This window comes from Puma concolor, chromosome B2, assembly GCF_028749965.1.
Source record: "Puma concolor isolate L17-30 chromosome B2, mPumCon1.1.hap2, whole genome shotgun sequence".
Lineage (NCBI taxonomy): Eukaryota > Metazoa > Chordata > Mammalia > Carnivora > Felidae > Puma > Puma concolor.
This window is the reverse complement of record NC_141671.1, coordinates 25,827,138-25,932,647: the sequence shown is the minus strand read 5'-3', so window position 1 is coordinate 25,932,647 and position 105,510 is coordinate 25,827,138. Positions and strand designations below refer to the sequence as shown.

The 105,510-nt window shown below is 42.3% G+C and overlaps 3 protein-coding genes, 3 long non-coding RNA genes, 1 other non-coding gene and 1 pseudogene across 15 annotated transcripts; 7 read left to right on the top strand and 1 right to left on the bottom strand.

The window, feature by feature from the left end:
• Window positions 1-3,953: 3,953 nt before the first annotated feature.
• Window positions 3,954-46,043, top strand: RIPK1 (receptor interacting serine/threonine kinase 1). Of its 5 annotated transcripts, none has more exons than XM_025917060.2 (11): window positions 3,954-4,058; window positions 17,757-17,977; window positions 19,024-19,180; window positions 22,521-22,658; window positions 23,996-24,227; window positions 26,748-26,897; window positions 37,876-37,952; window positions 39,332-39,422; window positions 40,278-40,844; window positions 42,251-42,403; window positions 44,001-46,043. In XM_025917060.2, the coding sequence occupies exons 2-11, from the start codon at window positions 17,826-17,828 to the stop codon at window positions 44,285-44,287; spliced, it is 2,004 nt and encodes a 667-aa protein (XP_025772845.1). In that variant the 5' UTR covers window positions 3,954-4,058; window positions 17,757-17,825; the 3' UTR covers window positions 44,288-46,043. The 5 variants fall into 5 exon arrangements, with proteins under 5 accessions (XP_025772845.1, XP_086562542.1, XP_086562540.1 ...); XM_086706416.1 differs by having other exon boundaries at window positions 4,053-4,339; XM_086706414.1 differs by having other exon boundaries at window positions 4,053-4,354.
• LOC147580809 (small ribosomal subunit protein eS6 pseudogene) lies at window positions 3,962-8,890 on the top strand (annotated as a pseudogene). Its single transcript, XR_015251120.1, has 2 exons — window positions 3,962-4,058; window positions 6,784-8,890. The product of XR_015251120.1 is annotated as a small ribosomal subunit protein eS6 pseudogene (transcript).
• On the top strand, window positions 29,454-30,252 carry LOC147580808 (uncharacterized). The gene is made up of 2 exons (XR_015251117.1): window positions 29,454-29,878; window positions 29,955-30,252. It is a non-coding gene; the product is annotated as an uncharacterized LOC147580808 (long non-coding RNA).
• A 3,529-nt stretch (window positions 46,044-49,572) lies between the features above and the next one.
• On the top strand, window positions 49,573-88,346 carry BPHL (biphenyl hydrolase like). 4 transcript variants are annotated; one of them, XM_086706412.1, is made up of 7 exons: window positions 49,573-49,731; window positions 57,443-57,546; window positions 60,571-60,737; window positions 62,042-62,195; window positions 73,331-73,391; window positions 76,728-76,851; window positions 87,804-88,346. In XM_086706412.1, the coding sequence occupies exons 1-7, from the start codon at window positions 49,625-49,627 to the stop codon at window positions 87,855-87,857; spliced, it is 771 nt and encodes a 256-aa protein (XP_086562538.1). In that variant the 5' UTR covers window positions 49,573-49,624; the 3' UTR covers window positions 87,858-88,346. The 4 variants fall into 4 exon arrangements, with proteins under 4 accessions (XP_086562538.1, XP_086562536.1, XP_086562537.1 ...); XM_086706410.1 differs by having other exon boundaries at window positions 49,574-49,731; window positions 73,331-73,462; XM_086706411.1 differs by lacking the exon at window positions 49,573-49,731 and adding an exon at window positions 49,826-50,061 and having other exon boundaries at window positions 73,331-73,462.
• Window positions 53,622-53,728, top strand: LOC112853809 (U6 spliceosomal RNA). Its single transcript, XR_003222936.1, has one exon. It is a non-coding gene; the product is annotated as a U6 spliceosomal RNA (small nuclear RNA).
• LOC147580807 (uncharacterized) lies at window positions 62,212-70,417 on the top strand. The gene is made up of 2 exons (XR_015251119.1): window positions 62,212-67,427; window positions 70,287-70,417. It is a non-coding gene; the product is annotated as an uncharacterized LOC147580807 (long non-coding RNA).
• Window positions 88,347-89,017: 671 nt separating the features above from the next.
• TUBB2A (tubulin beta 2A class IIa) lies at window positions 89,018-92,978 on the bottom strand. Its single transcript, XM_086706409.1, has 4 exons — window positions 92,820-92,978; window positions 91,426-91,534; window positions 90,960-91,070; window positions 89,018-90,273 (listed from the first exon to the last, which is right to left on the bottom strand). Exons 1-4 carry the CDS (start codon window positions 92,874-92,876, stop codon window positions 89,213-89,215), a joined length of 1,338 nt encoding a protein of 445 aa, XP_086562535.1. The 5' UTR covers window positions 92,877-92,978; the 3' UTR covers window positions 89,018-89,212.
• Window positions 92,979-92,985: 7 nt separating this feature from the next.
• Window positions 92,986-96,566, top strand: LOC147580806 (uncharacterized). Its single transcript, XR_015251118.1, has 2 exons — window positions 92,986-94,905; window positions 95,280-96,566. It is a non-coding gene; the product is annotated as an uncharacterized LOC147580806 (long non-coding RNA).
• The last annotated feature ends 8,944 nt before the right edge of the window (window positions 96,567-105,510 follow it).

Here is a 105,510-nt window from a genome sequence, read left to right as displayed (position 1 = left end):
TTTCCTGGATTCTGTTCCTACATATGCATGGTTTAGTCATCAGCCAATCACTGGAGTGTAATATCTTTGGATAATTTTGGGGTCACTTTTTTTATAGTTCCCTCCTTTCTGAGACTTTGCTCTTCAAGTTCCAAACTCTGATGTCCTCAGTGAGACTGCTACTTTCTGCTTAGGTTCTATTATCCTTTGCACAAAATTAGAAATACCCTCAGTGAAAAAGGAAGGAAATTAACTCTCTAATACCTTAAGTCATTTTATATATTTTGCCCATTTTCCATTATTGTTTTCAATGGAAGGGTTCATTCTGGATGTTCTGTAAAAACCAGAATACAAAGTTCTGTACTCATATTTTGTGATTCAACCTAAATGTGACTTCCTTTGTGAAGTTTTTCCTGATTCTTTTGCTCTACAGTAGAATTATCACTCAAGTGGAACTTTCTCTGGTTGCCATAGAACCTGGCACATACCTCTATCATTACCCTTACTAGATAACGTTCCCATTTTTATGTAACAGTTGTCTCTCTAAGGGACTACCCTATTAAGTTCATTACCTTTTCTGAAAAATTCTTTAAAGACCTAACTATACTCAGTCTCTCATTTTTCTCTTCATCTCCTCCAACTTTTCCTTGAATCTACTCCAAACTTGCTTTTGCTCTCAACCATACCACTAAAACTTACATTATGGTGCCCATTGACAATTTCCATGTTCTCAAATCCAATGGAGAATTCTCAGGCCACATCTTACTTGACTTATTAGCAGCAATTGGAACAACTGATCACTCTCTTAAGGATCCCCCCTGACCTGGTTTCCCTCTACTTTCCTAGTGGCTCCTCTTCATCTCATCAACATCTAAAAATTGTAGGACCTCAGGGCTCATTCCTCAGATCTCTTCTCTTTTCTATCAACATTCCCTCCCTTGAAGATCTTGCCTTAGTTCTAGATACCATCCATGTGTTGATAACATTCTAATTTATATTTCCCATCTGTACTTCTTCCCTGAACTCCATACTCATATATCCACCTGCCTACTTGACATCTCACCTGGATGTTTAATAGACCATCTCAAATTTTAACATGTTTAGAGCTCCTCATATTTCCACAAATGTGCTTTGACACTACTCTTTCCCTTCTCCATCAGCAACTCTGTCCTTCCAATTACACTGAGAACAGAAAACTTCTGGTTTCTTCATTTCTTACATCCAGTTTCTGATCTACAAGCTAATCATCACTTCCACCTTCATATTTTACCCAGAATCTGACAATTCCTTGATATCCCCATTGCTATCACTCTCATTGAAGCCATCCTTACTTGTCAACATTACTGTAATAACCTTCAAACTTGTCTTCCCACTTTGTTCTTGTTCCTTTTAGTGTATTTTCAACTCAGCATCCAAAATGATCCCATTATAAGATAATTTAGAACATGCTTCTCTTCTGCACAAAATCTTTCAATGACTCCCTAATTCGGAGTAAGAGGCAAACTTCTCTAAATTACCTACAAAGCCTCACATGATCTCCCTGCTCCCGCCTAACTTTTCTGACCTCATCCTCTATTACTACTTTCTTGCTCCTTCCACAGGCACCTCCTTGCCGTGCCCCCATCTCTGAGCCTTTGTCCTTGCTTTTCCACAAAATACCTCATTGCTTCCTCTCCCTAAAATATCCTCATGGCTTCATCCCTCACTTCCTTTAGTTATTCACTCAAATATTACCTTTACAACCAGCCATCCATCTAATACTGTGATACACTCCCCCTACATACATGCACATCTCCTATCCAACATCGGTGCTTTTTTCTCTTAGCACTTACCACCCACTAACATACTACATAGTTTCCTCATTTTTTCATTCATCTTCCTCACTAGCATGTAAGCTCCACACGGGTAGGTATTTTTGATTTATTCACAACTGAGTCTTTAGTGTCTGGAACAGGTGCTGTGCAAGTATTTATTGAATGAATGAGTGCCTTTTTGTATCACTTGTATCTACCATCAGATATTTTTGTAGCTGGTACCTGCTTAGCATACATTAGTCAGGAATGTTTGTGAATGAACAGGTACCCTGTATATATACATATTTTTAAAATAAAGAAAATTTTTTAACAGTTTTAGTTTCAAAGCAAAATTGGGTGGAAAGAGAATACTCTCACATATCCCACCTGCCTCCCAACCCCAAACACACAGCCTTTCCCACTATGAACATCCTGCACCAGTGCGGTACATTTGTTACAATCAATCAACCAACACTGACACATTATCAAGCAAAGTCCCATTCACATCTGGTCTCACTCTTTGTGTTGCATATTTGTGGGTTTTGACAATGTATAATGTATTCATCATTACAACATTATACAGAATAGCTTCCCTGCCCTAAAAATCCTCTGTGCTCCACCTCCCTACAAATCTGACAACCACTGATTTTTTTTCCCACTGACTCCATACTTTTGCCGTCTCCAGAATGTCATATAGTTGGAATCAGATGTAGCTTTTTCAGATTGGCTTTCACTTAGAAATAAATAAGCATTTAAGGTTCTTCCATTCCTTTTCATGGCTTGACGGCTTTTTCTTTTCTTTTCTTTTTTTTTTTTTTTTAGTGCTAAGTAACATTTCATTGTATAGATGGACCAGTGTTTTTGTACATTCACATACCAAGAAGAACATCTTGGTTGCCTTCAAGTTTTGGCAATTAGGAATAAATGTGCTATAAACATTCATGTCAGATTTTTGTGTAAATATAAGCATTCAACGTTTTTGGGTAAATATTAAGGTATGGGGCTTCTGGATCATATAATAGGATTATTTGCAGTTTTCTAATGCCCAACTTTCTTCCTAAGTGGCTCTACCAATTTGTGCTCACGGCAACAATGAATGAGGATTCCTGTTGCACCACATCCTCATCCACATGTATTCTCAGTGTTTTAGATTTTAGCCATTCCAATAGGTATGCAGTGGTATTTCATTGTTGTTTTAAATTTGCAATTCCCTAATGACCTACAATGTTGAGGACCTTTTCATGTGCTTATTTGCCATCTGTATGGTGAGGTGTCTGTTCAGATCTTTTGCCCATTTTCTAATGGGGTTACTCCTTTTATTGTTGAGTTTTTAGGATATTTTGGATAACAATACTTTATCAGATGTTCTTTGCAAATACTTTCTCCCAATCTGTGACTTCCCGTTCTCTTGAAGAATGCATTTGACCCTTGAATGCAGAGGTTAGGGGCACCCCTAACCCCACAGTTGAAAATCCACATATAACTTTTGACTCCCCCCAAAACTTTACTAACAACCTACTGCTGACTAGACGCCTTACTAACAGTCTATTTAACATATATTTTACGTGTTATATATTGTATTCTTACAATAATCTAGGTAAATGTAAATGTTCAAAATATGAGGAAAATATTTACAGTACTCTATTGTATTTATTGGGGGAAAAAACCCACCTATAAGCGGTACCCCCATAGTTCAAACTCCTGTTCTTCAACGGTCAACTGTGTATCTTTTTACAACATGTAATCATGCTATGAATAATTGCTTTCTAATATAGCACTATAGCACTTCCCATTTTGCGTGATCACCATTCTAAAAGGCTGCAAGATAAGTATCACATTTCTTCCACCACAGAGGATTTTATTATCCTCACTTCACGTGTGAAGGGAGATAAGAGAATGGTGATTTGCCTAAGGCTGTAGCGCCGATAACCCGCAGAGCTCAGAGTGCGAGTTGGAAGGAGCGGTGTAGTGCTTACCCCTAGGCCAAGCTGCCCCTCCCGACCGCGGAGGTTTCTATGACTAGGTAACATTTCCTCTTTTGGCCTCCCACCGACTTTAAAAGCCAAGATTCTCAGGGTGACAACTCCGGGATTTAAAATCTGGGGGCAAGGCCAGTTGGCCGCGGGGCGGGCGCTCTCCTCCTACACGGCTTTGGAGCCCGCGGAGGCGGAGCGAGCAGTCCACGCCCTCTCGCCGGTCCCAGCGCACTTAAGTGACACGCAGAGGGCGCGGACACCGGACCTAGCCTGCAGGAGCACGGCGGTCCTGCCGGGCCTACATCTCCAGGTGCGCGAGCCCGCTGTCCCGCTGGGGCGAGGGAGCCGGGGCCGCGCGGCCAGACGCGCGCTGACCAGCGGGGCCCACGGCGCCGGGCGCGGCGAGCCACTCCGCGGCCCGGCCTCCCCGAGTCTGACGGGCTCTGTCCCCGGTGACCACCTCTGTCAGGCTCGGGCGTCGGCCCCCTGCTCGCTCCGGCTAGACTGTCGCGACGTCGGAGTAATTCCGGAGTCTCCCACCGCCGCTTCTTCCCTTACCCAGGCCTCGGGAAATTTGCCGCGGAAACGAAAGTAAATTAAGTCTGGGTGCGTCTGCGCGGAAGGAGCGGCTGCCACATCCAGGTTCTTTGCAGAGAGGCTTGCAGGCGGGGCGGGGCTTCCTGATTAGGCCGATGGGCGGCGGGCGGGGACGGCGTGCACAGGAAGTCGAACTGTGAGTGGGCCTGTCGGGTGGTGGGCGGAGCTCGCGGCTGTCGAGGAAGTAGAGCTGTTTGCAAGTCTTCCGTATTCCTTGAAATTGGGTAGTGGGCAGGGCCCGCGGAATTTTCTGGGGTCCTGTGCAGAATTGTCAAACGCTCTGGGCCTTTTTCATCAGATGTACTCGGTACAAGGGCGGAAACCTGCCCTCGGGCCAGGATGACGGTGTGGCGTTGCGTTGTTGCTATCATTTTATAGCGTTGATGGGTTTTTATTGCAGTATCCTTAAGGTACAGTGGTGCGTGCTCTGGTCACTATAGGATTACGTAGCTGTCCCAGGGTGGGACTGCTTACCAACCCTTTGAAAGGGCCTTTTACTCTTACCCTTGGGGCTGCGCTGGTTGCGGAGATAATCAAAAGCATTTCCGGATAATCTTAGACTTGAGCTGGTAAATGGAAAAGAAGGGCCAACTGCCATAGCGACAAAAGGGACGAATATCATAACCCTAGGAGACCTCTTAGGTAGTCATGGCAAGTTTTCTTTTACGAAGTACTGCAGAATCTCTTCAGGATTTTGAAGAGGTTAAGCTACAACCTCCTTTCCTAAGCATTTGACAAAACCTCAGGGATTGGAGGAGGAGCAGTTATTTCTTTATTTCTTGCTGATCTTTGGCTCTTCCTTGTCCAGAGCTCCTGTTTATCTTGGGCAAAGCCTGAGGCTGTTACATTCAACCACTCTTCTGAAGTCCTTTGGTAAATAGATAGGTGACAGAGTAAGGAGGAAATTGTGATCAAGTAAAAATGTAGAGGGGCGCCTGGGTGGCTCAGTGGGTTAAACATCCGACTTCTGCTCAGATCATGATCTCACAGTATGTGGGTGTGAGTCCCGCATTGGGTTCTGTGTTGACAGCTCAGAGCCTTGGAGCCTTCTTCAGATTCTGTGTCTCCCTCTCTCTCTACTCCTCCCCCGCTTGTGCTTTCTCTGTCTCTCTCTCTCTCTCAAAAATAAGTAATAAACATTAAAAAAAGTTTTTTAAAAAAAAGTGAAAAATGGGGGAGCCTGGGTGGCGCAGTGGGTTAAGCATCCAACTTTTCATTTCGGCTCAAGTCATGATCTAAGAGTTCGTGAAATCCAGATCAAGCTCCTCTTGCCTTCCGCTATCCGAGTCTGCAGTGACAGTGTGGAGCCTGCTTGGGATTTTCTCTGTCCCTCTCTTTCTGCCCCTCTTTCTGCTCCTGCTCTCCCTCTCTGAAAATAAATTAAAAAAAAATTTTTTTTAATGTTGAAAACCGCAGGTCTTCTAAACACAAAAAGTGAAGACCAGGTTTACTTAAAATTTAGGATGTGTCATTATTATTGCTAATAAAACAGCAATAGTGATTAACTTTAATTTTCATTTTCCTCTGTCTGTACTATATTGAGCACCAGAGATATGTTACACTTTTGAGAATGTGAATATTAATGAGGTTAAGAAAAATGCCTTAAATATCAACTTCCAAAATGGCAAACTCTTATGTGGTTCTTATTAATCCATAATATATCAATACCACAAATATGATCTGGAATTTGAAAAAATATATGTGGATTCCTGTGCTTTGGTTGGATGTTGTACTCTGGCAAAAATGATTCCATCAGCCTGTAGAGTATTGATTTTGAATCACATATTTTATGTTCTAAAAATTTAATCTGTGTTTTCCCTATTTCTGACTGTAACATACTCATTTAATATAGGTGAACAAGGCTACAATATTAGGTTTTTGCATGGAATTTTAAGAAAGAGTATAGTTTACTATCTAGAGAAGTAGCATGTGTTAGTGAATTGATGGTGGAGGTTTGAATGAAGAAACAAAAGTTCAGTTCCAGGATCTGCCACTTTAGGTGAATCATTTAACTCCAGATTTTAGTTTGTTTATTTCTAAATTGGAATGATAAGAATAAAACGTACTCATGGGGTCATAATGTGCTAATGTACGTGATAATACTTGGTTAAACACTTTCAGTCTTGTCCTTTGCTTTTCATTGGGTTCTTCCTTACTCAGGGCTCTTGTTTATCTGGGGCAAGACATTAAGCTGTTATAATTATAAGAACGTTAGAGAAGTCCATGTTGGATACTTGAGTAAAATCTGAGTTCTATTAGCAGGGAAGAGGGGGGCAATGATAGGTAGGCAGCTGACATTTTCTGACTCTTTATGTATGGTCATCATTGAAAAATTTTTAAAAAATAGTCTTCTACCACTGAAAGGTAAATATGAATATCTTTAAGTCTTTTTAAAACTTAAAAAACATTTTTTAACGTTTTTTATTTATTTCTGAGAGACAGAGAATGAGCGGGGGAAGAAGCAGAAAGAAAGGGAGACACAGAATCTGAAGCAGGTTCCAGGCTCTGAGCTCTGAGCTGTCAGCATACAGCCCAATGCAGGGCTTAAACTCATGAATCGCCAGATCATGACCTGAGCCAAAGTCTGATGCTCAACCAACTGATCCATCAGGCGCCTCTTTTTAAAACTTTTTTATTAAAGTGTAACATTAAATGTGAAGTGAACATTTCATAACTGAACAGCTCTATGAAGTATCACAAAGTGAACATTACACAGGTTAAGAAAAAGAACATTGCCAAGGCACCCTCAAGATGAAGCTAAACATCACTTTCCCAGCTATTGGCTGCCAGAAACTCATTGAGGTGGACGATGAACGCAGACTTCGTACCTTTTATGAGAAGCGAATGGCCACAGAAGTTGCTGCTGAGGCTTTAGGGGAAGAATGGAAGGGTTACATGGTCCAGATCAGTGGTGGCAATGACAAACAAGGCTTCCCCATGAAGCAGGGTGTTTTGACCCATGGCCGTGTCTGCCTGCTGCTGAGTAAGGGGCATTCCTGCTACCGACCACGGAGGACTGGAGAAAGAAAGCACAAATCTGTTCGGGGTTGCATTGTGGATGCCAATCTCAGTGTTCTCAACTTGAACATTGTGAAAAAAGGGGAGAAGGATATTCCTGGACTTACTGATACTACTGTGCCTCATCCCCTGGGGCCCAAGAGAGCTAGCAGAATCTGCAAGCTTTTCAGTCTCTCGAAGGAAGATGATGTCTGCCAGTATGTTGTGAGAAAGCCCCTAAACAAAGAAGGTAAGAAACTTCGAACCAAACACCCAAGGTTCAGTGTCTTGTTACTCCACGTGTCCTCCAACACAAACGTCGGCGCATTGCTTTAAGAAAGAGTGCATGAAGAAAAACAAGGAAGAGGCTGCAGAATATGCTAAACTTTTGGCCAAGAGAATGAAGGAGGCCAAAGAAAAACACCAGAAACAGATTGCCAAGAGACGGAGGGTGACTTCTCTGAGAGCTTCTACCTCAAAGCCTGAGTCTAGTCAAAAATGAGATTGTTATAAGAGGAACAAATAAATAAGATCAGACATCAAACCAAAAAAAAAAAAAAAAAAAAAAGAAAAGAAAAAAAAAAAAGAACATTGCCATGATTCTGAAGTAAGAGGTTCACTGTCTCCTGTCTTCTGTCATAGTGATCACTGTCCTGCCTGTTAATATCATGAATTAATTCTGCCTTTGTTTTTGGCATTATTATTTATTATTTATTTGTATTTCCCCCAGTTTTAGTGAGGTTTAACTGACAAAATTGAGTACAGAATATGAGTATTTTCATATAAATATATATAGATTTATTTTGCTTTAGGAGAAATTTTAGAAATTTGTAAAATTCCTTGAAATTTTCAGTTAATCTCAGTGGACAAAATTTGCTTTCCTGAGTCCATGAATTAACATCTGTTTATGAAAAAAACAGTAAGAAATTCCATTAAAATGGACATAATTACATTATTAGTTGAAATTAGTTATCATCAGGTGATGTAAGAGGGCAGTGTGCTTTCATTAGTTACTCTGTAACATGGCCTTATAATGTGGTTTTCTACCTGCCTCCATTGAGTGTTTTTGTGACTCTTGGGTATCTAAACTACTCACAAGACCTTTCTAAGATATTCAGTGCTTATAAAATTGAATTGGTCCATGGAAAAAAGGGAGGAAAAAAAACCAACAACAGTGAAAACAAAAGAAATCACTGGAAACCATGCAAGAGGTGCACAGGATTAAGTAAGACCAGACCAAACCAACAAACTGCAAGACTGGAAGGAGAACTGACTTGGGTCCGGAGCCGGCCTCACAAAGGGCGGTGGAATCACCTGGAGGCCTCCTTCCCCTAAGATTCATCATGCTTGCAGGAGGCACTGCAAATCCTAGTTGGTTCTGGCAAATTTGAGGAGACAAGATCTTGGCTGAAGGAGAGAGAGCTAGTAGAACTCTAAAGAAGTTGAAATCTTACACCCGAATGGCATATTTCAGGGTTAATAATTCCTTCCTGTTTCTTTACTCTGTGAGCCTTTTTTAAAAAAAATTTTTTATTAAAAAAATTTTTTTTAACATTTATTTTTCAGAGACAGAGCACAAAGTAGGGGAGGGGTGTGGGGTGGGGGGTGGGGCAGGCAGGGGCACACAGAATCCAAAGCAGGCTCCAGGCTTTGAGCTGTCAGTACAGAGCCCGATGTGGGGCTTGAACTCACCATGAGATCATGACCTGAGCCGAAGTCAGATGCTCAAATGACTGAGCCACCCAGGCACCCTGAGCCTTTATTTTTTTAAAGGTTATTAAATATTCATATACAACATTATTTTTGAAAACTGCTAGATATATTTCAGAGTATGGATGTGCCATAATTTCTTCTGTCTTCTGTGTGTGTAAATTGTTTTGTATGCTTTTGACGTTCTATGTAATGTTGCCAGGAACATCCTTGTAAATAATCTATCTCAGCAGCTCTGATTTAATTAAAGAAATACTGAGTGAAGGAATTATTCTCTTTAAGAAATACATTTTATTGGGGGCGCCTGGGTGGCTCAGTTGGTTGAGTGTCTGACTTCTGCTCAGGTCATGATTTTACAGCCCATGAGTTCGAGCCCCACGTCGGGTTCTGTGCTGACAGCTCAGAGTCTGGAGCTTGCTTTGGATATGTGTGTGTGTCTCTCTTTCTGCCCCTCCCCTGCTCACGCCCTCTCTCTCAAAAATAAATAAACACTAAAAAATTAAAAGAAATACATGTTGTTATAAATGTATTTCATGTTTATTGAAGGAAATTTGGAAAATGTAAAAGTGTACAGAAGAAAGTAAAAATCACCCTTCTATCCAGATATAATCCTTGCTAACATGTTGATGTCTTTTGTTGTCTTTTTTTTCTGTATGTGTATCTATATATCTAGACATCTACCTGTATGTATAGATTTTTTTTATTTTTACCTCTAATTTTGAATGATTATATAATAGTCCATCTTATGAATGTCCTGTAATTCATTTAACTGTATCTTTTATTTTTGGACAAATAGTTCTTTTTAAAAAATAATCATCCATTTAATGATCAACTGCCATATGCTAGGTTTTGTCCTAGACATTGCAGACAGTGTGCAAGGTAGTTTCCTGCCTTCTGTGAAATTAATTAGAAATAATTCTCAAATTAGAGCTGTCTTAACTGTTTCAAGGGAGAAGTAAAAGGTGCCGTGAAAATGTCTAATGGGAAGACCTAGGATGGTTTCCTTGAGGAAATGACATTTCACTGAGACCTGAAGGATGAATAGGATGAGCCAGGAGAAGAATACCCCCTAAGAGGTTTATAGGGGAGAGTGGAACAAATTACTCTGTCTCCTCCCACTCTACCATTCTTACAGGGATGGATCAGTAGAGCACTGCTGAGCAGAGGATCTCAGCTGCACCCTGGCATTCTCAAAACCCACTGAAACGGGTTAAATATGGATAAATGTGGGCGGCTGGGCCAATCATAGCCAAAATCATAAAGTAGGAAATGTGTTTTCCTCTCAGAAATGAGGAAATTGAGGCTTATGTAAGTTACTCAAGTCACGGGACTAACAAATTTTAGAGCTAGAGTTCATACTCACAAGAGAAAGGTCTGTGCTCTTTCCAGCATTTATGGCTCTGCTACCTCTCCTTCTATGCCTGCCCCAGCTCCATCACCACCCTCTACCCCTCGTCTTCATTCCCGTTATTTAGGTAGCCTCCCCCACTCCCTGTCTACCTGATAGATGTGCATCTTTCCAGAGGGTGCTTCCTCTTGTTTGGGGATGTCTTATGTTATAGAAATAGTGTTGTCTACTGTGCTGCTATGTGAGCTTTCTGGGGGGTGGCATGGTCTATCCACAGCCTTTGTACAAGGTGTAGATGGTAACCTGAGGCAGATGACCACAGGCCATACACAAGACCACTATCAGCCTAGGCATTTTCAGAAACACCTGAGGTAATTTTTAAAAAAATTCTCTGCCTCAGAATATTCTATTATGAAAAATTTCAAAGTGTAAAGTTAAAAAGATTTTACACCCACAGCTAACATAATATTCAATGGTGAAAAGCTGAAAGCTTTTTGTCTAAGATCAGGAATAGGACAAGGATGCCCAAACTTGCCACTTTTATTCAACATGATATTGGAAGCACTAGCCACAGCAATTAGGCAAGAAAAAGAAATAAAAGCATCCAAATTGGAAAGGAAAAAGCAAAGCTGTCACTATTTACAGAAGACATGATATTATCTATGGGAAACCATGAGGATTCCATAAAAAAACTGTTAGAAGGAATAAATGAATTCGGTAATGTTGTAGGATACAAAATCAATATAAAAAAATCTGTTGCATTTCTAGACACTAATAATGAGCTATCAAAGAGTAATTAAGAAAACAGTTCTGTTTTTCAGTTGCATCAAAAAGAAAAAAAAGTGCCTGGGGGGTCACCTGGGTGGCTCAGTTAAGTGTTCCACTTCCACTCATGTTATGATCTCACGGTTTGTGAGTTCGAGATCCACATCAAGTTCTGTGTTGACAGCTTAAAGCCTGGAGCCTGCTTCAGATTCTGTGTCTCCCTCTCTCTCTGCCCCACCCCTACTTGCGCTCTGTTTCTCAAAAATGAATAGATGTTAAAAAAAAATTAAAGAAAAAATGCCTAGGAATAAATTTAACTGAGGAACTGAAAAATCTGTGTACTGAAAACTATAAGATATTTTGGAAAGAAAATGAAGAAGATATAAGTGGAGAGACGTTCCATGCTCATTGGAAGAACTAATAACGTTAAAATGTCTGTACTACCCAAAGTAATATACAGATTTAATTTAATCTCTATTAAAATTCCAATGTTAGTTTTCACAGAAATAGAACAGGCAACCCTAAAATATATTGAACCACAAAAGACCCTGAATCAGCAAAGCAATCTCCAGAAAAAATGAAGCTGGAGGCATCGTGCTTCTGATTTCAGACTCTATTACAAAGCTATAGTAATTAAAATAGTGTGGCATTGGCATAAAAAGAGACTGATCAATGGAGCAGAATAGAAAACCCAGAAATAAACTCACACCTGTGTGGCCAATTAATCTGCAACAAATGAGCCAAGAATATACAATGGGAAAAGGACAATCTCCTCAATAAATCATGCTGGGAAAATTGTATAGCCAAATACAAAAGCATGAAACTGACCACTATCTTATACCATACAAAAAAATTAACTTGAAATGGATTAAAGACTTGAACATAACATCTGAAACCATACAACTTATAGAAGAAACCATAGGCAATAAGCTCCTTGACATAGGTCCTGGCAGTGACTTTTTGAATCTGACACAAGTAAAAGCAACAAAAGCAAAAATAAACAACTTGTACTACATCAAACTAGAAGCCTTCTTCACAGCAAAGGAAAACTGTCAACAAAATGAAAAGGCAACCTACAGAATGGAAATCAATATTTGCAAATCATGTATCTTAAGAGCTTGATATCCCAAATATATAAAGAATGCATAGCAACTTCATAGCAAATAAAAAAAAAAATTCCACTAAAACATGGGCAGAAGATCTGAATAGACATTTTTCCAAAGAAGACATACAGACAACCAGTAAATGAAAGATCAGCATCACTCATCATCAGGGAAATGCAGGTTAAAACCACAAAGGAATATCACCTCATACCTGTTAGAACTGCTGTTACCATACAGACAAGATAACAAGTGTTGACAAGGATGTGGAGAAAAGGGAACCCTTGTGGACTGTTGGTGCGAATGTGATGTGTAGTCATTATGGAAAACAGTATGGAGCTTTCTCAAAAAATTAAAAACAGAACTACCATTTGATCCAGTAATTCCACTTCTGGGTATTTACTCAAAACAAAAACAAGGACACCAGGGTGGCTCAGTTGGTTAAATGTCTGACTTTGGCTCAGGTCATGATCTCATGGTTTGTGGGTTTGAGCCCCACGTTGGGCTCTGTGCTGACAGCTGAGACCCTGGAGCCTGCTTCAGATCCTGTGTCTCCCTTTCTCTCTACTCCTCCCCCACTCACACTCTGTTTCTCTCTCTGTTTCTCAAAAATAAACATTAAAAAAATTAAAAAATAAAAGAAAACAAAAACACTAACTCAAAAAGACATATGCAGTCCCATGTTCATAGCAGCATCAATTGCAATAGCCAAGGTATGGAAATAGCCTAAAAGTCCATCAATAGATGAATGGATAAATAAGATGTGACATATATATATATATATATATATATATATATATGTATGTATATATATCTTTTTCTTCTTATTATTCTCATCATTATTCAGTCATAAAAAAGAAGGAAATCCTGCCCTTTGTAACAACATGGATGGACCTTGAGGGCATTATGCTAAGTGAAGTGTCAGCAACACAAATACCATATGATCTCACTTATATGTGGAATCTTAAAAAAAAAAAAAAAAAGAAGAAGAAGAAGAAGGAAAAGAAGATCATAGATACAGAGAACAGATTGGGGTTGCCAAAGGCAGGGTCTGGGAGAAATGGGTGAAGGGGGTCAAAAGATTTTTAAAAAATTAAAAAATCAAGAGCTACAAAAGGCAATGTGGTATTCTGGATTGGATCCTGGAACAGAAAAATGTCATTAGTTAAAAAAAAAAAAAATGAGTTAATCAAGTAGGGTGTTTAGTTACTAGTAATGTACAAAGTTGGTTTCTTAGTTTTGTTATCTGTACTATTAGAAACTGGGTGAGGAATATATGGGAAAAATTAGTAAAAATAGAAATGTAGAAACAAATTTAAAAAAATTTTACACTGAACTTTCGTGTGTCTACCATGAATATCATTTTATTCTGCCTGCGCTATCACAGACCAGCTATTTACCACTCTTTCTACCCACCAGTTTGTCTGCAAAGTAAATTGCAGATACCAGTACACTTTTTTCAGCATGCACTTCATTAACAAGATAGACTTCAGTATGTTTACAGATTTTTCTTTTGTTGTAAGATTTACCTAGAGTATATTTACTGAGTATTGACAAATGCTTATGCGTGTGTAACCCTAACCCCCAATGAGATGACAGAACATTACCATCACCCAGAAAGTTTCCTCATGCCCCAAACCATTCAGTCCTCACCCTGTCCGTGGGCAACCAGTGTTCCTTTTCCAGTGTAGATTACCTTGTTCCAGAACTTAATAGAGATGGAATTATACAGTATGTATTCTTTTGTACAAGGCTCCTTTTACTTACCATGTTTTGTGACTCATTCACATTGCTGTGTGTATTAGTAGTTCATTGCTTTTTATTACTGAGTAGTAATCCATAGTATGAATATACAATCCTTAAAAAAATTTTTTTAATCTTTATTTATTTTTGAGAGAGAGAGAGAGACAGAGTGTGAGCTGGGGAGGAGCAGAGAGAGAGGGAGACACGGAATCTGAAGCAGGCTCCAGGCTCTGAGCTGTCAGCACAGAGCTGACGCAGGGCTTGAACTCACAGACCACAAGATCATGACCTGAGCCAAAGTTGGACGCTCAGCTGACTGAGCCACCCAGGCACCCCTACAATCCTTTTTTAAAAATCCATTTCCTATTGATGCATAACCGTTTCCAGTTTGGGGATAACATGAATAAAGCTGCTGTGAACATCATACTAGTCTTTGGGGACATAGGACGCATCTTCATGTAGTGGAGAGAGAGAGTGAGAACTCTCATATCTTTTATAAGGACCCTGATCTCATTCATGAGGCCTCCACTTTAATGATCCAATTACCTCCCAAAGACCCCACCTCCTAATATTATCACAATGGAGTTAGAGCTTCAACAAATGAAGTTTGGGGCAGACACAAACATTCAGTCTGTAGCAGCCACCATGTGGGTCATTGCCCTGCGGCCAGTGCCCTGTTCTTTTTTTAGTCCCTGGAGTTATTTTCCTTTCCATTGGCCTACCTATGCATTTGAGTGGATATTTGTGTTATGCTATCCAATACACATAGGTCTTTTGCAGCAGGAGGGTTTTAAAATTTTTCTAGTCCTCCATGTTGCCAGAAATGGAAGTCTAAAGGAATACAAATTGTGGTTTTCACAGGAAAAGATGCTCAACATCACTCATCCTCAGGGAAATGCAAATAAAAACCACAATGAGATACCACCTCACACCTGTCAGAATGGCTAAAATTAACAACTCAGGAAACAACATGTTGGCAGGGATGCAGAGAAAGGGGAACCCTTTTGTACTGCTGATGGGAATGCAAACTGGTACAGCCATGCTGGAAAACAGTACAGAGGTTCCTCAAAAAGTTAAAAATAGAACTACCCTATGAGCCAGCAATTGCACTACTAGGTATTTGTCCAGAGGATAAAATACAAATTCGAAGGGGAACACGCATGCATCCCAGTGTTTATAGCAGCACTATCAACAATAGCCTAATTATGGAAAAAGCCCAAATGTCCATCGACTGATGAATGGATAAAGAAGATGTGGTGTATACACACACACACACACACACACACACACACACACACACACACACACACACACAATGGTATATTACTTGGCCATCAAAAAGAATGAAATCTTGCCATTTACAACAATATGGATGGAACTAGAGTGTATTATGCTAAGTGAAGTAAGTCCATCAGAAAAAAATATATGATTTCACTCATATGTGGAATTTAAGAAACAAAACAGATGAATATAGGGGAAGGGAAAGAAAAGAAAATAAGATACAGAGAGGGAGGCAAACCATAAGAGACTCTTTTTTCCCCCATATTTTTAATGTTTATTCAGTTTTTGAGAGATAGAGCATGAGTGAGGGGGTGGGTGCAGAAAGAGAGGGAGGCAGAACCAAAGCAGGCTCCAGGCTCTGAGCTGTCAGCACAGAACCTGACTCAGGGCTCGAACCCACGAACCTTGAAATCATGACCTGAGCTGAAGTCAGACGCTTAGCCAACTGAGCCACCCAGGTGCCCCAGGAGACTCTTAAATATAGAGAACAAACTGAGGAGCAGGAGGGTAGGTGGTTGGGGGGGCTGGGCTAAATGGATGATAGGCATTAAAGAGGGCACTTGTTGGGATGAGCACTGGGTGTGTACATATGTTATGTGTAAATTCTGAAACCAATACTACACTATATGTTAACTAACTAGAACTAAAAAAAAAAATAAAATAAAATAAAGCTGGAAAATGAGATCGGTAGAATACCAGTAAGAGCTTTAAATGTGAGGGTGAGAATTCTATGCTTAATTTGGTAGACAGGGTTCAGTTATACAGGGCCACACAAACCTTGTAGGTCTAGAGTTTTTGAATTATATGACTAAATATGAACTCTCATAAGATTAATCTGGCATCCTGTACGTTGGTTGGCTAGGAGAGAAGGACACTTGTTACACGTTTTCTGTAAAAGTCTGGACAAGAGGCAATGAAAGTCTTTATTAGGAGAATGTCTGTGGGCATGGAAAGGAGTGGGTGAATCCAAAAATACTAACTGTCTGACTTGGTAAGTGATTAGTTTTAGGTTGGAAAAATCAAAGAGGTAGCCAAAGGTAGAGTGGAGGAACAGATCACATTTGTACATTAGCTAAAGATTTAACCTTTGTAGATAAAGTTTATTTTAATTTCTGGGTGCTTTTTGGAGTGTTTATCATTTCAGAAAGGGCTCAGCAATGTTTAAAATAAGTTGGGGGTCCATTTAATCCATGTATCTATGCGTATGACCTTGTTCAGTTCAAACATGTTTATCGAGCATCTGTTATATCCTAAGCAGCCTTCAAGGCACTGGGGCTAAAATTCTGAAGGAAAATAGGCATGGTTCCTGCTCCTAAAAGCAATAGTGTTTTGAAATATAATAATAAATTAGTTATTGATTCAATATTAATATAAATATAAAGATGCATATTGTGTAATGAGTGTGTACTTGTTCCAGCTCTGTTCTAAGTGGTGAAAATACAACAATGAGCAAAACAGACAAAAATTTCTACCTTCATGGAAGTTATATTACAGTAGAGGAGACTGACCCCTTGAAAGTAAACATATAAATGAGGTTATTTCAGATAATGATAATTGCTACAAAAGTGGAACTAGGTTAAAAAGTAAATATATATTGACAGAAGGGGCTTACTTTAGGCCAGGAGGCCAGTGATGGACTTTTTGAGGAGAGAGCAAATCATGCAAAATATTCAGGGAAGAGCACTCCAACCAGAGGAAAGAGTAAATGCCAAGGTCCTCAGAAGAGAAAGAACATGGCAAGTTCAAGACACAGAAACAAAGCCAGTGTGGCCAGAGTCGAATAAGCAAGAGGAAGAGAGGTAGGCAGGGGCAGCCTCTTGGAGGATTCTGTAGGTCATGGTAAGGAGTTTGGTCTTACCCTGAGTGTGTGGAGGGTTTTAGAAGTAACACAATTTAGTTTACATTTGTAAAAGGATCCTTCTGGCTGCTGTGCTGAGAGTAGTCTCTAGAGGAATAGGGATAGAATCAGGGAGACCCATTTGGAGGCTACGGATACACGTCTGTCCGTATGTACGTCTCTTGTCTTTTAATGGCAAAACACAATGTTTCTCCCTTTACAAAAAGATAACCTATAATATAAAGACTTTGTCATCACTCATCATTTTTTGTTCCAATATTGGTCAATAAAACAATCTTTTAACGTTTATTTATTTTTGGGACAGAGAGAGACAGAGCATGAACGGGGGAGGGGCAGAGAGAGAGGGAGACACAGAATCGGAAACAGGCTCCAGGCTCTGAGCCATCAGCCCAGAGCCTGACGCGGGGCTCGAACTCACGGACCGCGAGATCGTGACCTGGCTGAAGTCAGACGCTTAACCGACTGCGCCACCCAGGCGCCCCTAAAACAATCTTTTAAAGTAAAAATAAAATGTGGTTTTCTGTGATTCCACCGAACATATGGTAGAATTTCATATGTTTTTTGAATAATGATTTTGTGCACTAAGATGTCCTTTTGTCTTTCTTACAGGGCACATCTCCGAAGAGGGAAAAAGTGGTGCATTTTTGGACATTCTGAGGATTCATAAGGAAACCAGACATGTCCTTGGATGACATTAAGATGAAATCTAGTGACTTTTTGGAGAAGGAGCATCTTGACAGCGGGGGCTTTGGAAAGGTGTCTTTGTGTTTACACAGATCCCATGGACTCGTAATCCTGAAAAAGGTGTACACAGGCCCCAAGTGTACTGAGTGAGTTGGGAACAGAGGTGGGTGGGCCAAATTACAGGCTGGCCATGGGAAGAGTTACCGTGGAGGAGCAGGGCAAGGCAGTGGATATGCCACGGCCCAGGCTTTAGAGTGAGACAGACTGTGGCATATCAGCGTGTGGGCTTTATGTCAGATAACCCTGAAAGCTGGTTATTATTATTCTCCCTGTGCCGCTGATGAGGATTCTGAGGCTGGTTAGCAAAAAGCTTGCAGTAATAAATGATGAAAGACAAAGAGAAGGAAATAAAGAAGGGGAAGGAGATTAAGGGTAATGAGGGAGGCAATGAGAAGAAAATGGGGAGGGGTCCTTGAGATAGACTTAAATACTTCCTTCACCATTTTGGTAAGGACCAGCCCTAAGTCTGGGGGTGGGGGAAGTAGCCTATTAATTAGAAGTTCCAGAAGCCCTCTCTTTAAAGCAGCTGGTGGACTTGTTTTACCTCCCTTTGTTCCTGCCAGAGTGGTTACCAAGAGAGGCTGCCTTTTTTTTTTTTTAATGTTTATTTTTGAGAGAGAGAGAGAGACAGAACGTGAGTGGGGGGGAGACAGAAAGAGAGATGGAGACACAGAATCCGAAGCAGGTTCCAGGCTCTGAGCTATCAGCACGGAGCCTGACGCGGGGCTCTCATGAACCATGAGATCATGACCTGAGCCCAAGTCGGACGCTTAACTGAGCCACCCAGGAGCCCCAAGAGAGGCTGCATTTTTAATTATCCTGTCCAACGCAGCCCTTTTCTCAGGCTGCTTCTCCTGGCTGCTCTTCATTTCCTCTGCATTCATTTGTTATTGACCTACTGTTTCTTGAGCACTCACTGCCTGTAACTGGGAAGGAGGAATATGAAGATGAGCAGGAAACGCCTCTGCCTCTGGAAGCTTGTAGCCTGGACCCAGAAGGGATCAGTACATGCACAAGTACCAACACAAGCCCATGTGATGTGATGCATTGGAGCCATATGCTGTGTTTCTTGGGGGAACAAGGACAAGGGCACTAACTGTGCCCATCTTAACAGCACCTTTCTCTCCCGCAGGTACAACGAGTCCCTCCTTGAGGAGGGCAGGATGATGCACAGGCTGAGACATAATCGGGTGGTGAAGCTCCTGGGTGTCATCTTAGAAGAAGGAAACTACTCTCTGGTGATGGAGTACATGGAAAAGGGCAACCTGATGCACGTTCTGAAAGCGGAGGTAAAGAGGGCTTTGCTGTGCACCGTACGGGCACAGCGGCTCGGGGGCTGCCTGTCTGTGATGGTTATTGCCACTGTGTTCTTTTGTAGCTTGTTGGTGTCAAATAACCCTTGTGTGAGTGGCTAGATACTTTGGATTTTCTGAAGTCAGTCCCCTTGTTAAAGCATCCTGGACTTTCCCTGCCCCAGAAGGTGGTCTTGCCTTCCCGTCAATCCTTGCAGACAGCTGTCTGTACCCCTCACCTGGGGAGGTCCCCCCCACCCATGTCTTAGTCTTATAGTAGGCTTTTGTCAGCCACCCCAGCATCCACTGTTCAGGGACAAGCACTGTCTTCATGATGTGAAGTATATGCCTAATAGGTAACAGTAAACACTGACTGATTGGTTAAAGGATGTACACTCTCAATAACTGTGTGTGGAGATAGAATATTGATGATTGCCCTTTGATACCATTTAAGAAACTTACAGGCTAAATATAGAACACTAGAGGCAACAACACTGGATAAGTAAGACTTAAAATAGGAAAATAAAAATTGATTTATGAAAACCAAATCACGTTGATAAAACATTTTGTAGAGTTTATCTGTTAAAACATTTTTTTTAATGTTTATTTATTTTTGAGAGAGAGAGACACAGAGCACTAGCAGGGGAGGGGCAGAGAGACAGGCAGACACAGAATCTGAAGCAGGCTTCATCCACACTGTCAGCACAGCCTGACATGGGACTCAAACCCACAAGCCATGAGATCATGACCTGAGTCCAAATCCTGTGCTTAACAAACTGAGCCATCCAGGCAACCCATAGAGTTTATTTTTCTAAAGGTATTTCATTTTGTTTTGTTTTTGTTTGTTTTGAGAGAGAGCTCAGGGGAGAAGGGCAGTGGAAGAGGGAGGGAGGGAGGGGGGGGAGAGAGAGAGAGAGAGAGAGAGAGAGAGAGAGAGAGAGAGAGAGAGAGAATCCCAAGCAGTCTTCACCCTGAACTTGATCTCACGACCATCAGATCATGACCTGAGGCGAAAACAAGAGTCAGACACTTAACCGACTGAGCCACCCAGGTGCCCTGAGTTTATCTACCTAGTAAGAGCTAGGCCTTGTGCTAGTTAATCAAGAAGCAATAGCAAATATGACACACATAAAAGGGACAGATAAGGAAGTGAACAGTATGGTGCAATTGTGTTTTGATAGACATCCTCCTAGTGTGCTGTGGGAACACAAAGGAGCAGCAGTCACTTTAGCGTGTGATAAATAGGAAGGGATTCCAGAAGGAGGATGCTTGGGCCAAAGCCCAAATGACAAGCAGATAATTAGGGAATAAGTGTTCCAGGCAGAGACAATGGCATGTGCAAAGGAATGAGAGTATGCCATATCTGGGAAACTTACAAGTAACTGGATTTGGCCAAAGCGTAGATTGCATGAGACAGTGGTGGGATGTGGCTTTCTTTAGGGCAGATATTCCCCCTTTTCCTGTCTTCTCCCCCCGACCCTACATCTGCCCAAAATTATGTCTGTTCTTCAATTCTTTTAAGTCCCAGACATCTCTCACAGATACCTGTGGGAAGGGGTAAGAGAGGTTCACCTATACACATTGTGTTGTAATTTGATCAGATTGCTCTTCTCCCCAAAACTAGGTAAGATCAGCTGCTGCATGAAGTAAATAGTCATTTTGATTGGGAGGTAAATCTTTTGGGACAAGGGGGCATTCTCCCGGATCAGGCAAAGATAAGGTAGACTAGTTTGGGCTCCAGAGGGAACTCAAGAGGACATGAGGGAGAAAATCAGGAAGGGGAATGAGAAGGTCTTTCCTTTGCTTGCTCAGAACTTCTTCCTAAGTCCAAAGGTATATCAAGGAAGAAAGGAAAATCTCTGGCTATTTTTTGTATGCTGGTGATCAGGTGACTAATTCATCTCCATTGTGGGTTTTAAATATGATTTGGGGGGTTGACTTGGGAATCTAACTTCCATCATTTAAATTTTTTTCCTGTTTACCAACAACCAACATATATCTAAATTTTTAGGAATCAGCCTAAACAGCCTTGTTTGTAAACTAGAGACTGTGCACATATACACGTACACACACATACAAACAGTTTGCGTTTTTCATTGTTAAGAAAAACTAGTGTTTAGCTGCTATAATAGAAATTGGAGTTGTCTGTATTAATGTTGGTATTTATACAACTAGAATACAGTCGTAAGTAAGAGTGACTTGAGAATTTACAAAGATCTAAAATAGATGATACCAAATCACCAAATAGATATTAAACCCACTTCAGCATTGTTTTAACATCATGTTATCCCATAGATTAGTCTTTACATATTTGTAATAAGTGTGAGCATGTTCTCTTGTATTCTTTTTTTCTCAATGTTCATCTACACATTTCTGTGACACTATTCACCTATTTAATATATAGTAGCACATATTAATGTACTATAGAAAAATACTTGTTTTTTGTTTATTTATTTATCCATCATTCAACAAACATTCCAGGCACCATGCCAGATAGTCAGGATGCATTCTAGAATGATGATGATGATGGTGGTGGTGGTGGTGATGTTTTGCTCTCAAGGAGCTTAATTTTACAGCATTTTAGTATATTGCCATATTGGCATGAAAGTTTTATTTTTACATGACAGAGCACAACATTAGTACCCTTAGCACCTGGGATGAAATCTTTCTTTAAAAGGGGACTTCTTTTAAAATGACAGCAGTGCTGAACAGCATAATAGAAGGAATCCTGGTAACTGCAGATGGTCCCCAACTTATGATAGTTGGACTTACCAATTTTTTGACTTTATGACAGTCAAGAGCAATAGGCATTCATTGGAAATGATACTTTGAGTTTTGAATTTGGAACTTTTCCTGGGCTAGTGACGCACAGTACCAGCCTGTCTTATGATGGTGGGCAGTGGCCATGAGCCGCACCTCCCAGTCAGCTATGTGATCACAGGTAAACAGCCGATATGCTCACAACCATTTGGTTAGTCACACAGCGATTCTGTTTCTCACTTGCCATTTAGTATTCAGTCAGTTACATGAGATGTTCAATGTTTTATTATAAGATGGGCTTTGTGTTCAAGATTTTGCCCAACGAGGGCTAATATAAGTGTTCTTGAGCATTTTTAAGATAGGCTAGGCTAAGCTATGATGTTCACTAGGTTAGTTTAAACACATATTCAATTTAACGATATTTTTAACTTATGATGGGTTTGGGATGTAGCCCCATTATATATCAAGGAAGATCTGTCTGTTCTAAGGTTCAGACCCCAGTACTCTTGAATAAAACAGTCGGTTTGGCCTGTTTGATTACCTTTCCATTTCATAGACTTAACTATCACTGTTTTAGATCAGTATCCCCCTTTCTGTAAAAGGAAGGATAATTATGGAAACCATTGAAGGAATGTGCTACTTACATGGAGAAGGAGTAATACACAAGGACCTAAAGCCTGAAAATATCCTCGTTGATGATGACTTTCACATTAAGGTAAATCATAATCTAAAGGTTTCTAGAAGATTGGGGTGATTTTAGTTTTAATTCTCCACTATAGATCCATTTTTTCACATGGTAGACCTTAAAGGAAGACCTCACTCAGCTTATAACTGGTGGTGGTGGTGCTGGAAGGTTCTGCCAAGGATTGAAAAGAAAGATACGGACTTGATGGAGTCCATATTATTTATTTATTTACTGACTTTAATCTATATTTTGTATCAGTTTGTTTTTTTTTTAATTCTAACTTTTTCCATTGTAGTAAAGGGAACAAAGGGAAAGGATTTTCCTTTTGTTCACTCAAGAGCAAGATTTAACTAGATGGAACATCACGTCTAATTGGCTTTGGCAACAGGAATCCAAGCGCGAGAATCTGAAAGGGGAAGCAGCTTTTGGGGGAGAACTCAGGAACTGCTTATGCAGGCATCCTTCTACTACAAGATTGTGCTTCTAACACTTCCTTCTAATCTTGGACAGATTTTTAATCCTACGACTTTAAAGGAAGGTTCTTTCTTACAATAATAACTTACCTCTAATGTATCTCTTATGTTAGAATCTCTGGATTTTAGATAATCACGTGCTGGAATTCATGCCTATATGCTTGGGTTCCTAGAGGCAAAAGTAAAACTGTCACCTTTGATTTCTTCTTAACCGTGTGGTTCTGTAATTTTATCCGGCCATCTCCCTCTTCATTCTGTGTCTGACCTTTGTATTTTTCTCTTTGCTTTCTTGTCTGTTTTTCTCCTCCTTCCCATCCTGTCATCTCTTAGGTTCAGGCTACCAACTCAAAACAAGTAACACTACCATCCTTTTCCTCAGTGTCTTTGGAATCCTTAGACTCTCGCATCCATGGGCTTTGGAACACCGTTGGGGAAAATTGAAGGTGCAGTACCTACTCACCATCTGCTCTACAAATCTGCTGAGAAGAAAATACCTTGTATTCCTAGCCCCAGAAGTAGTTGAAAAAAATATGCAGAGTAAATGAGGAATTAGAATAAACATGTTTTACTGTAGTTCATGTCAGAAATACTTCTGCTTTTCCTCTTTCCTCCCCCTCCCCCAACCCTACTAGCAAATTCCCTGGGTTTATTGCATAAGAATTGAGATACCAGAATTTCACATGAACATTTCTTAGGGGAGATTTTCTTAGATGGCTGAAGAGACACAAAATTTCTGTGAGTCTGTTCAGAAGTAGCTGTTTTAAACCTATCTAGTGTAACCACTTCAGGAAATTCACTATACCTTGCATCTATTAGATAAACCCCAGAGTTAAAGACAAGTCTGATTTGCTTATAGCTTTCACAGAACACTCCCATTGGCTTGATCTCTTGCAGATAGCTGATCTTGGCGTGGCTTCCTTTAAGACGTGGAGTAAACTGACTAAAGAAGAAAATAATGAGCAGAGAAAAATGAATAATAGCGCCCCTAAGAAAAATGGTGGAACCCTCTGCTACATGGCCCCTGAGCATCTGAATGACATCAACGCAAAACCCTCAGAGAAGTCAGATGTATACAGCTTTGGCATAGTACTTTGGGCAATATTTGCGAATAAGGAGCCATATGAAAGTAAGATGTTTATAGAGGAGTAGAATCTATGTGTTAATCAAAACTGTTGAGTGAAATAGTGGCCTTCAATGACATCAGTTAAGATTTATAACGTCTTTTTACCTACTAGACCATAAGCTACACCAGGGCTGGGACGGTATCTGACTGAGTCAGTGCTATTTCCCCAGTCTCTACACACAGTGCCTGGAACACAGTTGGTGTTCAGTACATTTGTGGTGAATGAATGATTAATCTCAGTTTAGGAATCAGGGATCACAGGACAAATAGGAGCCTTGATGATGTATCTGAGCTTGGGAGGTATTGTAGAATTCCAGGATTTTTCCTGGACAGGAAAGCTTGCTTGCTTCTGCTTAGGAGACATAGGCCTCATACTTTCATTCATTCGCTTGCTCCTTCACTCAAGAATTACTTCTTTTCGGGGCACCTGGGTGGCCCAGTTGGTTAAGCTTCTTACTCTGGAGGTTCTACATCTCAGGTCATGATCTCATGATTCGTGAGATCCAGCCCTGTGTTGGGGCTCTGTGCTGTTAGGGATCCCTGATTGGGATTCTCTCTATCCCTTCTCTCTCTGCCCCTCCCCTGTGTGCACTCACACTCTAAATAAATAAATAGACAAATAAACAAATAGATAAGAATTATATCTTTTCAGTAATTACTATGGGCACTTTAATTGGAATTAAGAATAAAAAGATGAGAAAGACATGATTCATGCAGGAGAAGATACAGTACTCATTCCTCAGTTTGTTAAGTGCCTAAATTACTGGACATTTCCTGGTCCCTTTTTCTTGGGTGATTATTGGCTCCTCTGGTTTAATGATCACTACTTTGCCAAGGCCTCTCAAATCTCTTATCTAGAGCCCTGGCCTGGATATCCACTTATCTGTTGTATCTATTACGCATACCAGAGGAACCCCAAAGCAACATGCCCTCAAACAGATTCATCTACATGTTCTCCGTGTAGTCCACTTGGCTCTGCTCTTCTCATGTTCAGAAAATGGCATCACCCTCTCTCCTCCCACCCCCTGTACCCTACCTAGTTGTTGGGCCAGAAGCATTTCACGTCTTAGCTTTGCCTCTTGTCTCCCACATGCGATCACACATTTAAACCTATGAACTCAAGATTATATGTGATTCAGGCTACATCTTGAATCCATCCACTTCTCTCTATCCCCACCAGACTCTATGCAGTTCAGACCCTCCGTATTTCTGCTGATGGCTACTCATGCCATCCCCCATTCACACTTCAGCCACGCTGGTTGTCCTAAAAGGCAAGTATGACCATCTCACTCATATTTTTGAAATCTTTCCAAGGCTCACTGGGCCTTCAGGATAAAGTTCAAATTCTTCAGTATGGAATACAAAGCCCTCTCTGATTTAGCTTTTCCATCTTTCTCTAGCCTCATTCCTTACCTGTCTTTCTTTAGTCATTTTGCCCAGTTATGGTGAGCTACTCATAATTCCTGGGCTACATTATGATTTGGGGGACTTCCAGTCTATTCATATCCTGCTTCCCTAGCCCAGAATCCTCCTCTCTGAGTCCTTCCTGATTCTTTACATGGATAAATCCCACTTAGGTTTCTAGACCCAGCAAATCCTTCTCTGACCCTCTAGTCATGGTTGTGTTAGCAGAAACCTTTGTGCTTACTTTTTATTTTTTTTTTATTTTTATTTTTTTTTTTTAGAACATACATTTTTTTTTTTTTTTTTTTTATCTTTGGGACAGAGGGAGAGACAGAGCATGAACGGGGGAGGGGCAGAGAGAGAGGGAGACACAGAATCGGAAACAGGCTCCAGGCTCTGAGCCATCAGCCCAGAGCCCGACGCGGGGCTCGAACTCACGGACCGCGAGATCGTGACCTGGCTGAAGTCGGACGCCCAACCGACTGCGCCACCCAGGCGCCCCTGTGCTTACTTTTTAAATTTTTTTTTTTTCAACGTTTGTTTATTTGTGGGACAGAGAGAGACAGAGCATGAACGGGGGAGGGGCAGAGAGAGAGGGAGACACAGAATCGGAAACAGGCTCCAGGCTCTGAGCCATCAGCCCAGAGCCCGACGCGGGGCTCGAACTCGCGGACGGCAAGATCGTGACCTGGTTGAAGTCGGACGCTTAACCGACTGCGCCACCCAGGCGCCCCTGTGCTTACTTTTTAAATAGCAATTATCACTCTATATTTTCTGTTACTCTCAATAAACTGAGCTCCTTACAGGTAAGAGCCGTACCTTATTTGTCTTTATAGTAAAATCTGAAGTATGCCATTGGTTTTAGTCACATATTCTATTTGTTCTACCAGGAGACCTCTTTGGTGTGAATTCTTTCATCTTAGAGGTTAAGATGTTGTTTGATCATCTGGGCGGTGGACCATGTCAGAGGGTCATTCTGCCCCTAAGGAATGAGACAGCCATACTGAAAACACACCCCAGGCAGAGAGACATCCAGCCTTGTCCAAACCCTGCGATCTTCCTGCCTGAGACATTTAGGACCTGAGAAAAAGTCAACTTAAATCCCTCTTTGCTTTATAGATGCTATCTGTGAGCAGCAGTTGATAATCTGCATTAAATCTGGGAACAGACCAAATGTGGAAGACATCATTGAGTACTGCCCAGAGGAGATTATCAGCATCATGAAGCAATGCTGGGAGGCGGATCCAGAAGTTCGGCCAACATTTGCTGGTAAGAGCAGCTATTATGGCTATATACATCGCCTGTGAGGCCATTTTCTTAGTAAGACGTTATCAAAAAGTTGCTCTAAGTTTTTAAAACACTGAGCTCTACTTGTGATTTCAGATTGCTTTTCTAGATTTCAAACATTTTGTTCAATTAAAAAGATACTATCCCTCTCAAAAGCATGAAGGCATATAAGGCCCTCATTTCTTTTTTTTTCATAGAACTTTTTAAAAAATTATGTTAAAATATACATAACACATAATTTACCATTTCAGCCTTCTCTAAGTGTACAGTTCAGTGGCATTAAGTACACTCACAGTGTTGTGCAGCCATCACCACCGTCCATCTCCAAAACTTTTTTGTCTTCCCAAACCAAAGCTCTGTACCCATTACATACCAACTCCCCATTCCCCTTCCCCCAGCCCTTGGCAACCAACCATTCTCACTTTCCATCTCTAGGAATTTGACCTCTCTGGGTACCTCATATAAGTGGAATCATACAGTATCTTTTTGTACCTGGCTTCTTTCAGCATAATGTCTTTAAGGTTCCTCCATGTTGTAGCACATGTCAGAATCTCCTTCCTCTTTCTTGCTGAATGGTATGTATATACCACATTTATTTATTCATTCATCTGTTGGTGGATACCTGGGTTGCTTCCACTGGCCTTCTTATTTCGTAGCTTCTTTTCTTTCTTCTCCCTCCCCTTGTGTAGCTGACATATTTGAAGATGTATGTTGTCATTTTGATTGGGCCTGTAGTGGAGGGAGAGGGCAAGGGATATGGATGTTTGCCACATCTTGTACCTCCTCTCATACCCCTAGGTTACCTAGGATCTTGCTAAGATCCTAGAGGCAGAGGAAAAATGGAAATCAGAGGAAAGAAAATCAGGTGAGGACAAAATAAATAGTAGGAAGTCACTTAGGAGCCTACAAAGCATTTTACTTTCATATTTCTGCTATGAAGAAACAGAATTAAAGCCTCATCTACCACTACTACCAACGATTAGAGTGGTACTTTAATTTACTTGCTTGTTTTCTTATTCTCTTAGTCAGCCTGAATTTTCTTCTGGCTTGGTCTCTTCTCTTCTTCCATGCCTTTTTCGTTTTTTTTTAAATTAAATTTCTTGAGGCAGCTCATTCTTTTAAGCATCCGACTCTTGACTTCAGCTCAGGTCGTGATCTCATGGTTTATGGGTTTGAGCCCTGATTGGTCTCTGCATTGACAGTGTGGTGCCTGCTTGGGATTCTCCCCCTCCCCCCCTCTCTCTCTCTCTGCGCCCCCCCTTAAAATAATTGAATAAACTTTAAAAAATGAAAATTAAATTAAATTTCTTGTGTTGAGATAATTATAGATTTATGTGTAGTTGTAAGAAAAAGACAGAGGGGAGTCTGGCTTTCTCAGTTGGTAGAGTGTGCGACTCTTGATCTCGGGGTTGTAAGTTCAAGCCCCAGGTTGGGTGTAGAGATTACTTAAAAATCTCTTCTTTTTTTAATGTTTATTTTTTAGAGAGAGAAAGAAAAAAAAAAACACACAAGCGGGGGAGGGGCAGAGAGAGGGGAACAGAGGATCTGAAATGGGCTCTGGTTTTGACAGGAATGAACCTGATGTGCGGCTTGAACTCATGAACTGAACCATGAGATCATGATATGAGCTGAAGTCAGATGCTCAACCTACTGAGCCACCCAGGTACCCCTACTTAACAATCTTAAAAAAAAAAAAAAAAAAAAAAAAAAGGAAGAACACAGAAACATCCCTTATACCTTTTACCTAGTTTAACCCAATGATAGCATCTGGCCAAACTATATATAGTATAGTATCACAACTAGGATACTGACATTGATATGGTCAGATATGGAACATCTCCATCACCATAAGGGTCCCTTATGTTGCCCTCTTATAGCCAACCCTACTCACCTCCCCAGCCCCACCCCTCTCCTTCACATTCTGGTGATCACGAATCTGTTCGCTATCATTTTGGTCATTTCACAAATATTACATGAATAGAATCATAAACTACTTTTTGGGATCCCTTTGGATTGGCTTTTTGCCACTCACCATAATTCCCTAGAGATTCATCCAAGTGGTTGTTTGAATCAATGATTTGTTCCTTTTTGTTGCTGAGTAGCATTCCATGGTGTGGATGTACAACAGTTTATTTATTCACTCCTCAAAGGAAATCTGGTTTGCTCCTAGTTTTTGGCTGTTATAACTAACAGTGCTGTAAATATTCATTGTTACATGTTTTTGTGTGGATATATGTCTTTATTTCTCTGGAATAATACCCAGGAATGAGATAGCTAGGTTGTATGGTAGTTTCATGATTGCTTTTTTGTGGATTCTCTGATGGCTAAGGACATTGAATATTTTTTTATGTGCTTTGGTGAAATGCTGCTTTATGTCTTTTGCCCATTTTCTCATTTGATTGTTTTTTACTGTTGAATTTTGAGTGCTCTTTATATATTATATATATATATTTGTATATATATATTTATATTATATTATTTATATATATATATTTATATATATATTTATTATATATATATATTTATATGTATTTTTTCATTGGATACGTGGTTTGCAGATATTTTCTACCAACATATAAGGGTTTCTTTATCCTCTTAGCAGCATCTTTCATAGAGTAAAAGTTTTTGAAGTCTAGTTTATTGATTTTTCCTTTTTATGGATTGTACTTTGATGTCAAGCCTAAGAACACTGTCAGTGTTAGATCTCAAAGATTTTCTCATGTGTTTTGTTCTAAAATTCTTACAGTTTTACATTTAATTCTGTGTTAAGTATATTTTTTTCTATATTTTTTTTTCTAATTGTCCAGGAAAATTTTTAATTGCTAACCAAAGAACAGTAGCACAGAACTAAATATTTGGTTGTCCTTCTTGCCAGTTTTCAGTTTATATTTTATTAGAAAAATACCACATCCGTTTTGAATTAATTTTTGTATAAGGTATTATTTTGTATAATTTTGTATAAGGTATTATATAAGGTATTATTTTTGTATAAGGTATAAGGTTTTGTATAAGGTATTATTTTGTATAATTTTGTATAAGGTATTGAATTAATTTTTGTATAAGGTACATGGCTTAGTTTGAAATTCATTTTTTGCTTATGAATATCCACTTGTTCAGGCACCATTTGTTTGAAAGTCTATCTTTCCTCCATTGAATGCTTTTTCTTTTTTGGCAGAAATCAGTTGGGATGTTTGTATGGGTATATTTCTGGGTTCTGTATTCTGGTGTATCTCTATTCCATGCATCTCCCCTCTGTCAGTACCCACAGTCTTAATTAATATAGTGATATAAGTCTTAAAATTGAGTAGAATTAAATAAATTCTTTATTTAAAAAATTCTTTCAGCTCCTCTAGTTCCTTTGTCTTTCCATATAAAATTTAGAAAAATCTTGTCTGTACCTACCAAAAAAAAAAATCTTACTAGAATTTTGATAGAAATTGTGTCAAATTAGTATATCCATTTGGGGAGAACTGAGGTCTTTACTATATCAAGGCTTCAAATCCACAAACACAATATGTCTCTTCATTTATTTATATCTTCTTTGATTTATTTTATCAGGGTTGTATAGTTTTCAGCATGCGAGTTCTATATATTTCTCTTTTTTGACAAATTATAAATAGTTTGTATTTTATTTTTTTTAATTTTTTTTAACGTTTATTTATTTTTGAGACAGAGACAGAGCATGAACGGGGGAGGGGCAGAGAGAGAGGGAGACACAGAATCGGAAGCAGGCTCCAGGCTCTGAGCCATCAGCCTAGAGCCGGACGCGGGGCTTGAACTCACGGACCGCGAGATCATGACCTGACTTGAAGTTGGACACTCAACTGACTGAGCCACCCAGGCGCCCCTAAATAGTTTGTATTTTAAATTTAGGTGTCCATTTGCTCATTGCTAGAATATAGAAATATAGTTGATTTTTTTTTTTTTGTATGTTAATCTTGTATCTTATGACTCTGTTGAACTCACTTATTAATTCCAGGAGTTTTTTAGGAGATCTTTTTTTTAGATTTTCATGTCATCTCCAAATAGGGACAGTTTTATTTCTTCCTTTCTGATCTATATGACTTTTATCTCCTTTTCTTACTTTATCATATTGTCTAGAATTTCTAGCATTATCTTAAATAAGAGCAGTGAAATCAGATATCCTCATCTTTTCTCAGTATTTGGGGAAAGCATTTGGACTTTCACTATGAAGTATGATGTTAGTTATGGGTATTTAGTAGATACTCTTTTATCGGTTGAGGAAGTTCACCATATTTGTTCTTATTTTTCTGAGAATTTATCATGAATGGGTTTTGAATTTTGTCAACTGCTTTTTCTACATTGATTGATATGGTCATTATTTCGCTTCTTTAAACTGTTAGGATGGGGAATTAACACTGATTGATTTTTGAGTACCAAACCAGCCTTGCATCTCAGGAATAAAACCTATTCAGTAGTGGTATATGATTCTTTTTATTTATTGCTAAATTCCATTCGCTAGTATTTTTTAAGATTTTTGCATGTATATTCATGAGGATATCGGTCTATACCTTTCTGGTTTTTATATTGTCTTTTTTTTTTTTTTTAATTTTTAAAGTCTATTTATTTTGAGAAAGAAAGCACAAGTGGAGGAGGGCAGAAAGAAGGGGAGACAGAATCCCAAGCAGGCTCCGCACCATCAGCACAGAGCCCAGTATGGGTCTTGAACTCATGAACTATGAGATCATGACCTGAGCTGAGATCAAGAGTCAGACGCTTAACTGACTATGCTACCCAGGTGCCCCCCTTTGTCTGGTTTTGCTATCAGGGTCAATATTGGCTTCATAAAATAAATTGACAAGTTTTTCCTCCTATTTTCTGGAAGAGAATGGATGTAATTGATGTCAATTCTTTAAAAGTTTGATAGAATTCTCCCATGAAATCATCTGGGCCTGGAAATTTCTTTTTTGGGAGTTAAAAAAATTTTTTTTAATGTTTATTCCTTTTTTGAGAGAGAGAAAGAGAAAGAGAGTCTGCACGTGCGTGCGTGGGGGAGGGACAGAGAGAGAGGGAGACACAGAATCTGAAGCAGGCTCCAGGCTCTGAGCTGTCAGCACAGAGCCCGATGTGGGACTCGAACACATGAACCGTGAGATCATGGCCTGAGCCGAAGTGGACGCCCAACTGACTGAGCCACCCAGGCACCCCTCTTTTTTGAGAGTTTAAAATTGTAAAGTTAATTTCTTTAAAAGTATAGGAGCTATCCAGATCTGTTTTACATCAGAGTAGTATGTTTTATATCAGAGTAGAATACCAAGTAGCTTGGTAGTTCTAGTTGTGATAGTCTGTATTTTTTGAGGAAATTATATATTTCATTTAAGCTGTCAAATTTATATATGTAAAGTTGTTTGTAGTATCCCTTATTAGTATTTAGATATCTGCAGTGTTTGTAGTGATATGCCCCGTTTCATTCCTGGTACTGGTTATTTATGTCTTCTGTTTTCCTTTGTCAGTCTTCCTAGAGGTTTATCAATTTATTGATCTTTTCAAACAACCAGCTTTGTGTTTCATTGATTTTCTCTATTGTTTTTATGTTTTCTAACAGACCCCTGTTCCTTATCATTTCCTTTCTCCTACTTTTTGTTTGTTTTGTTCTTCTTTTTCTAGGCTCTTGAGATGGGAAGTTAAATTATTGATTTGGATTTGAGACCTTTTCTTTTTTCTAATATGTATGTAATGCCATAAATTTCCTTCTCAGCACTGCTTTAGTTATGTCCCCACAAGTTTTGAGAAGTTCTTTTTTACTTTCATTTATTTAATTGCATTTAAAATTTTTCCTCGAGACTTTCTCTTTGATCTATGCATTATTTAGAAGTATGTTGTTGGGGAACCTGGATGGCTCAGTTGGTTAAGCGTCCAACTTTGGCTGAGGTCATGATCTCATGGTTTGTGCATTCGAGCCCCACATTGGGCTCTGTGCTGACAGCGCAGAGCCTGGAGCCTGCTTCAGATCCTGTGTCTCCTTCTCTCTCTACCCCTCCCCTGCTCACACTCTGTCTGTCTCTCACTCAAAAATAAAGATTAAAAAAAAAAAAAAAAAGAAGTATATTGTTTAGTTTCCAAGAGTTTGGAGATTGTCCTGTTATCTTTCAGTTATTGATCTTCGGCTTGATTTCATTGTAGTCAGAGAACACATTCTGTGTATTTCAACCTTTAAAATTTATTGAGGCTTATTTTATGTCCAGGATATGGTGTATCTTGGTATATGTTCTGTGGACACTTGAAAGAAATGGGTTATTCTGCTGTTGTTGGGTAGGGTATTCTGTAAATCTCAGTTAGATCCTGTTGATAATGTTGAGTTCTTTTATACCTTGGCTGGTTGGGTAGGGTATTCTGTAAATCTCAGTTAGATCCTGTTGATAATGTTGAGTTCTTTTATACCTTGGCTGATGTTTTTTCTTGTACTTTAAATCGTTGAGAGAAATGTTCAAATCTCCAACTAGAATTGTGAATTTGTCTATTTCTGCTTTTCGTTTTATCATCTTTTGCTTTATAGATTTCACATCTCTGTTGTTTGGATCCATGTATATTTAGGATCGCTGTGTCTTGATGGATTGATCCTTTATCATTATATAAATGTCCCTTTTTGTCTCCAGTAGTCATCTGTGCTCTGATGTCTACTTTTTTGGATATTAATATAGCCACCCTTCTTTCCTTTTATTAATGTTAACATGATACATCTTTTTCCATCTTTTTACTTTCAACTACCTATAATCAATTATATGTGAAGTGAGTTTTTTGTGACAGCATATACTTGGGTCATTTCTTTATTCTTCCAATGTCTGTCTTTTGATTGGTGTTTTTAGACCATATACATTTAATGTAATTATTGTTATGTTAGAGCTCATGTTTGCCATTTTGTCTTGTTTTCTGTTCTTTCTGTTTTTCATTTCTCTGTTTTCTTTTTGCTGCGTTCCTGTGCATTCTTAAACATTTTTAGAATCCTATTTGAATTTACTGACAATATTTTTGAGCATAGTTTTCCTAATGGATACTCTAGTATCCTAATGGATACTATCCTAGTATCCTAATGGATACTCTAGTATCCTAATGGATACTATCCTAATGGATACTCTATACCATCTGTACATAATTTATTACAGTCTACTAATGTTATTTTACCAGTTTAAATGAAGTATAAACACTTTACTTCCTTTACTTCTCTTTACTTTCCTCTGTATATAATTGCCTTAAATATTTCCTCTACATACATTTATAATACTTTGACATTGTTACAGTTCTTCAACTGTCAATCATAGTCTAGAAGATTCAAAAGGAGAAGGAAAGCCTATTGTATTTAGCCATATTTTTTATTACTGTGTTGTGGGGTATTTTTTGTAATACTACTTCTGACACCAAATGGGTCACAACTGGGTACTCTAGAATTCAATTAAATTCTGACATTGACTACCTGGAGATATTGTCAGATTCCACAGGTTTAAGGGCTTAGTCCTGCTGTGAGATTGTCCCCACTTTATATACCAGATGCAGATAGGGTGCCCAGGCTACCCACATTTCTGCCCCATCAAATACAAATCTGAAGGTCCTCATACTACCCCCTGAGGTTCGGTAATTCACTAGAACAACTCATAAAACTCAGGAAACATTTTGCTTACATTTACTGGGTTATAATAAAGGATACAACTCAGGAACAGCCAAGGGAAGAGATTTCATTAAGCAAGTTATTGGTGGTGGGAGTGATGTGCCATGAAGCTCTCATGCCCTCTTTGGGCATGCCACTTTCCCAAAAATGTACCCACTCAATGTATTCACTAACCTGGAAGCTCTCCAAACCTTGTTGTTAACAGGTTTTCATGGAGGCTTAATTAGGTGGGCATTATTGATTAAATCACTGGTGGGCTCAATCTCCAGTCTCTGTCTGCTCACTGTAGGTCAGGGAGCTGTAATGAAAGCTCCAAGCCTGTAGTCATAGCTAGGTCTTTCTGGTGACCAGCTCCCATCCTGAAGCTATCTATCTTCTCCTCCCCATGCCTCCAGCCTGAAGCCATCTCATTAACATACAATTCTTACTGCCCAGAAGATCTTAAGGATTTGGGGAAGTTCCCTGCCATGAACCGGCTGAAACTGGGAAAAAGAACGCCTACTTATTTTTTAGTTATACCATATGTGTTCTTTCTTCCTGATATACCAAGTATCTTTTTTTTTTTTTTTTTTTTTTTTTATCATTTCCTTCTTGTTTAGGAAGTTTCTTTAGCCATTCTTTTAGAGTGTGTCTGCTAGGGACAAATTACTGCAGTTTTTCTTCATTTGAGAATGTCTTGATCTTCCCTTCATTTCTGAAGGATATTTTTGCTGGGTGTAGGATTCTAGGTGGACAATTCTTCTCTTTCAGGACCTAATAAATACTGTGCCACTTCTTCTGGCCTCTATGGTTTCAGTTAAGAAATCCTTTTTCCTTTCTTTTCTTTTTTTTCTTTTTTTAACTTACAGGTAAGGTATTTTCTGACTGCTTTCATGATTTTTTCTTTATCTTTCAGAGGTTTAATTATTATTCATTTTGGTATGAATTTCTCTGGGTTTATTCTGTTTGAGTTTTGTTTTGATTTTTGAATCTGTTAGGTCATATGTCCCTTGCCAAATTGGAGAGGCTTTCAGCCATTATCTCCTAGAGTACTTTTTTCAGCCATGCTCTCTTTTTCCTTTCTTTCTGAGATTCTGTTAATAGAAATACTAGAACTTTTGTTAGAGTTCCACTTGTCACTGAGGTTTTGTACACTTTTTTCTCAGTTTATTTTCTCCCTCTTGGTCAGATTAGTATATTTCTATCATTCTGGTCTTTCAGTTCACTGACTTTCCTCTGTCCCTTTTATTCTGCTGTTGAATTTACCCATTTTGGTTTATTATATTTTTCAGTTCAAAAATTTCATTGAAATTTATTTTATATCTTCTCTTTCTTTGTTGAGGCTGTTTTTTCATTTGTTTTAAGCTTGTTTGTAATTGCTTATTGAAGCATTTTTATCATGGCTGTTTAAAAATCTTTAAGCAGGTAATTCTAATATCTCTAATATCTTCGTGTTGGCATCTATTGATTATGTTTCTTCCTTCAGTTTGAGATATTCCTGGTTCTTAGTGTGATGAGTCATTTTTCTATTGAAACTTATACATTTTCTTACAATGTTATGAGATTCTGGATCTTCCTTAAGCCTTCCGTTTCAGCTAGCCTTTTCTGACATGGCTTTGGCAGTGGAAGGATGACTGTTACCTTTTTGTGACAGGTAGAGGGAAGTCCAGGTTTTCTATTGAGCCCTGTTGACACCTGGGGTGGGGGGTGGGGCTTCTTTTTACTGGTGAGGGTGGAAGTTCCAATGGAGTCCACCTGGTCTCCATGGACACTGCAATGGAAGTGAAAGTTCTGACTCCCACTAGCCCTTTTCTGACACTTCTCCATTGGAATGAATAGGGGCACCTTACAACTACAAAGTAAGGGTGCAAGTCCAGTCTGCCCTGGTAGTCCATTGACACCACTGAGTGGAGTGCTCATTACCATCTGGCAAGAAGGAAAGTCCTGGCTTCCTTTTTGGCCTGCTCTGACATCACCCCAGTAGGGGTGTTGGTATACCCTGTTACTGTCTCATGAGGTTGGAAGTCTCAGCTACCTACCTGGCCTTTGCTGGTGAGGTTGGGAATGGAGCTACAGTATTTTCTGTGATGTTTGCCTGGAGAGTGGTTATTGACTAAAGGTCTTTTGTCTTTCTAGGATGCTCTTTGCTTAGTCCTTTGGCTCAAAGGATCAGGCTTTATTTAATTAGGATTTTTTTTTTTTCCCATTGGGTTGCCAGCTTCTTTAAGCCCAAGTCTGGGATCTAAGAGGCAAAAAGAAATCCTAAATGAGCACATTGTCATGTCTTTCCTCAGATCCCAAAGTCCCTAGTTTGTCAGCCTTTGTCTTTCCTTCTTTCAGACTCTTTTTATGTTTGTTTTATATGTGATATCTAGGGGTTCTTGTGCTTAGAGGGAGAAATCAGGAAAAGTATGCCTACTCCATCTTCCTGGAAGTGAAAGTTGCCTTTTTCTTTTAAGGCTGACAGCCTTTAGCTTTTTATATCAAATCACTATTCTGAGTATTCTATCCTATAATAATTTTTTTAAGTGTATTTATTTTGAGAGAATGTCAGCAGGGGAGAGGCAGAGACAGAGGGAGAGAGAATCTCAAGCAGGTTCCATGCCGTCAGTATGGAGCCTGATGTGGGGCTCAGATCCATGAACCATGAGATCGTGACCTGAGCTGAAATCATGCATCGAATGCTTAACTGACTGAGCCACCCAGGTGCCCCATCCTAGAATTCTGATACCAGGGAGACAGAAACAAGGAGTCCACCCATCCTTGTTCACTTGGAGATTAATTTATACTAGATAGGGCTTTGTGCTGCAGTGAGAGAAACATGCTATTAGACAATAGCCCTTGGTTTCTTTTTTTTTTTGTTGTTTATTTAAAAAAAATTTTTTTTAATGTTTATTTATTTTTGAGATGGGAGCGACAGAGCATGAGAAGGGGAGGGACAGAGAGAGAGGGAGACACAGAATCAAAAGCAGGCTCCAGGTTCTGTGCTGTTAGTACAGAGCCTGATGCGGGGCTCAAACTCACAAACTGGGAGATCATGACCTGAGCTGAAGTCAGACGCTCCACCAACTGAGCCACCCAGGCACCCCAATAGCCCTTGGTTTCTCGTGTTACCCTGTTCCTTCTTCTTCCACCTAGTTATTAGTCTTGCTAGTCTCTTTGGGTAAGTCAGAGATTTGGCATTTAAATTTTTATTTTACTGCTTTGTCCACAGATTAAGATAAGTAATTGAAAGATAATAGATTACTAATACTCAAATTTTACTTTAGGGTTGGCGTTAGCTCAAGCGGTTATTTCGCATATGGTTATTACTTTAGAAAATACTTAAGAAATTTATAGTATTATTTCTTTATATAGGTATTGAAGAAAAATTTAGGCCTTTTTATGTAGATCAATTAGAAGAAAATGTAGAAGAGGATGTGACAAGTTTAAAGGTAGGTAATGCTCAAAACATTAACCTATCAAAGCATATATATTATCAATCTTGAAATCCAAAGCAATATAACTTGTTACTAAGATTTGAAGTAGGCTAGCTTAGTAATCACATGAAACAAAATTAGCAATTTTATACAGATATCATCAAGTTGGCATACTGGACCCATTCCTCCATCGAAACTAATGAAATGAGAGAAATTATATATAGCAATATGAAAACAAAAACACAGCATCACTGGAATAGAATGGAAAGTACCACACAGGTGGATCAGTCGTTCTGAGGAATTCTTGAAAGATAGAAAGCCAACAGAATTAAATTTGCTAAGACATACAACAGAAAAAACAAAACAAAACAAAACAAAACAAAACACTACCCCTAAACATAATGCTGAAAAAGTAGTGGAGGAGCAAGCCTTGTGTCAACGTACCGAAGAAAAAGCACGGTCACCTGGGACATCAACGATGAGATCTTTACTTGGGAACCAGGTTGTTGCAGTTTCAAAAGTTGGCTCCTCCCCCTGATAATCTTGTGCTAAGCAAAGGAGCAGCATCCACTTCAACCTGAAGCAATGAATTTGGTGTCTGGGCTATGACAAGGATTGTTACCAACAAGTAACCAAGGGAAACAAAGACCTTCCCTACATACACACCCTCAGGAAATAAGCTGCTAGCATAAGTCTTACAGCAACATACTATAATCATGAAGGCAAGACTACAGTAAAGAAAATAGGCAGGCATAAGGAGGTTTTAAGATAAAGATAAATTAAGAGAGTCAATATCCAGTGTTCCCCCATTGAATGGTCTTAGCACCCTTTGTGAAAATCAATTGCTCATACAAGGGTTTATTTCTGGGCTCTCTGTTATATTCCATTGGTCTATGCTTATCCTTAGGCTAATAGCACATTTTTTTTATTAAAAAAATTTTTTAATGTTTATTTTTGAGAGAGAGACAGCGTGAGCAGGGGAGGGGCAGAGAGAGAGAGGGAGACACAATCTGAAGCAGGTACCAGGCTCTGGGCTGTTAGCACAGAGCCCAATGCGGGGCTTGAACCCACGGACAGTGGGATCATGACCTGAGCTGAAGTTGGATGCTTAACCGACTGAGCCACCCAGGTGTCTCGAATACCACATTGTTTTGATTCCTGTAGTCTTGTAGTGAGTTTTGAAATCAGGACGTGTGAACCTTCCAAATTTGTTCTTCTTTTTTTTTAAGATTTTATGGCTATTTGGGAAAAAAGCTTATTTTTAAAAAATATTTATTCCTTGTAAGAGCTATATGAAATTTCTACCTTTTGAAAAGACTCATTTTTCTTATAATAATTTTCTGGAACTATTTTCTACTGTTTACTAAAGTGTGCATTTACGCTCTTAATTATAGAAAGAGTATCCAGACCAAAATTCATTTGTGAAGAGAATGCATTCTCTCCAGATTGACTGTATAGCAATACCTCCAAGCAGGTCAAATTCAGGTAACATACTATGATTGAAAGTACTTTATTCAGTCATTCATTCATTCATTCACTCTATTTTCTAAAGTAACTATTCATGACCGTAATAAAAAACAGAAGACACTATAATATTTAACCCCTGCCATAAGGGAATTTATAATATATTTGGGAGGGAAAATACATATATTTGAAATAGTAAGCAACCTTGTGTTCACCAAAATCATAAAGCATCTTGAACATATATCTGATAGGGAGAAAGTGACATCAGGACAAAGAGAGGACATATGTGGAAGCATAGTCCTTGAGAAGGTCAGGGATGATGGATTCAGAGAAAAGCAGAGAGGTTGGTCTCAGATTCAAGGAGGGTACTTTTTTCCATTATAACAAAAGGGAAAACAGACAATAGGATATTGAAACCACTTAATTGCTATCTATTCTGGGGCAAGTTAACCTCTTGTAAACTTCATCCATCAAATCATGATAATAATTGCTCCTATTCTTACAGGGCTTTTAAAGAATAAAAGAATCCATGGAAAGTGCTTAGCACCAAGCCGTTACTATTCCTTTTGTCCAGCCCTGCCTCATACCAAGGAGACACCCACCTTCTCTGTTGCAATACAAGTCCCTTTCTTCCTTGGTCATTCCTGTGACACTCATATTTCTGTTGCTTGTTAAAATTTCTCTAGTGCTCTCTCCCCACCAGGCAGTGGCTTCATTTTATTACCTATATAACTTGTAGGAAGAGGACCATCAAGTAAATGCTTTTTGATTTGTTCTCAAAGTTTTCTGAGGTACATATTTATGATGGTGCTCAGGTTTTATTTTACTTCTTACTGCTTTATGAAACTCTTTCCAATGTTGATCTTTTGTTCTCAGCCCCAGAACAGCCCAGTTCTCTGCACAGTTCACAAGGACTTGGGATGGGCCCTGTGGAGGAATCCTGGTTTGCTCCCTCCGTAGAGTACCAGCAGGAGGAGAATGAGCTCAGCTTGCAGAGTAAACTCCAGGAGGAAGCCAACTACCATCTTTATGGCAGCCGCATGGACAGGCAGACAAAGCCACTCAGACAGAATATGGTTTATAATAGAGAGGAGGAAAGGAGACGAAGGGTCTCCCATGACCCGTTTGCACAGCAGAAACCCTATGAGAATGTTCAGAACCCAGGAGTAAAAGGCATTCCTTATTCCAGTGCAACCGGTCATGGTAATGCAGTACACCAACCAACAGGGCTAACCAGCCAACCTCAAGTACTATACTGGAACAATGGATTGTACAATCTGTATGGTTTGGGAGCAAGACCGTTGGATCTGGGAACACCAAGTCCAAGAGTTTGGTATGGACCAAATCCAAGCCATATGCCAAGTGTGCATAAAACTCCGGTGCCTGAGACCAACCTACTGGGAAACACACCCACCATCCCATTCAGCTCTTTGCCATCAAGAGGTAAACAGTTTTTTCAGTTACAATCTAAACAATTAAAATTTCTGAAAATAAAGCAGCCATTAGCTCTGTTGTAGACTACCAGGTAACAAGGGTGAGTTGTTTGCAGTCTTCAGTTGCCAAATGCAGTTTGTAGCCATGGAATAGTCTCCATCAGACCACTTGACCTCAGTCTGGGGAGAATTCATTGCACCTGCCCACAGGTGTTAGGTTACAGGTCCTGATAACTGGTAGGCATCTTCTGCTCTAACATTCATCACAGTGGTCCCATTATCCTAATCCCTGATGGAAGTGAAGGTCACTGCTTGTGTTCTTTTTCTTGCTTGCTGTTTTCTGAAGGTAAGAAGTCTTAGATATTTTTATTTCTTATATAGGCCAAAGACAACCATTTGTGGTGAAAACCATAGTGTTGGGCTACCATCACCACCATTTATCTCCACAACTCTTTTCATCTTCCCAAACTGAAACTCTGTACTTATCAGGCACTAACTCCCCATTCCCTCCCACCCAGCCTCTGGCACCCACCATTCTACTTTCTTTCTCTATGAACTTAACCACTCTAGGTACTTCATATAAATTGAATCATACAGTATTTGTCCTTTTGTGACTGCCTTACTTCACTTAGCACAATGTCCTAAAGGTTCATCCATGTTGTAACCTGTGACAGAACTTCCTTCCTTTTTAAGGCTGAATAATATTCCATTGTCTGTATATAACACATTTTGTTTATTTGTTCATCTGTTGACAGACACTTGAGTGGCTGCTATAAACATGAGTGTGCAAACATCTCTTTGAGGCCCTGCTTTCGATTCCTTTGGGTATACTCCCAGAAGTGAAATTGCTGGATCATAGAGTAATTCTGTTTTTAATTTTTGAAGAACCTCCATACTGTTTACCACAGTGGCTACACGATTTTATATTCCCACCAGCAGTACACCAGGGTTCCAGTTCATCCACATCCTTACAAACACTTGTTATTTTCTATTTTTTGTTTTTGTTAATAGTAGCCATTCTGATGGATGTGAGGTTGGTTCAGCTACATTTTAAAGAAGAAAATTTCAAAGAGTGGCATAGGATAAATAACTTACACATCTGGAGTAAAGCCCTGCGCTCTTACCATATTGTATCTATTTCTCTTGCTTGTTTTTTTTTTAATGTTTATTTATTTTTGAGAGAAGGAGAGAGAGAGAGAGAGCGCGTGCACCTGAGTAGGGGAGGGGCAGAGAGAGGGGTGGGGCAGAGGATCTGAAGTGGGCTCTGACTGTAGAGAGCCCAATGCAGGGCTCGAACTCATGAACTGTGAGATCACAATCAGAGCTGAAGTCGGACACTTAACCAACCAACCACTCAGGTGCCCCTCTCTTGCTTTCAATCTAGATATACTTACCTGTATATTCCTCTCTATTCAGATGAGTCTATAAAATGTAACATATACAACAGCGCTGGCATTCAGGTTGGAGACCATAATTATATGGAGATTGGGGGATTGAATTCAGCACTACTGGAAAGCACACATGTGAACTTGAAAGAAGAGCCAGCTTCTAAGTACCAAGATATCTTTGGTAAGATGCCCTTAAGGATCCATTGCCTAGCAACCTTGAACTTTCTTCCTTGTTTAGAAGGATCTAATGGAATCCGGAAATTTCTCTGATTATTCTCTCTGAAAATTGCCCCATGTTTTCTCTGTAATTTCCATATAATTCCTTTGTGATTTATTTATATTTAATATGGGGATGATTACAATATCTAACTCATGGATTTGTTATGAAAATTAAATGAGTCAATATGGATAAATAGCTTAGAACACTGCCTGGCACATAGTTAGGTCAAGTGTTAAATACATCATCATCAATATTACTACTCAGACCTAGGAGAGATAGCTCCTTCAGGTCTTCATCAAGAGGGATTCTGTAAAAGAAAGAAGACTATGCCTTCAATAGCACCTCTGTAATAAAAATAATAGGGCTTTCTCTTACAGCTTTCCACTATGCAGGCTCATAATATTAATCCCAAAACACAACCTGGGAAAAGGAGTCACAGGGCTAAAACAATGGGATTTAAGAACCTAGCTTAATGATTAACTCTAGGATTGGCAAAACTTTTCTATCAAGGGATAGATAGTAAATATTTTAGGCTTCACTGGTCCTGAGGTCTCTTTTGCAACTACTCAAGTGACACTGTAGTACAATAGCAGCCACAGATAATATGTACACAAACAGGTATGGCTGTGCTCTAATAATAGGAGGTTCCTAACTTTTGGGCTGACAGAGGTACCTTTGAGAATCTGATGAAACCCAGGATCCCTCTCCCAGAGAGGTATTGACAAAATTTGACAAATATCTTGGGAGGTTTTGGACTGCTGATGTCCAGGGATGATGACAGAAGCTGCATTGTGGGAAGCTGAGGAAAGAACGGGAGTTGAGGGGTAAAAAAATGAGATGTCTTTTCCCTTATGTTCAGCTTTTTGAGGTAGGGTGTGGATCAAGGAAAATGTGTGTGGTGGTTATTTTATATTTTAGCCTCCTTTTGTTATTTTTATGAAGGACAAGGAGAAAGAATGAGTAGAAAGAGAGGTTGTGGCCGTAGAAGAGAAGACAGACTTAGGGTAGAGGAGAAATGAGTCCCAAAATAGACCTTGAAAAGTAGATCCCTCATTCCTTAAAAGACCAGGGAAGTCACTGTAATTGAACGAATTCACACTTGATGGTCTGTCTCCTTAATAAGAGAAAAGTTAACTGTTGGGTGCAGGGGCTTAGGAGTTGAATGACCTTAATTCTGGCCAAATGTAAGTGGAAAATGCCAAAAGGAACAAAAGTGGTGTTTTCCCTCGTTACATCAGGAAGGTCTGATATTAATATGGTCGCTGGCTAAAGTTGTATATTATAGCCTAGTAGCCAAGCAGGGGTTTCATTCCCAAAGCCATCAGCTGTGGCTCAGTGTTGCATGTGCTATGAGGAAGGGGTTCTCTATTGTATTCATATCAACACTCCAAATAGGCTTCCAGACATAGAAAGCATCACCCAATGAGTCAATAACTATATAATTTAGAAGTTATCTTTTTTTTTTACTGTCTCCTGGGACTCTTTCTACAGGTTTTTGAAGCTAGAATGTTCCAAATGGGTTAAAGCTTTATGTCTTCTTCTCTTTTCTGTTTGGCAGATAATATCACTAGTCTGACTGATAAACATCTGGACCCAGTCAGGGAAAATCTGGGAAGGCAATGGAAAAACTGTGCACGTAAGCTGGGCTTCACTGAATCTCAGATTGATGAAATTGACCATGACTATGAGCGAGATGGACTAAAAGAAAAGGTTTACCAGATGCTCCAAAAGTGGCTGATGAGAGAAGGCAGTAAGGGAGCCACAGTAGGAAAGCTGGCCTATGCACTCTACCAGTGTTCAAGAATAGACCTTCTGAATTATTTGATACACATCAGCCAGAGCTAATTCCAGAAAAGGCTTTGGCAGCATAAGGTAATCTCACTTAGTAACACAGTGAAAATGTGCTGCCTCAGAATGTTCAGAATTCTTTCCTTCCTGATAGAGGTTCTATGTCTGCATAAAATTCTCCTGCATCCCATAGCTGGAGCATGGGAAAGAAATCTACAGCAAACAACCCACTAACCAGGAAGACCTATTAATGGTCAAGCCCCCCCCCCCCCCAAAAAAAAGCCTAATTGGGTTTTGAAAGGGAGAGGAGAGGTATTTGAGGAAGATAATTTTCTTTCAGTATATTCCATAACCTTCAGTGATGCTATTCATTTCATTTCCTGGAGTTTTGTTTGAGAAGGAAAAGCAAATTCAGAGAAATGTAAACTAAGTCAACTTTCTTACCTTATGCTCTCTTCTCCATGTAGGCTCCAATTATAACCAGAGTACAGTGAAATTGCGAGTTCTCTTCAAATAGTTTTTTTTTTTTTTTATTAAAACTACAGTTCATTCCAAAGCTATAAGGTCTGTTAACTTCAGTATCAAATGTTGTATCAGTCACTACAGGCTTTAAAAATAACATGCAATCACCACTCCATAAATTAGCTGAATGGATTTTAAGGAGTAAGGAGAAAAAAAAAATAGAGAACAAAAATATCAGAATTTTCCATTTGTTGCAAGGAATTGCTATTAATTGTGGTTAACTAAAAAAATTTTTGACTAAGTTTTTAAGTTCTTTCCTAGCATTCTGATACCTTATGTATTTTCCCAACCTCTGCCCTGAAGAGGGAGCATGTATGCTCTGACTGGAGCTTTGGGGCTGATCACTGTTGAGCAGCTTCCTCAGTTTACCCCAGGATTCTGTAGAAATTTCTTCTTTTTGTGTGTGTGTGTGAACTGTGATGTCAAAAAAGGACTGCTTCAAAGCTTGGTCACTGTGCCTTTAGCTAGCATCATTCAAAGTCCTCCTGAAACTCAGGAATGAGTGAAGGAACCAGAAGACCAGAAGACTGAAGCCAGCCAGGCCATCCAGTATCACTGTCTGCACTTTGATAAACAGAGAGGGTATGTCATTGTGCTTAGCCCTTCCAGGAGGGAGAGAAGGATGCAGCATGGTGACTCCGGCTGTCAGAACAGATTCTAGGAACTGGTGATTGATAACAGTATTGTGGTTCTGGTTCTAAATCCCCTCTGGCCCTAAATGATATACATACACACACACACCCCTGAGGTGGGACTGTAAAACAGGATTTCTCAACTTCTGCACTATTGGGATCTTGGGCCAGGTAATTCTTTCTTGTGGGGGCTGCCCTGTGCATTGGAGGATTTGGATGTTTGAAAGTGCCCTCTACCTGCTAGAAGCCAATAGTGCTGTTCTCCCCTACTCTATCTTCAGTTGTGACAAGACACTGCCACATACATGTTCCCTGGAAGTGCAAAACCGCCCCCGGTTGAGAAGAGCAGTGCCATAAAGTAATGAACCTCAGCCCCTTATCCACAGATATCCAGGCTCACTATTAGTTGCCACATAGCATTCGATCACATAGACCAAAAGGAAAATTGAACGGGGAAAGAGTCCCAGGCTTTGCTGGGGTGGGGGTGGGGGTGGAGGTGGATCATTGCTTTTCTAAATGTATCCCTTGTACCTCTGTCCTCTAACAGTATTTAAATTCTCTAAATTCCCAAGAGATTGAATGATCAATGTTTTAAGAGGCAAAAATGGAATGTATTTTTAATGGCCTTCTAAAAATAAAATTTTGTACCTCAAATATAAGTAATTGAAATGATGTGTTTGTAAACGAAACTGTTTGGGCTTCTCCATGAAGGTTGACATTTCCTGTATGAACTCTCCTTTTCACCCTCCCGCTATTAGCAGGCAAGAGGAAGTGATGGTATAAAGGGGAAGCTTCTGGACAGCGCTATTTGTCTCTCAGGATGAAAACTTGCTGCCTTGAGAGCCTGCAGCATTGCTGGCCTTCAAACATGATTCAGAAGTCCTTCCTCCAGCCCCCACTCTGTCAAAACTGGGCTGAAAAGAGCCAAATTTGTATCTAAGGAGTTTCAATACAAGAAAATCAATTGGGTAGAAAATCAATTAAGTGAGATGACACAGACTACAAGATGAGAGAGAAGCCTATCCATACCTTTGTTCCAAAAAAGATATTCAGACCCTAAGGTTACTACTGGTAAATAACACCTCCAGCTCTCACAGCTTTGTGATATCAGTATATTTTCCACTTGTTGCTGTGGTTTCAGTATTTGTTTCGGCTCCATAAAATGAAATTAGGTCTTCAGGAATAGTTCTTTCTTTCTCAGAAAATGGTTTAAATAGTATTTTGATGTACATTTTAATGTGCACTACTTCTAAAAGTTTTTTTTTAATAATAATATAAATAAAACTAGGTGTTTACTAAGATAAATGGCTTAGCCAATTTCAGATAAAAGTGTTTTCCATCAGAAGTGGGCTGTGACGGGGCACCTGGGTGGCTCAGTCAGTTGAGCATCCGACTTTGACTCAGGTCATGATCTCACGGTCTGCCAGTTCCAGCCCTGTGTCGCACTCTGTGCTGACAGCTCAGAGCCTGGAGCCTGCTTCGGATTCTGTGTCTCACTCTCTGCCCCTCCCCTGTTTATGCTCTCTCTCTCTCTCTCTCAAAAATGAATAAACATGAAAAAAAAAAGTGGGCTGTGACACTACAGTGGAAAACAAGCTCAAGCTGACTTTATGAATGGTAAAAATTTCCTTGCCACAATGTGCAAAAGTAGATGATATTAATTCTAATTTCTCTCGATACAAGGGTAACCATGTCAATGAGATCAATTCTTTTTGTCACATCTGTTGTAGGATAAAAAATATCTACTAACCGCCAAAACTGAATTTAATACAAAATCATGGTTTAATTTTTAAATTTACTTTATTTGGCCCATTGGGTTTTAATTTTTTAGGAGGAGTAAGAAGTGAAATACTGATGGTTTTACCCATTGCAATCAGCTAGGGTTAAAGTGCAATTTCACTGAAAAGGACTGAAGTGAAACAAAGCAAAACAAAACACTAGGTATTTATATGTTCAAGATCTTAGAAGCATCTGAAAGTGTTTTTATATTTTATTTTTACTTTTTGTATTATTATTTTTAAAGTAATCCAACCTGGATCTTGAACTCCTGACTCCTAGATCAAGGGACCAAGAGTCTCAGGCTCTACCCACTGAGCTAGCCAGGCACCCCCAAAGAAGCATCTGGTTACAAAGAAATCATTGAAGGCCTAATGCTGTTACAGTGGATTCCACAACACATAACAATCCAAATACAGGTTCTGAAACCAAGCAGGCTTAAATTCTCCTCTGTACTCTAGCTATGTACTCAGGGCCAGCTTCCTAACCTCTCTTAATCTCAGTTTCCTCATTTTATAAATAGGCCAATAAGGTTGATGTGAGGATTAAAATAATGCATCATAAGGTGCCTGGCACAAAGTTACTCTTTAATCAAAACTGCACAATAGTGTTATACATAAAGGACTAGTTCTCAAGTGTACACTTAAAAATAAATTGTAACCAATAACTTAAATCTACCATTTTTCACAGTGCTACCATTTTTGCTGATTTATCAGTGGGATAATGTATTTTTTTTTTAATTTTTTTTTTCAAAGTTTATTTATTTTTGGGACAGAGAGAGACAGAGCATGAACGGGGGAGGGGCAGAGAGAGAGGGAGACACAGAATCGGAAACAGGCTCCAGGCTCTGAGCCATCAGTCCAGAGCCCGACGCGGGGCTCGAACTCACAGACCGCAAGATCGTGACCTGGTTGAAGTCGGACGCTTAACCGACTGCGCCACCCAGGCGCCCCGGGATAATGTATTAAAAATTGTACAGACAACTATTTTTAACTCTCATGATCTCTGATAAAGCCCAGTCAACCTCTCAGGAAAAAATAAGGAAACGTTGACTCACCAAAGATTTCTGAAAGTCAGATGATAACAGCTGAACTGTATTTCTCTTTCCTTCTATGCAGGAAATTGATGTAGTAGATTTATGTTGAAAGAAAATTTTTGCCCAAGAAACTCAAATGGGCCAGTGAGGATACTGCAGGTATCAGAACCCCCATGGCCATAACATGTTACATAATGTCTCAAAGTTCATATTATGGCATGTGTCAGAATTTCCATCCTTATTTATTTATTTTTTTTAAATCTTTGAACGTTTATTTTTGAAAGGGGGAGGGGAGGGCAGAGAGGGAAGGAGACAGAATCTGAAGCAGGCTCCAGGTTCTGACGTGACAGCACAGAGCCCATGGGGGGCTGGAACTCACAAACCCTGAGATCGGGACCTGAGCCACAGTTGGTGGCTTACCCAACTGAGCCATCCAGGCGTCCCTCCATCTTCTTTAAAGAACAACATTCCATTACACGTATACACAGGTTTAAACCTTCATCCCTCCATTGACATATGGGTTGCTTTCCAATTTTCCACTTTGGCTATTGTGAATAATGCTATGACCATAAATATCTTTGAGACACTTATCAATTCTTTGGGGGTATATACCCACAGGTGGAATTGCTAGATCATATAATTGTACGTTTAATTTTTTTGAGCACCCGCCATGCTATTTTCCACCACCACTGCACTATTTTGTATTCCCACCACCAGCGTACAGGGTTCCAATTTCTCCACATACTCACCAACACTATTTTTTTTTTTTTTACAATAGCCATACCAAACAATGAGTATGAGATAATATGAAGGGAAAAAAAATAATGCTATCATTCCTAGAAGCAAATGCATTTCACTCCACCGACGGCAGCCAGCCTTGAAGCCTCCTTCTCCGTCCACAGGTCCGTCCACAGGTCCCTCCTCAGGTCCCTCCTCACCACCCACTCCCTGAGAAGGGCGGAATGGGGGAGGGGTGCAGCCTCGCCTCTCTGGAGGGCCTGGTCACCGCGGCGGTGGGAGGGCAAAGCCGACTGGGACGTACCCCTCGTGAGCCAGAGCTGGCACCCCGAGAGCAGGCGATCTGTGTTGCGGTACCACTGGGACTTCGAGCCCCGTTTCTGACAAGGGTCACAAAGAGCCCGGCGGGCTACGGGTCCTAGCATCCCGGCGCGACAAGCCGAAGCGGGCGATAGGCTCTGGCCGGAAGTTCAGGAGCAGCGGGGTTCTGTCGGGGCAAGGCGGAGGGTGTTGAGGGCTGCCGCTAGACCTTGGCGCTTGCATGTTTCCTGGCGACGGGGCGTAGCGGGACGTAGTGGGGCGGGGCGCAGGCTTGTTCTCAGGAGGTGCGGGGGGGGGGCGCGGGGTGGACGCGGGGCGGTCGGTGGAGCCGGCGCATGCGCGCTCCGGGGCTCAGCGGAACCTGTGACCATGGCTGAAGTGCTGGGCGGCCGCGCAGTGCGGCAGGTGCGGCTACTCCTGTCGGTGCTGAAGCCAGGGAACTACGTCCCGTATGCTGGGCCTGCAGCCGCATTCGGGTAATGATGCCCGCTTCCCTCCGGGGGCCCCTGTGGCCAGGGTTGCGTGCTGGGGGGCAGTGGGAGGGCAACGCGCCAGCCAGGAGGCGAGCGGGCAGGGCGGTGCGGGTTGCTGCCGTGGGCGCAGCCTCGCTGCCCTCTCGCCCTTTGCTCCAAGACCGGAGCCTGTCCCACGTGGGTGCGCGGGAGGTGGTGGAAGTAACCACTTCTGCTGCTCCTGGCCTTGGCACTGCAGCCGTGCGTCAGCTTCAGTTCTGTGACTCGAGAGCCCTAAAGGACTTGGGTGATGGAGTCCAAGCCCCTCATTGTGGAGACGAGAGACCCAGGGAGGTAACGTAATTTGCCCATAGTTACAGACACACTCATGACCGAGATTAGAATCTCAAACCCTTCATTCTTAGTTGGCTGCTCTGCCCTGTGTCTTCACACCCTCAGGGCTCCAGTGTCTCCTGCTTCTTATATCAAAAACCAGCCTGAGAATCTCCTTAACCTATGAGCTGTTGTAGTCAGGCCCAAGCCCCTGAGTCATCGTTGTCACCTTCTTGTTCTCCTTCTTTTTTTTCTTTTTTCCCCCTTATTTTGAACTGTAATGTGCAAAAAAACCACCTTGGGAACCTGGGAAAATTCACAATCCTTGGCCTGACTCTCAGAACTTATGGTGTAGGTGGAGAAAGCCAAGAATCTGCCTTTTTCTTTTCTGACCCTCCCTATCCCTCATGCATATTTCGAGATAAAACAACAAAAACAGCTAGATTAATCTCTGACCTACCGTCTTTTTTTTTTAATGTTTATTTATTTATTTTATTTATTTATTTTAAGGGAGAGAGGGAATCCCAAGCAGGCTCCACGCTCAGTGCAGAGCCCCACTTGGGGCTGGACCCCACAACTATGAGATCATGACCTGAGCCAAAACCAAGAGCCCCAGGCCTAACGAACTGAGCTATCCAGGCGCCCTCCCCCTTTTTTAAATGTCTGACCTGTCTTAAAAATGGGTGCCTTTGGCCCCAAGAGATACTAAGCAGAAAATGTAGTTAGAGCAGCATGAAACTTGCTTTACTTTATTCTCTCTACCTGTACACAAATGTACACAGGATATATATGCAATTAACTGCTGATGGATCAGTTCCATTTATAGGAAAAGTCAAATGCTAGATGGGTACCTGGCATTCAGAATTTGAGTTGATCTGGGGCGCCTGGGTGGTTCAGATGGTTAAGCAACTGACTTAGGCTCAGGTTATGATCTCACGGTTTGTGAGTTCGAGCCCCACATTGGGCCCTGTGCTGACAGCTCAGAGCCTGGAGCCTGCTTTGGATTCTGTGTCTCCATCTGTCTCTGCCCCACCCCTGCTTGCACCCTGTCTCTCAAAAATGAATAAAGGTTAAAAAAAAATTTAGAATTTGAGTTGATTGATCTAATGTGGAAACTTCTCATTTGAAAGTTTGATTTGGAAGGAGAAGGGAAAAATCTGACCAGCTTTAAATTTTTATGTTGTGATTAACTAGTTCTTGAGTTTCATATTTGATTTATTTAAATTCTTTTTAAATATTTAAGAACTTTTAGAAGACTTTTGGGACTATTTTAATACAGATGGAAAAATATGTCAATGTTCACAGCTGTATAAATCTACATGGAAAAATGGATATTTATCCAGTTTCCAATTTGCAGAAAGAGATTGAAATAAGGTTACTATGTGCCAGTACCCAAGTTAAGATAGGTTATTTCATGGTTGCAGGAAGGCCCCATCCATTTAATGTAAATCGTTCTTCCTAAAACATCTCTGAAAAACCGGTTTCTCTGGATTTCAAACTGCCATTTCATAAATGCATTTGCAAGTTGACATTACATGTAATCAGAGAAAACCAGCAGTGGTATTCGTTAATCCTGAAATGAGGCTGCAGCCCAATGTAAGCAGGTGAAAGAGCTGCTTTTAAAACCTTTGCCTCAGAACAGCCGGTGCCCAACCTACACTTGAGTTGTGTTCCAAAAGCTTGTTTTTGTAAGTCTATTGTTTGGAACTCTCTTTTTTATTTTGTAGTCTGTAAAGTGGTTTGTTCCAGGACCGGGTAAGAAGGCTTTTCTACCTGCAGTTGTATGTCACATACAGTTACAGTATTAGTAATTTATAGAACCTAACAAGCTGTCGGAAGAAAACTGTTTTCTGAGTTCAACCTTGGGATGATCTGCCTGAGAATCAAAGACCCTCCTTTCCCTGGCACTGCCTTGTTCCTTCTGTCTGGCAGTCCGGGTGAGTGGCCCCAGGGCTAGAGCCCTGTTGGGGACTTTGTTCAGCTTCCAGGTTACAGAAAAAACAAGGCCTCTGGTGTTTACAAGGCTGCATTGCTACTTCCTAGCTGCACAAATGTAAGCAAGTTACTTAACCTCTCCGAGCCAAGTGCCTTGCACTTCTGAGGATTTGAGACAATAAATGTACAAGTCCTGGGATATAATAATAATTCACTAATAGTAGCTACAATTAGTAGCTACAATTAGTAATGATACAGATAAGAAAATCTAATAATGCAGTGTGTAAAAGATGCAAAATAAGTCCTCAAAATTCATTTAATTCCAAGCCCTAGGGGGTAGCTAATACTATATTAGAGCTAATGGTTACTTTGGAAAAAATATACAACAGAAATAGCCGAACATAAGAGATACAGAGAATGTGTAGGACTTTCAAAGTGAGGATGTGTTTTATTAATTGACCCCATTTTTCTTTTTTTTTTTTTAATTTTTATAACACTTATTTATTTTTTTGAGAGACGGAGGGCGGGGGCAGAGAGAGAGGGAGACACAGAATCCGAAGTAAGCTCCAGGCTCCAAGCTGTCAGCACAGAGCCTGATGTGGGGCTCAGACTCACAAACTGTGAGATCATGACTTGAGCTGAAGTCAGATGTTTAGCCGATTGAGCCACCCAGGTCTCCCTACCCCATTTTTATTTCTAAGCGAAGGGCAAAATACCAAAGGCTCTGATGTCGTACACTCAGGTATAAATAACTAGTAATGTGACTGGGGCAAGTTGTCTAAACACTCCAATCTTCAGGTTCCTCAAAGGTAAAATTAGGGTAAATATAATGTAAGCTCTTAGTAGAGTTCATTATTTAGCTTAATAATGAAACTAAATGTGAGTTTTAATTTATTTTCTGCAAGCTGTTAAATTCTTGCTTTCCACCACAGTAAACTTTCCTTCTTTGAAGGGAGCAGCTCAAGCCCCCTCAGTCCGGAAGATATTGTGTTGTATTGCTCCTGACCTCCTTCTAACCCTTTCACAAAATTGCCTATCCAGCCACCCAGAAAAAGAGAGTCAAGGACAAATATGAGGTAAGATATAGGCTATTCTAGGTGAGCGTGCCTTCCTATATAGGCTGTTTTCAATAGGGAGATAGAAATTTTTTTTTCCTTCTACAAGAAATTAACTCAGTATAGTTGTTCTCAGCCTTGGTTGCTTATTGGAATCTCTTGGGAAATTAAAAAAAAAAACCCAGATGCTTGTATCCCACCACAGAGATTTTGATTTAGTACAGTCTGGGCATCTGGAGATTTAAATTTGCCAGATGATGCAAATCTAAGTTTGACCCTCACTGATATAGTGGGAAGTTGGAAATATTCTCATAAAAAGGGGCTGATTAGCAGCTGTGTAGATGTCGGTTAAGGTGTGGGGAACTTAGTGTCTGATGTCTGCACCCTCAGGATCTCCTGTATCCCCCAACTTCTCTGTCATAATACTAGGCAAACTGCATAGTACCTGCTAGTTGCAGATTTAATTATCTGTCTTTCCTGCCAGCCTCTAAACTACATGGAGGGCCCAAAGCAATAGGAGTTTAGGAAGTACATGAATGAATGAATAAATAGTACAGTAGAGTTTTGGTGTTATTGAAAGCACATGTCAGTGTGCTCACTGCAGCAGCACACATACTAAAATTGGACTGATACACAGAAGATTAGCATGGCCCCTGTGCAACGATGACACGCAAATTTGTGAAACCTCTCATATTTAAAAAAATAATAGAGGGGTGCCTGGGTGGCTCAGTGGGTTGAGCATCTGACTTCGGCTCAGGTCATGATCTCACGGTCTGTGAGTTCGAGCCCCGCGTCGGGCTCTGTGCTGACAGCTCAGAGCCTGGAGCCTGCTTCGGATTCTGTGTCTCCCTCTTTCTCTGACCCTCCCCCATTCTCTGTCTCTCTCTGTCTCAAAAATAAATAAACATTAAAAAAATAAATAAAAATAAAAAAATAATAGAAAAAGGAAGCACCTGTCAGGGTTCTGCCCCAGTCATTGAGTGATAGTCTCTCCCAGGATTGTCCTAGGCAGTTTATATATATATTTTAAATGTTTTATTTATTTTTTTGAGAGAGTGCAAGCAGGTGAGGGGCAGAGAGGATCCAGAGTGGGCTCTGCATTGACAGCAGCGAGCCTGATGTGGGGCTTGAATTCCTGAACTGTGAGATCATGACCTGAGCCTAAGTCAGAGGTTCAGCTGACTGAGCCACCCGAGACACCCACTAGACAGTTAATGGTTTTAACTCTCCACAGGTGATTCTAATGAGCACACCTGCTTAAGAGCACCTGGGTTAGAGAAGCAACGTGATTATTAGGGAGAAAGTGGTGGTAAAGATGGATTGACACCTGAAAGATTCATTTTTGGTCTTTATAAATTTTCTGAAGTTTTGTATCCTTTTTCCTATGTGAGAGTTTGATTGTGGTTCAAGTAATAAGCACATTTCAGGGCCATCAAAGGCCTGGTCTCTGCAGCCTGATTTTTCTTTTAACACACATAACGTGAGGCCTGAATTACTGTCCAAGAGCCCCTTGATAAGCTGGAGAAAAAATGCTTTACTCATTTCATTGGTCTTATATTTATGTGAAAATAAATCATTCAGTAATTCTGTTTTTTAATAAAATGCTTTTCTTGTATTTGTAATTGATTTGCTTTGATTTACTTTCATTCATAAACAGTTCTCTGCCCTGTTTCCTCCACCTGGAGGTTGATGAAAGGTTTTTGGCAGCCTCCATTAACCCCAGTGGGTGGGCTGATATGATAGTGGCATGTACCTCTGGTGTGGTGACATACAGGATGTTGATGACAAGGCACTAGGGGCATTTTCTTTCCCCTCAGCCTAGCTTCAAGCCCCCTTGGCATTTGGCCCCAAACTTTGCTCACTCTTTGCCCCCGTACCCCTGCCAGACTGAACACTGCCTTTCCCCCGACATATGTCCCTTGCTTCCGGGCCTTTGATCATGCTATTTCTTCTTCTAGGAGCACCCTCCCCACCACATTCTTTTTTTCAAAATTTTACTCCTCTTGGAAGTTAATTCAAATGCTACTTTTTCACTCCTCTTCAGATACCTCTACTCAACCCTGATAATGGTCTCTGTCTCCCTTCTTTTTTTTTTTAAATTTTTTTTTAATGTTTGTTTATTTTTGAGAGAGAGACAGAGCATGAGCAGGGGAGAGGCAGAGAGAGAGGAGAGACAGAATCTGAAACAGGCTGCACGCTCTGAGCTGTTAGCACAGAGCCCGACGTAAGGCTTGAACCCATGAACAGCGAGATCATGACCTGAGCCGAAGTCGGACGCTCAACCAACTGAGCCACCCAGGTGCCCCTGTCTCCCTTCTAAAACCATCTTCTGCCTTAGTAAACCCTTCCCTGACATTGAGTTCCATTATGCCAAATCTAGACTACATGGTTTTTACATTCATTTTAGGCAACCAAAAGATGGGATGGGGTTAATTGAGAGGAAAAGTTTGGAACAGGGAATCCAAACACAGGTATAGCAAAATGCAAAGGGAATATAGAGGTTTTTTGCAGAAGAGACTTCAGAATGATCATGAAAGCTGAAGGAAAGGAAGCCCCTGGAAGGCAGTGCCCTTGTGGGGGCCCCTGAACAGATGCACCTAGTGAGAGCACACCCAGCCATGAAAACTTGGACGTTGAGAAAGATATTGTGCATAACCTCCTCACGGCACAAGATGATTCTTACAAGCATTCTTGAATACCGCCAAGGAAGGGAGACCCTCAAAGATCTTTAGGGCATGAGGTGTAATAAAGGTACATGTTATCACTAACATGAGCCATGCAAATGCTAGTCACCTCTAGTTAGGGAGCTGCCTCATTCCTGTGTGGTGAATATAGGAAACACTAATAACTTGTTCCAACTGGGCTCCTCATGCTTCTTGTCTCAGTCATAACCTACACCTCCCCGACAGATTGCAGAGCAAATCTCTTGTGTCTTTTATCTTCCCTCCTACTAGATTGTGGGCAAAACAGATGTGTCAATAAATGTTTGTGGAAATGAATCTTTATTACTAGAGTGTTATTTGCTTTTATCTGGATCCTAGAGCCATCTGAACAGTAAAAATGAATGACTCAGAAGAATAGGACATTGATAAGTAACATGGCAGTGTCAGTATGCCACCACGCTTGTTCAGTGGCTTTGTTACTGCTCCTCATAATTTTCCTATAGGTAATGAGCTTATGGTTATGTCCCGGCTTTATTACCACCCAATTCTGTCGTATTTGCAGAAGTTGTGTTAAGACTTGGTGTACCTGCCTTCAGCACATCCGTTTCTGCATGCTCATTTGAAATGGGTGATGACATGAAACCCAAAGAGGAAAGAGCACCTCATTTTGTAAAAAGTGCTTCATTTCAATAAGCATTTTAACTAACTGCAGAAATAGGGGTAAAGAGTATGTAAAAGAAAAAGAGAGGCAGCGGTTAATTTAAATTCCTTAATATTCTGTGTGGAGAAGAGGAGCACCTCCTTCTCGCATCTGTCTTGGCATACCAAAATGTCCCTTCCGTGTGTCACTCAGCTGTCTGGGAAATTGGTGGGGAGGCTGTTAGGGCCTGATGTAGGAGCCATGTATGTCTTCTATTGCTATATATCCCTGCATAGTCGTTCTAGAGCTTCTGGAAGAGCAGGAGAGGACAGTTTCTTCAGAGAAGGACCCTTGGTAAGGTACACATGTGAGTCAGAGCAGACCCTGGCCTTGATTCTGGCCCAAGGTGCACTCCTGTGCCAACATGTCCAGTTAGATCCTGTGTCGGAGGTTTTGGGCCAAGGAGGGTCCACAGTACAGGGGAGGGCTCTTGGGATGGAAGCTTATGGACCTGGCTGTTTAACAACACAAATATTTCAACATGTTAAAAACTGGTCTGGCCATAGCAGTGCAGACAGGCATTCCTGCTAAGAATGCTTCTGTGGCTGGTTAGAGAACATGAGAGGCCATACTCCTAAAGGACTGCCTGGGGACCCCTGAGACCATCTCACCTTTAGGAACTCTGTCGATGCAGCTGAAGTTCAGGTAATCCCTTTAGATCTGTTCCAAGGTCTGCCCTGTTGTTGCTGACCCTAATGTTCCATTGTGTGGAGCTCCTGTGTCAGCCTGCACACTGGCCCCCTGGCTTCCAGCTCACCAGGCATGTGCCCATGGGACCTGTGTGGCCACTGGTTGCAGCAACATGTCAGTACTTTTGTAGGGTAAGTCCTGGGCTGGTGTTGTAGGATATTCACATATGAAGGCACAGTTCAGATCTGCAGTCTAGAAAGGTCCCTTTTCAGGTTGGAAAAACTTAAGCACACATCAGAGTAATCCAAGAAGCCTGAGGAGGGTCCTGGAGCTGATGCGGGTATGTAAAAGGACAATTTTGTCATATTAACATTTGTGCTAAGTAATTTTTCTTTGGGGATGGGATTTTTCTCTTCCAGCACCTCAGTAACTTCTGCCAAAGTGGCTGTGAACGGTGTCCACTTGCATTATCAGCGGACTGGAGAGGGAGAGCATGCGGTCCTGCTGCTTCCTGGAATGTTGGGTCTGGAAGTTTTTTCATGGAATTTGCATGCTGTGTAGTCTAGGATGCATTCACAATAGTAGATGCCAAATGTTGATTATTAACTTTAGTGCTTTGCTGAAATGCTTTAAGTGTTTTATTTATTTATTTGTGAGAGAGGGAGGGAGACGCAGAATCTGAAGCAGGCTCCAGGCTCTGAGCTGTCGGTGCAGAGCCCGACACGGGGTTTGAACCCATGAACCACGAGATCATGACCCGAACCAAAGCCAAACGCTCAACTGATGAGCCCCCCAGGCACCCCTTAAATGCTTTAATATTTGCTACAAATTTAAGTGACTCAGAAAAGAAAGGCAACATTTTACTCTATGTAGTCTTTATTCTTTTAAATACCCGGGTTTTTTTCTCCTACAGACATACTGTGTAGTTGCCTACAATTTGGGAAGATGATAGGAGTCGAGGAAAGGGGTGTGGGAAGAAGGGATAGATGAAGCTAGAAGATGAGCTAGTGACCAACCATCCCAGTGTGCCTGGAATTGAGGGGTTCCAGGATACAAGACTTCCAGTGCTAAAACATGGATTGCCCTGTTGCAGTTGATTATATGCTCAATTAAAATAAGAGCTAAGAACAAGCTTAGTTTAAAGCCTTTTTGTAAATCAAAATTAAATTGGCATGAATGGAGCATGGTGAAGCCAACTGAATCTGTCTCATTTTCCAGATAAGTAATTTACATGTAGACAGTTTAGGCGGATAATTTCCAGCAATCCCAGGACATCTCAGATTTGGTTTTAAGGGCTTTAATATTGTTTCGACTTAGTTAAATAATCCCAATATATACTATTTCCTTACGACTTTTTTCTTCTAAAATAAAATGCTAAAATTTTCAATTACTTGTTGGTTCCACTTGACTGAGCCTTAGCTGATTGTGGTACTATTGTAGCTATTGAAGCATCTTTGTCTAGATAGTATTTAGTATTTTTTTTTCCTCCTAAGCTTTTGTAACAAAGGAGGAGATTTACTCTATTGACTGGTGTAGGTCTAAAGGTATCTGTAAAGTAGTGAACAAGTTACCGACTTAAATTTCCATTATTTCAGTACTGTGTGATCCAGGTATAAAACACTTTTCATAACTTAATTTCTTTATGTAAAACGTTAACCTGATCCCCAAATTAAAAACAGTGAGATTCTCTCTTCCAGTCCTCTGTCACCTAGCACCCAGTACCCTTCCCCACAGGCAACCAGTATTGTGTTTCCTTCTCAGGTATCATATACTGGTAACTATTCCTTAAAATAACTTTTTAAAGGTTTTAGTATTCTTTAGTATTTAGTATTTGGTATTCAGATGTATACCTGTGTGCCAGAAAGGAAGCATCTCATCATTTCTGAAATTGGTCTTGAGATAAACTGTTCCCTTTTCCCACCTTCTCACCTCCTGCACCTCCTTCAGGGTGGTTCCCATGTGGAAGTCTCTTCAGTCCAGGGACCACAAGAGATGCTTCGTGTGTCAGAGCAGTAGACATGCGCTTGAAATCCATTTATATTTTTGCCTTAGGTTTCCTGAATGATTTATTTACCTGATGTTGAGAAAGATAGATCTTTCCAGGAAGGATGGTAGTCCTATAATAATTAACATTATCCTGTAACAGAATCCTGCAACATCTTGAAAGACATTTTCTAATAGTAGCTTGTTTATCAAGCAAGATGTTCAGTATCCATGTGTGGCCTGAGCTACAAGTTCTTAGAAAGTAAGCAGACTTTAAAAATGAAATGCTGGGGCGCCTGGGTGGCTCAGTCGGTTAAGCGTCCGACTTCGGCTCAGGTCATGATCTCACAGCCCGTGAGTTCGAGCCCGACGGGGCTCTGTGCTGACGGCTCAGAGCCTGGAGCCTGCTTCGGATTCTGTGTCTTCCTCTCTCTCTGACCCTCCCCCGTTCATGCTCTGTCTCTCTCTGTCTCAAAAATAAATAAACATTAAAAAAAATTAAAAAAAATAAAAATAAAAATAAAAATGAAATGCTGACTGGTCCCTAGACTGGGCTCCTTGAGAGTCTGGCCTTCCGGGCCACATGCAGTAGGTGTGTGCACACAGTGGCCGTGACCTCGCAGGTGGGCTGGGAATCGCCAGTCAGGTCCACCACAGGCTCAAGAACATAGTTCTGCTGGTTAACGTTTGCTGGTGTTTTAATGAAATAATTAATTTGATTTCCTCCCTCCACATCCTGCCCTCCCCCTGATTTCAGTGTTTTCGTTGAGTTTTCTAGTATTTATTTATAACCAGAAAATAAAATCTTCAGGGCTGTTCACATTTGCTTAGTAAAAAACACCTGGGAATTTAGAATCCTCCTTTGAATAACTTGTACCAAATCTCATAGATTTGTTGACAGATAATATTGGGATCTCTCTCATTTATAAGTCATTTTTTTTTAATGTTTATTTTTTTGAGAGAGAGCGCGCGCGCCTGCGCACGTGCACAAGTGGGGGAGGGGCAGAGAGCGAGGAAGACGCAGAATCTGAAGCAAGCTCTGAGCTGTCAGCACAGAACCTGATACAGGGCTCGAACCCACATATCGTGAGATCATGACCTGAGCCGAAGTTGGATGCTTAACTGCCTGAGCCACCCAGGTGCCCCTATAACAGCCAGTTTTTTAAAAGGAAAGAAAAAATAACCCAGAAACATATCATATCAATAAGTCAATTTCTATGCAATTTCATGAATTCCTTTTTTTTTTTTTTTTTAAGGAAGATTAATTGAAAAAGTATCAAAAATGCTGAAATAATACAGGGCCAAATGTATTGGAGCCTCTGTCCTCAAAGTAGCCACTGGGAGGAGACAAAAGGCAGGTCTGAACTCTACCAGGAAAGGAAGTCAGCCTTCCAGTAAATGGATTTTATCATCACAAGACTATTTTGCTGACTGCATCCCACTGTCTAACTTTGAGTAGAAACTAGTTACTTTGTTTTAAAATTGTAGTTGTTTCTGCTTTTACTGTAATGTGTTTGAAATAATGAAATCCTTCACCTGAGGGTAACCAAGTGGCTGTTTTTAGGAAGTGGAGAGACTGATTTTGGACCTCAGATTAAGAACCTCAATAAAAAGCTCTTCACAGTGGTTGCCTGGGATCCTCGAGGATATGGACATTCCAGACCCCCAGATCGAGATTTCCCATTAGACTTTTTTGAAAGGGATGCAAAAGATGCAGTTGATTTGATGAAGGTGGGTCTCTCAGGGAAGAGCCCAGAGGAGGGAGGATGACTGGGCCTGTCTTCATCTATTTTGTTTTTGTTTTTATTTCTACAAGGGTGATGCCATGTGATTCTTATAGAAAATTCAAGTTCAATCAAATAGGTGTGAATAAGGAAGTAGAAATATCTCACAATCCAACTAGAGATATCAATGTTATGACTTTGAGACTCCCTTTCCAGCCAATCTTCTGACACATATAAATACACAGGATTGTATTGATGGCATCATACTATATCTAATGTTTTTCCAACTTACTCTTAGAACAGTTTGTCGAGGAAATACTTTCATGTTAATAAATATAAATTTACATAAATATTATAATAGTCATAGTAGTCCATTGTAGGGATGTACTGTTTTATTTCATATATCTCTAATGGTAGATAAATAACTTAATTTTTAAGTTCCTTTTTTTTTTTTTTTTGTGGTTATGAGCAGCAGGGCAGTGAACATTGTTTTGTCCATGGACGTTTTAGTTCCTTTATAAACACCGTTGGTGTGGACACCCTACACCTGTCTCCTGGTACACATGTGCAAAAGTTCCATACATATCTAGGGGATGATGCCAGGTTATAGAAGATGCAAATGTTCGTTGGACAAGATAGTGCCAAATTATTATCCATGCGACTTCTAGCAATTTATAGTCCCATCAGTATCTTGGACTGATATTTGTTACATCTTTAATTTTCCAAGTCATTCTAGTTTTACCCCTAGGCAACATCTGTCAGATATAATCTTTGTTCAGTTTCCTTGTCAAACACATTTTCAGAGCCTGGTTGATATAAGGACTAGCATAACCTCCTGTGACACCATTCTCCTCCAGCCTGTCTCCAGACACTTCTTCCCACAGTTGCCCTCAGTGGTTTTATCAGATGCAGTGACTTCATTTCATCCAGGAAATATCAAGTTCCCCTGTCTAATCTACATTACTAGTCTCAAGTCTTAGCTCAGGTGTGGGTGTGCATGCACATGTGATTTGTCATTTCTAAGGACAGCTGATCTCCACTGTTTCCAGAGATTTTATCCAAACAGAAGATGTCGTTCCCTCATAATTCAAAACAATACTGTGTACTTAGGTTTTTATGATACTTACATTTACACCAGAACTAAATGAGAAAAAAACATTTCTGTCATCAAATGCTGGCCTCTAGGACTTTAATTATCAAGTGATGCTCCAAACCCCACACTGTATTGATTTGGATGATTGTTAATGATCAGATTCTTCTAGCAGAGAGGAGCAATCACCTGTGCTGTGCATTTCTCTGTATTTATCACAGACACTGAAGTTTAAGAAGGTGTCCTTGTTGGGGTGGAGCGATGGTGGTATTACAGCACTCATAGCAGCTGCAAGATATCCATCTTACATCAATAAGATGGTGATCTGGGGAGCCAATGCCTACGTGACTGAGGAAGATGAAACCATTTATCAGGGTAGGTTTCACAAGCGGGCGATGTCGTGACAAGTAACATCTTTGCCCTCCCCCTCTCATGTCTTACTATGACGTCTACTAACAAGGCCTATCTCATCTGCTTCCACTTCTCAGCTCTGCAGTAGGAAGTACTCTCAAATTCTTGGAAGTAATATGGTTTAACCAGTCTGTGTTTTGAATTTTTTTTTAAGGTTGTTTATTTTTGAGAGACGGAGTGTGAGCAGGGGAGGGCAGAGAGAGAGGGAGACACCGAATCCAAAGCAGGCTCCAGGCTCTGAGCTGTCAGCACAAAGGCTGACGTGGGGCTCGAACTCACAAACTGTGAGATCATGACTTGAGCCGAAGTTGGGCACTTAACCAACTGAGCCACCCAGGCACCCCTAACCAGTCTGTCTTTCAATGCTTTCTATTTCCAAAAGTAACACTTTCATGACTCCGGAAAAGGTTTTATAAAACTCAGTGTTCACATTTCCTGCACCTGATAGTGAACTTCAAGGAGGGAGGGGTTGATGTAAAGTCTCATTTAAAATAATGTGAGTGTAAAAATGCACATTGTATTCAAATATGAAACCTTATATTTTGATAAAGAAATTTTTTGCGATTCACATTTCATTAGGTTGTCCTTCAAGCTTATCTTTGAAGTTTTTAGTGGCAGAAGAACGGGGGCCAGCAAACCTGGCAGCCTGTGGGCCAAATCCGGCCCACCATCTGTTTTCGTAAGGCCGGGCACTGATCGAGAAGGCTAGCGCTTTAAGACCTGGAGATCAATCTGGGATGTCCCCTCCATCCCTGTTTCCTCCTCCGCTCCCAGTGTTGCTGCCCAGGGCCTGTGCTGGTGGCCACTTACACACTGGTGACTGTTGGCTATTACCAGGCACTCCGTTGTGGAATTTCAGTCAGCGACTCAGGAGCCTAGCCTCCAGCAAGCTGACCAAACTGAAACTGCTTAGCTCTCAGGAGAAGGGCACATTGGGATCTGGGGGTATCTGAGGCAAAAAGCAAAAGTGACCTGGTCCCCACCAATGTCTGCCTGACCCACCAGGACCCTCTTCAGTCTGGTAGCTTTTTATCCTGGGTGTGTTTCCATTGGATCCCAGATGGCCCACCCCAGGCAGTCAGGGTCAAGCAGGTCAGAGGTTTCTCACCTTTAACCTACCTACCTGGTAACTGTGATTTTACCTCTTAGCTTGCAAAGCTAAAATAAGTTACACTCTGGCCCTTGACAGAAAGCATTTGCAGACACAAGCCCTGGAATATCACAAGTCTGCTTTTATTCAGCTGTTCTGCAATTCACATGATTTAAGGAAGCTACTTCATGGCAATGCTCTGTTGTAGAATCTTAGCCCTTACACCGTTTGGTAATGAACTATGAAACTTTTTTTTTAATGTTTACTTATTTTTGAGAGAGAGACGAGAGAGAGAGAGAGAGAGAGAGAGAGAACTTGCGAACACCAGAGGGGAGGAGCAGAGAGAGAGGGGAACAGAGGATCCAAAGCAGGCTCTGTGCTGACAGCAGACAGCCTGATGCGGGTCTCTAAAACTCACGAACCTGACCTGAGCCAGAGTTGGACACTTAACCAACTGAGCCACCCAGGTGCCCCAGAACTATGAAACTCTTAAGTGATGAGTCTGATCTAGTGACCCATCCTGATTGACACTCTTGCCTGTCCTTGTTTTACCCCTACTGGGTTCAGAGGAGCGAAAATATTTTAAACTGAATGAAATGCATGTGATAATGCCTGCCCTGAGGTGTTTGTGTGATAATTCCAATATCTGGGTCATTTTGGGGGTCGGCATTTGTTGGCTGTCTTTTCGGTATCATCCTGTTAGAACTCTGAGAAATATTGTTTGTTTGTTTTGCCCGTTTTGTTTTTCCTTGGCATGCAGTCAACCTGGTTAGGTTCATACTACAAATTCTGTTTAGCCTTCTGCGGGTGTTAGTTCCAGCATCAGGTCAGTTCTCAAAGCTTCTTCATGTCTGCCCCACACAAGCCCCACTCAGGCTATGCTGGGACTTAGGCGGTGGTTTATATGGTAGTTTAGTTCTTGAAGCTTATGCTGTATGCTTTTTTTTTTGCATCTTCCCCATGCATGCAGAGCCTAGGGGTGAATCACTTCATCAGTTCATATGCAGACTTAGAAACCCCCTTCAAAGCTCCTATGACCAGAAAGAAAGATTTCTCTCATAAAGACAGGTTTTAGTAACCCCCTCCTCTGTTGTACAGTTCTGTGCATCTGGAACCGTCTTTAGGGCAAAGCGGCCAGAAAAAAGAGATGGACAAAATAATAGGGATTTCACCTACAGTCTTCAGATACAAGGGGCCCCTTTTTCTGGTACCTTTGGTCAAAGAGCCAGCCTTGTCTTCGGGTTTTGGGTAGCTGCCCTGACATTGTACTAGGAGTGCAGGCCCCTGGCTGTGTACTTTCACAGCTTGGACTAGGGTGAGAAGAAAGAGAGAAAGAAAAAACAGTCTCCCTCATGCAGGGCAACCTGGTCCTTGTCCTCTGGCTACCTCTAAGGGTCTTCTCCAGTTTCTGTTTTTAATGCCTGCCATTCAGTTGTGTGATTCACCCTGTACCCCATATTTCAAAATCAGGACTCAAAGGAAGAAAAGGAAAATGAAACTCATCCCTTTTATGGGTCATTATTCAAGTTTTGGCTCCATTCAATCTCTTACTCTTACACCTTGGGACAGTCCTCAGGTAGTTGCTTGTGGTGTATTCTACCTGGAGTCTAGTTGTAATCAGTGAGAGAGGCGCTGCTCCAGCTGAGCCAGCACCAAAGCCCAAGAGATCGGTACTCACTTGAGCAGATGTCTTAGGGCTTCTGCTATGACTAGGGGGTGATATGTTCTAAACTCCTATTCAGCCAGACTCCCCCTGAGGCCTAGAGCCATATTTCTATCTACTTGCTGAGCACCTTCCTCTTGATAGCCTGGAAGTTAGTCATAACTAGAGTGTCTACATTGAACTCATTGCCTCATGACTCTTCCCACACCCCAGCTCACAATCTCTGTCTCATGCAGTGGTCCACGGTCTACCAGGTCATCCCTGGAGGACTAAGCCCTCCTCTCTGCCCTCTTCATTTAGCTGTGAGTGGACTCTGATAATACCACATTCCTAAGACCTTTAAAAGGTAACCCCTCCTCCTCTCTTCCTGCCCACTCTTTTCCTGCTTCAGACCCTTGGCCTCTTAGGACAATTTGTCTTCCATATGAGTTTCCTTGCTAAGGCAAGAACCTGGTCATTTAATTCTGCTACTTAAAATCCATCAGTAACCTCACAGTGATGTTCAAGCACCTGGGCTGGCCCGGGCAGCCTGGCCCTATCCAGTCCTTGTAGCCAGCCCCTCCTTTCCCCTCAGCCTTTCTGTGTGTCCCCCACCTTGAATAGCTGCCATTCCTGAAGCAAGCTTCCTCCTTTGTGCCTCTCTGCCTTGGCATCTGCTGATGTGCTCGCCTGCACTGGCCCCCCTTCTAGCCCAGTTTCCTCACCAAACTCATCTTCATCCGCCATTCCCAGCTCCCACAGCACTGCCTTTGTCGGAGGTCCCTGAGTCTTTGGGGCTGGGGTTTGGTGCTAGAACACTTTGCACACACTTTCACGATGGCCGTGTGTTCTGGGCAATGCCACCTTTCACAGCTCACCTCAGTCAATACTGTGTGAACTTACCATGTTTGGTGACTCTGACTTCCCTTCCTTTTGTAGACACACCAAAAAGTCTCCCTCTTAACCCCACACTCCCCTTTACTTACTGTCTGCTATGTCTCGGCTCCATTTCCCAGCCATCAGTCCCACGTCCTCATGCCCCACTCTCTCCCTAACTTGTGTCAAGGTGGCTTCCAACCCATGAACCCCATGAAAGCAGTGTCTTGTTGCTGCCAAGCCCGTCGGATGCTTTATTGCCCTTTGTATTCCTTGGTCATGCTGCAGCATGTGAAAATCCACACGTGGGGCACCTGGGTGGCTCAGCCTCTTGATTTCGGTTCAGGTCATGATCTCCCAATTCGTGGGATCGAGCCCCACGTGGGGCTCCGCACAGACAGTGTGGAGCCTGGTTGGAATTCTCTCTTTCCCTCTCTGTGCCCCTCCCCTGTTCTTTCTCTCAAAAACAAACAAACAAACAAAAAACAAATAAACTGAAATAAATAAGCTTAAAAAAAAAATATTTGAAGGGATGCCTGGGTGGCTCAGTTGGTTAAATGTCGGACTCTAGATTTCTGCTCAGGTCATGGTCTCATGGTTCATGAGTTGAGCCCTGCTGTCCAGCTCTGTGCTGATAACGTGGAGCCTGCTTGGGATTGTCTCTCTCCATCTCTCTCTGACCTTCCCACATACATACTCTCTCTCAAAATAAATAAGTAAACTTAAAAAAAATTTTTTTAATAATTTTAAATAAATAAGTAAACATAAAAAGAAAGAAAATGTACACATGATGTAAGATCAATCACACCCCTCTTCTTGAAGCTTTCTCTGCCTTGAAGTTCTTGCCCCCATGTTCTCAGCTTGCCCTCCTATCTCTGCTTGTTCTGTGGCTTAGACACATCCCCACTCTGCTGGGCCCTGTGATGTTGAGCTCCTCCAGACACCATCCTTAGCTCTCTCTCTGTTCCTCTTCTCTTTCTTACACTTGAGGAACTTCTCACATGTCTTGGCTTCACCAGACTCCCAAATTCCAGATATTCAGCTTCTTACCTGGTTGCCCCACGTGCACCTTATGTTCACTATGCCTAAAGTCTAGCTCATAATCTTTCCTCTACACCCCTTCTTCCTGCTACATTTCTCATTTTGGTAACTGATGCTCAGAAATATGCTATTTCTTCCACAAAATAATTTGTGATAAGTGAATCGATAGTTATGATTTATTGAACACCTACTGTGAGCTAACACTGACATAGCCCTGTATGACTTCAACCCAGGGCACAGAGAAGTGAAGAAACCTGTCCTGATGGTACAGACGTGTGGTGGCTGTTCCCCTCTGCAGTCTAGTGATCCAGCCCCGTGTTCTGCCTGTGCTCTGCCTTTGCTGTGCCTGGAATCCCTCCCAGCTTTTCCATTCCTCCTGCCAGGCCTCCATCTGTCCCCACTTAGATTGACCAGCACTTTCCAACCTGTCCTCTGTCTCAGCCTCCTTTCAGTGTGCTTTCCAGACTGCTTAGATAGGAGTTTGCTACGATGTAAATCTCATCGTACCTTACTTTGAAGCCCTTCAAGGTCTCCCATAGCTTTCTAGGTAAGTAGAGTTCAAACTCCTCTGCTTTGCCTACAAAGTTTGAGGAAACCAGAACCCCGGGCCTTTCTGGGTCCATCTCCTGCCACTTTTGTCTCCTCTACCCCCACACACCCATCGTTTTCTTCAGGTACCTGAAAACCCCTGAAGTTCCAGCAGTAGGGGGCACGGCTCGCTGTCTCTGCCAGTGTGCTGCTCCCATACTTGCTTGCTGGCTTGTGTTCTCACGGACTCAGATCCTGCAGTGCATCCTCCGGGAAGCCCCCCACCACTGCCACTCCCGCTCATTGACCCCACCCCCCGTCCTCCCCCAGCTTCTCTTGGGACATTTATTCTATTCCACTCCTCTACAGAAGTCAGAGGTCGGTTACAACTCTCTAGACCATAAGGCCCTTGAGGGCAGAGGCCTTATCTCGTTCAGGTTTGTATCTGCTGTGACTGGCACTCAACAGGCTTCAGATAATGCTTACCAGAATAATTCACTAATGAGTGGCAAGCGAATGAGTTTTCTTCTGGTGCTTAGCACAAATTATATGCTCAGAAAGAGAAATGTATCAGTTTTGGGGGGAATACAAATCCTATCTGTTTTGCATCAGCAAACAGTTTGGTTCAAATGGTTTTTTTAGGAACTAAAACATAATTGCTGCTTTTAAATTTTTTTTTGGTGGAAATTATGCTTTGGGGAAAAACTGGCTTCCTCTTGGAAAAAAATTAACAGAAGTAAGTAAATATACAGAATATTTTTGAATGTTTGTTACATGCTGGGTACTGTTGCTAGCACATTCCATGTCTGACTTATTTACTCTTTATCTCGGAGTGTTGTTATAATTCTCATTTTTCAGATGAGGAAACTAGCACAGAGGTTAAGGAACTTGCTCAGGGTGACACGGCTAGCAGGTGCAAGTGCTGGCATTCAGACCCAGCCAGCTTGACTTCTGAGCCTGTGTGTGTAACCACAGTGTTTGATGTGAACATCTGGCTTGCTCCAGCTTAGCTGGATACCCCTGTCCCTCGATATTTCGGTAATATTTCCCATTAGAGTCTAAAGCCTTGCCCCAGATTTTACATGCTCATAGATGCCTCTTCAAATGCCTGGTTTCACTGAGTTAACTCACTTTGAGAATCTCTCACTATCCCAAGAGGAGGAATTTACATTTTAGCAAGAAAAACGTCTACACATTAAACATTAGCCAACTTGGTTCTTAAAAGATCTTGTCCTTCCTATCACAGAGGAATTTTTTTTTTATTTTATAAAAATATAGATAATTTTATAAAATATATAACTTTAAAACATTACATTTAGGGGCGCCTGGGTGGCGCAGTCGGTTAAGCGTCCGACTTCAGCCAGGTCACGATCTCGCGGTCCGTGAGTTCGAGCCCCGCTTCGGGCTCTGGGCTGATGGCTCAGAGCCTGGAGCCTGTTTCCGATTCTGTGTCTCCCTCTCTCTCTGCCCCTCGCCCGTTCATGCTCTGTCTCTCTCTGTCCCAAAAATAAATAAACGTTTAAAAAAAAAAAAAAAAAACATTACATTTAGATTATATATTAACATAGTAAAAATATAGTAATAATAAAGTACTAATAATATATCACATCTTCAAATTAAACATTAAATATTTAAATATATTTATATATCTTATAAATATGTAACATAAATATCATGAATAATATATACTGTATACTAAAGTATATAATATATATTTAAATTTTATTCTGTAATTATATATTTAAATTTTTAATTCAAATTTATTTAATTGTATAATATTTGATACATATAATGCAATACATGTGACACTGTGAATTATAGACACCCATGAGCCCACCATGGAACATAAGACTGATCACTGTTTGTACCCTCACTGTATGCATGTGCTTCCTCCCCAGGCCTCCCCTACCTCTAGCCTGAGTCCTACAATCATCCTTATGCCTTTTTGAAAACACGCCTGTCACATATGTTTATATTCCTAAACAGTATATAATTTAATTCTATTTGGTTTTGAGCTGTACAAAGTGACTTTATACTGTATACATCATCTTCTGTGACTCACTTTTTTTCAGTGAACGTTGAATTTCTTTTTTTTTTTTTTTTAAATTTTTTTTTTTTTTAACGTTTATTTATTTTTTTGGGACAGAGAGAGACAGAGCATGAACGGGGGAGGGGCAGAGAGAGAGGGAGACACAGAATCAGAAACAGGCTCCAGGCTCTGAGCCATCAGCCCAGAGCCCGACGCGGGGCTCGAACTCACGGACCGCGAGATCGTGACCTGGCTGAAGTCGGACGCTTAACCGACTGCGCCACCCAGGCGCCCCATGAACGTTGAATTTCTAAGATTCATTCATGATATTTCTGTATTATATTCCATTGGGCAAATGTATTTTATTTTTCCTCTCTTTTATCAATAAACTGTAGGTCTGTTTTCACTGTTGCCGTAAACATTCTTATACATGTCTCCTGGGGCATCTGGGCAACAGTGTCTCTCTAGGGGTATATGCCCAAATGTGAAATTTGCTAAACATTGTGGTATGCAAATACACCATGTGACAGGTGGCCAATTATTTTCCAACTAAATAAATTTGCATTTCCACCACGAGTGTATAAGATTCCTTAACTTGTATCCTCAACGAAAACTTGAAATCATCAGACTTCTTAATCTTTCACCAGTCAAATGGGCAAGAAATGGTATCTTACTGGGGGACTTAATTTTCCTTTTCCTATTACTAGTAAGATTGAGAATCTTTTTTTATGTACTTATGCATCATTGGGGTTTCTTTTTCTGTATTGTACCTATTCATGTCTTTTCATTTCTTTTTGTTTTAAAACTTTTATGTAATATTTGATAAATATAAAACCTTGTGTTTAACAGGGATACCTTATGAAGTCTAGCAACAAAGCAAACACCCAAGGACTCTCCACCCACTCAAGACTAGAACACTTCAGTGTTATTATGACGTTATTGATTTGCAGGGTTTTTGTTGTTAAATAATATGATGACTATCCCCTTGTGGTTAGTAATTGTGTCAGTCGTGGTACACAGCTTGTTGCTTGTCCTTTTGCTTTCTCTGTAGACAGAACTAAATTTAATGTAAGAAAATGTTACAGTGTTTTATTTTCTCACTTGGAAAGTTTTGTTGGTTTTTACATTTACAAACACATTCTTCAGTTTCTTTACTCACCTTTCCTTCTTTCGTCTCAGATATTCCCTCTAGGATCACTTCTCTTTCTCCTCAAGTTATTTTTTACGAGTTCTTTTTTTTTTTTTTTTAAGTTTATTGATTTATTTTGAGAGAGAAAGTGTGAGCAGGAGGGGCAGAGAGAGAGAGATAGGGAGAGAGAGAATCCCAATCAGGCTCCATGCAGTGAGCACAGAGCCGGATGCAGGGCTGGAATCTCACCAACCGTGAGATCATGACCTGAGCTGAAATCAAGAGTCAGACACTTGACCGACTGAACCGCCCAGATGCTCCTGGAAGTTCTTTAAGGGGAGATCTGTTAAGAGTCAACTCAGTTTTTATTTCACTCTCATTCTTGAAAGATTGTTTGGCTAAGTACAGAAATATAAATGGGAAATTCTTTTCTCCACTGCACACTGTCTGCATTCCTTAACCACTGCTGTGAACTTTTGCCAGCGAGCTTTCCTCCCTTTGGAGAGATGTGTCTTACCTCTGGCTGCTTTTCAGGTTTTTGCTTTCTCTTTGATTTACTGCTATTTTGCTCTTCTCTGTCTAGATGCAAATTCCTTTTTATTTATCCAGTTTGGGTTACACTTGAGTTTTGTCTGTGGACTTTTCTCTGATCAGTTCTGAAAACCTTTCTCAGCGGTTTCCTTCTTCCCATATTTCTTCTCCATTCTCCTCCTCCTCCTCTCCTTCGGGGACTGATTGGACTTTGTGGGCCTTGCTTTCATTCTGCTCTGTCTCTTGTTCATCTTCTTGTCTCTCTGTGTGGTGGTCTGCATCATATGTTAAGCTTTCTCTTCCAGTGTTCTAGCTTTTTCATTAGTTTTATAAAGATTCTGGTCGTTTTGTGATCTTTGATTAGGAGTGAAATTTGCTTACTCTCAATCTGAAAACCCACAAAAAAGACCGTGAACACAAATTGATACTGTTTTCCTTCAGAGAGGATTTACATTTGCTATTCTTGGGAGCCTGGGAGCCATGGGATAATCACAGCCTGGGGCCATTTTAATCTCAGTTTAATCTAGGAATCTCAGGTTCAGCTCTACCCACTGCCCCCAGCTAGTAGTTACATTTCCCCCAAAAGCAACCCTGCCTTTGAGTAGTCTTACCACCCTTTGCCCTGTTTTCTGGTTCTCTTCCATCTTACACACACACACCCTAGTTTGCATTAATCGCTGCAACTCCAGCAATGCAACAAATCATATGTTTTATGAAAGGTCTAGTCCTTCCACTGCAAGGGCACCTCGCAGAGGGTGCTGTCTACAATAGTGCCCAAAGTAGAAATATCTACAGGGGATTTTTTTACTGACCATCTTCATGACATCTTACTGGCTCCTCTCTCCTTTCCTCTCTTCCAACTCTTTTTCTTCTTCCCAGATCTCCCCACCCCCTTAATTTCCAGACTTCTCTGCACCCCTCTGTGAAGTCTTTTCACTCCTGTGCAGAGCAGGTCAGCTCTCCTCAGCTTCCATATGCACCTCTGGGCTTACCTATGCAGATTTGAACCAATCCGGCAGTCTGCCATCCTTAGAAGGCAGTTGTAGTTGTAAATAGCAATTTTTCCTTCACTCTGTTATTTCTGTTCCCTGAGTACACACTGGGTGCCTGCCAGGGGTCTGGCACTGTCCAGAGCACTGTGGAGGGGTTATTGTGCAATATGAGTTCATATCATTAGTAATGTGTTGTCTTTGAGGTATATTGTGTACCAGAAGCACTGTGTTAAAAGCTGTCCATAAGCCATATGTAATATGCTCAGAAAAATTAGAATTACCAGTGTGTTTAAAGAAATATGGACACAACTGGGCTAAGTAATTGAATTTGTTCATGCATTTTATAAGTGGTTTTTAGCTATTATTTCCTAAGAGTGAATCATCTGTACTTGTTTCAAGTTCATAGTTAGCCCTTTACAGCCATATTTCTTCAGTAACAGAAACTAGAATGAATAATTTGTATGTTTTTCAGTGTACCTGAATGCAATTCAGAAAATATCTTCTCTCTTTTTAAAAATTTTTTTAAAAATGTTTGTTTATTTTTGAGACAATGCGAGAGACAGAGTGCAAGCAGTGGAGGGGCCGACAGAGGGAGGCACAGAATCTGAAGCGGGCTCCAGGCTCTGAGCTGTCAGCCCAGAGCCTGACACGGGGCTCAAACTCACAAACTGTGAGATCATGACCTGAGCCGAAGTCAGACGCTTAACCGACTGAGCCACCCAGGCGCCCGTAGAAGATACCTTCTCTTTAATAAATCATGTCAGTTTTACTCAGATAACCCTAATTGCAGGAATATCTTCTTATATCTTATACTTTTAACAGAAAGCATTAAATGCAGATCTAATTTCACTTAGTAAAAATTTATGTTGTGCCTCTTTTGTGCCAGGCTCTGGCCGAGGCTCTGGGCATAAGTGGGAGGCAAAACAAAGCCAAGTCCCTTATCCTGGAGCTTTCATCTTCCTGGGGAGACAGGCACTCAGCCATGGACACAGAAAATGCTACAAAGCACTGAAAGATGCAAAACAGAGTAGATGGAGGGGAGGGTGCTCTAAGAGGATGGTCGGGGAAGGCCTCACTGCCCTGGACAAAGTGAGGAGTAAGCCAGGTGGAAAGCTGGAGAAACATTTCAGGCAGACAGAAGAGCAAGCAGGATGACTCTGGGGTGGACTATGTTTGCAATATTTAAAGATAAGCCTTAACATTAGACTAGACTTATTCTTGTCACTACTTCTGTTTTTCAGGTATCAGAGATGTTTCTAAATGGAGTGAGAGAACAAGAAAACCTCTAGAAACCTTATATGGGTATGACTACTTTAGCAAAACCTGTGAGAAGTGGGTGGATGGCATAAAACAATTTAAACATCTTTCAGATGGTAGGTTGTGTGAACTGTTTTAGCTGTTCCTTTGCTGATCAGAGAGGCTGCTTGAGTTCCTCCCCTGGTGTTTCAGAATTCCCTGGTGATTAGCACATTCACCCACTGTTTTCATGCTGATGTGTGAACAGAGGATGCTAGTGACTGTACACAGTACAAGCCCTTGTATAATACATCTGCCTTAAACTGTACTAAATATATAGTTGTATCAAGGTTCACATAGTTAAGTCTTTAATAGAAGACTGTTCCTTTCTCCTTCTAATCCTTGTGTGTATGATGACAAAATAATTCTCTAGAAGCCTCAGATAGTGTATATGTTCTAATTCTGGAATGGATAATCAGAAAACAAGCCACCACACAGAGCGTATTTTTTTCTTTTTCATGTGTTACCCGCTACATACTCTGTTACTAAGACAAAAAAGAAAGAAGGACCTTTTTGTCATGACCTTCAGCCCCAGCGAGCATGAGGAAGAGTGTTCAGTTCACTTCCCACCTTCAGAACTTAGTTAAATGACTATAGCTCCCTGTCTTTATCTGAAAATTTAACACGATTTCCAATAACAGTAAGAATTGATCTCTTTAAGAAAATTCTGAGTTAAAGTCTGTTTTTAAGCAGCTATTTACATTTATACTCTCTCACTCTTCTATTTTAACTGTAAAAGAATAGAGGGTAGCTAAGATCTAATCTGGGAGCACAATTCAGTTACAGAATGGCTGCAGTTGAAGGGCCAGTTTGATCTATTAGGTAATCATTTCCAGAGTGAGTCACCTATCAAAACTTTCACAATGAAAAGGGCATTTGAAAATGTTACTTTTTTGGTTTAAGTTCAAAACAGTAAATATATCCTGTTCAAATGAAGTACCCACCCATAGAAATAGGTCTTGGAAATGTGTTTCCCTCAGCTCTTAAAAATGCCGTAAAAGATGTCTAAGACAGTTCTCCATTAAAGAAGGCAAACTTTTGAAATGTAAACTTTTTTGCTTTCCTGACAAGAGAGCTGAAGGGGTAGGAAGATTCGAAGGTAGAAGCAGAATTAAATCAGCAGTTCAAAACTATGCCCTGTGTTTGTTAAAATTTAAACCTTCCACTCTGCGAAAAACACCATCAAGAGAATGAAAAGACAAGCCACAGACCTGGAGAAAACATTTGCAAAAGACACATGTGATCAAGCACTGTTATCCAAATGTGCCAAGAACTCTTACAACTGAACAATAAGAAAACAAACAACCTGATTAAAAAGATGAGCCAAATAACAGGATCCCACTGCTCACCTATTAGAATGGCCAGAACAGGATGTTGAGGGCAGTGAAAATACTCTGTGACACCATAACGATGGATGCATGTCATTATACATTTGTTCAGACCCACAGAATGTACAACAACAGGAGTGGCCCCTAATGTAAACTCTGGACTCTATGGTGGGGGATGTTGATAGTAGGGGAAGCTGTGCATGTGGGGGGGCAGGGGGACAAGGGAAATCCCTGTACCTTCCACTCAATTTCGCTGTAAACCTAAAATTAAAAAAAATTAAATATAGTTTTAAAAAAAATGAAAGAGAAGGGAGGGGAAATGCCAAAATATAGAGGAGCTAGCAGTATGTAAATGATCTTATAGCAAGACTGTTAACAAACCACGTATCTCCCTTCCCCACTCACTAATTTGACAGGAGCCCTTTTCTTCCTACTTGTATCCTCATGTTTATGGATGCTCAGTTTAGCAGAGGAGTTAACTGCACAGATTTGGAGTCAGACGGTGGCCTTGCCACTTGGCTTGCTGTTAGAATGAATTGGGCAGATTCATTCATTTGAGCTTCTCTCAAAGCTGCAGTTTCCTATCTGGGAACTGGAGATACTAACAACTACCTCATAAGGTTGTTGTGAGGATCCAACCAGGTTCTGTACGTTCAGCTTTGGTGCGGTACCAAATACAGAGTAAGTGCTTAATAAAAGGTTATTATTACTATCGTTAGAAAAGTGCTTGGTTTACAAATAATTGTACATACTAAATGAGTTAAAACACGTGACGAAGTGTTCCATGGGCATCAAACCACTTGAACAGTTTCTGACACATAGTGCTCAGTAATAAGTGATTATACTATTGGTGGGTGTGTGTCATTTCAGGGGTAGGAGAGGGAAGCTTCTGAGACCTAGGGAAATACTTCCCTGGCCAACCCACCACCTTCTCATTTAGCAGGCAGTGACCCCCAAGTGAGGGGGAGGGACAGGCCAGGTGCCTGGACAGCTTTCTCAGAGCCCCAGCACTTTCTTCTCAACGCAGGCAGAAGCAGGGAGGAGGAAGGAGAGGAAGGAGCTCGCTTTATGGAGTACCTGCTGGGTGCCTAGAACCTTCAATATGACATCTCTTTTTAGCCTCATGGTTAACCCCAGAGAACTGTAACTATCCCTGTTTGACCAAGGAGGAGGCTAAAACTCATAACTAAGGAACTACCAAGATTTCACAGGCAGGAAACAGCAGGACAGGACCAGAACCAGGTTGTTCCACATTCACCTTAGAAATGTTGTTACAAATGGGGGTGAGGACCTCATAATCTCTGAAGCATGTCAGTCAGGAATGTCATGGAAGCAGGAGGGATGAAGAGAAGCTGGTTTGCCATGTGTAAATTTTAACCTCACAGTAAGGTATGTAAGCTTTAAGGGCTAGCTGGAAGCCCAAGAACCATTTAAGACATTATTTCAAGGGAAAAGCTTTCACATGCCAAGCATCTACCATCACTTTGCAAATTGGGGACTGCTCTATATAATATAAAGAATTGTGGGGTTTTTTGTTTATTTTTCCTATTTTACATGAATTATGACTATAAATCAAGTGAATTTCTTGTTTACTAATAGAGCTTCCAAAGCAGAGGGGAAAAAAATAGAGAAACAGGAAGACACCTCAGACCCCATCTTTTTTTTTTTTTTTAATGTTTATTTTTTTTTTTGAGAGAGAGAAACAGAGTGGGAGCAGGAGAGGGAGACACAGAAACCAAAGCAGGCTCCAGGCTCTGAGCTCTCAGCACAGAGCCCAATGTGGGGCTCAAACCCACGAACAGTGAAATCATGACCTGAGCTGAAATCTGAGGCTTAAGTGACTGGGCCATCCAGGGCCCCCACCTCAGACCCCATCTAAGGCAAACCACCTCTTCTACAGACAGGGACACTGAGGTCCAGAGAGAGGCATGATTTGTCTCAGTTCTCTGCTTTTCTGACTCACCTCCTGGGATGGTCCCGTTGAAGCAGATTATCCTTGCTATTTGTCTTTCAGGGAATATCTGTCGGCACTTGCTGCCCCTGGTTCAGTGCCCCACCTTAATCGTGCATGGGGAGAAGGATCCTCTGGTCCCACGTTTCCATGCCGACTTCATACACAAACATGTGAGAGGGTCACGGTAAGTCCAGTCTCTGCTTCAGCGCTCTGCCTTACCGCCTTAGGAAATGCGTGGAAGAAGCCTTGTAAGGAAAGGAAGCATGAAGATTGGGGTTTTTTAAGGTATTACCCGCCCCCTCATTTTGCCCATGTCAATAAATAGTACTGCTCTATTTAGGGTTCCAGAGAACCATGGCGCACATGGAGCCCTGATTTGTGGGTAACCAGTACCCGGAGGGAAAGAAATTCTTGGGTGGATTATTTTCATGTCGCCGCAAAGGCATATCTGCTAATAGGTAGTAAGCCCTGTAACACTGCAGACAGTTTAGATTTATAGCAATCATTGTTAATTAAAACACTTTTATATATTTGGGAATTTTCAGGTTAGTTTATCATTATAAAGGTACTATCGACCCTAGGGAAACTATATTAATTTATATTAATTCCAGAGATGCTGTCATTACTCTGGACATCTTTGGAATTCTTTTGGAATTGGCTTTAGTAATGAGAAAATCCTCCCTCCCTTCCTCTTTGCCTCCCTCCCTCTTTGCCTCCCTCCTCTTCTTTCCCTCCATGAGCCTTGTTTTTTTTTTTTTTTTTTTTAAATTTATTTATTTTTGAGAGAGAGACAGCATGAGCCGGGGGGGGGGGGGGGGGGGGGCGGGACAGAGAAGGAGACACAGAATCTGAACAGGCTTCAGGCTCTGAGCTGTCAGCACAGAGCTGAACACGGGGCTCGAACTCAGGAATGGGGAGATCATGACCTGAACTGAAGTCAGACACCCAACCAACTGAGCCACCCAGGCTCCCCATCCATGAGCTGGTTTCTGATGTCTACTGTGGACCAGCACTGCTTGGCATGGTCCTTGCTGGCCCCTGCCCTGTGTGCACGCAACAGCCCATCAGGGAAAGCAGACTCAGAAACAGTTCTACAACTTCTTTTTTTAATTATTAATTTTTTTTGATTTCCAGGATAGTTAAATATTAGTTTCAGATGTACTGATTTAACAGTGCTAAATATTAGTTACAGGTGTACAATATTGTGATTCAACAATTCTACACATTACTCAGTGCTCATTATGACAAGTGTACTCTTAACATTTTTATTTATTTTTGGGACAGAGAGAGACACAGCATGAACGGGGGAGGGGCAGAGAGAGAGGGAGACACAGAATCGGAAACAGGCTCCAGGCTCCAAGCCATCAGCCCAGAGCCCGACGCGGGGCTCGAACTCACGGACCGCGAGATCGTGACCTGGCTGAAGTCGGACGCTTGACTGACTGCGCCACCCAGGCGCCCCATGACAAGTGTACTCTTAACCCCGTTCACCTATTTCACCCATTCCCTACCCACCTCCCCTCTGGGAACCATCAGTCTGTTCTCTGTACTTAAGAGTCTGTTTCTTGATTTGTCTCTCTGTCTCTCTTTTTCCACTACTCGTTTCTTAAACATCACATATGACTGAAACCATATGGTATTTGTTTTTCTCTGACTGGCTTATTTCACTTGGCATTATACTCTCTAGATCCATCTTGCAAATGACAAGATTTTGTTCTTTTTACAACTGAACAATACTCCATTGTGTGTATATACCACCTCTTCTTTATCCGTTCACCAGTCGATGGACTCGTGGGTTGCTTCTATAATTTGGCTACTGTAAATAATGCTACTATAAACATATAATGCATGTATCTCTTTGAATGAGTGTTTTTGTATTCTTTGGGATAAATACTCAGTAGTGTGATTACTAGGGTGGGGTAGTTCCATTTTTAACTTTTTGAGGAAACTCCATACTGTTTTCCAGAGTAGCTGTATCAGTTTGCATTTCCACCAACAGAACAAGAGAACTCCCCTTTCTCTACATCCTCGCCAACACCTGTTGTTTCTTGAGTTATTGATTTTAGCCATTCTGACAGGTGTGAAGTGATATCTCCCTGTAATTTTTTGATTTGCATTTCCCTGATGGTGAGTGATGCATCTTTGCATGTCTGTTGGCCATCTGGATATCTTCTTTGGAGAAATGTCTGTTCATGTCTTCTGCCTTATTTTTTAATTGGATTATTTGTTTTTTGGATGCTGAGTTTATAAGTTCTTTACATATTTTGGATACTAACCCTTTATCAGATATATCACTTGCAAATGTCTTCTCTCATTCAGTAGATTGTCTTTTTGTTTTGTTGATCATTTCCTTTGCTGTGCAGAAGCTTTTTAATTTTTTTTTTTAACATTTATTATTATTGAGAGGCAGAGAGACACAGAGTGTGAGCAGGGGAGAGGTAGAGAGAGGGGGAGACACAGAATACGAAGTAGGTTCCAGGTCCTGAGCTGTCAGCACAGAGCCCGACGTGGGGCTGGAACTCACGAACTGTGAGATCATGACCTGAGCCGAAATCAGTCGCCCAACCAACTGAGCCACCCAGGTGCCCCTGTGCAGAAGCTTTTTATCTAGATGTAGTCCCAATAGTTTATTTTTGCTTTTGTTCCCTTGCCTCAGGAGACATATTAGTAAGAAGTTGCTATGTCCATGTCAGAGAAATTACTGCCTGTGTTTTCTGCTAGGATTTTATAGTTTTAGGCCTCACATTTAGGTCCTTAATCCATTTTGAATTTATCTTTGTGTGTGGTGTAAGCCATCCACTACTTCTTTTTTTTTTTTTTAATGTTTATTTATTTTTGAAAGAGTGAACGTGGGGTAGGGGCAGAGGGAGGGGAACATAGGATCTGAAGTGGGCTCTGCCCTGACAGCAGAGAGCCCAATGTGGGGCTTGAACTCACAAACTGCAAGACCATGACCTGAGCCGAAGTCAGACGCTCAGATGGCTGAGCCACCCAGGTGCAACAGCCACCCACTGCTTCTTAATCATATTATTCCATGATACATTTCAGCAGATTTCTTAAAGAATATTTAAATGTAGGGGACATGCTTCTTATTCTACAATAACATATAATTATTATAAAACTATAATTTTTATATCCATATAGCATTATATATTTTAAAGGGCATTTTACATACAATATCTAATAACTCTTCATAACAAACTTATGAAAAAATATTGTCCCTATTTACAGATGAGAAAAATCAAGGCTAAGAGATGTTAAGCAATCTTCTAAGGTTGCATAGCTAGTAAATGACAAATCCTAGATTTTTTTTTCCCCTCCTAATATAGCACTTTTCCCCCACAGCACAGCTGCCTCTCATAAACATACTCTTATTTTAATATGATGGTAAGATGCCTGGATTATATACTTGCTGACCTGGTTAATTATCTTCTAGCTTCAGAAATGACAGGTTTTGCACACTGACGCTCATGGTAAATGCAGCGTGTTCCCTCAGAAAACCAGGTTCAATAAAAGTCAGTCTGCAAGAAAGTTTAATTTAGGAATTCTGTTCTAAACCCATCTCCTAGCAACAGAATACATCAATATGGGAAAAAATTTTTCCCTTCCCGTTCAGATGTTAATTATTTCAGTGGACTATTTTGTGAAAGATCATTTTTTTAGAGCAGTATTCTTTGGAACAAGTGAGTTGAAGGTGAAGTGTTATTGGCAATGATTGTCTTCAACTAGTTTGCATTTTATACCTCTTACCTTCGTCTGCTAAAAGACCCCTTTATGTTGGACATGAATATGAACCCACCTGGAACACAGGTGGTTTATTTTGGACCCCACAAAAGGAAAATGGGTTCTTTGAGCACCAGAATCCTTTGAGGTTCAGCCATTTGACAACAGGGAAGCAGGTTAGAGTGGCAGGTTCCCAGTGAACTTAATATTTCATTATCTTGCTAGGTACATTTATAATTAAATTTAAGGATACAGTCTATCCCTTCAGAGATTATATCAACAGGTATTACATATGAAACAAATGCCTTTCTCTCAGAAGGAGGCCAAATGGGGGGTGCTGGGTGGCTCAGTAGGTTAAGGGTCTGACTTCAGCTCAGGTAATGATCTCACAGTTTGTGAGTTCGAGCTCCGCATTGGGCTCTCTGCTGTCAGCAAAGAGCCTGCTTCAGATCCTCTGTCCCCCTCTCTCTCTCTGCTTCCCCCCCAACCCTGCTCTCTTTCTCTCTCTCTCTCAAACATAAATAAACATTTTAAAAAAAAAAAAAGGAGGCTAAAGGAAGGGCAGGGTTGTTCAGCAGGCCTGCTTCCTATGTCAATTTGTCTCTCTTTTTGTGTATGTGTATGTGAGGAACAATGGTAGACTCTCTTGGAAGCGAAAAGGCCTTAAAGATCATTCGGGTTCAGTGGTTTTAAAATTTGTTTTTAGCTGAACCGTTCCTCCTAATAAACTCTGGTGCAGGAGTCCAAGATACAAAACATAAATAAGAGCTATTCTGATAATAGCAGCGATGGGGAGCAGACCTGTCCCTTTGATTCTTCTTGTTCTGCCTCAGCCCCTGTGCATTCCCTGCTCATCCAGCCCTCCCTCCTAGACTGAAAAGCCCTGATGTGGCTCACCACCTCCCTGGCTAGCTTGCTTCTTCTTGGGCATCACCCTAAGGTCAGCCCTGGCTCGCTTTCGGAGGATTTGTGTTGAGCAGAGGTTGGCGTCCATCAGAACCCTTTGGGGTTGCAGTGGATGGGCCCCAGGAGGCAGTGGGGCTGAGCCAGCTCAGAAGAGGATGTGACTACACAGCTGAGTAAGCTACATGTGTGCTTACAGTGTATACTGGTCAGCTGGGGCCGCTGTAACAAGTATCACACTGGGCGGTGTAAACAGTAGAAATCTATTCCGTCAGAGTTCTGGAGGCTGGAAATCTGAGATCAGGGTATCAGCAGGGTTGATTTCTTCTTATGTTTCTTTCCTTGGCTTATGGATAGTTCTTCTTCCTGTATCCTTACGTGGTCTTCCCTCTGTGTATGTGCCTTCATCTCCTCTTATAAGGATACCAGTCACATTGGATTGGGGCCCACTCATATGATCTCATTAATCGCCTCTTTAAAGATCTTCTATCCAAATAAGTCACACTTTGAGGTCGTGGGGGTTAGGACTTCAGCATATGGATTCGTAGAGGATGCAGTTCAGGGCATAATCCTATGTTTCTGTGGAGGTGCTCCGATCTTGGGAATGAGAGGACCAGCGGAGACGAGGGTCTGGGTTTCAGACCCAGCTGCAGATGACCAGTACCTTGCCTGGAATCCCCTTCCAGCCCTCAGCCCCTTCTGTGGCCTGGCCAAGTGTGCTCATCCCTCAGGTAGCAACTCAGATGTATCCTCCTCCAATTACTTATCTTTTTGGGATCACCTGGTCCTTTTTAACCGCTGTTAGCATGTAAATTTAATATTCCTCCTGCTGAGCATGTCAGCACCAGTCCCAGAATGTGGTCTAGTGCATTTTAAAGTGCTTAGTACACTTTGAAAGAAAGAGAACATGAGAGGCACACAAGGGCCATTGACTGGTGACTCAGTCCCAGAAAGTGTGGTGCAGAGTCCCAACTGCATGTTCTGAGACCAGGGCCAGAGAGCCAGGTCAGGTGGGAAAGAATGATGGGTAAAGTGTGCAAAGAGCTGGGGTTCAATGTCAACGAAAGGGGAGAGGTGGAAAATGGAGTCTTTCCTGGAAAGCAGAACTGGTGTGTTGGAGTCCTGGAACCCTTCATAGCAGTGGTTACATGCCCTGGCAGGGAAGGAGATGGACCCAGGTCTGAGTGCTGGCTCTGTCACTAAGTGTGTGCCCTTCAGCAGTGTGCATCTGTTTCTATACCTCTGTTTCCCTGTGTGTAAGATGGTGATGATACCTGTCATTTGTTTGTACATTTAAGATTTAATAGGAGCTCAGTATGCAGTAGCTGCCACTTCTGTGGGTGGAATGCTGCTGTGGGTTCAGGTGATCAGGGGCCCGAGGAGACAGCTGGGGTGTGGCTTGTGAGTAGGTCAGTGGCAAGCTGCCCTCGACCCAATTTTCAGCACCATTGTCAGTACAGGTGTGTGGGTGTATTAGCGTTCTCCAGAGAAACAGAACCAATAGGATACACATAACACACACACACAGGGGCTCCTGGGTGGTTCAGTTGGTTGGGTGTCTGACTTCAGCTCAGCTCATGATCTCACAGTCCATGAGTTCGGGCCCCGTGTCAGGCTCTGTGCTGACAGCTCAGAGCCAGGAGCCTGCTTCGGGTTCTGTGTCTCCCCCTCTCTCTCTCTGCCCCTCCCCTGATCATGCTCTGTCTCTCTCTCTCTCTCAAAAATAAATAAAAACATTTTTAAAAATTTTAAAAGAAAATAACACACACACAGGTTGATTTACTATATGGAATAGGAATTGGCTCGTGAAATTATGGAAGCTGAGAAGTCCAAGATCTTCAGTGGGCAAGCTGGAACATCTAGCAAACTGGAGACCTGAGAGAGCCAATGGTGTGGTTCCAGTGTGACCGAAGGCCTGAGAACCAGAAAGAGTCAGTGTTTCAGTTTGAGTCCAAAAGCAAGAAAAAGTTGATGTCTCAGTTTGAAGGCAGTCAGGCAGGAAGCATTTCCTCTTATCTGGGGGGGGGGGGGGGGGGCAGCCTTTTTCTTCTATTCAGACCTTCAACTGATTGGATGTGGCCCACCTATATCAGGGAGGACAATCTACTTCACTGAATTCTAATGATTTAAATGTTAATCTCATCCAAAAACACCCTCACGGAAACACCCGGAACAATGTTTGATCAAATATCAGGGCATCCATGGCTCAGTCAAGTTTACACATAAAACCAACCATCACAGTGGGGAGGGCAAAGGTACAGGCATTCTCCACAGAGGTCTTGGCCTGTGGTAGGTTCACTGGAGGATGTGCCAGCAGGCTGGCAGTGAGGGTACACGTGATTAGGTTGTCTAGGCAGTGGGCCAGGTTCTGTCCTCTGACTCATGGAAGGGAAGAAGAGAGGAAGGGACTTCTCTCTGTAGCTTCCTGGGCTCTTCAAGTCTGGCCATCAGAGGTCAGATGGCCCCAGACCTCCAGTGCAGGCCAGGAGGAGATGCACATGAGCGGGGGTGAGATGAATTGACCTAGGTGACAGAGATTCATGCTGAGGACAAAGGTTTGTTTTTAGCTCTGTGGTAAAGTGAGCCAGGTTACTGGGAGTAGGTGGACAGTAAGCAGGGATGGCTGCCTTGGCTTCCACTTCTAGGCCAACCCCAAATATGTGACAGGGGAGGGGAGATGTGCCCTCCCCTCTAACTGCCCCGGATGACTTTCTCTCTAGCTCTCCCCATCCCTTCCTCCTGCAGGTGCTCCCTCTAGTGCCTCATCTCTAACTGTTTGCTGCTGTGGTTGAAGGGAAAGCAATCAGCTCAAGATCCCACTTAGGGTCAGGTTACAAGATTAACTCCAAACAGGATTAGGCTCATCCTTACAAAGCTGAATCCTTTGCATTGTAGTGAGAGTGGGGTCTCATCCTTTCTAGACAAGACTTACCGTGACATGTTGTAAAATCTCTCCAACTGGAGTGGATTGTGTTAGCCAAATGTAAATAGATTATGCTCCCAAGTCAGAGCATTTCATTAATATGCCATACATAATTAGAACCTTTGTAAGGACTTTTGCACATTGTAAAGTACAATTCAATAAGAATAAGAAAACAATAGCAAACATTTATTGGTCACTGTGTGCCCAGAGATCCCGTACTATGAGCCTCATATGCATTTTGTCATCAGAATAATCCTATGGGGGTAGATGCTGTTACTCATCCCCCTTTTCCAGATGAGGAATTGTGGTTTCAGGAGATGAAGTAACTTGCTAGTATAGATCCCATGTTGATTAGACTGGACATGTCCTGACCCCATACTGCCCATGCCTTTAACCCTGTGGTATCACCTCCAATAACATGCAGCTGTGACCCAAAGAAAGCTCTCAGTCCAGTCAGAAGGCCCCTACTTGGCCCTTGTAATCCCCCAGGTTTGGCAAGGCTTGTGTCTCCACACACGAGTTACAAGCATCCATCTGGTAGACCCCGATAGCCCAGAGGGGTCTGTTCCTAGCTGTGGCATTACTAGAAAAATAGCCTCTGAGGAAGTTTTGTTTCTTTCTAATGCTTGAGACAAGGTTGCATTTGAGAGAAGAAACTTCGCAGCAAGATCTCTACTTCCGCCTTTCCCAAACATCTACTTGGGCCTGGCTGCCCTCTGGCTGAGAGGAGAGAGCCTGCTGGGGAAGATGCAGGCTGGGAGGCCATGCTCTACACCCCTGCTTTACCAGTTTGAAGGGAATTATGGCCCATCCATTATCACCCTTTTCTTAGATGGGCTCTCTAAAAGGAACAGAGAGGGCGCCTGGGTGGCTCAGTCGGTTGAGCCTCCGACTTCGGCTCAGGTCATGATCTCATAGTTTGTGAGTTGGAGACCTGCATCAGGTTCACTGCTGTCAGCACAGAGCCTGCTTCGGATCCTTTGTTCTTCTCTCCCTGTGCCCCCCCCCCCCCCCCCCCCCCCGTGCTCACGCTGTCTCTCTCAAAATAAAGAACATAATAAATAGATGGATAGATAGATCGATAGATAGCAAGCAGAGAATAAAGAATTGAAAGGGGATGTTGTTGGCAGCCAGGTTTGGATGGCCTGGGGAGGAATGCCTGAAAGAGAGAAGGCCTCCCTGTGAGTCACATTGCTGTCCAGTTTTCATAGGGGAAGAGCTCCAGGTACAAAGAGCGACTACTTTGGTTTTTGGTTAAAACAGAAATGCTCAGACTTAACTAACAACTTTATGGGTTCATATATGATGTAGAGGTTTATCATATCCAAAGTGAAGGAAAAAACTATAGTGCATTACTTATTGCCTGTTCCTGTCTGTAGCTCTCCGAGCTTAACTTGAAAGCTGTAGAAGGTTAGACTGAGGAAGGAGAGGTAATATAGTGGGGCCAGCGTGTTTCTCCTTCGTCACCTCATCTGTGAAGAGCATCCTGGAAGGAGTGTTCTCAAACAGAGGTAAAACCACCACTGAATTTACACTGTGGGATTAGACACACTTCTGTTGCTGAGAAGATCTAGAGTCACATCTCTTTTTCTAAAGGAGCCAAATGCAGGCAGGAGCCGGCCCCAGCAAGCAGGAGGCCCCTTCATTTCCAGCTGAGCCATGTGTTTGATTGTGGGGGACTTGCTACTGGTTTTCCTGGAAAATGTGGTTGTTTGAAAACACAGAGCATGGGATTAGTTCCTTTTGTTATTTGGGTGAGAAGCTCCCTCAGCAGTACACTGCTACATTGCCTTGACATCTACATATTTATGCCTGTCCAGGTGACTGTTCCCAAAGAGGTACACTTGGTAAGTGTTAAGTGTAGTGAATCCTGTGTCAGACCTAAAGGCCAAGGATATACTAAGGACCTTGAAATGACCTCCCAAATGTATCAAGGAGAAGAGTGATTTTCTTCATAACCCCATCCATCCACCCACCTATCCACAGTCCAGTGCAGTTCTGAATGTAGATGCCTCAAAACAGGCCTCCACTATTTTTAATGAAGGGGACCTAGTTTTTCTTTACCTGAGACCTATAGAGATTACCACATGAATAGTGCAGGAGCACAGGCTAAAAACCAGAAGAGATTCACAGTAGGTGTCTCTTCTTCCTTGGGAATCCTGAGAAAATTGTAGCAACAGGGTAGAGCGTGTGATAACCAGCTTGACTACCCACGAAGGAAAACGTCCAGCTTTGGCAGGTCGGGGTTCCTCTGCTTCAGAGTTCAGTTAGTATATATTCAGTTTAGCCTAGACATGTCCTTCTATGACCTTTCAATATCCTTGCAGTTTGTTATTTTCTGCCTTCTAAAAATGGAGACCCTGAGCATCCCTGCAAGCCCTTGTTCCTTGTGTAGCACAACTGGGGTCCTGTCTTTGGGGTTGGTGCAGCTTATCCTTTATTTCCTGAACCACATTAAAATTGAATTTGGAGTGTCCTGGCTATTAATGGCATTATTAGCTTTCCCCATGGCCTCAGAAAGATGCCAACAATATATCCTTTTTCAAGTAGATTATCATGTGTATCTACATACACCTACCTCACACCCAGTGTGGTGGAGTTGCAGGGGGTCCAACATTGTCCAAAGACAGCTCTATTCCCCAGCTCCTTTTCCCTGCAAATCCTCCTTAGTGCTCACTGAAGTTCTTAGAGCTCTCAAACCCCAGTTGCTGAAAGGTCAGAGAATTAGGCAATTTGCCCCAGTATGACCCTTTTAATGTCCCTATTGTTACTGTATATAAAATAGCTTGAACTTGTGCTTATATCCTAAAAGCTTTGTTTAAAATTTTTATTATTGCTGCGCTTTTATAGCCAATAAATGCAGAATTCAGAGAAGACTGCTTTTATTAAAGAAATTGCAACCAGCCACTTTTGACCAAAAGCTTATTGAAAGAAGTCTCATGAGCACAGTGAGGTTTGCCACAAGACATGTTGTGACAGCTGCAGAACAAAGCGTTGCTGATGCCGCCTCCAGCTGCCCTCAACAATCCTAAGGAACACTTAACTTGCCCTTTGTCTGGTGGCTTATATCCAGACTTAGTCAATCCTCCAAAAATGACTGAGTGATTTTGAGCCTTAAACAACAGGCTGGTGGGGGCTGTGATTTCTGATTTGGGCTTTCACTGTAGGAAACCCCAAGAAGCTCACCTGTTCCAATCCAGTGGAGTCTGGACATTTCGTATTTTTATCATCTCCTCAACCTTCTTTCTTAAAGTCAACCTTATTAAAATGGATTTTTTTTTCTCCCTAGGTAATGACCAAATCACATCCCCCACTCTCATCAGATTTAAAGTCAAACTCTTTGTTACAGGATACAGTTCCAACAGTTGCCATGTGTGTGCTCTGTTAAGTCAACGCCCAAGAAGCTTTCACCCTTAAGTCTATATTCGGGGAAAGTTTGTATTACGTATCTTATGTTTTCTCCCCAATAGTAGTCACGAAAAGAAGGGGCGGTTTTCCACTTCAGATTTTCATGAAATGTTAGAAAGGGTAAGAGTTTGATTAAATTGTGTGCCATTAATCATAAGTGCTTTTTTTTTTTTTTTTAGGTTGCATTTGATGCCAGAAGGCAAACACAACCTGCATCTACGTTTTGCAAATGAATTCAATAAGTTAGCAGAAGACTTCTTACAATAAGAATGCCCACTGCTGGGAGCTGGGCATTCCTTAGTGTGGGGCTTCAGCCTGTTGCCACCTGTGAAACACACCCGTCACACCTCACCTGCCTCCCATGCTTTCTACTCCCTGCAAAGTACTCTCAGACATACACAAATAATGACCTATTAAAACGTCTTCTAGGGGCATCTGGGTGGTTCAGTGGATTAAGTGTCTGCTTCTGGATTTCAGCTCAGGTCACGATCTTGTGGTTCATGAGTTCGAGCCCTGCATCCTGCTCTGTGCTGACAGCTCAGAGCCTGCTTGGGATACTTTCTCTCTGCCCCTCCTCCCCTCATACTCCCTCTAAATAAATGAATAAACACAAACAAACTTAAAGTCTTGTAGCTATAAAGGCTACAAAAATTAGATCTGATTTTTTAAACATTAAGTTGTGAATTCTACCATTAGTTAAAATAAATTCTGGTTGTGATTTACTTTCTCTTGTATCTTAGGTGAAGCATTTGGAGTATTTATCACTGTTATTTCAGGGTACATTGAATCTTGAATTTATGCTGTACTTTTTATCTGAGAGGTACAAGTTTTCGCTGGTCTTTTTACTTGTGTTTATCACATTGTTCAAAGTAGAGAAACACGACCCTCCATACTACATTTTCACAAGGGTTGCTGGAACTACAGCAAGTAAGGGAGGAAGGTTTGCTTTGTCCTTAAATCTCGATTCACTCCTGGACATGTTTACTGGATTCATTTACTTTAATACTTGGGGTCAGTGAAAATGAAAAATATGTCTTTATATCTGTCTTTATTAAAAGAGCAGAGAAGCCATTAACTTAAAAATACTTAACAAAAATCCAATTTTGTTAAGATGACTAAACCCAGAAGCATTTACTGGAAGGGCACCCGGGTGGCTCAGTCATGAGCTCACTGTTCTGGATGTTGAGCCTGGTGTCCAGTTCTGCCCTAACAGTGCAGAGCCTGCTTGGAATCCTCTCTCCCTCTCCCTCTGCCCCTCCACCACTTGTGCGCACGCTTTCTCTCAAATAAATATTAAAAAAGAAAAAAAAAAGATAAGATGTAGTGAGTTAAAAACCAAAAAAAGCATTTAGTGGAATAAAAATTACCTGAAATGAAAAAAGAGACCACACAGTTTTAGACACATGCTTTTTTATTAGTATAGATATCTTAGACAATACTGTAATTTTAGGAGTTCCACATTATTACATCAACAGTGTGAATTTCTGACAGAGGCAAAACTGAGCACCATAGTATACAAATAGAAAGACCATGCTTGATTGAGGACAACAGAAGTTCACTAAAGATGCACGATGTATTTGAGAAGTCCTTAAGCCTCGTCCTCGCCCTCCTCCTCCTCGAACTCGCCCTGCTCGTCGGCCGTGGCGTCCTGGTACTGCTGGTACTCGGACACCAGGTCGTTCATGTTGCTCTCGGCCTCGGTGAACTCCATCTCATCCATGCCCTCGCCCGTGTACCAGTGCAGGAAGGCCTTGCGCCGGAACATGGCCGTGAACTGCTCCGAGATGCGCTTGAACAGCTCCTGGATGGCCGTGCTGTTGCCGATGAAGGTGGCCGACATCTTGAGGCCGCGCGGCGGGATGTCGCACACGGCCGTCTTCACGTTGTTGGGGATCCACTCGACGAAGTAGCTGCTGTTCTTGTTCTGCACGTTGAGCATCTGCTCGTCCACCTCCTTCATGGACATGCGGCCGCGGAAGATGGCAGCCACGGTCAGGTAGCGGCCGTGGCGCGGGTCGCACGCGGCCATCATGTTCTTGGAGTCGAACATCTGCTGGGTCAGCTCGGGCACCGTCAGCGCGCGGTACTGCTGGCTGCCCCGGCTGGTGAGCGGCGCGAAGCCGGGCATGAAGAAGTGCAGGCGCGGGAAGGGCACCATGTTCACGGCCAGCTTGCGCAGGTCGGCGTTCAGCTGGCCCGGGAAGCGCAGGCAGGTGGTCACCCCGCTCATGGTCGCCGACACCAGGTGGTTGAGGTCGCCGTACGTGGGGGTGGTCAGTTTCAGGGTACGGAAGCAGATGTCGTACAGAGCCTCGTTGTCAATGGAGTAGGTTTCATCTGTGTTCTCCACCAGCTGGTGCACCGACAGGGTGGCGTTGTAGGGCTCGACCACCGTGTCTGACACCTTGGGCGAGGGCATGACGCTGAAGGTGTTCATGATGCGGTCGGGGTACTCCTCCCGGATCTTGCTGATGAGCAGGGTGCCCATTCCAGACCCTGTGCCGCCCCCCAGCGAGTGGGTCAGCTGGAAGCCCTGCAGACAGTCACAGCTTTCTGATTCCTTCCTCACCACGTCCAGGACCGAGTCGACCAGCTCGGCTCCCTCTGTGTAGTGGCCCTTTGCCCAGTTGTTTCCAGCACCGCTCTGGCCTGCCAGAGGGAAAGGAGAATATTAGACACTAAAACATAAGGAAATCTGAATTCTTTCATTTTGACTATAGACTAATCTTGGAATTGCAGATTCTTCTCTTTTAGATATGCTTTCTTACAGAAAATTTTCTATACATCCATGATCTTCAAAAACACTGGAGATCATAAGCAAGTTTATTCATATGGAGTTATTAACTGATCAAGAAGACGGTTTAACAAAACCCAACTGGTTTTAAAATCAGGAACAGGAAGCTTCTGTGAATAGGTTTAATAAACAGGCAAGGGCAAGGGTACAATATGATCCAAAAAGAAGATGGGCTCCAAGCCGCTGTCTCCACTTCTGGTCACAACCTGTGCCTTTGGCCTTTGGCTTCCTGAAGTGGTTACCTGCTGTCTCGGGCCCTCTGACATTACCGGCAGCCTGTTACCCTTCCTGTTGGAAGGTTCATCACTGCTCAGTATTCTTTACTGCCACGGGCTGCTCTGCAGTAGGAGCACCATAGAAGCCCTCTGCAGGCTGACAGCTCTTTGAGCTGCCCAGAGAGGGGCCAGAGAAGTGGCCAGGACCCAAGGCTGTCCATGGACACACAATCTCCACCTTAGCATTCAGCACCAAGAACGATGATTTCCACAGTGTTGAGAAAGGAGACTCACTGAGCCATTTGCCATGGATCAGGACTACATACCGAACACGAAGTTGTCTGGCCTGAAGATCTGGCCAAATGGTCCAGACCTGACCGAGTCCATGGTGCCTGGCTCCAGATCCACCAGGATGGCCCGAGGTACGTATTTGTTACCTGTGGGGAACAGAGCCACACTTAGACCTGCAGTGGGCAAGGGAATCACAGGCAAGACTGTGCTCTATGTGCCTTTCACGGCAGAATCATTAGAGAAAATTCTAGCATCTGAGGCAAAAGTGAGCAGAGGTGCTTTTCTGCTTTAAAAGAGATGATGGCATGCTTAGTCATGGCAAACATGCAGGAGTCGTAAGGAACTATAAAGTGTATTTTTGCCAGTTGACATTAAAAATGAATGCAAGAAGCATGTCTTTGGCATTTGTACGTTCCTAGCACATTCCGTCTGCCACGGTATGCAAAGCAAGGTTGACTGGGCAAGAAAACAAAACCAAACAAAAAACACTGTAATAATCACCAGCAGCTTCGTTGTAGTACACATTGATTCTCTCCAGCTGCAAGTCACTGTCTCCATGGTAACTGCCAGTGGGGTCGATCCCATGCTCATCACTGATGACCTCCCAAAACTGGGGAGAAAAAAAAACAACACATGATGGCCTAGCATCCTAAATATCAAGAAGGATGGCCCTTTTCTCCCTGTCATGTCCTTGGAACAGTGGCCATTGTGGTCAGACAGTGGAGGAGTCCTATAGGCCCAAGCCCCTGTTCCTCCAGCAGCTGCTGCAGAGGGGCTTGGAAATCTGCAGAGCATCGGCCATATTATGGCGACAGACTGCAAAGCTGGGAAGGGCACTGAACCAGGAGGGTGAGCCCAGCAGATCCCCTTCTAGGGAAAGCTATGGATGCTGGGGAGGCCATCACCCCCAGGCAGGGCTGAATGTCACAGCATCCCAGCTGATGGACGGGTCCTGCCACCCAGGGCCAAGGACCACTTGGACCCCGCCCTGAGAGACTGCCTCCAGGGATCAATGTCTCCTGGCGCAAACCCCACCCAGCCCTCCAGGCAGCACAGTTTTCTACCACTGACATCCTGTGGCCTGTCGCCCCTGCCCCCCCGCAGGGGATGGTTGGGGAAGGGCAGGCAGGAGGAATCTGGGAGCCCGACTGGGGACAGTGGCCAGAGCAGGGCACGCTGAGGGCACAGGCTCCATTGTGAATTTGCAGCAGGAAAGGGGGCGGGGAGGTTGGGGTGGGCAATATGGCGGTTCTGAAAGAGACCACGTCCTTGTCCAGGCGCCCGCCCACACCCTTGCACCACGCTGGCTCCTGCCTCGCCCACTGCGGTGGGAAGTCCCAGCCCCAGGACGGTCACCTGCCGCCTTCCAGACAGGAAGTCAGACTCTGACATTATGTATCATCACGTCCAGATGGTGCTCATATTAGGGAAATTATCTAACATCCTCGTCTTTGTAACCCGACAAGAAGTCTCTCTAGCTTGTCACCCCAATGACATTGCATTTTTTTCATTCAAACTATAAAGGAAAATAAACAAATTGAATTCCACATGAGGCCACTGGATTAATAAGACCTCTGCCCCTACCCAAATTTCAGAGAGTAATACATCCAGGGTAATGTCGACTACGTCTGGCAGAAGGGCCGTGTCCGAGGAAATTTCAAAAGGCCTTGATTAAAGGCACACACAACTGCGTCGCCGCGCGCATCGTGGCAGGTTGTGTGGCTTCCTGGGCCCCGCCCGGCGGCCGCGCCGAGAATGCGCCACCGGGCCGGCGGGCTACCGCCGCCTCCCCCCGGCCCCTTCCCTGCACCCTGGGGTCCCGCCGCCCCTGACCCGGGTCCGCACCCTCGGGGCCTGCCGCCCCCTGCCCAGCCCCTGCCGGGCGGTGCGCCCACCTTGGCGCCGATCTGGTTGCCGCACTGGCCCGCCTGGATGTGCACGATCTCGCGCATGGTGCCGGCTGCGGAGAGGGTGGAGGCGCTGGCCCTCGGAGCTGTGCACGGCGCGACCGGCGGACTCCGCAGCAGAGACCAGTCGCCGCCCCCCAGCCCAGCCTTTTATATGGGGGGACTGGTCCCCTCCCCGGTCTGGCCTGCGATGACGTAATGGAGGGCGGGGCTGGGGGCGGCGCCGCGGGGACTGCGGCACCGCGAGGGGGAGCTGGGGCGCGGTGCGAGGTGCGGGGGCGCTCCGGCCTGACTGCTGACTGCAGGGAGGGCGCCCGGCACCTTCGTCCGGCGGCCAAGGGCGGTGTCGAGGCATCGGGCCCAGCCAGCCGCGGTCGGCTCGATCCACGGACGCTGCCCCACCCTTGAACTGGGTCCTTCAGTAAACTGCATCCACACCCACCTTTCCACTCTGGATACCCGAGAGGGGCTGGAAACCTGGGTCGCGGAACCAGGGGGAGGGGCTGCCTCCAAAAGGGGTCCTCGCCTCCTCGGAAGGGCGAGAGGCAGCGAGTACCCTTTGGAGCAGGGAGACTAGGAGTGATAGTGGGCTCTAGGTCTGTTCGCTAAGCTTTCCTGCCTGCCTCTCTAGGCAGGGTCCCCGAGTCCCGGCCGCATTCTTTTTCTATTTAGGGTGGGAATTCGCAGCTAGTCTAAACGAGGGGAGGGGGCGCAGGGTGGGGAAGAGTGAGGGGTTTCTCGGTGAGAGCAGATGGGAACTGTGTTCAAGGAAACCAAGGATGGCAGGGTGGCATTTTCCTTCTACTTGTGAGGAAGGTGGTTGGTTTGGGAGGGTGCTGGATTTGTCTCAGTCTGCTTTGGGTCTTCTTCATAAAAACCACTTAAATGTGGAAAATTCTGCGTGCGAGAGTGTGTGTCAGAGAGGATATTCTAGCCACACATCAGCCCAGGTATGTGTGCCTTGCATTCAGTATGTCACCTGGAGCTCACCGCAGCCTTATAGAGCTGCCCAGTCTGGTTCAAAGGCCACCAGCCACGTGTGACTACTAAACACTTGAAATGTAGGTAGTCTAAATTGAGATGTGCTTTAAGTGTAAGTATTCACTGGATTTCGTGGACTGGGCACGTTAAACGGCTGTAAAATATTCCATTACTACTTTTGTATATTGATTACATATCAAAATAATATTGTGGATCTATTTTTAAAATTAATTTCACTCATTTTTCTTTACCTTTTTAAATGACTGCTGCACTAGTAGTGACTACTGGAAAAATTTGTTACCTTTGTGACTCATGTGGTATTTCTATTGAACAGCCCTGTTCTAGAGTAAATGTAATGACTCTCCCAATTTCGCAGCTCGGAGAAGGAGGCTCAAAGAGCTGACTAGCTACAAAGCTAGTAAGTGAGGACATCTAGATCCTTCTACAAAGACAAAGCCCAGGTGAGTTTTAAAGGCTTGGTCAGGTTGACGTAACACCCAATCTTAATTATTCTCAAAGATGATCCTGAACATTGGGCTAGGTGAGCAGGGACCTGGGGACTGTTTTTGTTTCCCTGCACATACTCCTTTTCCTCTCTGGGGCCAGTTTCTCCAACTATAAAATGATGATAATTATAGGTGCCCTGCAGCCAGCTTTGTGAGTAGGAAATGAGAAGCTCTATATGAAAGCAAGTCAAGTTTATGGAGCAAAACTGCCCCCCATAAAACCAAGCTGATGCTGTCGTTATAAGTAGGAAGCCTGCTTGCCATGTTAATAGTGGGCATGTATCAGAGGCGGGCAGTGCCATGGCTTCATCACACCTGCTTTAAGAAGCCAGTCCTTTGGGGTCCTCTCAGAACCAGTCAGGTGCCTGATGCCCTGTCTCAGAAAGGGATGGGTTTCCTAGGCTCTCTCCTCCCCTCCCTCCCCTTGCAGATGGGCCCCCAGTACACAGTCCATCCCACTGATACTGTTCCCAGGTTCCTAAGGCCTGGCCTGCTACCTTCTCCCCATGTCTGCCTCCAACTAGGACATCTTGGACTCTTCATGACCAGCCAAGCTTGGTCCCCTCCAGAGAATGGCCCTGCCCCAGGTAACTTCACCAATAGCACAGTACCACAAAGATTTTCTGGAGATAATTGCCTCTGGCCTTGTTGTTGCCTTCAAGATGGGGACTTGGGGCCAAATAGCAGAAGATGTGACATGATAGGGACCTTACTGGGGACATGGGACCCTGACAGGGGTGCTTTTCCCTACCTGTGGAGGGCTAGATCACCCTCACGGATGGTGCCCCCTCTGCTTTGTTTTGGTTGGGTCCTTAAGCACATCACCTACCTTCTCTGAGCCTCTGTTACCATATCCGAAACATGGAAATCTGTTTTTGTTATGTTGTGTATGTGAGACACAATGTGAGCTGGACATTTAGTGAACATGCAGTCAATAAATAAATGACAACATTGATTACAGCAGGCCCAGGCACATGAGGACTGCCCGTGGATTACTGGCAACAAATGTCCTTGGCCGAGGCTCCCTCCTCCCGCCACCCAGTCTGCATCCAGCCTGCTTTCTCCTCTGCTCACTCCTCCCCCAGTCCCCGCCCCTGTTGTCTGTTGGAATATAATCAAAGAAGCACACAGGCAGATTTTTAAATAATGCCTGCCCAGCCTCAGGTGACTCATCCGATGGCTGTGAGCTCCAACTCTCCTCCATGTGGGCGTCGCCAGCACCACCACATTGTCACACAGCAAAGCTATGCTGCACAGCACCCATGCAGATGATAACAGGGGAAACGAGGCCCACTGATCCGCCCCTTCCCTGGAACAGGCTTTTGGCAAGCTTTGGGGAAAGGTGGTTTTCTCCCCTACGCTCCTGTATAAAAAGGAGCAGATCTTCTGGCTGTTGGGCAGGGTGGTGGGGGAGGAGAGCCAACATCCTCCTGCCACCTGTCATTTCCTGCTTTGGACTTGATGTCACTGTCGAGTGTTTGAGCCATCCCTTCCCTGAAGGCACTTTGGGGTGATGATGACAAAATTCAGACTGGAAAGGAAAGGAGTGAATTCCCAGTAGAAGGCTGGGCCGGGCCTGCATTTTACAGAGGGACTCAGGATCTCACGTTTCGCTCTGCTGGGCTGTTCTTATTTCCTGCCTTCCATGAGAGGAGTCTTGTGAAAGCACCCTGGAGATGTGGGATGATGATGAACATTGCTCTCAGTGGATGCCATCTCTAACGCGACACATGTGATCTGGTTGAGAGAGATTTAATTGGGATTCTGAAATTTTGAGCATCAGTAGAATAATGAAAACCCAAGAGCCATTCCAGCAGTAAAGTTGTATGAATTATTCTGGAACAGTCTCACAGTGTATTTGTTTGTGTCCTCAGAGGAGGTCCAGGGGACAAAGCACTTCCACTTCTGTTTCCTGTGAAACTCGTCTAAAATAGCCTTGCCTGCTATATGTGTGCTGTGAGCACACATCTTCACGCTTTTGAATAAAAGCATTTCTTTATGAAGATGGAGGAAATTTACTTAAAGCACCTAAAGTGCCTCCTCTTTATAAAGACCACCTAGGTGTCAGTTGATTATCCTACTCTTGATTTTAGCTCAGGACATGATCCCAGGGTTGTGGGGTCCAGCTCCGCACCTAGTGTGGAGCCCACTTAAGATTCTTTCTCTCCCCCTGCCCCTCTCCTCTGCTCGTGCTCTCTCTCTCTAAAATAAAAATAAATAGGGGCACCTGGGTGTCTCAGTCGGTTAAGCGTCTGACTCTTGGTTTCCTCTCAGGTTATGATCTCACGGTTTGTGAGTTCGAGCCCCATGTCAGGCACTGCTCTGATAGCATGGAGCCTGCTTGGGATTCTCTCTCTCTCCCTCTCTCTCGTCCCTCCCCTGGTCACTCTCTCTCTCAAAATAAATAAATTTTTTTTTTCAACGTTTATTTATTTTTGGGACAGAGAGAAACAGAGCATGAACGGGGGAGGGGCAGAGAGAGAGGGAGACACAGAATCAGAAACAGGCTCCAGGCTCTGAGCCATCAGCCCAGAGCCTGACGCGGGGCTCGAACTCACGGACGGCGAGATCGTGACCTGGCTGAAGCCGGACGCTTAACCGACTGCGCCACCCAGGCGCCCCTAAATAAATTTTTTAAAATTAGTAAAATAAAAATAAATAAAATAAATAAAAATAAAAAATTAAAAGACTGCTAAAAGTATAAATAGTCTGAGCCCCAATTTAACTTACTTTGAAAATGTCATTTCCACCACGTTATAGTTTATAAATGTTTGCACCAGATAATAATAATTTGGAGTAAATATATGGCAATGTTTTTTAGCCCCTTCTAGAATGTTTCATTCCCAGTATGTGTTACTTTTACTAGAATTGTCAATCTGGACCTTTCAAAATAGAAAACAACAAATATGTGTGTGTGTATGTATGTGTGTGTGTGTGTGTGTGTGTGTGTATAATATACACATACATTATATACACATATATATTTTATTATGGTAAGAAAACTTATTTTACATATTCATACTTTCTGACTACAAAATTAGAAATTTTAGAAAATACTAAAGAACATTGAGTGTCTTTCTACCCTTCTCTGTATGTGCTTTTCTTCTTCCTTTTCCTGGTCATTTGGGTGTTTCTGTTTGTTCTTTTTTAACATCATTTCAGTTACGTTCACCTTGGACATTAGAAATGAAGAAATACTATATTTTTTTATGCCACGACCTAAATCACAGTCTTACAAATTCTCAAACATATGTAACCTTCTCCCAACTGTTACCATTTTCCCCATAATCTAGAGCATCTGGAACATACCAGATTCTCCAAACTCTGCTTCACACACCCAGGGCTGTTCACATGACTGGAATGAATTTCCCCCATTCAGCCCACTCCCACATTGCCTGGATGGAATTAAGAGCACAGGCCCTGGATGGAGTGGGTGCAAATCCTTACTCTAACACTCATTAGCTGTGTGACTGAGAGAAAGTTACTTAACCTCTCTGTGCTTCAATTGCTTCATCAGTAAAGTGGTAATCATAATAGCACCTACTTCTTAGAGTTGCTACAAGGACCAAATGAATTAATATGTGAAAGCAATTAGAATACCACCTGCCCCATAGTAAGTGTTATATAAATATTAGCTATTATAATTGGTATTATTTCCTTCCTTCCCTCTTTCCTTCCTTCCAGGGAGCTCCTGTCCATAAATCAGGGCTCACCTCCAATGTCACTTTTTCTGTGATGCTCCTTCTTTTGTACCTCATAATATTGTGTACACACCTTCATGTTATCATCTTGACCATTAGTCCCTGAGATGAATTACAGCAAGGAAAAGTACTATTGCAGAAATAAGCACACAGAAGAACTGGGCAAGCAGTGAGCTGAGGCACCATTTGAATGCTGTTTCCCCTCCCAAACCCCAAGGGCCTACAGGTCAACGGGTGTTACCACACCGTGCAGGAAGCTCTGAGCCTGAGCACCCCCACAGGACACTACCAGCTCCTAGAGGAGGCGTGGAACACAAGAGAACCTATTCTCATCATTTCCAACTTTCTGGCTCCCTCGCCACCTGTTTTCTGTATACAGACTTTTTTTCACACCAAAATCTGAGTTGCAAAGAATCTGGGCGAGGCCAGCCATGCTGACTCCCATGGGGCCAAGCCGGGTGCACAAAAGGTGCTGGTCATTTTCCTGGAAGCTCCAGGGCTCAAGTTGTGTTCTGTTTCACCATCAAGGCAAATGGTGATTACGGAAAGGTTGACATCAGCATTTTCCTCCCTGTGGTGAGAAAGCCATTAAGTTGTGCAGAGCCTAATAATTCTACCTTCTGCTGAAAGCGTGCTAGGGAGAGGCTTCCAGAGCTCATAGGCGGGGAGTGCCAGGAGCTGTTGCCCTGGCGTCCTTGGCCCAGTGGCTGCAGCTCTGGCCGGGCTTTGCCATCCTGGAAGGTGTTCCAGGCCTTCTCAGTGCCTCAACGCAAACTCTCAGTGTTTTAGCCCATAATGTAGGAATCACCCCCCTCTCTGCCCACCACCATGGGCTGTACAGCTGTCTCAAGAATGGTCTTTGGGGGTCTTTGGGTGGTTCAGTCGGTTGAGCGTCTGACTCTTGATTTTGGCTCAGGGTATGATCCCAGGGTCATGAGATCGAATCCCACACAGGGCTCTGTGCTGGGCATGGAGCCTGCTTGGGATTCTCTCTCTCCCTTTCTCTGCCCCTCCCCCACTCTCTCTCAAAGAGATAAATAAATAAAATATTTATATATAAAATAAAACACTTCTAAAGAATGGTCTGTGCAAGCAACCGCCACCACTCAGAAAACACCTAGGGGGAGAATGCACTCAAAATACAAAGTGCCTTTTGTTTTTAATTACAATATTGAGGTACATTTTTTAAAAGCTTTATTGGACCTAGCGCATTTAAGTTACAGAATAGTATAGTCGCGCGGGGCCTCCTCCATCGTACAGCCAGGAGTCTTCAGAGAAAACTCTAAACTGTCTCTCATCATGATTTCCCAACTAATTCCCAGAAATACTTGCTATGACTGAGTAGAAATACTACTACTTTTTTGTAATCAGTTTTGTTTTGTTTTATTTTTACTGGAAGCCTGTGTGTCCCACTCCCCATCTACCCTCTGACAACCATCAGTTTGTTCTCTGTATTTATAGGTCTGATTCCGTTTTTCATTTATTTGTCTTTTAGATTCTCCATATGAGTGAAATCATGTGGTATTTGTCTTTTTAGTCTGACTTATTTCACTTAGCACAATACCGTCTAGGTCCATCCATATTGTCACAAATTACATGAACTCATCCTTTTTATGGCTGCATAATATTCGTGTGTGTGTGTGTGTGTCTATGTATGTGTGTGTGTGTACCACACCTTCCTTATTCATTCACCTATGGATGGACACGGGGTTACTTCCATATCTTGGCTATAGTAAATAATACTGCAATAAACATAGGGGTGCATATATCTTTTAGAATCAGTATTTTCATTTTCTTTGAGTAAATACCTGGTAGTGGAATTATTGAATCATACAGTATTTCTATTTTTAATTTTTTGAGTATCCTTCATACTGTTTTCCACAGTGGCTGTACCAATTTACATTCCCACCAACAATGCACAAGGGTTCCTTTTTCTCCACATATTTGCAAACATTTATTATTTCTTATCTTGTTGATTTTAGCCATTCTGACAGGTATAAGGTGATATCTCATTGTGGTTTTGATTCGCATTTCCCTGATGATGAGTGATGCTCATCTTTTCATGTACCTGTTGTCCATTTGTATGTCTTCTTTAGGAAAATGTCTATTCAAGTCCTCTGTCCATATTTTAATTGGATTGTTTGTTTGTGGTTTTTTTTTTTTTTTTTTTTGGTGTTGAGTTGTGTAAGTTCTTAATATATTGTGGGTATTAACCCCTTATCAGATATATAATTTGCAAATATCTTCTGCCATTGAGTAGGTTGTCTTTTAGTTGATGATTTCCTTCACTGTGTAGAAGCTTTTCATTTTGATGAAGTCCCAATAATTTATTTTTGCTTTTGTTTCCCTTGCTTTAGGAGACAGTTCTAGAAAAACGTTGCTACAGCTGATGTCAGAGAAATTACTGCCTGTGCTCTCTTCTAGGAATTCTATGGTTTCAGGTCTCACATTTAGGTCTTTAATCCATTTTGAATTTATTTTTGTGTATGAAAGAAAATGGTCCAGTTTCATTCTTTTGCATGTAGCTGACCAATTTTCCCAATACCATTTATTGTCATGCTACAGGACTATACTGTCTTCGCCACTGTATAGTCCTGTAATCAGTTATTCTTTATGCCTAATTGTCATGTAGTACAAAAATAGTAATAGGCAGCATTTCAAATATGTGGTAGATGAAAGTTGTTAAATTTATTATTTAACTATACCAAATTTTGTTGAACACTCATAGTCTGATGCTTGTGTAACATGCTACCAATAGTTTTGGTATCTTAATTACCAAAACTATTTATTAATTATGAGGAATATTTGTTATTTCCACTCTTTTAATATTACCAGTAAAGCCAATTTTGCCCATTTTACAAGTTTACCACAATAAGTATAGCACTTACTAGTTTTCAAGACCTAAGAAAATGTTTGAGATGGGGTGGGGAGGAAAACTCCAAAATATAAAAAGAATACTACAATAGTAATATTCATAAATGTTTAATTGCATACCTACCAAACATAGCAGTCAATTAGTCAAATGTAACTTAACTTTTATATCATAACATAAAAATATTGCAATTAGTGTAAACATGAAATAATTAGATTCTTTTGATAACCAGAAGAAAGAAGGAGGTATGGGGACAAATATGTTGGGAAAGGCATCCTCTGAGAGGGATTTAACAAGAGCTGAGAATGTTGAAAGAGGAAAAGGAGGGGCACATTGTGTGCACAACTAGGTGAAAATGAAAGGGGAGGAGATGTCTTGGACCAGTCATTTCCCCTCACTGGCCAGCAGGGGGTGCACTGGCCAAGCACAGCTTTGTTGCTCTGTGTGTGTTGGGGGACTAGGGGAGGGTTAGGCCTTTGGGTGAGTTTTAGGATAGAGGAGCAATGTGCAACCAGACATAACTATGTACTGGGTGTTTCAGAGTCAAATTTCTGTTAACTCAGGGAATACTATGTTGATTCACAGATGACTTTTAAGATTGGATAGTTTTGCAATGAATGAGGCATTTGGATCCTGTTGAGATGCCAATACTGAGATTGGAGAAATGAAGCTGAACATAGTGCACAGGCTGAGGCTTTCCATAGTGGGGAGAGCCCACTATACACTGAGTACAGGAATAGTAAGAGAGGGAAAAGGCCCAGCAAGATTAGGAGCTGAGTCAATAAATGAACTGTCAAGTCTGATGAGATGCTGGGACCAGAACCTGCTGTCCAATCTTAATTTGGAGTTGAAAGGAAGTGATGGAAAAGCAAGACAAGGAAAACAGGAAGTACATGTAGAAGGAAAGTTAGAATGGGCCCTCAACCCTGCAGGGCTGCCTCAAAAAATCTTATGTTGCTACTCAGAGCCCAGCCTAAGCTAGCAATTTCCACTATAGCCACCTGTAGTTGCAAATTTAACTTACTGAATTGGGACCAGTCCTAAGTAAAATTGTAAGGGTGGTTAAATTTCCCTTTTAATTCTTTTTATCACCTCTTGCTACTCTTCCTGAAATTTGAGCACACAAGCTCTATCCCTTTATGAAAATCTGTACCAAAAAAACATTTAATATCAGTCAATTAAGGTCTTATTTTGATAAGTATATTAGCTTTTCCAAGAACATTCACATTGATCCATAGACTTCTGTGGCCAAAGGGGATCTGAAAATCATATTTTCTAAAATTAAAAGAAATTCCAAAATAAATCTATCTTGGTCTCTGCCCCCTCTTTGCAGAATTCCTAGAAAGAAGTCATATAGCCTGTCCTTGAACACCTACCTGCCTTAGTAGGATGCTCACTGCAGCACCAACTGTTGCACTATTGTGTGACAAGTACTATACATATGTCATTTCATTTAATCCTTGCAATAACCCTCTGAAGTACATACTGTTAAGATCACTTTCTGGAAAAAGAAGCTAAGGCTCAGAGAGAATGAATACTTGCCCAAGGCCATACAACTAGTAAGTAGAAACATCATGTACTCTGTGAACATAGATTCAAATGTCAGAACCAGACGTTTCAAAGACCATGTGCTTTCCATTCCCCAAACTGTCCATTTGGAGAGGGCAGAATTCTAACACAGATCTGAGAGCCACCTGGCCCTGGGGTGTACACGACCTTTTCCCAGTTACTCAAACACTAATCTAGGTACTACTGTGAAGGGATTTTGCACATATAATTAAGATTCCAGTCAGCTGACCTTAAAATAGGGAGATTATGTGGGTGGGCCTCCTCTAATCACATGAACTCCTTTAAAGCAAAGAATTTTTTCCAGCTGGTAGTAGAAGAAGACATCAGAATTTTGAAGCAGTAGAGACACTCTCCTGCTGGCCTTGAAGGAGCTGCTACCACGTGGAGATGTCCAGGTGGCAGGCAACATCAGGCAGCTTCTAGGATCAGAGAATGGCCTCTGATCAACAGCCAGCAAGCAAACAGGAACCTCAGACCTATGAGTGCGAGGAACTGACTTTTGCCAATCACCCAAGGCCATGGAAGAGGGTCATGGGCTCTAGATGGAGCTGCTCAGGATGGTCAGTTGAGGACATGAGCAGAGACCCATGACTCTTGCCCCCAGAAACTATAAGATGATTATGATGCTTTAAGCCACTGTGTGGTAACCTATCCCACAGCAATAAAAAACGACAGGATCTCCTCTTTGGTGAGTGTCTTAGGTCAGTCCCCCACAAGCCAACCTGAGACAAGGTTTACTAGGGAGTGAAGTTTACTAGGGAGGTGGTTCCAGGAAGCAGCAAGAGGGTAGTGAGGAACCAAACCAGGAAAGGGAAGTCCCCAAGCTGCATTTGCAAGCAGGTTACTGGGGTGGGCACAGGGCTCCACAGTGGGGGATCTGTAAGGGACCAGAATTGTCACACCAAGAGCCAGGAAAGCTGGCCTATTTTGCCTCTAGTCTGTCCTTTAACAGTCCTCCTTCCAAAGGGGCATTGTGGGCAGGACATGCAGTAGGGGTTCTGGGAAGAATGAAGGTCACAGGAACATGGCCTGGTACCAACAGTGTCTGCTACAAAGTTCCTTAGAAAGTTCCTTCCTATCTATTGATACATACCATTTAGCCATTGGTTCAGGTTTGGTTCGTCAGCTAAAGATGTGTATCTTCTCCACACTTTTCAGATACCCGCAGTTTTCATACTCCTAAGGTATTGCCTCACTGGCTAAACATTTCAAGTTTCTTCCTGGACTCCCTCCCCGCAGCCCCATGAAACAGGATTTTGAGTTCAGAACTAGTTCGATTGTTCTTGACTATGAGCTATGAATGCAGCTCGGACCACATCAGCTTCTGGGCAGCCTCATCATACTGGTGACTCATAAGAAGCTGTCCTGGTTCTTTGTGGAGTTGCTAAGATCTCACTCTTCCTGTTCCTCCGCTGTTAGTATTTGGATTGTAGGGAAGGACATTTTGTCTGCAGGTGATCTTGGGCACCATTAGGGGCTGATAAAGGCACCATGTTCATGACCAGTTTGTACAGGTCTGCATTCAGTATTTAATGTACTTAATGTAGGTACAATCAATAAACAGGCAAGGGCAAGGGTACAATATGATCCAAAAAGAAGATGGGCTCCAAGCTGCTGTCTCCACTTCTGGTCACAACCTGTGCCTTTGGCCTTTGGCTTCCTGAAGTGGTTACCTGCTGTCTCGGGCCCTCTGACATTACCGGCAGCCTGTTACCCTTCCTGTTGGAAGGTTCATCACTGCTCAGTATTCTTTACTGCCACGGGCTGCTCTGCAGTAGGAGCACCATAGAAGCCCTCTGCAGGCTGACAGCTCTTTGAGCTGCCCAGAGAGGGGCCAGAGAAGTGGCCAGGACCCAAGGCTGTCCATGGACACACAATCTCCACCTTAGCATTCAGCACCAAGAACGATGATTTCCACAGTGTTGAGAAAGGAGACTCACTGAGCCATTTGCCATGGATCAGGACTACATACCGAACACGAAGTTGTCTGGCCTGAAGATCTGGCCAAATGGTCCAGACCTGACCGAGTCCATGGTGCCTGGCTCCAGATCCACCAGGATGGCCCGAGGTACGTATTTGTTACCTGTGGGGAACAGAGCCACACTTAGACCTGCAGTGGGCAAGGGAATCACAGGCAAGACTGTGCTTTATGTGCCTTTCACGGCAGAATCATTAGAGAAAATTCTAGCATCTGAGGCAAAAGTGAGCAGAGGTGCTTTTCTGCTTTAAAAGAGATGATGGCATGCTTAGTCATGGCAAACATGCAGGAGTCGTAAGGAACTATAAAGTGTATTTTTGCCAGTTGACATTAAAAATGAATGCAAGAAGCATGTCTTTGGCATTTGTACGTTCCTAGCACATTCCGTCTGCCACGGTATGCAAAGCAAGGTTGACTGGGCAAGAAAACAAAACCAAACAAAAAACACTGTAATAATCACCAGCAGCTTCGTTGTAGTACACATTGATTCTCTCCAGCTGCAAGTCACTGTCTCCATGGTAACTGCCAGTGGGGTCGATCCCATGCTCATCACTGATGACCTCCCAAAACTGGGGAGAAAAAAAAACAACACATGATGGCCTAGCATCCTAAATATCAAGAAGGATGGCCCTTTTCTCCCTGTCATGTCCTTGGAACAGTGGCCATTGTGGTCAGACAGTGGAGGAGTCCTATAGGCCCAAGCCCCTGTTCCTCCAGCAGCTGCTGCAGAGGGGCTTGGAAATCTGCAGAGCATCGGCCATATTATGGCGACAGACTGCAAAGCTGGGAAGGGCACTGAACCAGGAGGGTGAGCCCAGCAGATCCCCTTCTAGGGAAAGCTATGGATGCTGGGGAGGCCATCACCCCCAGGCAGGGCTGAATGTCACAGCATCCCAGCTGATGGACGGGTCCTGCCACCCAGGGCCAAGGACCACTTGGACCCCGCCCTGAGAGACTGCCTCCAGGGATCAATGTCTCCTGGCGCAAACCCCACCCAGCCCTCCAGGCAGCACAGTTTTCTACCACTGACATCCTGTGGCCTGTCGCCCCTGCCCCCCCACAGGGGATGGTT

Excerpts from the sequence above, each read along its gene's own strand:
- RIPK1 (XM_025917060.2), top strand. The coding sequence starts at position 17,826 with ATGTCCTTGGATGACATTAAGATGAAATCTAGTGACTTTTTGGAGAAG. Across the intron at positions 37,953-39,331 it reads AGGATGTGACAAGTTTAAAG|AAAGAGTATCCAGACCAAAA; the intron begins GTAGGTAATGCT and ends TCTTAATTATAG. Across the intron at positions 40,845-42,250 it reads CAGCTCTTTGCCATCAAGAG|ATGAGTCTATAAAATGTAAC; the intron begins GTAAACAGTTTT and ends CTCTCTATTCAG.
- BPHL (XM_086706410.1), top strand. The coding sequence starts at position 49,625 with ATGGCTGAAGTGCTGGGCGGCCGCGCAGTGCGGCAGGTGCGGCTACTC. Across the intron at positions 60,738-62,041 it reads ATGCAGTTGATTTGATGAAG|ACACTGAAGTTTAAGAAGGT; the intron begins GTGGGTCTCTCA and ends TATTTATCACAG. Across the intron at positions 62,196-73,330 it reads AGATGAAACCATTTATCAGG|GTATCAGAGATGTTTCTAAA; the intron begins GTAGGTTTCACA and ends TCTGTTTTTCAG.
- TUBB2A (XM_086706409.1), bottom strand. The coding sequence starts at position 92,876 with ATGCGCGAGATCGTGCACATCCAGGCGGGCCAGTGCGGCAACCAGATC. Across the intron at positions 91,071-91,425 it reads GTACTACAACGAAGCTGCTG|GTAACAAATACGTACCTCGG; the intron begins GTGATTATTACA and ends TGTTCCCCACAG. Across the intron at positions 90,274-90,959 it reads GCCAGACAACTTCGTGTTCG|GCCAGAGCGGTGCTGGAAAC; the intron begins GTATGTAGTCCT and ends TCCCTCTGGCAG.